The sequence below is a fragment of the Magallana gigas genome, chromosome 8 (genome assembly GCF_963853765.1).
Source record: "Magallana gigas chromosome 8, xbMagGiga1.1, whole genome shotgun sequence".
Lineage (NCBI taxonomy): Eukaryota > Metazoa > Mollusca > Bivalvia > Ostreida > Ostreidae > Magallana > Magallana gigas.
The window spans coordinates 48,444,107-48,571,583 of NC_088860.1; the positions used below are offsets into that span (position 1 = coordinate 48,444,107).

A 127,477-nucleotide genomic window follows, 5' to 3' on the forward strand; every position below is an offset into this window, starting at 1 on the left:
TACATAAAGCCTGTCGACGGGGACAAGAAAACATTGTAAAACTTTTATTGAATAACGGAGCAGATATCAATGCATCTAACAAAAACAATGAAACTCCTTTACCTAAAGCCTGTGAATTCACTGTACCATTTTTACCATATGACAATTGTTCAAATGTTCATATGACACAAACATAGCAACTTTTTTCCATAAAGCCAATGAACGGGAACTTAAAAACATTGTACAACGTTTAATAGATGATGGAGCAAATATTAATTCCTGTAACAAAAACAATGAAACTCCTTTACATAAAGCCAGTGAATGGGGACATGAAAGCACTGTACAACTTTTATTAGATAAAGGAACAACTATTAATTCATGTGACAAAAACAAACAGACCCCTCTACATAAAGCCATTGAAAAAAAAATTATGGCACTGTACAACTGTTATTAGATAGAGGTGCAGATATTAATTTATGTGACACAAACAAAAAAACTCCTTTAGATAAAGCCATAGAACAGAGACATACGAACATTGTACAACTTTTCTTAGATATAGGAGCAGATATTAATATATCTGACACAAACAAACAATATCTTCTCCATTATGCCAGTGCGAGGGGACTTGAAAGCACTGTAAAATCTTTGTTAGACAAAGGAGCAGATATTAATTCATGGGACACAAACAAAGAAACCCCACTCCATACACAGGGAAAAGTGGCTCGCATAATTTTCATGCGATTTCCTTTTCGCATGAAAATCATGCGCTAATCATGCAAAACTCAGATGAAAGGTTTCTCATGCAAATATCATGCGAATATGTTCGCATGATATTTGCATGAAAAATATACAATTTTCATGCGAATAATTTTTCGTATGTTTTTCATGCGATTAGATATTTGTGTCATATTCATATAAAATTCATGCAAAATTCACATGAAAATTGCATGTTTTTCATATAAAAATTTAATTATGACAAATCAATTTATAACACTTTAAAAACATTCTTTCATTCATATGTTGACATACTAGTGTCTTTTTTGTTAACAAATTTGACATTAAGACAACTAAACAATGTCTACATGTGTTGGAATTAATACATGTATAAATAAAAATTAAAATAGAGTTTACATTTTATCAAAATATAAATGTTTTCAAAACTTTTAAAGTCTTTGTTTCTGTTAACATGTAAAACTTTGCCTTTACAATAGTCATTCACACCAACTGAGAGTTATATCTCTCTTCTTAGAAGGTCAGTAAACATTAAGATTTTATTACATGTGTAATACTGTGCTGATTGAATTGGTCATTATTTAGGATACGTACTTTAAGTCTTATGTTTTTGAGATACAATTTATGAGTTTGCGTGTACCAAACCTGTTGAACGCAGTAAGTGAATTACATGTAGGAAAATTTCCAGCTATATATTCAAACATAAAATTCATAATTTCTATGCTAGACAATGAAAATTCACTGAAAATTGTTAACACTGTGATACAAGTTTTCCATGATTCCAAGTGATATTGCACAGATGACAGTATATTTCAAAAGAATCCAGGCCTTTGTGGTCTCAAGTTTCAGTGTGTACCAATGTTATTGGACTGATGTTGGTGTAATCACTCTGGTGTCTGTATCATGTGCCTTTACCTTCCTTCTTCTGTAGCATGTCTCTTTATCCCTCTCCATATTTAAATATCTTTGTCAAACTTGTGTATATGCAAGACAAAATATAATTCATAATAAAACATGCAAACAAATGTACATGTATTGAGTACATGTATAACAGCGTAAAAGCACAAGATTTATACACTCAGATAAAATTAACAAAAAAAACCAATCATAATGTATCTCTGTATTGAAATAACTTACAGTATGTTTTATTGATCAAAAGCAAAAGAGATCAAGAGGTATGTCCAACCTCTTTTATCAAATATATGTTAATCCATGTCTGATTTTATATACATGTAATTACAAACTTTAGAAATATTCAAAGAGCAAGGCATATTTCACCGAATAAATACTTACATGGTATCATCATATGGACAGTTTGTTGTGCATGATTTCCCAAGTGATATACATGTATGTTATTGCTATAGCCATCATATATACAACATATACTGGAACAGCATTCACCTATTCTTCTGTCTGTGTAACATTGCTTTGGATCTTAAAACAACCCTGTAGGGAAAAAATAAAATGTTATGATCATTTTCACACTGCATATATACTCCTATAAATGGATTCACCGTGACAATATGCACAAAAATTATACATGTAGACCGGATCTAGGAGGGGTGAAGGGGATCCAGGGGATCTATTCACAAAAAATCGTACGTTTAATCGTAGACGTAAGTTTCACGTAAGATTTTTTCGTATGATTTTGCTTATTCACAAAATGTCGTACGTGTGACGTTACGTCAAAAAACAGTCGTAAGTTTACGTCTACTACTGGGTTGACGTAAGTCTATAATTGAAATGTTTATAGTTGAGTTATGGCAGTTCTAGGGACTACCTTCATTTTGTCATAAGCAAAAAAAGCGCTATGGTTTGCCATGAAAAGACAGTGCCAATGCTCCTTTTGTATCCCGTGTTGCAAAATATATAAATGGTGGTTAAAATTTATTTTTCTAAATCATATTTGAAGCACAATTATATCATTCGAGCATACAGTAGATAATCACCATTACAAACCCTACACATATAGGAAAAGAGGTATATTTCACCTATGAATTTTAAGTGTAATGTTCCTATCGCGAATTTTCCGTGAAGTTGCGGTTAGCCCAGTAGTATGCAACTCAGCTTTCTACTAAAATACTACCCAACTTTCGCGAACGTATCTTGTATTTTATTTGTCTTGTAAACTGTAAATCGTAATGTAAAAGTTCATAAAATCCATATAGTGAATTCAGGGGTAAGCTCAATTCGTTACACTCGCTCAAGTTTACGCTGAATAAAAACTCCAAAACGAAACAAAAGTTCAACAAGTTGTATTTAAGTTGATGAAATAACGGTACATGGTATTCCAATGAAAACCGATTCTCGGAGTTCCGAGGTAACAACTTAATAACGTGCGGAAGATCCTGCAGGGACAGTCCGATATAATTCTGTATACACAACTGAAGAATCGACACTAATTTACGTGCGGAAATCCATCACAGCTAGCCCGATATCACACACACTCCACTAACGTGCGGGGTTCCAGCACAGTTAGCCCAACCGTTCTCTTCCAGATCTTAAACCATTCTCTTTTACACTTATTTATTTATTTATTTATTTATTTATTTATTTATTTATTTTGTATATGCATTGCTCTTTTTGGATGACAAAGAGGCGGTAATGACATTCCAGAAAAATACTCATTTACACATTTAGCTGTTACGATAATTTCACAATTCTATTGTCCAAGAATTTTTTAATTTGCCTGGAGATTAAGTAAAGAAGATATCATTCATTCATTCATTCTTTCTTTATTTCCTCCCTTAGGAGATTGTGGCATGAAATTTTACAAAGAACAATATACAAACATCATTACACACACACACACACACACACACACACACACACACACACACACACACACACACACACACACACACACACACACACACACACACACACACACACACACACACACACACACACACACACACACACACACACACACACACACACACACACACACACACACACACACACACACACACACACACACACACACACACACACACACACACACACATAAGAAAAGAAAAACTATATTACCCTATTGCCACTTGGCATCGAAGAAAAAAAAATGACAAAGAAAACAAAAACAGAAACATATATACATGGGGATGTCCATTTGAGTATGACTTGATGTAACCTTCAGCTATAACAATGTGGGCGTAGTTAATTTGAGAGAGAGAAAAAAATAAACTTAATTTCTCATAGCAGCTTGTAAATTTTAAATCGAAAAGTTTAGAAATCTTCGATTTTAAACTTTTAATTTATATATTAATCATATATTACGCGAAATCAATTCCGGGTATATAGAATCAGTATTAGATAAAACTACGAAAATTCTTTGCTAATAAAGGTGTTTTCTTTTATTCCTACAAATGCATCAAATCGGTAAATCGATAGTCCCATGCATAAACACTAATTATATATCAGTATGTAATGTACATGTAATTAGCGTACTACATATCATGCACGGATCTAGAGAGGGGGGTCCGTCTGGTCCCCCTTAAAAATTTGATTATTTAAGGTAGACCCAGCCTTTAAGAAATTTATGTCCCATTTTATTTTTTAAATTTGAAACAACTTTCAAACTTATTAAAAAGACCAAAATATTTATACCTTTGCACGTTTCTTTTCAGCTCACAAGGTCCAAACATTCAACCGCCAAATGTTAATACAATGAAGCATGATCTCATAATTTATAAAATTATGCACAAAAATTCATCATGTTAGGCCATAATTTTGATAAAAATCAAATGATAGTCATTAATTTAATAAATTCTTTTTGATTTTTCTACAGAATCTTTTAAAAAATATATATATTACATTTATTCCTCAGACGATCTTTAAAAAAATTCAAAATATCGAAAGAAAAATTATCAACGGACACGCCAACGTAGATGATACTACTTAGTAACTATATTATCGCTAAAACAGACACCCCAGACCCCCCCCCCCCCCCCCTAAAAAAAACCGGCATATTTAGAATGTACATATAGCGATAAAGTGACATTTTTTTTTTACAGTGTTTTAAGTATGCCACGTTCTATTAGAAATAAAGTCTGTAGTAGATTTTTTGGAAGTTTAAAACATGAAATATTCATACAGAAATAAAATTTCCTCACAACATGCGTCGGACGTTAAAAATATTTTTTTTTATAACAAAATTATTCCCAGGAATATAATAACACTATTATATAACAGGGAAATGTCGTAATATAATAAAAAAATATTTTTAACGTCATGTAGGCACATTTGGATTTTCTTTCTGACGATAATTGTAAACATACATACATTAGAATAGGCGTATGGAAAGAAAAGAAGCAACTTCGCCACAATTGTTTGTGCATTAAGGCGCTAAAAAGTTCCGCGAATGTAAATGAACGAAAATACAGCGTGAAGTCATTTCTCCATAATGCCTACTGCGCATGAGCATTGTCGGTAACTAAGAACTAAGACGCACTTACGACTGTAATAGACGTACGACAACGTTAATATCTTACGACAACTTTTGTGAATAGCACCATAAACGTAGACGTACGTTTGTCGTAAGTTTAAAGTGTAATCGTAAACGTACGATTTTTTGTGAATAGATCCCCAGACCCCCTAAAAAACTCTTTAAATTTAAAGTATAAAATTCATAAAAATATGGCTTACTCCCCCTCCCAACCTTGTTACTCAATCAATCACCCCCCCCCCCGTCCCAATTTTTTTTTTCTGGATCCGCGCATGAAATCAGATTGCATGCTTGCAACCGTATGTTTAAAATATATATCTGCAGATTTATTTCGTAATCATTACGGTTACACTGTGTTCATTCATTCTTGTATAAGAAATACACAATAGATAGAAATTTATCCGAAGCTCTTCGGAGAAAATTGACAGACCCTCTGTCAACCCGAATTTCCCCGTAGATTGTATAGTTACATATAAAGACCTGCATCTAAGTTTAATAATAACAGTAGATTTTTTAGTGTTTAAACACGTATCTGGAAACGTTAGTTAACATATAACATGTAAACATACAATATGCACACACTTGAAACATCGTAGTTCTAGGGTACCTGCATGTTGACGATCCGCTCCTCTCCAATCCAGGACCACGAACTTTTCAATCGCTGAGTATATAATCGTACGATAGATCGGACACATCTTGATGACGTTGATGTAAAGTTTCTGCTGGCTTGCATCACTGATCAGCCAGTGCCGATGTACATAACTTTGCAGCTAGAGAAAATTCAGTCTGTCTGCATATGAGTTATCGCGGGAGATAACTCGAACGGGATTTCGGAAACGAATAAAATGTTTGCAAGGGCTTACAAAAAAGATGAACATCAACCTGTAGCGCTTTAAATTATTAATGATAATTATTCTAATCATATCTAAATTACAAAATCTGATCTGATCTATTGATTTTTGGTATTTTGCTCTATGTAAAATCAAACACCATCCTGACGGTTCTCAGTACCAAAAATATACGCAATATGTGACGTCAGCGGGAACGAGACTCGGGTAAAAAGTGAATGACAGAGGTAAGAAACATAGGCCTAAATGACATATTTATGTATTATCGGAAGATCTCTGCTTCCCGTTTTGATAAATAAAAACCATCATTCGAAATTTTTGCAAATTATTATAAAGAATTCGTTTCAATTATTTATAACTGCAGTGTATTGTGATGATGAACAGAGCAAACTTTGCTTATATCCTTAGCGTAATGTTATGGGCTTATGCAATAAAATATCTGATATCTTTTCCATTGAAGCATGACAAAAACATCCCTACACGGATATGGAGTTGGTACTATTTGGATGGAGGTGTGAACATGATGACATGCCTGTTGGCTGTATAAAAGGTGAGGATAAATCAAAGTACTAAATATACTGAGATTCTATACTCGAGCCAATCCTGAAAATTGTTCATTATATATGCTTGTTTTCTTCCAAAAGTCAAAAGAAGAGAAGAAAAGATCCTTCCATATTTTTCCAGAGTGTCTTTCCTCCATTAATAGCAGGTTCGTAATTGAGTAAGCACAACAACTTACATGTAGTTTTGTTAAGAATTTGTGTAGGAGATGTGAAAAATATTAAATAAGAAATCCATTAATGAATAAAAGTTGTACAGTGCTTTCCTGTCCTCTTTTACTGGCTTTATGTAGAGGAGTTTCTTTGTTTGTGTCACATGAATTAATATCTGCTTCTTTATCTAATAAAAGTTGTACAGTGCTTTCATGTCCTCCTTGACTGGCTTTATGTAGAGGAGTTTCTTTGTTTGTGTCACATGAATTAATATCTGCTCCTTTGTCTAATAAAAGTTGTACAATGCTTTCACCTCCCAAAAAAAACTGGCATCATGGAAAAGAGTTTCTTTGTTTGTGTCACATAAATTAATATCTGCTCCTTTTTCTAATAAAATTTGTACAGTGCTTTCATGTCCACGTCTGATTGCTTTACACAGGCAAAAGTGGCTCGCATGAATCTCATGTGAAATTCGCATGAAGTTCATGCGAATTCTTCGCATGAGTAAGAGACGAAAAGTAACACGCATGAATTTCATGCAAAAACCTCATGCGATTTTGACATAATTTTCATGCAAATATCATATGATAAAAATTTCGCACGATATTCATGCGAAAATGTATATCTTATGTTTCACTGTTGTTTCATGCGAATATCATGCAAATATCATGCAATTTTCATACAAAATACTATGCAGCTTAATCCAATAATCTTGAAATCTTGATCTCTTTTTATCTAAATTTGAGAATATAATCTGTTATATTTTGAAAAGAAAACTGAAATCCTAATTAATTTGCTTTATACAGAATTAACATTAACAGAAAACAATGACAATTATCTTCTTAGGAAAATCTTCTTTATTTAGATAAGAACATAATTCAAATTTCTTCTTCTTCCACTTCTCGAAAAGGCTTGTTTCTTCATCAATCTACAAGAAAATATACATAATGCAGTGTTCTTGAAATTTACCTATTACTGAATGGCATACCGGTATCTATTTTGAATGTGAATTATTAATATTGGCAGATAAAAACTAAATTCATTGATATATGACATGCAGTTGATAACATGATAAATGCTCGTTAAAGCGGATTTGATCAGATACAATAAATTTCTGATTGTCATATCCGAATACTACCATTCTCACTTTAAAATATCACTCTGATCCATGTCCTTGTTGTTATTTTATGCTTTCAGTTTGTGAGTTTATTACATAAACCAAATCTCTCACCTGAGCATCAATAGCCATAACTTATCAAATCTACTTTATGCTGCCAAATACAAAACATTTGGACAACTTTAAAGAGTACTGTACATTTTGTACAAGAGGATTTTCATATTTTTCCTCACATAATCATTAAGCCCCTTTTGTTGTTTCAATTTTTTAGGAAAATATTTCTAAATGTCAAAAACAATTTTTATTGTGGCCCAACCCTAGGAACCATTACATGTATATGAACAGATTTGAATCTACGATACCTCAAAATGCTTGCATACAAGTTTCAGCTATTTGGACCAAAGGCTTTTAAGATTTTTTTTAAAAATAACACATTTTTTATCATTCTAATTTCAATAAAAGGTGTGACTTTTCATTGTTTAATTAACAAACTGGAATTCCCTTCCAACTAATATTGTTTTGTGTCAAGTTCGATTAAAATTGGCTCAACTGTTCTGGAGAAAGAGAAAATGTCAAAAGTTTACAGAGGGATTGAGACTGTCCTGGGACAGAATTAAGACAGACAATAGTGATCAACACATGAACTTTTCGCTCAAGCCGGTTGTTTGAATCACTTAAATGAGCTTCAATGTTAAACATTGATCCAAATTATTATACAATTCTTAAATAGAAGAAGTATTACTTACCACTGTATCCATGAATTCTTCCGGAATGTTGTTGGTTGTCATGCTGTTAAAATCTTTTCCAAAGACTCTTTGCAAATCTGCATGTGCAAACTTAAGGTTCTCTGCAAATATTATTGTTGTATAATTATTAAATGATTTCATTCCTGTTTGATCTTATAAATATCTACGGTAGATATAATAAAGTAATACAGCTATTGTAATCTTGATATTCATTAATGGATTTCTTATTTAATATTTTTTACATCTCCTACACAAATTCTTAACAAAACTACATGTAAGTTGTTGTGCTTACTCAATTACGAACCTGCTATTAATGGAGGAAAGACACTCTGGAAAAATATGGAAGGATCTTTTCTTCTCTTCTTTTGACTTTTGGAAGAAAACAAGCATATATAATGAACAATTTTCAGGATTGGCTCGAGTATAGAATCTCAGTATATTTAGTACTTTGATTTATCCTCACCTTTTATACAGCCAACAGGCATGTCATCATGTTCACACCTCCATCCAAATAGTACCAACTCCATATCCGTGTAGGGATGTTTTTGTCATGCTTCAATGGAAAAGATATCAGATATTTTATTGCATAAGCCCATAACATTACGCTAAGGATATAAGCAAAGTTTGCTCTGTTCATCATCACAATACACTGCAGTTATAAATAATTGAAACGAATTCTTTATAATAATTTGCAAAAATTTCGAATGATGGTTTTTATTTATCAAAACGGGAAGCAGAGATCTTCCGATAATACATAAATATGTCATTTAGGCCTATGTTTCTTACCTCTGTCATTCACTTTTTACCCGAGTCTCGTTCCCGCTGACGTCACATATTGCGTATATTTTTGGTACTGAGAACCGTCAGGATGGTGTTTGATTTTACATAGAGCAAAATACCAAAAATCAATAGATCAGATCAGATTTTGTAATTTAGATATGATTAGAATAATTATCATTAATAATTTAAAGCGCTACAGGTTGATGTTCATCTTTTTTGTAAGCCCTTGCAAACATTTTATTCGTTTCCGAAATCCCGTTCGAGTTATCTCCCGCGATAACTCATATGCAGACAGACTGAATTTTCTCTAGCTGCAAAGTTATGTACATCGGCACTGGCTGATCAGTGATGCAAGCCAGCAGAAACTTTACAATTATCGAATTTCTGTTTTGAAATGTCACGTATTAGTTTTATTTTTCTAGTTTGTTTACAATGCTTTCCAATTGGTTATTACTGTATCATACGATCAAAATGTTTGCAATGATTGGCAGGATATAACCAGTGAAATATCAACCATCGACATTCGAATCGAAGAATCAGATGTGTTTGTTTTTCTCGGAACTAAAAACTAATTCATAACATGAGTAAATGAAAAAACAAAAACTATGTTATCACTACTTATTGAAAACAAAATCATTTTTTCTAAAATTGTTTAATACTTCTTTAGTCCATGTTTGTTCGCAAATTTACAAACAAAAGCATTATAAAAACACAAAACTGTCGTAAACAAGTTAGTTAAAAGCTACGAAGAAATTGCATTAAAAACACAATGATCAGTTACAATGAGCTTCCGAAATAATTCAAATTGCGTTAATTGCGGGATCACGCTTTTTGAAAGATTTCTTTTTCAAAACAAGTGGATGTTTTCGATACCAGCGCACTTTGAAAAAAAAATTGTTGATGATTTTGTGGAGATTGGAGTACTCCAAGATAAGTCTTACAAATACACTTATACGCGTAACACGCTTGAACAAATTAAAGTGTGTATATTTGGTTTTAGGTTTTATGCACTTTGAATTAGATTTTTCTTTTCAAAGTGCGTTGCTTTGAGGTTTTTAAGGGGGCTTAATAGTCGTGGCCATTTTGAACTACATTAATCTTTTAAGAAGAAGAGCTCTGTATATATTTAAATTTGAAATATTTTGTTTAATGCTATACATAGTATATATGAATATTGAGGGAATATCTTATGTTAGATTGTTTACCACCCAGCCTTCCTACTAGTAGAGACGAGTCCTACTAGAAGAGACGAGTAAAAGAAGCAAACGTATTCTACATAGTTTACTGTAAGCGTATTATATTTCTTTGGCGTGTACGATAATTGGCGGAAAATAGTTTTTGAACCAGTTGGCGTGGATTTGAATTAGCGTATTCGTGAATGTGACTATTCTTAAACGTACATGTATATGCATTGCATTTAGCGATGTACTGGATTTAGCGGGAGCCGCATTCCGCTAAAAACGCTAAATAGAATACGCAGTCAAATGTAGTACGTGCATGACATATTTGATGAATGTTTTGTTTATACTAGATACTGGGAACACATGTTCTAAGGTTTGACGCAAGTTTCGTGTTACTTAGTGCTGACAATCGTGCGCAGGGACAACTCTATGGAATTCAAAATAAATTCAAATGTAAAGCACGAATAATCCTCACATTAAATTTCGTAGGGGGGGGGGTTAATTTTTGTGGATTTTTTTATTATTCGTGGGGATGTAATTTCGTGGATGCGTCAGTTTTTAGTATCAGAAGGTAAGCTTAATATTTTATGATTGAGAATGTAAATTCGTGTGCGAGGGCTACCCACAAATACCACAAAAATTGAGCAACAACGAATTCTAACGATTCCACAGTATTTGTTTTAAATGATTTTATTATTAGTCACTCCCACAGATTGACCGACTTAGATACTTTAATTTTGTGAAGCTTTAGCTGAGATTAAGGTATATAACAAATGTTTCATTTGTGGATCGGGGGGGGGGGGGGCAGATGGCTAGGAGGGGCTGGTCCGGAACCCCTGTGAAAAATTTAAATATCAATTTCTTACATTTACATTGTAAAAGTATCAAATATAGTCCCTGGACCCCTCTTTCTGGCATAAAAAAATATTGTTCCGCGCCTTTAATTACTACGAAATTATTCAACTGAAGGTTTAACTTACCATATTCATAAGATTTACCTTCATAAATCTTTCGTGTTGTTTGAAGCCAGAAATAAAGTAAAAATAGCGAAAGCAATTGTTTCATCTCCATGTATAATCTCTGTTCTATATTTTTTAAACAGATGAGACTCTACCTGTGTCACTAGAATTTATCAGACTCTGTAAACATGTTCCTGTTTTTATTGATAAAGATATTCCTAGAATTTGCTATCTGTTTCTCTATTAATAAGACAAACTTACACATTGACTTACATGTCTATACATGTAAGGATAAAAGTCGTTGCATTTTGTAAACCAACATTTATTCGCGACAACTTCTTTTCACGATTTACCTGAAATAAATTGGTTCGTGGGGGGGGGGGGGGGGCTAACATTCGCGACCATACATAAGCGACAGTCGCCTATATAAACAACAATACAACAAAGAAATGTCCGCAGCGAGAAATATTCAAGACTTTAAGCTCACGCAAACCTCGCAAATAAAAGTTGGTTTCGTGCGTTCTATAAGGTTATTTTTTAAAGATATTTATCTATCATTTTTCTTATCTCTTTGAAAACAGCTGACATAATTTTAAACAAACTGTTCAGAGAGTTGTCCTAATGATATGACCGAGTAGTATTGTTATCAATATAAATCCAACAAAATGTTTATTAATTTGGTTTATACATGACGTCATGTCTTGTTTTAACAGCTGTTGACAAAGGAAAGACAAACCTGAGCGCCGTCACCAATAGCAACCCCAGTCAAGTGGTCGATGCTTACCTTAGCGCCGTGTGTTCGCGCTACCCCGCTCATAGATACGTGGTGGGACTGAGCGCCCAGGTCCTTTACCGGATCTTGTGGAATTTACCAGAGATCATTTCTGATTTTATATTGTGTTCAAAACATCCGGTTCCTGAAAATTATTGGAAATCTTGACGGTTTCTGTTAGTCAGAATAATTAATGTAATGTTGAATGTTAGGCCATGGGTTAGACAATTCGAATCATATCAGTTACTGCGATGACTCCTGTCCTACTTTTACAAACTTGTTTACGTTCCTATATTTTCTTAAAAAATAAATCAAACATCTTGATCTTTAAGTTTAATATATTGTGTAATTTGGTGATAAGTAGTGTATAGGAAGAGTGTTAGTCACTTTATTTAAAACTAATACACATTGTTACTCAAGATTGAGAGCTTGGTGCTTATCAATTGAGAATTAAACAAAATTATGTTGCTATTTGATATCAAATTGCAAGGTACATAAATTTGATTTCTTCAGATCTCTTACCATTGGACCTAGGTATAAGTTGAGCCCCGATTCGTGAACAAATTGAAAAATAAATAGTGTGCACTATATTTAGTTCATGTATATATTTTAATAACTTTATATCAAAGACACTACGTCATTGACACTTTTGACATTAAGATATAGGTTATTGGAACATTCTCGACACTCTTTGTTTTGACAGTTTCATTACACTATATAGTTAATCATGGTAAAACGACTAAATTCATACCCGTTAAACAATATTAATCAGAACAATTATCTATTTTACCGATAGCAGCCGGACTGCGTAACAAACGCATTCCTTTACATAGAAAGTGGGTTTAAATCTACTGTATTCCAAAATTAACCCTCTTATCGACAACAGAGGTCAATTATTTTTAATCCATTTAATCTGGCTGCCCTTAACAAATTAGATAATCAGCTTTGAATAAAACATTTACATTCGAACGGAGACTTTTTAATACAGAGGTCGACAATTTACAGTGTGTATTTATTGGATTTTGTCGCATGTATTTGAACATGTAGTGTGTTTTGTCAATTCTGGATATATACTGTTAATCAAATATGTACAATGAATTTGGATTGGATTTGTGACTTTTGATTTGAGAACATATCTGTTTTTGAAATTCAACATGCCGTCTAAAGTACCGCCCTGGTAAGAGTTAAGTTATTTTTGATCGAGTTTTACAAAAAATTGACTAATAGGAGCTCCAAACCATTGATTGCCTAAAACTGTTTTTATTGTCTGTATTATTTTGTCATTAACATTATATAAGGTCAATGTTGAAAATTTCGAGATATTTTATCTTGCATCGATTTTATGTATTTCAAAGATTTTTCCAATCGCGTGCCAGCCAGTGATATAAATTTATAGACAAGTAAATACAACCATAAAATATGTAAAATGATATGAAAAAACACATCAAAACTTAACTTTTGCAATTTCACTGCAACAGACAGTTTTTAAGAGAAAATAAGAAAATGAAAAATTAAGTCCGAATTTCTTCTGTTTCAATTTTAAGCTACCTTAAGCTACCTTTGTCGGAGCATATCTTCCTCAAATAAACAAGTCATAATTGTCAATATCGATATTTGTTAATATCCTTCTTAATTTTCTGTGTTAAAACAACTTTGGACTTCAGATATTGAACTTTGTAAAAAAAAAAAAAATTAAATCTCAAACCCTGCAGAGTAAACGTAATCCTTAAAAGCACAGAAACCGTCAAGATTTCCAATAATTTTCAGGAACCGGATGTTTTGAACACAATATAAAATCAGAAATGATCTCTGGTAAATTCCACAAGATCCGGTAAAGGACCTGGACGCTCAGTCCCACCACGTATCTATGAGCGGGGTAGCGCGAACACACGGCGCTAAGGTAAGCATCGACCACTTGACTGGGGTTGCTATTGGTGACGGCGCTCAGGTTTGTCTTTCCTTTGTTAACAGCTGTTAAAACAAGACATGACGTCATGTATAAACCAAATTAATAAACATTTTGTTGGATTTATATTGATAACAATACTACTCGGTCATATCATTAGGACAACTCTCTGAACAGTTTGTTTAAAATTATGTCAGCTGTTTTCAAAGAGATAAGAAAAATGATAGATAAATATCTTTAAAAAATAACCTTATAGAACGCACGAAACCAACTTTTATTTGCGAGGTTTGCGTGAGCTTAAAGTCTTGAATATTTCTCGCTGCGGACATTTCTTTGTTGTATTGTTGTTTATATAGGCGACTGTCGCTTATGTATGGTCGCGAATGTTAGCCCCCCCCCCCCCCCCCCCCCACGAACCAATTTATTTCAGGTAAATCGTGAAAAGAAGTTGTCGCGAATAAATGTTGGTTTACAAAATGCAACGACTTTTATCCTTACATGTATAGACATGTAAGTCAATGTGTAAGTTTGTCTTATTAATAGAGAAACAGATAGCAAATTCTAGGAATATCTTTATCAATAAAAACAGGAACATGTTTACAGAGTCTGATAAATTCTAGTGACACAGGTAGAGTCTCATCTGTTTAAAAAATATAGAACAGAGATTATACATGGAGATGAAACAATTGCTTTCGCTATTTTTACTTTATTTCTGGCTTCAAACAACACGAAAGATTTATGAAGGTAAATCATATGAATATGGTAAGTTAAACCTTCAGTTGAATAATTTCGTAGTAATTAAAGGCGCGGAACAATATTTTTTTATGCCAGAAAGAGGGGTCCAGGGACTATATTTGATACTTTTACAATGTAAATGTAAGAAATTGATATTTAAATTTTTCACAGGGGTTCCGGACCAGCCCCTCCTAGCCATCTGCCCCCCCCCCCCCCCCCGATCCACAAATGAAACATTTGTTATATACCTTAATCTCAGCTAAAGCTTCACAAAATTAAAGTATCTAAGTCGGTCAATCTGTGGGAGTGACTAATAATAAAATCATTTAAAACAAATACTGTGGAATCGTTAGAATTCGTTGTTGCTCAATTTTTGTGGTATTTGTGGGTAGCCCTCGCACACGAATTTACATTCTCAATCATAAAATATTAAGCTTACCTTCTGATACTAAAAACTGACGCATCCACGAAATTACATCCCCACAAATAATAAAAAAAAAAAGTCCACAAAAATTAACCCCCCCCCACGAAATTTAATGTGAGGATTATTCGTGCTTTACATTTGAATTTATTTTGAATTCCATAGAGTTGTCCCTGCGCACGATTGTCAGCACTAAGTAACACGAAACTTGCGTCAAACCTTAGAACATGTGTTCCCAGTATCTAGTATAAACAAAACATTCATCAAATATGTCATGCACGTACTACATTGGACTGCGTATTCTATTTAGCGTTTTTAGCGGAATGCGGCTCCCGCTAAATCCAGTACATCGCTAAATGCAATGCATATACATGTACGTTTAAGAATAGTCACATTCACGAATACGCTTATTCAAATCCACGCCAACTGATTCAAAAACTATTTTCCGCCAATTATCGTACAGGCCAAGGAAATATAATACGTTTACAGTAAACTATGTAGAATACGTTTGTTTCTTTTACTCGTCTCTAATAGTTATAAGGCTGGGTGGTAAACAATCTAACATCAGATATTCCCTCAATATTTATGTATACTATGTTTAACATTTAACAAAATATTTTAATTTTGATTATATGCAGAGCTCTTCTTCCTAGAAGATTAATGTAGTCCAAAATGGTCACAACTATTAAGCCCCCTTAAAAACCTCATAGCAACGCATAATGCATAAAACCTAAAACCAAATATACGCACTTTATTTTGTTCAAGCGTGTTACACGTATAAGTGTATTTGAAAGACTTATCTTGGAGCACTCCAATCTCCATAAAATCATCAACATTTTTTTTCAAAGTGCGCTGGTATCGAAAACATCCATTTGTTTTGAAAAAAAAATCTTTCAAAGTGCGTTGACTAGATCCCACGATTAACGCAATTTGAATTATTTCGGAAGCTCATTGTAAATGATAATTGTGTTTTTAATGTAATTTCTTTGTATCTTTTAACTAACTTGTTTACGACCTTAATGATTTTGAAAGATATTTTATAAATAGTAACTGTACATCAATTGAATTACAAATGATTAATTTGTTTTTAATGATGTATGCTGATGATACTGTACTTTTGGCGGACTCGCCCGAGGGTCTACAAGATATGCTGAACACATTGCACAAATATACTGATGAATGGAACTTATATGTTAATGTACAAAAAAAAAAATTGTAATTTTTAGAAACGGAAAACGTGTTAAAAATGATGAAAAATGGGAATACAATAGCAAATACATAGAAGTAGAGAATCAATTTAACTATCTTGGTATGTTGTTTAATTACAATGGTAAATTTTTATCCACACAAAAGCACTGTGCAGCACAGGGAAAGAAGCAATGTTCAGCATATCCAGTAAAATGAAAGATTTGAATTTTAATGTTGAAACTCAATTAAATGTTTTTGATACCTATGTAAAAAGTGTGCTAAGGCCAAGATGTAGAAAAAGTGCATACACATTTTTGTAAGAGGGTTTTGGGTGTGAGAAAAAATACTTGCAACAGCGCAGTATACTATGAATTAGGTAGATTTCCACTAGAAATATTCAGGATACAATTTTTTTTAAAATACTGGTTAAAATCAAGAAACAGCAAAAACTGTATTTTAAAAGCATGCTACAAAGACATGGTGAAAAATAATGACACATGGATTTCAAATGTTATGAAAGAATTGTGCACCTTAGGCTTGGCCAATTTATATCATAGTACTATGAAAGAATCTGCTATTTTAGATATTGTATATGATAGAATGTGTGTTGTCTTTAAACAAAAAGTTGTTAACGATATAAGCAATGCGTCAAAATGTATATCGTATAAACATGTTGTTGAATACTTGTGTTTACAAGTTTACCTAAAGAAATCAATTCATGTAAAATATCGTAAATTAATTACACGATTACGGTTGTCTTCACATGACTTAAAGATTGAAACATGAATGTATGATAATTTAACACGTGATTAACACGTGATTGTCGAAAATGTGACTTTTGTAACTTAAATGATATTGAAGATGAATTTCACTTTTTACTTATTTGTCCATCACTTCGTAGTTTAACAGAAAAGTATATTAAAATATACTACTCCCGAAAACCAAGTGTGTATAACGTTATACAGTTATTATCTACCTTTAAAGCTAAAGGACTGTGTAATTTAGGGAAATATTTATATTATGCCAACAAGCATCGAATTACATCTATTAACGTGAATAATCAAAATTGATTATGTACACTTTGTATATTGCTAACCTATTGTATTTGAAATGTATGTTTACATGTATAACCTATGAGATATTTGTCTTTCGGAATAAAGAACTTGAAGTTGATCATGGAGGTCGAGGCGTGATGAATCTGATTTATGACTTTATTACCCCTCGACCGTAATCATAGGCGTCAGAACCGGGGGGAGGGGGGGGGGGTCTTAGCCCACTACATGTACTTTTTTGCAAATTCAGACATAACAATCCTTCTTATAAGTCTAGCCCATCCTCCTTTTCAATAACTTCCGACGCCATTAGTAATGATTACTTTATGATATTTCAAGACTCACTTTTGATACTAAATGTAATATTTATACAATTTTCACAATTAGATATTAGATTATTGATTTTTTTTATGCATATTCAAATAGGAATGCAAATCCCGCTCAACTAAACGTCGATGATAAAGTTACTTAACTCTACATTAAATAACCGTTTTGCAGTGATATAATATAAAACTCAAAATAAAATAACCAAGTCCAATCTTTTACTGAAATATTCATTGTTTATAAAAGTAATTTTGAAAGCATATGGGCTTCTAAGTCATGGCTTGCAGACAAGAAGCTGATATTTGAAATACAAATTATTTCACTATAAAGATCTAGATTATGAGAGAAAAGATACATTAATTTTTTTGTTCACATAAACAGGGTTAATCTTGGAGTTGAGGTTTCCCATTCCTTCTTAAATACTCCTGCAGTCAGTGTACACTAATTACGTTAAAGGTTCCGGATGTAGGTTACTCATTCATTCTTAAATAATCGTGCAGTCAGTGTACACTAATTACATTAAAGGTTCCGGATGTAGGTTACGCATTCATTCTTAAATACTCGTGCACTCAGTGTACACTAATTACATTAAAGGTTCCGGATGTAGGTTACTCATTAATTCTTAAATACTCGTGCACTCAGTGTACACTAATTACATTAAAGGTTCCGGATGTAGGTTACTCATTCATTCTTAAATACTCGTGCACTCAGTATACACTAATTACATTAAAGGTTCCGGATGTAGGTTACTTGTTCATTCTTAAATACTCGTGGACTAGTGTACACTAATTACATTAAAGGTTCCGGATGTAGGTTTCTCATTCATTCTTAAATACTCGTGCATAAGTGTACACTAATTACGTTAAAGGTTCCGGATGTAGGTTACGCATTCATTCTTAGATACTTGTGGACTCAATGTACACTAATTACATTAAAGGTTCCGGATGTAGGTTTCTCATTCATTCTTAAATACTCGTGCACTAGTGTACACTAATTACATTAAAGGTTCCGGATGTAGGTTACTCATTCATTCTTAAATACTCATGCACAAAGTGTACACTAATTACATTAAAGGTACAGGATGTAGGTTACTCATTCATTCTTAAATACTCGTGCACCCAGTGTACACTAATTACATTAAAGGTTCCGGATGTAGGTTACTCATTCATTCTTAAATACTTGTGCACTCAGTATACACTAATTACATTAAAGGTTCCGGATGTAGGTTACTTGTTCATTCTTAAATACTCGTGGACTAGTGTACACTAATTACATTAAAGGTTCCGGATGTAGGTTTCTCATTCATTCTTAAAAACTCGTGCATTAGTGTACACTAATTACGTTAAAGGTTCCGGATGTAGGTTACTTATTCATTCTTAAATACTTGTGGACTCAATGTACACTAATTACATTAAAGGTTCCGGATGTAGGTTTCTCATTCATTCTTAAATACTCGTGCACTAGTGTACACTAATTACATTAAAGGTTCCGGATGTAGGTTACTCATTCATTTTTAAATACTCATGCACTCAGTGTACACTAATTACATTAAAGGTACAGGATGTAGGTTACTCATTTATTCTTAAATACTCGTGCACCCAGTGTACACTAATTACATTAAAGGTTCCGGATGTAGGTTACTCATTCATTCTTAAATACTCGTGCACTCAGTATACACTAATACACTACCAGACAGGCTCTGTCCTACAGGCGGATCCTTTAATGTAATTAGTGTACACCGAGTTCACACGTGCAGAAACAAATGTAAGCAATCACCAGAAGTTTAGGTCAGAGCTTAATCGCCACAATAACTTGATGTTTCACATATAACAAAATGTATAGAAGTGTGTAGGTCTTTACAATAAAGTATAAGCTACAAATGTTGTAAACAAATTGGGGATGAAGACGAGGACCATATAATGAGGATCTTTTTTGGGGGGAAGTACAAATTTTAAATTTCATTTCTTTTAAATTACAGTTCTTTTCTTATTTTGAAATCTTTAAGATTAGTGCATAATTTGTGAATATATTAATTTAAAAAGTTTTTTGTTAAAAAATTATCTTCTAAATACGACATCATTCCCTTCCATGATCACATAGTCTGAAACGCGGCACTACTTTCCCCAGGAGTAGACCACTTTCCTGGTACTGACGTTAGTGGCATACTCCATGGCTGGCGGCACACTGACGAACGACTCCACGGAACGTCTACTTCTGTCCTTCTCCCTGATGGACACAGGTGACATTTTCAGGAGTTGTCGTTCCTTGTAGAACGGTTTAGGAGAATGACTACAGTTTAGAGAGACTTGTCCTATAACGCTGAGATTCAGGTTATGTTTGGCAATGATGTCTATATACTCCATATCCAGATCTTTCTCCGATATTGCAGACCGGGAGTTCATGAGTTGTTTCCCTTTGATAATGGGCGTTAACTTCCAGGGAACGGGGGTAAGAAAGAGATAAACCTTCCTCTCATTGCTTGCTGGAAAAATGCTAAGGCTCTATATTTCTCTGTTTTATTAGTTTTAGGGCTGCTCCCTGGCAGCCACTGTTTTAAAATGGTGACCACCATCAACTGTTTTTAGCTGTTAGCTGAAAATATGGATTCACTCGGGCTAAAAACCGATAACAGTAAGTCAAATACTTACTATTCCGTCTAAAAATCTATTGACAACGGTTCAACTTTGATTAATATACAATTAAAATAATTATTAACACATCGTTTCTTATTGGATAATGCAAACTTGTATGACACCAACCAGTGTGCGAGGTTTCTTACCCCTTCGAACTCCTACTATTGGGTCAAAGGTTTATGTAGAGCGGAGCGGATCAAAAACCCGTGACTTGGGAAGATGGGTATTAGTGCAACATAGCATATTAGAAATATAGTTTCTGCAGCCATAAGACATCTACTCTTTGCGTAAAATAAGTTGGGGGAGGTTCAAACACTTAAAAATGTTTTAATCTGTAAAGAAAGAAATACAATCTCAGAAAATTAAATAAAAATGCATATCTGTTTTTTACTTTTTATCTTTCTTATTTAATTTGAAGTTAATGAAGAAGAAAAGGAGAAAAAAGAAGAATTAGCTGTACAAGGTATTAGTTCAACATGGCTTATATTATAGTATAATATAGTTATATTTAATCTGCAGCATAATACATCGGCAATAAGTTACTAACGTTCAAACAATAAAACATATTTTCATTTGAAAATTATTAAGATATTAAAATATCATAAATAATATTGAAAATACATATCTGTCTTTCGCTTTTTATCGTTTCTGCTTAATTTGAAGTTGAGGAGGAGGAGGAGGAGGAGGAGGAGGAGGAGGAGGAGGAGGAGGAGGAGGAGGAGGAGGAGGAGGAGGAGGAGGAGGAGGAGGAGGAGGAGGAGGAGGAGGAGGAGGAGGAGGAGGAGGAGGAGATATCTATTAAAAACAATCAACATGATAAAACAGGATCAATTGCAAAAGGTTTGGTAGTAGCAAGTCAGAAATTTGACCATTGCAAATAAACCCTTTTAAGACTAGGCTTCTCTGATAACATATCGCTAATCCTGCCGTTCGTCTGGAAAAAAAATCCAAATACTTTAACCTTTTCTTTACTGCTACAAGGCCAAATTTAACATAAAGTGGTACAAATTATCTCTATGAAAAGGGAAGACTACATAGCAGAAACAATATTCAGAATCTTTTTTGAATAAACCCTGTAAAAAATTTCCTCAACAACTTCATCACAATACATAAAAATATTTATATTCATGCTTTTGTGTAGGTAAAAATTGTAAATTATCAAATTTGTGACCCCTAAATTAAACTGGGGACCATGAAGGGGTTAAATTTCATCATAAAACTACATGATAAAACTTATCTCCTTCTTCTTAACAATGACACTTTTACAAAATGTGATAATACTATTGCAACGTGGGTGAGCCAAGCGTTTTCTACAAAACAGTTAAGATATTTTGACCTGATGAAATTTATTAAAAAATGAACATATAAGATACATTGTATATTTTAACCACTTTCACACTCGCTCACACCAATCAAAACAAAACAAACATTTTTTTGTCAAAGAGGCGTAAAAATGCTATGCTAAATTCCTTCTTAAAATCAAAGTTTGTGTTGCCTACGCCCTAAAATATTATTGCTTTTTAGCCGTCACAGTTCAATACTTAAGACATACCATATAATTCATTTATCTTTAAATCATTAACTTCATAGCACGCCAAGAAGGACATTCATAAGCAAAAATTTATGCTTTCAAAAGTTATACGTCTTGGAAGTAGTATGGATGAATATTTCATGCACTGTGACTTGGGTTTTATTTTCAAAATGTGAACATTTACATAATTGACTTCAAAAGGTAGAGATATTCAAAAACACTGACTGACATTGTTTGAAATCAACGGAATAACATTTGGACCGTATAGTAAAATATTTTACTATACCGTACTTTGCTACTTTATTATACTGAAATTTATACTGTATTTTAACTAATACTTTATTGTATGAAAAACTATCAAAATTGATGTAGATTTCACATTATTCATTGTAAAAAGAGGGGCCCCAAAGAGAAGTTATATAAAGCATAACACACTATATTTTTTGTACAAGTATTTATCATACTCTAATTCATTAAGAATTTCTAATGATCAACCAAAATTTCAGCGTCAATCGTATATTTAAAAGCAAGATACAGAGCTACAATTCTGCTAGGCTTGAGTCATATTTTGTTCACATGAGTTTGTTACATTCAGCTTAAGATTTTTAACTTGGTATTTCCTATTCAGCATTAAAAATGGAAAAAAAAGAATGGCCTCAGATCTGAGTGCAAACATAGAGTCGTGAACAAATCTCTTTATATTGCTAATAAATTGCAGCACTAAAATATGGTTAGTAAATAGAAATTGTAAACAATTAAACATACGAAACATGCACTAAACAACTAAAGAGCACAATTTATTTTTCAAAATGAATCATATATATGTATATACCTACATTTTCCGTCAGCGATATTAAACTCTATTCAAACTGAATAAACTCGAGAAAATGCTGAGCATCTCAACAAAACACATTGCATTAATCTACACTTGCGCAAAAGTCATACAGAATTACCGATGGAATGAATTGTATTTTAGTACTTTTAATACATCACATTTTGCTTTATTTGAGCAGGTAAACAGTTAACTGTCTGATTTACAGAAGTCTCTGTTTGATTTGATACGTGAAATCACAAAATACAAGCGATAGTTCCCAGGTTACTAAGCATAAAAAAAAATGAAATTCAAAACAAGCTAAAACCACCGTTATATGTGAAAACTGTCAACGCATTGCAATATTTAGCCTCAATTTACTTCATTAAATCGGCATCAATGTATTTTGCATGTTTCAAAGATTCCCTTCGAACGCAAACTGTTGCACAACAAACACAACAAACAAATTCATCATTGTTAGATCGGCCCGTTTATCATATGTCATGGCTGCTTGAAACCTCGTTTTAGAAGTATGGAATACGAGTCTTGGTAAAATGGGTTAGCAAAGCCGGGCTGGAGCAAAATAAAAGCCGGGGTAGATCGACAATCGTCGATTCCAAAAATCGCATTGTTTTGTGGCAATATTTACAGCAAATACAAATATATTGTTCCATAAAATATCCTGGAAATTTTAAGGATATTGGCAGATTGATAACTGCCAATCTTTTGTTTTGCCCCGGCCCGGTTTTGCCTACCCATTTTACTAAGACTCATGGATACTGAACCCGAAGCTATAAACGGATTGAAACACGTCTTTCCTTTATTATAATTTTCGTTATAACTAGGATTTGAAACAGACTTAGTTCATAAGTTTTGCAATTTAAATCTTCCTTTCTATAGGGATTATTTGATATGCTGAATTACATTGAATTTGACTCAGTAGTTCTTGTGAAAAAGATTTTTAAAAATGCACCCCCCCTTTTTCTACAGTTTCGAGATTTTTTCCGCTTTAAATGAAGATCGATCTTTTATATAAACTCTACTGTCCAATTTATCTTATAAAAATAGCGTCAGTTTTGACATCATATACTGCCGGTGAGTGCATATAAATAAAAAAATATACACAAAAAACATATTTTATGTCGATTTTTTCTAAAAATAAACACAACAAATTAATGTACATGAAACACTTAAAAAAAGGTGAATTATTGGGGTAAAATTTGATTAATATCATTTATAGTTCTTAAATAATAATTTAATACCACAAAAATGTCAACTATATTTGTACCATGTCAGTTAAGACGTGCTCCAAAGTAATAGAGAAAAAAAAAAATTTGGCCATAACTTAACTCTACCGTCCTATTTACCATTGATGGACAGAGGCTCACTGTAAAGTAAGTTTCCAGTGGTTTTACTATAAGTTATAATAACATTACTGTTTTATGTAAAATTCACTCGAACCAGGTCATTTCCTAAACTATCAGCGACTTTCAGATCAAAACTCGTGTTAACATTAAGGGCTCGATAAAGTGAGAAATAACAGTAAATAGTTACTAAGTAGTAAAGTGAGCATGTCATTAGAAACGAATAATGATTTTGAAATATAGTGTTTAAACTCGAAATTTTAAAGGAAAAATACAAATCAGGAGCAGAGGAAACACGGACATCTACAAACGTTTGAGGTAGGATAAGGTGCCATGAAGGAGTGAGTCTCCTCTGCTGACCGGTCACATCCGCCTCGTGCACTTTGTCGTGATCGGGAAAACGGAAAATATGTAGACAATTTGATGAATAATAATGGCCTAACAATAAGTACGAAAAACGTCAGTCAGTGCTTAACAAAAAAGAAAACTACACAATAAAGAAGAAATATTTTGAAAAAGAAAACATTCTGTTTTTAACCCACTACTCGATATAAATGGCTATCAATGTCAAATTAATCTTAATTAATTGATCTAGAAAAAGTTACAAAACCAAAATTAAATCTTATTATGAAACCTTTTTTTATTTGATCAGAGGTAATTAAGTAAATCGACATAAGTTTTATTCGGCCAAAAACTCACTTTGGAGACATGTAATAACAAAACTATAATGATTTTTTTTTTCACATCTAGGTTGCAATACTGTAGCCATCGCTATATAGATTCAGTTGCAGAAAAAGTCCTTGACATTTAGGTTAAAAAATATATTTTTGGGTTTGAAATGCATAAAGTTGATGTATTGTTGAGACAAAGCGTCAGGTTGAACTTTCAATATACCTCCGATCACGGTCCATTGATGTCGTCAAAACATACTCTTATCCTATGTCATTCGTCAAGAGTGTAAAAGTTTCAAAATCGTCACAAAGCAGTAGGCATTCATAATGCACGGGCATTGGTTTTGCTGTTGTGACTTTAAAGCTGTAATTTTTTTCTTCAAATTATATAATATTTTATTAAATTTCGGCTTTTAAATGTCTAATTTAATTAAAATCATTAATTTTGTACCAAAAGATTAAACGATTAAATATTATGATGAGATGATATTAATCTTCTTGTCAAATGCTTTAAAAATATAATACAGAATAACTTTTATCTTTCAGAGTCACCACTTGACCAGGCTATATTTCAGCAGTGGCAGGATGACGACAGCAAATTTGTTTCAACAAGAGCTTGTAAAGAAGTAGAAAAGCTCATAAAAAGTCAGAATCTGGTGATCGTGACCGGTAACTCTGGATCAGGAAAATCAGCCATTATACACCATTTAGCGTTGAGGTATAGGGTCAAAGGCTGGACAGTGAAACCAGTATATAACGTGAAGGAAATCACTGATACATATTCCTCAGTAGATGTATTACAAAGCAAAATCCTTTTTGTAATCAATGATCCTATTGGCAACGAATCCTTCGACGAAATAGCCTATAATTCATGGAAGGAACAAGATGAAAGGTTGAAAGCTTGTTTGAGAAATAACAAGATGTTGCTCTCAAGTAGAAAATATATTCTGCTTGATAATAGGGTTAAAGGAATGTTAAACGATAAATCATGCAGCATTGATCTTAGTGATGACAAACATAAACTGAATAATGGAGAAAAAGAAACCATTTTAAGGAGTTACGCATCAAACAGTGGTCTTTTAAAAGACGATATTAGTGGAATTTTGACGACTGAGGAGTATTTTCCGTTATTATGCAAACTTTATTTTAGCGACGAAAATAACCAGACAATAGGACCGCGATTTTTTAAAGAACCTTTTAAAGTATGTCAGGAACAAATTAGAAATTTCAGAAATGACTCCAAAAAGGAATGCAACGAAAAATACTGTGCTCTTGTTCTTCTTGTTCTGTGTAACAATCAGCTTTGTGTTGAGGATATACATGAAAAGGATTGCTTAAAGGAAAAATTTGAACTTGCTTTGAAACTCTGTGGAATGATGGCAAACACAGCATCTCATATTATTGGTGACGCTCTGAAGACTCTAGAGGGATTTTTTGTCAAGAAGATTGAGGACACCTATCATTTTTATCACGATTTTGTAATGGAAGTTACCACCTATGTGTTTGGAACAGACTATCCGGGAGAAACAATACAGTATTCAGATATTGGTTTCCTTAGACGACGTGTAAACTTAAAAAGCAGTAACGACAATAGAAAAGAAGAAGTTGATATATTTACCATATATTTAAATGATAAATATGTTAGCAATCTATTGGATATACTTTTTAATGATGTATTTAGAGATCGTATGTTTGATGTTGTTCTCAATCCATGTATGAGTAATGAGAAGGTGGCTGCATGTTTCATACAAAAATTAAAAGATAGCCCCGAAAAACTGCACAGCCTACTCACAAAAAAAAACGCTTCACGAAAAGGTTAGAGAGCAAAAAGATAATCAAGCATTAAAACAATCTTTTGCTTCCAAACTTGACTTTCTGTATTTAGAGGAAAAATTGCCAATTCTTAGTGCTATAATAGTATTTTGTCATACAAATTTATCAAAACATTGTTTAGAAACTCTTCAGCGAAAGCGAAATTCTCTTAAAGACACTTCTCTTTTCTCTGCAGTATGTTGCAATGGTTCGATGGATTTGTTCAATGTCTTTCCAAAAAAACAAATTAAATGGTTTTTGGTGAAAAAGTGGTGGGAGTACTATCCTATTCACATTGTTTCCCTGTTTCACAATCATGAAATATTGCGGGAGCTGATTCATGTGAAGAATGAGGTGAATTTGAGAACCAGTATAATGGAATATACTCCCTTGATGTTGGCAATTTTGAGTACGGACACAAGCGAACACAGAAATAAGGAAACAAGAAATGAGCCAATTGATATCACTGTTGAATTTTTACTGACTCATGGAGCTGACATTAATTTCTATAATCCATTTTTGGGGGGTCCTCTACATATAGCAAGTGGTAAAGGAAACGACCACACTATAGAACTTTTATTAGATAAAGGAGCAGATATTAATTCCTGTGACACAAACAAAGAAACTCCTTTACATAAAGCCAGTGAAGAAGGACACGAAAGCACAGTACAACTTTTATTAGAAAAAGGAGCAGATATTAATTCATGTGATACATACAAAGAAACTCCACTACATAAAGCCAGTGAAAGAGGACATGAAAGCACTGTACAACTTTTATTAGAAAAAGGAGCAGATATTAATTCATGTGACACATGCAAAGAAACTCCACTACATAAAGCCAGTGAAAGAGGACATGAAAGAACTGTGCAACTTTTATTAGATAAAGGAGCAGATATTAATTCATTTGACACAAACAAAGAATCTCCTCTTCATAAAGCCAGTGAAGGAGGACATACAAGCACTGTACAACTTTTATTAGAAAAAGGAGCAGATATTAATTCATGTGACACAAACGAAGAAACTGCTCTTCATAAAGCAAGTAAAAAGGGACACGAAAGCACTGTGCAACTTTTATTAGAAAAAGGAGCAAATATTAATTCATGTGACAAAAACAAACAAACTCCTCTACATAAAGCCAGTAGACAGGGACATGACAGCACTGTGAAACTTTTATTAGAAAAAGGACCAGATATTAATCTATGTGATACAATCAAAGAGACTCTTCTCCTTAATGCCAGTGAATGGGTCTTGAAAACATTGTACAACTTTTATTAGATAAAGGAGCAAATATTAATTCATTTGACACAAACAACGAAACTCCTCCCCATCAAACAAGTAAAAAGGGACACGAAAGCACTGTACAACCTTTATTAGATACAGGAGCAGATATTAATTCATGTGACAAAAACGAAGAAACTCCTCTACATAAAGCAAGTGAAAGAGGATATCAAAGCACTGTGAAACTTTTACTAGCTAAAGGAGTAAAAATTAATTCATGTGACATAAACAAACAAACCCCTCTACATAAAGCCAGTAGACGGGGACATGAAAGCACTGTGCAACTTTTATTAGAAAAAGGAGCAAATATTAATTCATCTGACATAAACAATGAAACTCCTCTACATAAAGCAATTAAATTTGGACGTAAAATCACTATACAATATTTATTAGATAATGGAGCAGATATTAAATCACGTGACACAAACAAAGAAACTCTTCTCCTTAATGCCAGTGAATGGGGACTTGAAAGCACTATACAATTTTTATTTTAAAAAGGAGCAGATATTAATTCAAGTGACCTAAACAAAGAATCTCCTCTACATAAAGCCAGTGAAGAAGGACATGAAAGCACTGTGCAACTTTTATTAGAAAAAGAAGCAGATATTAATTCATGTGACACAAACAAAGAAACTGCTCTACATAAAGCAAGTAAAAAGGGACACGAAAGCACTGTACAACTTTTATTAGATAAAGGAGCAGATATTAATTCATGTGACAAAAACGAAGAAACACCTCTACATAAAGCAAGTGAAAGAGGATATCAAAGCACTGTGAAACTTTTACTAGAAAAAGGAGCAAAAATTAATTCATGTGACATAAACAAACAATCCCCTCTACATAAAGCAAGTGAAAATGGACATGAAAGCACTGTGCAACTTTTATTAGACAAATGAGCAAATATTAAATCATGTGACACAAACAAACAATCTCCTCTTCATAAAGCAAGTAAAACGGGACACGAAAGCACTGTACAACTTTTATTAAATAAATGAGCAAATATTAATTCATGTGACACAAACAACGAAACTCCTCTACATAAAGCCAGTAGACGGGGACATGAAAGCAATGTGCAACTTTTATTTAAAAAAGGAACAGATTTAAAATCATCTGACACAAACGAAGAAATTCCTCTACATAAAGCAATTAAATGTGGACGTGAAAACACTGTACATTTTTATTAGATAAAGGATCAGATATTAATTCATGTGACACAAAAAAAGAAACTTATCTACATAAAGCCAGTGAAGGAGGAAATAAAAGCACTGTGCAACCTTTATTAGAAAAAGGAGCAAATATTAAATCATGTGACAAAAATAAACAAACTCCTCTACGTAAAGCAAGTAAAGGGGGACACGAAAGCACTGTGCAACTTTTATAAGATAAAGGAGCAAATATCATTTCATGTGACACAAAAAAGAGACTCCTTTACATAGAGCCAGTGAAGAAGGACATGAAAGCACTGTGCAACTTTTATTAGAAAATCGATCAAATAAATTCATGTGAAACAAAAAAAGAATCCTCTACATATAGCCATTGAATGTGGGCATGAAAGCACCGTGCAACTTTTGATAGATAACGGAGCATATATTCATTCATGTGATACAAACAAACAAACTCCTGTATATAAAGCCAGTAAAACGGGATATAAAGGCACTGTACAACTTTTATTAAAAAAAAGAGCAGATATTAATTCATGTGACACAAACAAAGAAACTATTCTACATCAAGCAAGTATACTGCAAAGTGAAAGCACTTTACAACTTCTATTAGATAAAGGAACACATATTTATGTATGTGATATAAACAATGAAACTCCTTCACACAAAGCCAGTGAATAGGGATGTAAAGGCACTGTTTAACGTTTTGTAGACAAAGAAGTAGACATTTATTCATGTGACACAAACAATGAAACTCCTCTACATAAAGCTAGTGAATGGGGACGTGAAAGTACTGTACAGTTTTTATTAGATAAAGGAGCAGATATTAATTCATATGACAACTACAAAGAAACCACTTTACAAAAAGCAATCAGAACGGGACATCAAAGTACTGTACAGCTTTTATTAGATAAAGGAGCAGATATTAATTTATGTGACACAAACAAAGACACTCCTCTATATAAAGCTAGTGAATACTGACATGGAAGCATTTTTCAACTTTTATTAGATAAAGAAGCAGATATTAACTTTTTGACAATAACAAACAAACTCCTTTACATATCGCCGGTTATCGGGGGTATGGTAGCACTATGGAACTTTAATAAGTAAAGGAGCCAACGTAAATTTACGCGATAATGACGAAAAAACTCCTCTTCTTGCATCCTGAACAAAGAGAAAATACATATTATCAACATATTTGTATTAAGTAAAGCAGCGATTTTGAAGTCATGTGTTGATGAAAAAAATATTATTTGACAGATAGCCAGTGGAGAGAGGGACTTTGATTAAGTAAAGAAGTCAACTTTTATTGATGTATTAGGATAAGCTTTTCTTTATAAAGCCAGTGAAAATGAGCGTAATAGGAGTGTGCAAGTTTAATGAATCGAAACGCAGACATTAATTTATGTGATCAATAACAAAGAAACTTCTCTTCATAAAGCCAGAAACCAGAAACCTAAACATAAATTGCTTTTCAATTTTTACTGACAGAGTAAGGTAGCAAATGTCAATTTAAGTAATTTTTTCCAAGAAACTTATCTGCATTAGGTCGTAAAGGCATGGAGGCACTGTGCAAATTTTACAAATTTATTCAGCAGACATCAATTAATGTGATTCATTCTATCCAGCATTATTAAGCTATATTTCTCCAGTTGTTTTAGACCAAAGCTTAAAAATACATGTATATTAAAAAATCATGCATCGCTATAAGTTTTGGAAATTGATTGATTTGTACAATCAAAATTCTAATGAACAACGTTACAGAATGACGTGTGTTGGGAATATAAATCATTAAATCATACGCGGAGAGTGTCTGAGTAAACATTAACTTGTATATAATTTATTTTTTTATTAAATTCGCTTTTGTATGAATTATTTTTGCAAAGAGTAATAGTTGATCCAGTTTATACTCTACTGTACAGCGTATTCCATTGTACTTATTATTTTAGTGTTTTGATAAATTTCAAAATTAGTTGTATTACAATTGTACTCACTATTTAAATATTATGATGAATTTTAAATCGTGTTGTATATCAACTGTACGCACTTTTTAGCACTATTGGCCATGTGATGCCAAGAATGTTTAACAAATTGACATTGCACAAATTGAATTCTGCTATGGCCGAGCTAATAAATTATGGTGAGTTGTTAATCCCTTTCTGGATTTTTGTTCGTAAACCAAAACAAATGTCTGTGTTTTTTAGAGTGTTTTAGAGTAATTGACCTGGTATATGAGCAACATATCATTTGTTATTCGGTTATTTCAGCACAACTGAAATCGGACAAACATAAATTAGCTAAGGTGTAGCAGCATGTAAATTTTATCGTTGAACCTTCAGACCGATCAGCATCAAATTAGACCATTTGAATTAACAATCGTTTGTTGGTCTTTTTGTTGATATGAAATAAATTATATAGAATACATATGCTGATTTTACTCGTCTCTATAAGTAAGGAAGTCTGGGTAGTAAACAAACTAACATCTGATATTCCTTCAATATTTTTACTAGTATATGCTTTGATTATCATTAAGCAAAATGTTTTCATTTTTGAATTTCAATATAGACAAAGCTCTTCTTCTTAGGTGATAAATGTAGTCCAAAATGGCCAACACCATTTCGCCCCATTAAATACCATGTAGCAACGCACTTTGAAATTCAGATCAAATCTACACACTTTTATTTGTTTAAGTGTGTTCCATGTATAAAAAAACATTTTAAAGTAAAACAAATATTTCCATCCAACCATCCACGTTTTTTTTTGTTTTTTTTTTTAAAAGTGCGCTTATATCGACGACATCCACTTGCTTTGATTTTTAAGTGAATTGTTTTGATCCCACAGGTAACGCAATTTGATTGTTTTGTTCATTGTAACAGATCATTGTGTTTTTATTGTGATTTCTTTGTAGCTCCTAACTTTGAAAACTCGTACGTGTTTACGACAGTTTGATATGTTTTTAACGCTCGTTGTTTTTAAGTTTTTAAACTGACATGGACTAAAAAGTAATAAACATTTTTACAACTTTTTTCTTTTGTTTTTAACAAATAGAGAGACTAAGTTAATCAGATATTTATGTTATGAATTAGTTTTTAGTTCCTAGATAAACATTCAAATACATAACGTCGAAAATCGATAATTAATATTTGCACTGGTTTTATCGTGCTAATGATTTTAAACATCTTGATCGCGTGATTCAGTAAAATATCCATTAAAAAAGCATTAGAAAAAAAAACCAAGAAAACTGTAATTAATGCATTTAATGTTATGTGTCATGTCAACACAGAAATTCGATCATTAAGCATTTCTTTTTCTTTGCAACATTTAAACAAATGTTCGTTAATAAGGCCGGTTATAACATAGTTGTCTGCATATTCGCGTCTGGACCTATAAATTTTTTTACTTTCATATTATTACTTACTAAGGTGGTTGAATTGTGTCACGTAGAATAACAAAATATGCTAATCATAGCTAAACATAAGGCAAACATGTACACTAAATGTTTGAACAATTCTACAAAGTGCAATATTCTACAACGATGTGCATTATAAACAGAAAAGCTTTTAGAAACCAACGGTTTTCTATCTCATGACTTGTAAAATCAGTAGCAAGTGTTTAAGATCAAAATATTTGCCTTATAAAGATCTAAATTGTGAGAAAAAAGATATTAATAATAATTTTTATATTTTGGTCGATTTATTGTTCATTTCAAAAGGATTAATTTTAGAGTTACATGTAACGTGTCACGTTCCTTCTTTGGTTAAGGTGCATGACTCATGACCGAAAGGTTGTGGGTTCAAATCCTGGCCGCGGCAGGTCGACGTTGTGTCCTTGGGAAAGGCACTTTACATGAATTTCCTCACTCCACCCAAGTATAAAATGGGTACCTGGCTATAGACAGTGAAAGATATTGTCAGAATGTGAGTGTTTGAGCGCCTTAACGGCTGCCGCACTGAGAAGGCTCTGGGATGCTATAAGGTCTGCTGGGGTAATAATTGTAAAAAGCGCTTTGAGTAATGCATCAGCATTATAAAGACGCTATATAAAAACTTGCAATTAATTAATTAATACACACAATTTTTGAACAATTCTACAAAGTGCAATATTTTACAACGATATGCACTATAGAAACAAAACAGCTTTTAAAGACTAGCGGGATTCTATCTCATGACTTGTAAAATCACTAGTTAATGTTTTAAATACAAATTATTGCCCTATAAAGATCTAGATTGTTAACGAAATATATTATCATTCATATTTTGGTACAGTTATTGTTCATTTCAAAAGGGTTAATTTTAGAGTAATATGTAAAGTCTCACATTCCTTCTTTAATATCAATGGCGGTCATTACCATACAGTTTGTATGATAGCTATATCCTTTAATGTAATTTGTGTACCCCGAGTGCACACGTACATAAACAAAACATAAAAATACTCCTGATATTTCGATCAGTGCTTAGTTACCACAATAACATGAGGTAACATAAGGAAATGTAAAGTAGTTGTTTAAATTAATTATGCTTAAAAACACATGCTAATAAAGATGATAAAAATAAAGATGAGGATAACAGTAAAGTAAAATGATTTACATTCCGAGCACTTCATTTTTGTATACATTTTTTTTTAATTTTGAAACATTTTTCACGAAATTGGAATCCAAAGGATTATTCCATAGCTTTAAACTGTTTATTGATTAAGATACACAAGTTAAACTAAATACAATTAACGTTATTCACTATCATGGTCACGTGGTGAGCCAAGCTCCATTATTTCCCCAGGGAGTAGACCACGTTCCTGGTACTGACGTTAGTGATGTACTCCATGGCTGGCGGCACACTGAAGAACAACTCCACGGAACATCTACTCCTGTCCTCCTCCCTAATCGACACACGTGACATGTTCAGGAGTTGTCGTTCTTTGTGGAAAGGTTTAGGAGAAGGGCTACAGTTCGGAGAGACCTGTCCTATCACGCTGAGATTTATGTTCATTTAGCAGTAATGTCTATATACAACTTTTTCATATCTTTCTCCGATGTCTGGGACTGGGTGTCAATTAGTTGTTTCCCTTTACTAATGGGCACTAACTTCCAGGTAATAAAAGTAGGACAACAATAGAACTTCCTCTCCCATTTTTGTTGGAAATCATCTGATGCCTAATGTTTATAAAGCTGCTATTTTTCTAGATAAACACTAGCATTTTTAACTGTTGGGAGTCTTCCAGGGGAAGGTACCACATAAGAACCATGTGTTATGGGGTCCCCAAAATCATCAATGGGTTGAACAAAGTCATTATCCTTAACTGGCGAGCTACGTCTCACTACAGATCCCTGACTAACATTTGAGTATAATGACTGACTGCCCTACAACCATGCTGTTCCAATATAACGGCTACCATGAGCACTGCTAACCCCATCTTATGTCTGCTGGGGAACTCGGTCCCACTCTGAGGGTACCCCTTACTACCAACATAGATATAACCTTATTCATCACTGTCACGGTCTTCGTACATAAGGGCCTTCCCAGCGGGACAAGGAGTGTCAACCTGCACGGTTTACTCGTCACCAAACCTACAAGTAGGGTTGAGGAAGTCTTAATTACTATGCCTGCGAGACGCGCTCCTGATTGGAGCAAAAGTTTCCCTTTCGGACGTAAGCATGTCATCGCTATCACTATCACTTAACCACACGGCCGTAAATACGTTTTCTAACGAAGCGTTCGTTTCAAAATGGTGCACTTGATAGCACGTGGACATTACAGAAAAACAGTGGAAATACAAATGCAACAATATCCGACGAAATCTAACACAGATCAACACTGGAATGTTAGTCTAATCGCGAATCAACTATGGAGAAAAGGAAAACAAATCACAGTTCTAAGCAAGTCACCTCGCTGTGGCCTCCAATATGGCAGCATCAATGCGACTTTTTCAAACTCTACAGTTTACTGTACGGGAAAAAATATCCGACAAGTACAGGGACTCGAGTTGGACGCCAGTGTAGTATTTATTGTCTACTATTACAATAACATAGTAATCCGTGGGTACTGTACCACTGGACTCGCCGGTTGCCTCTTCCTGCACACCTCAAGTGTCTCGAATCGCCGGCTGCAGACTTCTAACTGGCGGTTTATTTTAGCATCTCGTGCTGGAATTAACGCGTTGTGACGTGCATGGGATGTCCACAATCACTACACTTTTACGTATGCAATCACAAAATTATTAAATTTGTCATATTGTGTCGGTTTTATATATATATATATATATATACATGTACAATCAAGGAATGTAAACATGATATAGGCTTGTGCATGCTTTTTACACGTTATCTTGCACTTATGTTTACTGTTTACAAAATATTAGTCACATGCATTTAAGAATAATCGATGAAAACTGTATTGCCAAAGCCCATGGCCTAGGTAGTGCCAAGTTCTCATTAAGATTGCATGAATCATAAGTGTTTCTGAACTGATAAACTGCATGGATTTTTTTTAATGGTCAGTGCCGTACAACTCAGTGCGATACAATTATTATAGATCTAAGTGAGTTGCAATTTTTTTCTGTTATTTTTTTCGCATTAGGAAACACCAAAGAGAAGGCCCCCAAATAGACATATCAGATCACATAATAAGCTAGTATCAGCAACTGAACATGCCTTTTCTGAAAGCACAGGTAATCAGTTTTGCATAATCAGCAGTAAGAGGCAGTTATTTGTTAGATCTTATTGTCACGTTTGTAATTGAAAAAAGGAGCCACTGATAAGGTATACACATTTTTATTATTTTAAAATTTGTAATTTGAAAGAACAGACTAGATTTAAAATATATATATATACTGTGGGATCATTAAAATTCGTGGTGGCTTAATTTTTGTGGTATTTGTGAGTAGCCCTTAGCCACAAATTTACATCCTCAACAAAACTCATTTATAAAAGAGTAAGTTTTGCAACTGAAACTGAAAAACCGACCTATTCATGAAAGTACTTCCCCACAATTGGCCCCCACAAAATTAAATTATTTAACAGTATGTGCAGAATATACAGTATCTGTATCATTTTATTAACTTACTCTAACAGACATGACATTCACTTGAAGAATGCAGTCTTCGCTTTGGTGTGAGTTCCAGTCAGTTCTCCAGAAATTTTACTACCTGGAACAATCTCATACCTATAGAACTCAAACGTTTACGTAAAAATGCAGAGCCGGATGAAGACGTTGGTCTTGCACGTTGCTTTTAACCATTTCCAAACCTGAGAGTAATTTTGGACTGTACAAGAACTGTTCAGTGAAAGGCCTTCCATTGTGGACTGCAATTATCAGATTCACAGTAATAATAAACACCACTCCACAATAAAAAATTTTCGTCGAGATCATTCCCATATGAGCTGTGACACACATCTTTAGAGCTTATCCTGGGAAGCCATCAGACAAAGTCAGCCAAACAGATCACACAGGAAAGCTTGGACCTTCTTGACTCCTTTAATATACCAGGACAAAAAGTTATGGTGGACAGGGGCTTTATGATTGAAGAAGATCTCCCCTGTGGTATCAAATAAGTAAATTCCTTCTTTCAAGGGTGCAAGCCGCAAATGAGCTACCAAAGTCAAAAGTCATCTCAAGGACAACAGTTCATTTGGAACGTTGTATGCGGAGAATTAAGTCTTTCAACATTCTAAGACGTGAACTTAAACTATCGCAAGCTGATGTATATGAGAAAATAATCTGTCGGTAGCATGCATAACTGAGGTAAGCCAATCTTTAGCATTTAAAAGAGAAAACCAATTTGATTATTTAGATGTTTTAAAAACGTTCTGCAACATTGCCGGGGAATGTTTTATTATGCTGTCTTATAACATTTCATTCTGTATGATAAGCAGTTTTCTGACGATAAAGAAATATACATTTGAACTAGAGACGAGCTCGTTGCAAGCAACGATTAGGTTTTCCGTCGTAGCTGCGTCATACTTGTGACGTATTACAAAAAATTATAGCTGACCATAGTACAATATAAGATGATAAACACTGAGAAACAAAGTATTATATTTCTGTGACCGTGTAGATTTTACGGTGATAGAGAATTCGTCTGGATCTGCATCGGTCGTGTGCAGTACGAACGGGGTGAGGAAATGTTGGCGTACAGTGTATAAGGTGTAAGGTTGTGGCGCGCTGTGGGCCGTAAGCTAAAACGAAGGGTAGGTTTGCCATATTCCCGAAGGTCCACCAGTATACAGTTCCAGAGAAAAAAACAGGCAATTGATGCAGGATTCCACATTATTGGACGAGACTCAACGATGGCAACATTATAACAATTTAACAGACAGACATGTTACAAACAATTCGGATATGGCCAGTAGTGGCCTCCGGACTCAAGACTCTGGGAGAGTCGGACGTGGCCGGGAGTCTTGGTAAAATGGGTAGGCAAACCCGGGCCGGGGCAAAATAAAAGCCAGGGCAGATCGATATTTTTCAATTTTCTTTGTTAATAATACACCAATCTCATTGAAATTTTCAGGACATACTAACAATCAGTATAAGTGTATTCGCTGTAATATTTATGCAAAACATTGTATATTAAGAAATTTATCGACGATTATTGATTTTCAAGCTGGTAAAATGGGTAGGCAAACCCGGGTCGACATTTTACGGTTTTGTGGACTTATTTAAGAAAAAACTGAACATTTCACGTTTAATTCCGGTAAACCATATAAAATACTAATAAGAAATAGTCATTTATTGAACGGAAGGTAAAAATTCTTAAATTAATAACAGTTTTTAAGAAAAACCAGGTCACTAAAACCGGATCCAATCACCCGGGACAAACTTAAAAATTCCGAAATTATGAGGATGTTAGCAATCACAAATATTGTGACATTGCTCAGCTCTAACCACAAGGAGGTATCCTCTTTAGAGCCTAATTTATTAAATTGAAAAGTTCAGTAATGTTTGGCCGGCGTTACACATTAATTTTAACCTTTAATAAATATTTAAAGAAAATATTAAAAGCACTTTTTTTTTCTTAAAATTTGTTTTTTGTAAATTTTTATAGCACTAATTATTTAAAAGAGCTGTGATAATATGAACGAATAAGTAAGCTGGGGTTTTGGGTTTTTTTTTTTTTTTTTTTTTTTATTTTTTTTTTATTTTGTAAGCAAGTATTGTTCTTATCGTGATAACCACGACGCCCTAGTATCCAGTGCTTTGCATCACTTTTAGCTAATTATTATAATGAGATGAATCAGAAGTTAATTGATCAAGCAGCTTACATTTGGGCTTATGTGTGATTAAAAAAATAAAATTAAAGCTAGGCACATTATCTGTGACCTTTATTACAAAGTAACATTAATAAAACATAAATAAAATCATGTGGGATAACAGAGACACGCAGCTTTTACGGAATTATCAAGTTTGTCCCGAGTGATCGGATCCGGTTTTAGTGACCCGGTTTTTCTTAAAAACTGTTATTAATCGAAGAATAATTATTTTCCATTCTACAAAAGCCTATTTCTTATTAGTATTTCACATGTTTTACCGGAATTAAACGTGAAATGTTCAGTTTTTTCTTAAATAAGTCCACAAAACCGAAAAATGTTGACCTGGGTTTGCCTACCCATTTTACCAACTTGAAAATCAACAATCGTCGATAAATTTCTTAATATACAATGTTGTGCAGAAATATTTACAGCGAATACAATTATATCGATTGGAAACATATCCTGAAAATTTCAATGAGATTGGTGTATTATTAGCAAAGAAAATTGAAAAATATCGATCTGCCCCGGCTTTTATTTTGCCCCGGCCCGGGTTTGCCTACCCATTTTACCAAGACTCCGTGGCCGGGGCTGGCCGCCGTATTCCAGACTGCGCATTGACAATTGTACATAACTATTTATAAGAATCTTAACAATGAGTATAAATTGACAGGTAATGATATAAGTAAGCTGAGTGAAAGGTTCACAGATATAAAATAATTAAATAAACTCAATGAGTCTTTGATGTCCAAGAAATGAAAATCTGATAATTGCACAATGTTGTCTTAAGAGATTAACAGTCCTTGAGACATGACACTCTGTCTCTTTGAAATCACATATAAAGTCTGAAAAGTGTCAATCACTAAATAAAAAAGTAACTTTGTAAGAAATAAACTGTGAGATAAAATTACGAAATTTACAATTAAAGTCAAAAAAAATTTATAATTGAACACTGCATTTTGCACGATGATACTACATGTTTACAAGCAAATACAGATCTTAACCCGTTGTCTCTAGTTTGATTCGCCGCATTTTATTCACAGAGTGGGACTGTGGTTATGCCCGGTACGAAGGTTAAAAGACCATTGGCAAACGTTTTACACGCATTTTTATCGAACGCAAGCGCCAATGAATCTCTTATAATATATGCGGAGATTTTGGAAATTTTAAAAGTGGTTTTGAAGAATAATTTTGTATTTCGAGGAGGGGGAACATGCGCGGATCAGAAAATTTTTCCGGGTGGGGGTTGAAAAGTGAGACGGTTATTTGAGTTTGCCAAGGGATGTCCGAGGCATATTTAATAAGTTTATAATGTACACGTAATTGAAAGAAATTTCGCTGGGGGGGGGGGGGGGTCTGGAACCCTTCCCCTCCTAGATCCGCGCACGGAGAAGACCAATGCCGGTAATTTTACTAAAATTTTAACCATTTTTAATTATTTATGTTCATAATTATCAGAAAACCAATATTACCTTTCAAAGCAGTTAAAACTTAAGATACGAATCATTTAGTCTCGGTGAGTATTGCGTCCGCGTACGAAAATAATGGCAATTTTCAAGAAATTCGGATGGACGATCTGTGTCCTAGGTCGTCCATCCGATTCTTTTTCTGACTAAAAGCTACAGACCTGCAGTTAGAGATTGTCAAACTCTTATTGATTATGTCAATTTGTTTGTCTCAAAGAATCATTTTTTAAATCAATAAAGTTTTACCTTAAAAAAAAGAAAGAAATCGGGCACAATTTTCAATGTTAGCATTTTACAATTTTATGGTCTAATAAAATTTCAAGAAACAATTCTTCAATGCTTTATCCGAAATATTGCATGAAAAAAAAATACATCGCATTTTTTAAAATACCAAAGGATATTCAAAATGAACTTGGATTAACCGCTTACAAACAAGCGTAAAGAGCGACTGAGAACCAATTTCTTCTCTCTTTTTTTTTTTTACATCAAAAGAAATTCAAAAATAAATCGAAATATATTTTTTCTTTGTATGCGTTAATGAAAATGTAGATCAGCAAGGGGTTCTTTGTCGTGCAAGCACCTACTTACATATAAAATGTAACAGATTGTTACACGGGTCTACGACGATGACAAATATCGAAAAGGCAATATTGTGGGTGAAGGATGAATGTGTAGTTTGTTTTTGAAGTTTATTTTTGATACATGTAATTATATTTATCTGGATCGGTTATGTTTGTTAGTTTGTTTTGTTTATTAAAGAGGGGAATAAAGAAATCAGTAATTTCCAAGCACGTAGCATTGTTTTTGAAAGTGGGGGGAACTCATCCAACAAATCTTGACAAGCAAAAAAAGAAATTTTTTTTTAGAATTTTCCAAATTTTCAAAATTTCAATCATAATTCCACGATTTTCAAACCATTTTTTTACATGCTACAAAAATGGGGGGGGGGGGGGGGGGGGAGAGGGGGGCAACTCCATGATAATTCAATTTTTTTATGTATTTAAAAAAATATTTTCTGCGAGAAAAAGTGGGGAGAGGACATCTTTATGTGAAACTGATTTCATTCCACCCACAAGCTTGAAATAATGAAATAATGAAATAATTTTAATGAAAACAATATAAATAGACGTCATAAATCCCATATCAAACGACATATAACCACTTAATTCTGCGCGTCTTTTTAATGAATTTATAAACAGTGGCAAATTCTAAAATGTATTTTTAAAGGTAATGTTAGCTGCAAGTCTGTAGACTTTGTATGAAAAATTTCGGATGGTAGTCAATTTTTCCGGGATACAGACCGAGCGGTACATATATGCAGTTAAGGTAACGAAGAATGATTCCAATAAAATACTTTGTTGAGTAATGCAAGCTTTTAAGAAAGCAATACTTATATTTGTTTAAAATATAACACCCAAATACTTCGTCTTACATTCGCTATTTGTAGAACAAGCAAAACCAGTATTAGTCTGACCGGCCTCACCATATACATGGTTGGAATTTAATTGTCCCAGCATTGCATTGCTCTGCATGTACACAATTTCTTTTAAAAATTAAACACTTAAAGTGTTCATCTATATGGCTACACATAACGTACACACGTGATTCAAAATAACCAACACGGAAAACGGTAAAGAATTAAGTCATTGAGTCTACATTTTATAGAACTTGTAAAAGAAAACACATTGCGGGTCTGAATGTTTGTTGATATTTCAATCTATCAATATACAGTTTGTTAATTATTTTCGATTGCTTAGGCTACAGCGTATTTGATGAACATTGAACAACATTTTTTCCATGCCACTTTTTTCCATGGAAGATAGCGAATGTACACAAGTATAAAGCATTTATAAAATTTATTTAATTACCTCTTTAGAATTGTGTATGGAATAAATAATTTATAAGTTGCTGCTGAAGGTTGTTTGGTATTTTCGTTTGTAGATGTTTTGCAAGTAAAAAACCTGAAACGCGGGGCAAGTCATAATTAATATCCCTAATAACCGTAACTTCAAACGAGCGGCTTTGGATTCAAATATTATCGTATACGAATATTAAGTTCACTTTTTAAAATCACCTCCACGATGATAATTATATTATATCCATCGCAAATCAGTATTTTTTTTTTTTTGCTTTAAAAGAATTGTTCTATCGAGAGCAATCCCGCATTCGTTTAAATTGCCAGCGTACATTTGTCATGTCAGTAATGCACATTGTGCTTTATAAGACGGCCGTGTATACGTATTGTAGAAAAGTTGAGTTTAATTACCATGCATTGGAACCATTTTATTAACACATCTCCCAGTACTGAAACAATTCATAGTGTCTCCGCTACAGTAAAACAGTGGGGCGTTAAACATGTGTGCGTCCAGCTCTACAAGCAAATGCACTGTCGTCTAGGCGACGGCCTGAATACAGCTAGCGACTCTCCTATCGATCGGTTACCTGAGTCTCGTAATGCATCTAAATATAGACAGGGGCATATTTATGAAACAAACAACAAAAATAAGGTCAAAGATGTTCATCTATATGAAATGAAAATGTACATATGAATAAAAAACATTTGGGAATTTTATGTGGAATTATTTTTGCGCACTACATGTCAGTTAGTTCATTACAAGAAGCTCTTTCATAACCTCATAAACGTGCGCACCCCCACAAAAATGGACCAAACTGACAACAATTGTTTCTTCAAATACTGCCTATAAATTACGAAAACATTAAATTGAATACTATAGAAGGATTTAAAATTAATTTCTTTACAACTTTGCTTCAATAATGCATTAGAAATTTTTATTCCTTTTTAAAGTTATTGACAAGAAACTTTGGACGCCTCTAACTCCCTAATTATAAGGGCCAGCCCTTTTTTCGGCATACCGAATGAAAGGTCTGAGTAAGACCAAGAACTTTTAAAATACATGTTATGACAAATTTTTATCAGGTAGAAAACTAACACGGAAAATACGCGAATTTTTTTGATTTTTTTTTCTTACCTTTGATTCAACATATATAACACCCATTTTATTTGCATTTAAATAATAAATAAAATATATCTCGCACAAATTCAATGTATTAGCTTCCAAACCAGCCCATCTTTGAGACTCTGAAAGTCATCGTTAAAGCTAAACCCCCTGGACAAAAGAAGTCGTTAAATTTTACTAAAAGGGGAATAACTCAAAACCGGATAGAGATTTTCCTCAACTAAAATATGCAACGACAACATCACGCAGCATGTTCTGAAAATTTCAAAACAATCGGTGAACAAACGAGCGAGATATTAAGGATCAAAGTTGGCGTCTAGAAGAAAAAAAAAATAATAAGAAATTTGAAAATTTTTCAGAATAATAGTAAGGTTTTCCGCTCCCAGCGGAAAACCTTAAATACCAATACAATGAAAGCAATTTTGGTCAGGCATTTCTAGTTGACAGTGTTATAAAAATCATCAATAGAACATTTTTATAACATATTTTAAAAAAATTTTTTTATGCTAAATAACCATAACATTGTTCATAATGTTTTTAAATTATTATCAAAACTAAACATAAATGTTTTTAAAATGTTGTATTGATAATGTTTTCTTACAAAACAACAAAACTAAAATGTTTTTGAAACGTTCTAAAAATGTTTTTATGAAAACGTTCTTGGAAATCAACCAGAATAAAATGTTATGAAAACGTTTTGAGCTACCTGAGGAGTTTCCGGTATATAGTAACTGTTTTACACGGGTATAAGAATAATACATATTATATAGAGATAATCTTAAACCTTGAAAAATAAAAAGATATCAAAATCAAAAGCCTGAAAGGACATAATGGCTTACGGGTTTGATATGACAATATTTATATGTATCAAGTATGATTCCCTCGATTTCTTACGGAAACTTTAAATTTTTTTTATAGTTCTACTAAAGTCAAGTTTATTCATAGCTCTAAAGTAATTAACAGGACTTATATCAACATGCCTTGTTTATTGATTGGTCGAACCTTAGTGACCGAAACAGACATGATTAAAATCTAGACGCCTCTTTTATCAATTGGTTGAAACCACCATTGATTTAAGGAAAATCATTGACTGCATGAAATAATTATGAATATGTCAGACCCAAACTCCAATATGAGACAATTTGTTTCTTCCTTTTATCAAAGATATACTAAAGTACATTAACAGTAAATTCTTTCAACGATATAAGACACAAAAACACTTAAAACCAACATGCTCTCAACTATCATTATACCTTGTATTCCTACGCACTATGAACTGGCACGAAAATGTCATGACGAATATGCTTCACTTAAACATGGCGCTGTTGTCGTTTCAGTATTTTTTATGCATGGGGGAAGTTTGTTAGGGTTTGTGTGTGGTGCAACGAAACAGCGCCACAGCCAGCGCAAAATCACTGTGCGTAAAATAATATAACCATATGATGAAATGTATTACATTTGGCTGTGTATTTTATTTAGCTTTTTTGACGGAAAACAGTGTCTGCTTAATCAAGTACATCGCCAAATGTAAAACATAAAAGTAGATATATAGGTACATTCAGAAATGCACTAAAACAAATCCACGCTAACTTCTTGTAAAACTACATTCCGCCAAATATCTTACACGGTAAATATAGTACGTTTACAGTATTTTCTTTTAGCCATTACAAATCAAATCCCAATGTTGAAAAAAAAAACAAAACCGAAAATATTGCTTTGCGTTTGCCATTGTATTGATATGAATTTCATTTTTAATACTTGTATTTCTTGATAATCTATTACGTTGTTCTGCATTCTTTGTTATATTTACGGATTAATCTTAATTTTAATTTTCCTTCATGACTCCAAATAATGAATATTTTTTTTGTGATAAATATATGTTAGTACATGTTCTGTATTATTGAATGAATGTATTTCTGTATTATTGAATGTGAATGATTTTTTTATTTAATCTCAATATAACCATATCGATTTAAATGAAGATCCATTTATCAAAAATTAGTATTTGTATTATATCGTACAATTTAAAACAATTTTTACCATCAGAGGAAAATCCTAGAGTATTCAAGTGAAACGGAAATAAAAAGAGGAGGCAAAAAGACATCTTCCAGGTGACCACTCTTTATTCAAAGTATTACATATAAATATGACATTTTAAATATATATATATATGTTAATTGCAATAAAATTTATCAACATTAATATCCATTACAAAAATCTCTTTTAGTTGAACCCCATGAGTCTTTTAACTTTAGTTTTGAGAATGCCCGCAAGTGTAATTATTTATCTTACCTGTATATATAAAAAGAGGAGGCAGAAAGACAGCTTACAGAGCTACTGGAGACCTGTGATTCCCGCATCCTCATTTTATACGCACGGTTACTGCGCTACAACATCCTCGTCCTTAAAAGTAAATGCCATCAAGTGCATACTAATGATCTAACGCACTGTGGTCAGTAGCAGCATTATGTTAATATTTCTGACTTGGCGTAGGCAGGTTCATCATAGGACTTAATTACACATTTTTCCTTTAACGAATTTGATTATACGCTATCTATATAACGCATGTACTTTAACCCGTTTCTTTAGAATTAATTTCTGTTATGATAGTACACATAGGTACCAATGACCTTGGCATCTTGCGTGGTCTCAATCTGTAACGAAATATAAATTATCCGTCCTACGTCGCAAGGTCTCAGTGTCAAGCATGTCAATAGGTTTGTCGCATTGTTTCATCGTTTTGTGTAACGTGTTGAGGGGTCCGTACCTAGTCACTGTGTTTACGCCGTATGCAGGACGGACTGTGCAATACCGCTAACCAAAGGCGTATCGCTTGTCAGTGACGATAACTCTAACTGGTCAAAAATCATAAAATCGTTACATTTGCAGGCACGTGACATCGTTTTTAAAAGTGTGGGTTTAGGGGATGGGGGGATTGAGGGGTTGGGCAGACTTATCCAAAAATCTTGACAGGCAAAAAATTAAGGTAACTTCCCTTAAATCATTACACAATCTTAATCTGTGTGTATGTGTGTGTGTGTGTGTGTGTGTGTGTGTGTGTGTGTGTGTGGGGTGTCTTCTTACTTTTAATTTCCTTATTTTAATTCCCGTTTTTACTTACTCCCAAAAAAGTGGGAGGGGGTGGGGGGGGATCTATTTTGTGTGTATCACTAACTGGTGGTCGGTCACATGAAATTGAAATTTGACGTTTTTACAATTAGAACGAAATGTTGCATTCTGCATCCTGATACGTGTCTTCTATGTTAATTTGATAACAAAGGTACATTTCAGGTTATCAGCTAACTTGATCAATCTTGATATAATAATTGTTTTAAGTAACATACCATACTATGCTTTAAAGAAAATAAGATCAAGTACGAATGGGTTTGTGAGCATGTTTTATATTGTTTATACCTATAGGCATGCATGTATGAAAGGACTACATGAGTCATCATGCATGTTTTACTCCTAAAATTAGATCTTTAAAAATAAGGTTGAATATAGTTGAAATCATATCTGATATAGGTTTGTAAAAGATTTGAATCTAGCGACGTCATGATATAGAGATGACGTCATGAAAATTGTCATACTTCAATAGGTTAATATTTTGGAGCAGAATATCGGTGTTTTACAACGGTTTTTCGCTTACATATTGGAGAAAGTGCCATGTTTAACTGTAATATGTATGATTTTATGAACATATGAATATGTTAATATCGTACATGAGCAGACCTGCGCTCTGTTCTTCAAAAATGTAAAGGAAAAATGACAATATTTTTCATTTGCTTGCAGAAATAGTCGGAATAAGCCTATTGTAACGACCTCATAAATTATCATGAACAGCTATTATAAAAAGATAACTGATACATGTATCAAGATTTATGTAATATACATCCTCTGTGTAATGTTTCATTAAGATTTGATTTTGATACCGTACTGATTAAAATGGTGGAGCATATATTTAAAGATATCAATGTCGTCCTTTGGTATTGTATGATTATCCTTGACAGTTTTCATAATTTTGATAGATGAAAACGTCCATTAGTTTATAATTGTCTTTCGTGTTAGGTTTACTGCATTGAATTAACTAGAAGTAGCTTTAGTTAATTAAATTCTGAGAATCAAGTTGATAATGTCCAACAACATATGTGCACTTAAAGGACAACAACAACCATACATATCTTGTACTCACTATAACCCGACATCTTTAAAGCTGACATAAATTCATAAATACGCATGATTTCCCTTTTATCTCCTACTACCACCATATTAGTTGTCGATTTCTATTGTTCTGTTCAGCACTACACACCCCCTATATAAGGCCGAGAGGACTATTCATGCTTCACTGCATTCAGGAATTTCATACATCGATATACATGAACATGTTGACGCGAAGAAAAATAATATGACAACCACTGCATTGGCAAGATACTAGTGTATCCAATAAACGACGAAACAAGACAGACGGAAATCCAGGCGCAGATACTTTCAAAATTCCTCGATAATAATTATTGTGGACCGTTTTCCTTTGTATGTTATAGCATCGCACATGCGCAAACCACACACTGTGGCAGATCAAGCAATGTCAATGATCACATGAATTTTTAGAAACGGAGCGTTTTTGTAGGAACGGATGTTACGTTGTTACTTTCTTCGATTTACTATCATTTAGCTACTGTGTTGGATGTAGTGCCTCCGGGGTTTTCAAAAAGATGATGACGTTATGCACTCTGTATGAACGACACACGTGTTCGATGTGCATTCGAAGTAAGGCAGCACTGTCAGAGCAAAAATAATATAAATACCGAAATCCTTTCAAAGAATTAATAGTTTTTGTATTTCATTGATTGTTGTTTCCTTTATTCTTTTATTACAAACATTTTACTACAATGTGTAGTTCATGCATTTAGAAGTCCGTGCAACCTGAATGCCTCGATCGGAAAGCAACCGACCGTAACTTTCTCAACCGGTATATTTACCGCAGTGGCAGAAGAGGAGCGATCGAAAGTAATATGGCGACCAAATGTTTTTATGAATTCATGTCAGCTTTAATGAAGTACTTGGTCGATTATTTACATAGCATCTATTTACCAGTGTGTTTGTGTTAATATAAGTACATGCATGTGCTACTTTTAAGGATGGGGCCCGCCTTATCAGGGGCCAGCCTTCAAACGTTAATCAATCTATAAAACCTAAGTTATTTTATATTTTAGATTAGAAATTCGGTCACATACTACTATATCTTTTTGTTCATTGTATGAAACCAATGGAATAATTGTGAATAAGCCTTCACTAAATTCGTCGTGTTGCGTGTAATTCAATTATTTCATACGTAGTTTTCCCAGGCCCTTAATGCATAGGCTGAACTTGATATTACAAACTTTTGTAGCTATTGCTATCATAATTTCTTTCTTGCTTTTTGAGATGACAGTTCTCTTAAAAGGGATTGTTTCTTGCATTATTCATTTATTTCCTTTTGACTGCTGAACGTGTGTAAAAAGTGGACCCCTGATGAGGCCGTTATTGTAAGTTTTAATGACATGTTCCATTAATACTGCAGAAACTTTAAAGGTTCAAGGTAGCTATATTTATTTGAATTCCGAGAATCGGTGTTGGAATACCCCACAAAATGTCCTTTGAAAGGACCTTTAAATTTTACCGTTCTTTGCTGGTGTTGACAAAAAGCCAAGATATTTAAAAAGTCTTCTGAAACAAGACTTACGCATCAAGTAAACTTCTGAAATTCTTTTTTCTATTCCTTGTAAATTATTACAGAACACAAGGCAATACCTTACATCTATTTTAAAATAACTCAGTTTAAGGTTTTTGTGGAGAACTTCAAAATATTGAGCACCATTCTGTGAGATAATATAAAGAAGCACACTAAGATTTAAAATGTGCACAATGAACTATTTTATTTTAACTTGTTTACCTTGGAATAATAATAAAAGTAAAAAACAATTATTTTGTTCCTGATATTATATACATATCAACAAGGAGGATGAGACACACCATCAACCAAGCATGAGTCCCTGTATCAATAATGCACTTTTAATTATTTTTTCCCAATAAAAAAATAGTTTACAAAATACATGTACCTAAATCTACTGTTTAACAAAAACAAAACAAACAAAACAGAACAAAAAAAAAAAAAAAAAAAAAAAAAAAAAAAAACAGAAACAAAGGAACATCATTAACGTAATTATTTCATCTTATACAGATTGATTAAGAAATAATTTAATGATAAATCCTAAAATAAGATGTAGCAATATTTAATCTATAAAATCTATCAATTAATTTGAAAGTAAACACTATAGTGTGCACTGTTATGGTAACTGCAATAATAAATGATTTGTTTGTAAATCCTTCACAAAACTATTTTCTTCAGAAGATATTTTTGATTGGCGTTGATACCTTTCTGAATTCTTATTTTCATAATTTAACATCAAATATTGGTATTGAAGTTTAAAATTTCAGATAGCAAAACAATATGTTCTAGAAAAGAGCATATTCTCTGTCATGGTTGTAGATTTAAATTAAAAAAATATTGCTCTCAAACAAATTTAGCATGTCCACCTTTACACATAACATGGTATTTGAATAAACATTTATTTGAATTTACAATTCATAAGGAATTATTCTAATCGCTATCCATGCGTTACGAGTTCACATGTAACATAACTGCTATCGACTTCAGACTGCAGGATATTCTTATGGTGTTTTTTTTTAAAAACATTGACACCCCTAGATATATTTGTTTTTTAATATAAATCCAGTGAATGCATGGTTCATGTTTAATTGATATATGCAAAATATTAGTCAAGAGCTTCAAAAACATGAAGTTACATGTGCTTTTATTGAACTTAAAAAAAACACTGATAACGGCATTAGTCAACACTTTCGTTATTCACCTACTCACTATTGAAATATATATTTTGATTCGAACATGAAAACATAAGAAAATCGTAACAATTGTCCTCTTACCCTCCATGATTTATTGATTATACAACAACTCCTGACTTAAATGAAACGTCATGATCAGGCGCCATTAAAAAAACCCAAAAACTAATAGATACTCATTTCAAATGGTTTAATACATTAGTCTGTCTCGAAAAAATCCTACATACAAATGTAATGAAAGAACGATATCTACATTTGATTCATGTTTGTTATATTATATACAGTTTTCTGAACCCTTACCAGAAATATTTTAAACTTTTAAATTCGACTTTCATCAAGTCTTTAAGTCCATTTTTAACCAGATGGAACACACGAGGTTTTAACTTGAATAAGTGTTATTGTATAATGCCCCACAATACTACGAAATTCAATATATCAAATAGGCAAGTAATATACATGGTATTGACATGTTTCCCGGTTAATAATTTTAAACGTTTACAATAGTTTCAAAATATTAATTATAATTTAAGTTTACAATAGCGGTAAAACTGGCGTGTTAAAGCAGAACACTCCATTATGTTGATCTTATTCTCATGTTGAAACAATTATCAAAACGCAATAAACATGTTCTCCACTCGATACGTTTACCTGATCGATGATCACCTAGTAAATAGTTTAGGTTACAGATCATATTTTGAAATTGAGTTCAATTACGAACGTTTTGTAAACTGGGATGTTTTGATATTGTATAGACATGTATTTGACAATTTTAATTGTTGATCTATTGATGTGAATTTGGATAATCGATGTGGGAATTCCCAACAAAATTCCCCTTGGCAAAACCTTTTATTAATACATGTTTGGGATCTGGACAAAAATGCAGAGATATTTGATATGTTTCCTTTAAAAAGAATTGTGCTAAACACAAAACCTTTTGTAGATAATTGGTAGCAGCGTGTCATACATTGACACTCCTTTTGTCTGTTTAAAAAACTTAAGGTTGGATTTTTTCAGTTACGATTCGTAATGTGCATGGCCATGTCCTTGAAATAATACAAACAGACACCTGCAGTTGGAAAAATGTGCACAATGATATATTTATTGTATTTTGTTAACGTTATCTTAAACTTTTATTTCTAGATTGATTAAAAATAGTCTGAAAGGTGTATTATGCTCATTCACGAATAAAAACCTATATTGAACTTTTCAGATGCTTTTGATTTCTTAAAAGTACAATTCCTAAGGAATTAATTAAAAACAAGAAAAGGGTGACAGTTTCAGTTAGGAAAACCTGTAAACATGGGCCAAAAATGGAGCATAGACATTCTACAAGAAATTGCAATTTGGCCAGAAATTCCCTATAATCAGATGTTAGACATTTTCAGTTTTGTTTACTTGAAAATATCTCAGACCTTATTTTGAGACAAAACTAACACCACGAAATAACTGTTTTGATAAGTTATAGCCAAGTAAAATTGGAGCATCATTTTCGTTGAAAATATGGTATATAAACCAAATATAGACAGGTTTCTTGAATTGAACTTTATATGAAAATATTTTTTACATTTTATGGTTTCAATTGAAGGTATTTAAAGTAGGATTTTGTCTGCAAAAACAATTGGTTATATCCCTATCCCCTTTTTAGTTGAAGCATTTTTTTTTAATCTAAATAAGCCATAGTTGCAGCAAAAGCTAAACTTTAATTTACCCGATTTTTTGAATTGGTGTTAGTATCTTCAATAGCAATTGTAATTTTGTGAAAAACTAATCAAAGAAGTAAAGTAGACATATAGTAGACATACAACCAATTGAACTTCAAAATAGTTATAAAACAGTGTTAATAAACCATCGTCTGGGTGCGGTTCTGACCTTGGTGTGAATAACGTAAGGTATTTCTGCGACACCTTTAGCTAACTATCATCACAAAGAATACCGAAGTCATGCATTAGCTAGCATCAGGCAAACCGTGTGTTGAGCCAAACATCACCATCAACAACCCATGGCTAAATGTAGTGGACAAATGCCCGTCGTGCCCCAAAAAGCGATTCAAGGACAACCTTAAGGCCTTCCTTAAGGCATTCAGTATCAACCGTACTCATTAGAAGTTGCAGCACAAGACAGGTGTGGGTGGGGGGGGAGGGGGGGCGCAGGTCCAAAAGGGCGCCTAGAGCTGTGAAGCAAACAGGACGCCTGCAGCAGAACAACGCAGGCAGGCCAGGAAAGACAGCGCCAAGGACCCGGCAGCTGCCACCATCCCCTGTCCTCACTGTCTGAGACTATTCCGTGCGAAGTCACCACTGCACCCACCATCCAGGTCAACCTCCTCCCCCACGAAGAGAGAGTGGCTATTGTCGCCACCGACGGACGAACAACATATGTTATAATTCATCAATTTTTTTAAATGATGTAATTATAATGAAAATAAAAATTCATTTGATATTTTTCTCTGAAAACAAAGCAGCTAGATGCACAGATTTCGATTGACTGAGCTGCTCAAGAAATGAAAGCAATGCAATGGAATGAAAAAAATGCAACTTCAGAATTCATGTCTGATCAAAAGTTTTAACTAGTATATATGCGAACTCGATCAGAGCATATATTGAAAGTTTAGACAATACACGCATGATATATTTCTTCTAAACTGTATGGCTGTATTGTAAATTACCACGCATAAATACATGGTTGCATTACAATACTGTCTTGTCTATTGATATTGGAAGCTGCGCATTACTTAATCTGATCCGATGAAAAACATTTGTTTTATAAAAAGTCTTTGAATGACAAAATCATTCCATCTAGATAGAAAAAACATAGACCAGACTAGACATAAATAGAACAATTTTCAGCAATGGGTGGTAAAAATATATTAACAGTAGAATTTACTACATCAGGATCCTTTCTTTTTTATTGGGGGGGGGGGGTGTTGTGTTGTGTTACATCATACTGGAACTAATAACTAGTTCAGGAAAAATGAAATTCGAGGAAAATCAAGGTCAGTTTATACACTTATGACATAATAGGCTTCAATTATCACTTATAAAAGTATTTTTAAAATGTTTAACTACGGAATATTAAATTTTGTATGACTTTTTACTCTTGCTCCACTTCCACACATTTTTTTGGACAAAACTTGTCGCATGCCCTCTTCCTCTTTCCATTGAAATACCAGCTTTACAGCTGCATTATACAAGGCACTGGTAGCTATTATTCTATCCAGACACTTCGTGATTTTTTTTTTATTGACAAAATAAATGTTCATGTGAAACAGTTGCACTTAGCAGAAAGAATTATGTCTTCCAACTTTTCTGTAAACAACATTGACTGACTATACGAGGGTTGTTCGGAAATTATTGAGACAACTCGAATATTTTCTTTCCTAATTGACGAATTTTGGTAAAAATTGGCATAGACACTGAAGTTACGCCAACAAATAATAAAACAAAGTGATATTAAAAGAATATCTAATATTTTGTTTACGACGATAGATAAATAAGTCGGTGGTCGGGGTACCCGGCGCAGCCATGAACTCGCAGATTTGATAACTTAAACATCTACTTTATAAGTGTCCGTAGAATTACAGTTAATGATAAAAGAAATCAAATTAAATATGTTCATTTTGCTATTCTTTGCGACTAACTTTTGATTAAGTTTCACTGATGTTTGAGTTGAAATACGGATATGGTACACATATATTTACCAAACAATAGAAATCTGACAACGACTTTACATTGAATTTTGACGTCAAGGCGGCGCATTAAAAACCGTCAAACTGGTGGAAATCTCGGAAGAAGACCTTTTAAGGCCAAGCAATAGCTTAAAAAACTATACGATGACAAGACAAGGTATAGAGCTTCAGTTCATCATATTTTTTTCACTGATTGTTTAACTAGAATTAGGCCAAAGGGATTAATTATCAAGTACTTTTGACACAGTAACTGTTGTCAACAGTTCTAAAATATATAAAAAAAATAACTGCAGGAGACATTCGCAGTAATTAGACTTTCGGGAAAAATAACTCGATTTTCCCCCTGAAAATAACAAGAATGACAGACAATGTAAATGATGACATCTTGAAATGAAAACAAAAGATGATAAATAAAGAATAATTCTTATTTCCGTTCGTTTGTAAGGTGTTTAAAACACAGGAGAAATAAGAAGCGTTAAAATGACGTTGCGAAAAGTTTGCGGTTGCGCCGGGTCATTGGACGAAGGTAGGTTGGTCAGCTTTCCAGGAATGATCTATTCATGCCATGAACAAGAAACTTTTCACATTGATAGTCTCTATCCTGATTTACGTTTTGGTGAAATATCAATGGTTTATCTTTTTTACTAAAAGAATAAGAGGAAATGTCTCAATAATTTCCGAACAACCCTCGTACAAGTCTTTGAAGGAATGTGACATCTTGTAAATCATCATGAGCAGCATAGACACAATGCAAGAGGATACAATTAAATTCTGTTTGGTTATACAAAGGAAACCCTAGGAATTGTGACATCAACAAAAGCTCCCTATCAACAAATCCTGCAACATGATTTTAAAAAGCACCCATCTTTTCAACTGCTTCCATGACGTTGGCTAAGACATAGCAGTCATAAGACTTGATGCTATGCCTAGTAAGGATGGCACAATTTCCTTCAATGAAGTACTCTAAAGCACAGGAAAACGGCCACCAAATTTTTAGAAAAGATGCCTCTATCACACTGGACTGAACAGGTTTGCCTCTTTGGACCATTTTACAATTAATCATTCACTGTTACATCTGTCACTTCAGATGCAGAGGAAAAAATTGGAAGTTTTGTTTTGACAAAACAGTGCAAATGATTTTCTCCTCATGCTGCAGCTATTTGGGTAATGAGGGAAATTCGGCCTGTTTAACAAAATTTAATACATAATACGGAAAGTTCTTGCTCATCTTCTAGTTTTCTCTTAGGACTAGATATGCACAAAAGAAAAAAAAAACATTTTAAAAGGTTAAATGTCAATGCCACCGTGTAACAAATTAATCATCAATATATCATATTTAATATTAATTCTGACCTTCATTGTATTAGTGTGCAACAAGTATAGTGCATACATGAAAGGCTTAAATTTCTTGCATTATGTAGTATATTTTTACTATATATATACAAATGTAGCTCTACATGTAAATAGACAGTCAATTATAATTCAAATGTAAGCTTCTCAGAAAAATATTGACCAAAATGTTGACCAGTGAATTTTTTAAACTTTTGGCTGGTTGGAATATATTGAGAGCATCATCTCCATAAACGATAAAGCAGTACTGGTTTGTAGATAAGCTGTCCCCTTTTCTTATTTCTTTGAATGCATTTGACTTGACACTAAAAAAAATTATAAAAATGAAGAAAAACTTTCCAGTTATGACCTGATGTTTAGTAGCAAGTTTTTTTTCTATTGTAGCCATGCCAAAAATTAAAATAAAATAAAACTTATTACTAAATTATATACAAATTTTCTGGCTGCTTGGTATTTAAGAAGATTTTTCTCTATATATTTCTATGTAAAAAAAAATGATCCGCCCATTGTGGCCCCACCCTACCCCCGGTGATAATGATTTGAACAAACTGGAATCTACCCTTCCTGAAAATGCGTCTACACAACTATTTCTGGCCGATTGAACTACTAACACTACTGGCTCTAAAAACCCCTGTCCGTGTGAAAATCCCTTGTCTTCCCCTGTCACCCCTGTGTTTTCACTGTCATCCCCTGTACATCCCCTGTGTGCCACTGTACAGAGCCCCTGTATACCCTGTCATCCCCTGTGCGCCCCTGTACACAACCCCTGTGTGCTACTGTAAGCCCCTGTCACCCCCTGTACGCCACTGTCATCCCCTGTAAGCCACTGTATACCCCTGTGCATGCCCCCGACATCCCCTGTACGGTCTTTAACTGCTCGCTAAGTAAATAAATAGCTTTTAATTAATACAGATTTAAAAAAAAAATTATATTTGGCATTCATGTTTTAGACGGTGTTTGTTTTTCTTTGCATTTCATACAGGACAATATTACTACAAATGTGAATAATTTTGACTCAATATTGACACAAATCAAGATGATTCTATACTTGTATACCAATAAACCGCTTATTTTATTACATGCATTTTAAAAAAATAACCGTGCTCTGTAGTTTGTATTAAAAAAAGGAAGTAGAGGATTATGTGAAATATGCAATGCTCTGTGCCATGTAACCTGCCTGAGCTAAAGCGCATAATAACACAACATGATCAACGCGTGCAGATAACCACACAGAGATCGAAATGTTGAAATGATCACCTATATCTTGACTGTTTTGTCCAGTGTAACAGGCACGAAGCATCAGGGGGAGTGGGCCAGGAAGGCCTGCCCCCCTACTTTTTCTTGCAGCAACTAGTTTTTTTAAAATGTACATATAAAAAATAGAATTATCATGGAGTTGCCCGCCCCACTTTTTGGGGAACATTTAAAAGATTAATATAAAAAAAAGGAAATTAGGGGTGAAATTTAAATTCTAGATTAACGATATACGACGCAAGTCCCTCCCCCCCCCCCCCACACCCTGGATTATGATTTTGAAAAATTGATATTTTCCTTTTTCCCTTTTGCTTATCAAGATTTTCTGGATGAGTCTGCCCCCCCCCCCCCCACTTTCAAAAACGATGCTACGAGCCTGTGTAATGATGCATAGTTCAAGTAAATCGCTGGTATTTGCTGTCAGCTTTTCTTATATATATCATATGAGAGAGAGAGAGAGAGAGAGAGAGAGAGAGAGATGAGTGTTTTTGTCGGTAGGGGGAATAAGACCGGTCCATTGACACTTTTAACTTTTATTACTGTGCAATTTTCAATTTAATTATTTATATGCATTACTGTATAGAATTGTCCTCATGCAAATGCCGGTAACGGGGTAACATGTATTCACACATGCATTATCTTAAACAATGTTCCGGGTTTCGGATTAGAAAAATACATTGTATCATACATTTATTTAAATTTGATTTCATTCGAAAAAAAAAGAGCAATATAAAGTTTTAATTCATATCACTGTGCAAAATAATGTTCTGAATTAAAAGCTCTTCAATCTTTTCATGTTTGAAATTCTCAGAACTGAAAAATCGAAATGTTCAATTTCTTGTTTCTATACCTTTAACAAATTGTGAAAAAGTCATAAGCCTTAGGGTCTTTAAACAACATATTGCATCATTGTGTACCATTACCGAGAATTCAGACATAAGGACGTGTGTGTATATACAAGTACACGTGTGTCTGACACCTCATTGTTTCCAATCTCGCTACCGTGCACAGCAAATTGTCAATGAAGGCTGTATAGAGTATATAACTATTATATCATCACTGACCGACCAGTCAGATCTTAGGAAGTGTGTGTATGTATACATGTACACGTATGTCTTTCATCTCTTTTTCCCGATCTTGCTACCGTCCACTGCAAATTGTCAAGAAGGGCTGTGTACAGTAGCTATTATATAATCACTGACCGAGTGAAAAAAATGTCAACATCTTCTTCTTTTAGAACTGTAGCTTGAATCAGCTAGTTGTTAATCATGTGTCTTCAAGTTTTTTGATCAATTGATCTGGTGTAGAATAAAACATTGATGAATTAAAAATCAATTTGTCAGCTCTAAGTTAATCTAAATAATTATAAAGAATTGGTTATGAAGATTAGTTAGGATTGCGTGTTTACTTATTAGGAAATTAAATCCCGGGTATAAACTATTAGTAACTTTTAATTTAAGATCAATGCCATATATCCTTATTCTCTCTCTCTCTCTCTCTCTCTCTCTCTCTCTCTCTCTCTCTCTCTCTCTCTCTCAGTATCTTTACAAACTCCTTAGGCTACATGTATATAGAAAACACTAGTTCTACAATGGCATGTATGTTGTGTATGTTATGACCAGGGCCGCGAAATGATAAAGAATAAGTGATGAAATTAGGATTGCATGTTAACTAATTATGAAATTAATTCCCCGGTAAACTATACAATTCATAAATTTAATTCACAATCGTTCTTTCTCTCTCTCTCTCTCTCTCTCTCTCTCTCTCTCTCATGATTAATTAGCTGGTTTTTTTTACATTTCTCAATATCTACATAACCTCCTACATGTACATGTATAGAAAACATATTTACATGTTCTGACCTTGGCGGAACACTTCTGTTCACTGGCAATTAATTAACACTAGTTGCAGTAAAAAGAGATATGAAAATAAGATTTTAGAAATTAATGGAATTGATTATGAGAATAAATCATCAGTTGAAATTCAATTCAAGAGTCCAAAAAGACGGTCAGAAACATACTAAACAAACAAACTAAAAAAAATTCTTAGGCAAACTTATATAAGCTATTGAAGCTTTATTTTGATATTCACGGGAAATTAATACAGATATAACCAAGAGCTTGATTTAAAAAAAAGAAGAAAGGTGTACTCTGTCATTACATGGCTGATTATAAATTCTATATTTTGACTGATTCATTGGTTTTAGTACGCACCTATATGTTTAGATATATACACGATTTAAAAACCATGTGCCCCGCTTTATCTTAGTTTCTATTGTATTGTTTATTATCAAGATTCGTAGGTTTAAGATATTCAACAGTAAAGGTTATATATATATATATATATATATATATATATATATATATATATATATATATAAATATATATATATATATATATATATATATATATATATATATATATATATATATATATATATATATATATATATGTAGACTATTAAAAAATATAAATAATTCACTCTATGTTGTATTTTTCGTCTGTTTTTCCAACATAAGGGAGTAGCGATGTTCCCAAGCCCTAAAGGACTATATGCCCTGAGGGCTTTCACACTTATATTAGATATAATCCTCGCCCCTTACCTGAGGTTTACCACCCGGTGAATCTCAAATTTTTAGTTGTTAGCATGATTATTTAAGTATCAATAAATTATCAACTAAAATATGAGATTTCTAAAATTACGATAACAGTGTGTCTTGGGATTCGGCACTGTTGAGTGCAAATATTGACTTAAAGCTCAAAATATAACATGTGATTTCAATAGTTGAATTAAGTAAATAAATAAACATTGAAAAAAACCCCAGTCATAAGCCGTACAGTAGAAGTCAGGGGAATGCACAGGGGTATACAGTGGCTTACAGGGGATGACAGTGGCGTACAGGGGGTGACAGGGGCTTACAGTAGCACACAGGGGTTGTGTACAGGGGCGCACAGGGGATGACATAGTATACAGGGGCTCTGTACAGTGGCACACAGGGGATGTACAGGGGATGACAGTGAAAACACAGGGGGTGACAGGGGAAGACAGGGGATTTTCATACGGACAGGGGTTTTTAAAGCGAGTAGTGTAAATTCAAAATCAACTGATATTCAAAAAACAAAAATGACTGATAGTGTCTGACAACTACTGTACATTAGCTGTACCTCACTGTACATTTTACTGACTTCCACTGTACCCACTGTACACCACTGACCAGCACTGCACCCCACTGTACGCCACTGTACGCCACTGTTCCATTAATCTTGGAGAAAAATCTTATTTTTAATCTTCAGTTTATTATTTTTTACCGATGTTAATTTTTATTTTAAATGTATATAGCATTAACATTGTGTATACAGAAAAATTGAATCTCTGGTCCTAGACGTCCTCATGTTTCTCTGTTGAATATCATTTGTCCAATTTCATTTTGTTTTAAACATTAATCATGTTGCTCTCTATTATATATAAATGTCGCCAGACGTCTATGTTTGGAGTCAATAAAGAAGTATAAACGAGAAAACTGATTATTAAAGATAGAGACTGTAACAAGTCTGCTCTTAGCCACGATTTGTGAAAAGCTGTTTTTCTTTCGTTTGTAGATGAGTCACAGGTTTATTGGTACAGTCTTATATCCACTAGACTATTAAACGTTTAGATATTCTTTAACTCGGATCATTAGTTCAGGCTACGGGATTTTTTTTTCTTTTTAGCTATTTTTGTTGACACATCAAATGCCGGTTTCTTTAACGTATCTCTAATTTCCTTTAATAGAGCTTAATTCAATAAACATAGTAACAATAGCAACTCTGAAAAATAAAGAAAGATGCAAGTTTGAAACTATTTATTGTAATATCTTCCTAGTCAGCTTTCACTTTTTCATAAAACACTGCGTTTTATAGTTGTAAATACTGGTAATTGGTGAAGTTGGCACGCTAACATTGTAAAGTATGTCAAAGGCACTGCGTTCACGTTTTTTCTCACCTGAAAGATGTTAGAGAATGGCCACATCGTTCACATGAACATCAGTTCCGAATCTTGTTATTTAACGCTTTTATTTATTATCTACTTTCTAACACATTTACACACCAATTTTGAGAATAATATTTCGTTTATGAATAAATAAAGTTTCAATATAGTCACTTGGAATGTGTTTTCTTATATATAAATTGATGCATTATGTATATCAAACATTGTAGGTGCGTGACTAATTTTAAAGAAGTGTGTAATTGGGTATATCCCTCTAAATATTTTTAGAATCGGTAGGACAACAAAGTAGTGCATTTAAGCAAAATAGTTCCTATACTTGCAGAGTGTATATACATTTATTTGGACATTTTAAATCAATATGCTTGACACATGTCAGAATAGAGGATTTGCAAATTTAATAGCAAGTGTTAAAATTGAATTACCATTTGAAGAAAAGAATTGAAACTGTTTGATGTACACCTGTTCCAAATTTGTGAAATTCCCTACTTTTTCATTTTCAGAGCTTTTCAATACAGACGCATTTTGCCGGAAAACAAATCTGACTTCACACCACGAAATTTTAACAGAAAAAGACAATGTGATGAGCTTTCATTCAAGGGGTCACTCGTTGCTGCACGAAAATTAGGACCTGAGCTATAAACCCTAACGTTAACATTATCGCCTATGGAAAATGCATATTGTTATTCACTTTGCTGACCGTGTTAAGAAATTACCGATATCATTTACAAAAAAAAAAAAAAAAAAAAAAAAAAAAGAAAAAAAAAAAGAAACAACTGAATGAACGGTTGATTTCCAGATTATCTTGAGTATTTTTAAAGAAATTAGAAATATGTAGATATATTAAAAGACGTTTCAGTAGCTATATTTTTTAAATTAATTTTGATTGCATACACATTTTTACAAATGAATTTCCTTCCGTTACATTTTTTTTAAAGTTTCCTCATAAAAAGTGACCCAAGCAATCAAAATCAAAATTGACCGAAATACATCAACGAATATTTTCCTTAAAGACCCAATTTTAAGCCACCTCCCCTAAATTTTACCGTGATTGAGATCAATAATCTACCGCTTGTCAATCAAGCTAGAAACAATAGCCTTAGTCCTGTTTAACAGGTTTGGACAAGCGTGTCATAAAGACACCGAGAACGGGTGCATTGATAGCAATTAATGCGTCATATATATATATATATATATATATATATATATATATATATATATATATATATATATATATATATATATATATATATATATATATATATATTTATATTTATATATATATATATAAATATATATATATATATATATATATATATATATATATATATATATATATATATATATATATATATATATATATATATATATATATATATATATATATATATATATATTGCAAAACAATCGCATCGTCATTTTTTATACACAAGTCTTTCTGGAGTATTTATCTTATAAAATCAACATAAAATAGCTAACGTTTCAGATGACGTTTTCTTTTAAATTACAATAAGCATGAGCCTTGTCAGCAAATACAATCTTTCACTGTGTTGCATATTGGCGCTTTTCATACTTTTTGTTAGACCATAATTAATCATCTAATTGTATACGATCTTTTCCGTTATTTTTTTTTTCGATTACGACAAAGTGCACACAGAGGTTGTGACCGGTCAGCAGAGGATGCTCAACCCTCCATGGTACTTGATCCTGCGTCTAACTGTAATAGATATCCGTGTTTTATCTGCTTCTCTTTTGTATTTTTTTGTTTATTGTTATCTATATTCAATGAATGCTATGCTACTATTTCAAAAAAGTACAATTTGTTTAAATAATTTGAATTTCAGTAAATGTGCGTTGCAGCACTGTTAAGGTTTACTTTGTGGTCGCGTCGACCAAAAGGCACAGGAAATGTTAACTATGACATCATACAAAACAACAAGTCGTTAGAAATGTTATTAAATAAATGCCCTTTTGTTATGAGTACGAAAACATTAAACTATATTAAAAATTACCTATGCTTGTGACTTTCTAGTCAAATAAGTCCAACAACGATAAATATAAAAAACTGAATGGTCGCGGTGAACTTGTCTATGTGACGTCGTTCTGTAAATTTTGACGCATATTTTGTATAGAGAGAGGCGGATTTATCTTTTTTTTAACATTGAAAAATGCATTTTATAAATAAACAGAAAATAATCTGTAAACAATTGCCATACCATTAAATCCTATCTATTATGCTTTTTTTATTCAGCATCCTATCTATTATGCTTTTTTTATTCAGCATGTTTATTTTTTAGAGCGTGTATTATATGACATCAGGAACCCTATTTAGATCCACTTTTTACAAGGGCATACCCTTAACAGAGCGTTGCGATCTTTTGGTTATAAAATAAGGGAATGTTTAATTCACTAAAAATTGATTCTGCGTTGATGAAATCGATAAAATAATATAATAGATACGTAAAATAGTAAGAGAAGGTCATATACATTCCAACCAGAGCTTATTACGTTGATATTTGTTCTTTAAAAAGAAGAAATCTATACAAAGCAGTAGCACTTTTCAGAATCTACAAGGAAATATAATTTAAAAATCATTTAATTCTTTTATTCAAATAAGGGTATGCCCTTATAATATTGAAATTTCTTTATAACCTCAATTTGGGATAATTATCAACACACGCCACATGATTATTAATTTAGAGGGTCCCACTAAGTGGCAGACACATTAGCAATTACTATACTGTTTCATTTTATATTACATTTACATCATGATAAACAAATTTACATAAGTATTTTGTAATAGCAGATGTATCGGTTTTTGAACGTTTAAATCCGCTGATAATTTCATTGAAAGCCTTAGAAGTGCTGCGGTGTCCTGAATTATATATGCTAATATAGAAAACGTCATTATTATAATGATAATGACGTTTTCAATAACAGTATACTAGTATATAACTCAGAACAAGCGACTTTACTGAAATTCAGATTATTGAAACAAAATCAAAAATTTAGACATATGCTGCTTAAATCTTATAATCTACCTAATAAAATAGTTATCTGACCATGTCTAAACAAAACCTCTCTTTTTTGCATTTTTGACAAATAACGGTAGAACACACCAAAGTAATACAGAAAACATGATTCTAAAAGTGACTTTCATATATACAAGGCAATGTTAAAACTATTGATACATACATGTATTTATTTTTCTAGTATTCTAAGCGAAATACAAAACATATATAATTTGAATAATAAGATTTCATGGACGAGGGTTGTTAGAAAAGTTTGCGGACACAGTGAATTGCGAAAAAAATACTATTTTATGAATGGCCGTCAATTGAAAATAAATATGCAAAAAATCATATAAATTGGAATTTTCTATAAAAAGATACAGCGGTTATTACTTTGCATGAATTAGATTTATGGAGTACCATTTCATATTTCCACGACGTCATGTGACGTCAAACAACTGAAAGTCAAACCTGTTACTCTTTTTCAAAGTAAACACCTTTCAGATCCACACACTTTTAAAGTCATTTAACCCATTTATAAAATGCACGTTCTTGCCATTATTTGTCAAGTTTTTGAATCATGTCATTTGTTGCAAATCGTAGATCATTAAAGTCCAAAAATATTTTGCCACACAGTTTCGACTTAAGGAAAAAAAGCGAAATCCATAGTTGAAAGATCCGGGCTGTATGGGAGGTTCGGGTGCTGCAAGAGCCCAAACTATCAGTTTTTCTCTCTTTAAACGACCGTGATTCTTCTAAGTGTAAACCTTTGTTTTAAAAAATAGCAGCATCTAGGAACCGTTTGGTCACCATCAGAGATTTTCCTGCGTATACACAACATTAAATGAAGGCCCGGTGCTCCAAGATGTCCGTTGACGTCAACGTTTGTGACTCATTTTTTGAATGTTTGTCGTACATATTCGGCGATAAAACCGTCATATTTTTTCAATTGAACTAAAACGCTGAAACGGTACATTTTCTTAATACGGACAAATGCGTACACAATATAAAAAAATCAAAATCAGACATGCTCAGTGAAGCAACTTTTATCAAAATAAATAATCTATATTTTATGGTGCATTTAGAAAATACAAATCTTTATATTTTAATAGAAAATACGTCAAGCTTAAATCTGAAAAGTTTTGCTGTTATCTTGCAAATTGTCCGCTCACAATCGAAGTGGTCCGCAAATTTTTCTAACAACCCTGGTATATTGATTCTATTCAAAATGCTTTTCGGTCAAATTAAGACGACATGTCACCTTCAGACATGAATCATCAGTGTGTAAATCTACGTTTAGATAATTAGATAATGAGTCTATGATCTCTTTTTATTAGTTGTTGGTTCTAAATTCAATGTTTGAGGAGTTGAAAGTATTTGTAAAAACTATGATTTTTTTTTCGCGGAAATACAATCAATATAGATTTTATATGCTTCCTTAACACTTTTGCGTTTTTACTAATTAATATCCTTCCGTAGCATCCGTTTTAAAAGTTTCCTTGTAAAAAGCGAACCAACAGATTATTATGTTACCGAAACTATGACCTACTGTTTGACTTGTACAGTTAAAATCATAATTGCAGAAGTAATAATCGTATATGTCAAGTATCATGGTACATGGAATCAACACATTTAGAATAAAACAATTCATTTGCAACTATTTGATTTTCATAATTATATTTTACATTCAATAAAAAAAAAATAAAACCTTGATTAGTTTGTTATTAATACGTATCCATAATTTTGGTGGTAAGTCGAAATACTCTTTAGTTAAACGAAGTCAAGATTTCTCATAAATATACTTTTTTTGAATTAAGAAATTTTTCCGTGGTAAGCAGAATTTAGTAGATTGCTGTTTCTGTTATTGTTTTTGGTAATGTTAGTTGTGGTGTCATGAAGTAGGAGCTGGGTGTACTGATGCTATACTTATATATATATATATATAGATATAGATATAGATATAGATATATATATATATATATATATATATATATATATATATATATATATATATATATATATATATATATATATATATATATATATATATATACATGTATGGTAGATATACACATGTAGATAGATTCAGATATATAAAACAATGCTAGTTGCAACAATCTAGAAGTTTTGTTCGTTCCTAATGGTTCTATACCGCCTATAAATTTGGCCGTTGTCCGCCTTTTTTATCATCAATTATTCACATACTCAAAATATAAAAATATTGTTGTAAAACTGTTCTAGCATCATTTTCACATAAACAAATGTTCTCATTTATGTACATTTGCATATATCAGCGAAATGTTGTTGATTGTCGATGATTTCTTTTCAAGCAGCTGATCTGAAATACCAAAAGTTTTGCTTAAATATGTACGTTTTGTGAAATAAAACTTGTATTAATATATTATATTCCTATGGTTACATCGATAAGACAAGAATTTGTAATTGTGAGGATTAAATGTAATTTTATCATTTACCAAATGTTTAAAGCTTTCATTCGTTTGATTTTGGATGTGTTTTTTTCATAGAAATTATCATTTGTAACAACTTGAGAAGACCATGATATTTTACTTACATCTATTAAAGAAATACTCACAATGCTTCTGTCATTAATTCTCAAATCAAAGCGATAAAAATTAACGCGTCGTTTGTGTTATTGATTATTCCGTTTCCGAAAAGAGGCCTTATTGTTTTAGTTTTTTTCTTTTTCTTATCATTTTTGTCTGTAAAATTTTAGTCGGACAATTTCTCAAAAACTATGCAGCCGATTTATTTTACAAATAATCGTTTAAGTTGAAGTAGATTACTTTTTTATGCATCCAGGTATTTTTGTTTTCGGTAAATTTTTGTCCAGGCGATTTCTCACACATTTTTAAGCGTATTCTGAAACACTATTCACTCGATTTCTATCGTCGTTTTTTTTTAAATTTTATTCTTGTTTTTACATAAGATTGTAATTGTTTTATACGTTTTATGATTTGTTTTGGATGACGTCTTTTCGGGTACCGTTATATCGACGAATCTTAATTTGTATGACTTGTCTGTGCATCACAATCCTCAAAATAAAGAATAGGTCGAAATTAAATTAGATTATGCATTTTAATACATTTTAAACGATATTTTGTAAAGGACTAATAGAACAAACGTTGTGCCAAATTATAAAATCTTTTTGTCGACATTAGGATTTAAGGAGAAGACTTTTAAATAGAAATGAATTGAATCTAGACAAATTAATCAAATATCTCAAACATGAATAGTAATTTAATCAGCAATATTGAAATGAAAAAAGTTTCACTTGGTGTTTAACGACTGTTTCCCCCTCCAATATAGAAAAAATGTTGCTTATACATGGATCTTTAGGGGCAAGGATTATGAAAATTTGATGCCATGTAACTATTTAACAAAAATATTTTGTAAAACTTTATAAAGGAAAAATCTTGTAAAAAGGTTCATTCCAAAACAAACCATGCTTTCTTCAAAACTGGCAGACTGAGTAAAAAATTTCATAACTTGTAGAACAGAAAATGTTGCAAATACCGATGCCCTTTGAACGATATGATTTAGGGACCAGTCCCTTAAATAGGGCACGTACAGGGAGAAGAGGTCGTTTCTGTATATCTCAATTACAATTGACAATTTGTTGGACATTATTGAAGCAAACGTGTTCGTCCTGACGTTTTACAACTGCTTTACCCATTTAAAAAGTCCATATGCTACGTATTAGGGATCTAAAAGGACTGAAATCTTGAAATTTTGATTTTACATAACGTTTCGTTATATAATGACAAATATTTTGTTTAGCATTTAAAGGTTAAAGTCAATCAGAATTTAATTATATACAACATGCAATCTTGAAAATTGGTATAGCAACTCCTATTAAGCAGTGTTTTTGGCAAACCATTAACCCTGATTGTTCATTTATCTTAAGACTTTTTATTCAGACCTTAAGGAGGCTGAATTTAGTTTTCATTGCGCATTCTAGTGTAATATAGTTGATGTAAACTTCTTATTGAATTTGTTCGATATCATTTAAAAAATTGAACACAATAAAAAAAATACAGATAAAAATATTTATATTTTTTCAGGAAAGTTTTATTTTTTTATTGATTTTTCCGTTGTGGTGTGGGGCAGCGTTGCCATTGCAGTTTTCTGACGTTATGATAAAATGAAGCTTTATAAATGTTCGATATAAGAAATAACATACAGGATATAGAAAAAAAATTGTACGCCATCGATATTTTATATACAGAATGATCCTATCCTCGAGGACATTTTCTTTATTCTTGGAATAAATCCTTTTAACAATCTTCATTCGTAATGATTCAAATATTTAGCAAAACTGTAGCATTTTAATATTTTTAAATGGCTCCTACTAAAAACCAAACGGTAGAAAAATCATTCTACTAATCATATTCAAGAATTTGAGAGAAAAAGCTTTTGTAGTATTTTTTTTTAATCTGGAAAATGACAGTTTCCTATATGTTCCTATAGTAAATGTAATTCTACTTTGTGATGGTCCCTAAAAAAACAAGACGGTCGATTTTCTTGAAACTTGATAAATTAGAGTTGTGAAAATCACTTATGGTAAAAAAAATAAAGAGTTTTGCTATTGTAGTTTTTCTGCAAAAAAACCCTAAATCGGACTCCTTAAGAACAAAAATGTTACAAATCCCCTTAAAGGGTGAGGGGCCAACAGTTCTATATTTAAAAAAGATTGTGGATTTGTTAATCATTTTTGAAGCAGAAATGGCTTGACTTTGTAGAAATGATTGGCATTTCATAATATATTTCCTTCGATTTTTTAATATTAAAAAAAAAAGCTTTAAAAAGGTCAACCTCGCACATGGAGCTCCTTGACTGGGACATACATCAACAACACGATAATTCAAAATTGGACTGAAGACCTACTTGTTGCTCTCAGGGTGATCCAACTATTTTTTTTTCTATTAGATTTAATTAATTTGATATGCATTATGTATCACATTACAATAAAAGTAAGATGTAGTATGCGTCACAAATGAAAAAAGGGCTCTTATTTTTCTAAATAATTTGACAAATCAGAAATGCGGTTCGATTCTTCACTGCTAATTATGATTAAATAGATATTGCTATTTATATACATGCATGTAAAACGCATTGGGCACGTTATTTTTAAATATCCCATAATTCCACGGTTATAATGCAACAAAAGAAATGGTAAAAGTATACACTTATGGCATTTATATTTCTTTGCTTAAAACTGCTTGGAAGATTTCTATTTACAAACAACATGCGTTACTTACAATTTATTGACGTCTGATTTGGAATTGCAGTAAAATTGGTCATTCGTTTATTTGTCACAGTGAATTGTCTAACCAATGACAAAGCTGAAAGAAATGACATGCGTTTACGATATTGAATCAATGAAGAAATTCGTTTGAAAGTATTTTCAAAATGTGTATTATTAATTTTGTTGACTTGAAGATGACAATTCCCCGTTTATTTGGTCTGAAGGACTTTATTGGACTTTATTGGCTTAAAATGATGTAAAACTTTGACGGAAGTTTTGATTTACTATCAATTGGTACAAGCCTGTTAATTAGGTCATTTGCACATTTTTGTCAAGTAAATAACAGTAACTAAATACATAAAGTAGGGCTACAATGTACAGTTTCAATGAATTTTTCCAATTAGTTGAATTTGCTATGCAATATGCCATCAAATTCAAACCTTTAATCAAGATTGCTTTTTTGTGTCTATAATCGAATTCATGTAATTAAAGTTTAATATGTAAGTTTCGGAAGTTATGTTAAAAGAAAAACTTAAATACAAGCTCTGCCTGTCAGTTAACTGAATGATCACTGAAAGGTCTGAAGATGCAACTGATCACAGGGCTTGGCAGATGTTTTGTAGATCCAATTCATTAAACGCACAACGACATTAAGTTAGCTGAAACACAATTCTCTGACATCCTATAACTCTACTTGGAGTTGGAAAGAAACAATGACAATAATAAATTCAAAATATATAAAGGCATTAAACTAAACAAAATACAAAACAAACTACTATATGCTATTCATTAACCATTGTACATTAATCTATAACATTTGTTTCCTTTGCTAGAAATTGCCTGCCAATTTTGAACTTGTTAATATCGTATGTCACCTACCATTTGATGTACTCGGAATCGTAATTGTATTGGCCACTCGTTTATTTTTCAATGTGAATCTTTTAATTGATGACGATGCTGAAAGTAATGAAACTTGTTATTGGTAATGCAATCAGTTTCTAGCGGAATTTCGTTTGTTGAAGCTTAAACAAGTATTTACCAAGTATATGCAGTATACTATGCACTCTGTTGTCTGGCGGACTTTACTGACATTCTTAACTCAATTTAAATACCTTAAGATTTTTAACTCAGTCGCTCCTGTTGTTATCCATTCTCGCTTTTACATAACTAAATTAAAATAAGTTGGTTTCTGGAGTAATAATTGAAAAAAAACCTGGATCATCAATATACTAAAATGAAAAATAAGGTCTTACTGATGATTTTTATATAAGTTGTGTTGTTCACAGCATGGGATACAGGTAATTCTGACGTCAAATGTTCTATTATTTTTGATGTTGTCTCTGAATTCAAATAGAAAAAATCAATATTTGAAATAAATCCACGAATGAAACAAAACATGTTTGTTGAGTCACGTTATGTCCGCTGTCACGTTATGTCCGTTGTCAAGTTATGTTCGCCGTCAGAAATGCGTGAACAAAATCTGTTCTGCTTATAAAAAAAATTAATGTGAAGTAAACATGAGATACACGCTTCGATGCTGACGTACATAAAAGAACAACATATTAATAAATTAATTTGAGTTACTTTACCTTTTGTTTCTTTAATTATAGTGCAACCAAATATGTAATGACATGATTTACAGTTATGTGGACATTCCTGACCACACAGATATCCGAAATTACGTGGGGGACATTTGTCAGCGCAATTTCTTCCAAAATGTCCAATAGGACAATCTATGAATAAATATAGACATGATACATTTAATTGTCTTTACCAAAACAAATTCGGTCAATGAAGATTAAAATCTGTTTTGGGGAAAATAACAAATTAATATTACTAAATGCATCCTTTTGAATTGATTTTGTGGGGTTTTTTTCAAATACCTTTGCAAACATTTCCATCCATAAATTTATTGAAAGGACAGTCTTCATTGATAGCGTTGTCCACGCTAAAGAATACATCAATTGAAACAAAATTGTATACATATTAACTCGAATATATGCTTAAAACAGATTGTACTTAATTTTTTTTATAATTATATTTCAGCACAGAATTTAAATAATATAAAATCAAATAAATACGTACTTTTGAATAAGAGCTGTGCAAATGACAAAAACTGTATAGATACATCCTTGTGTATTTTGCGCCTTTGGAATACGTCTTGGCATATTGATTGTAATTTCATTTATAAATGTTAAATTCCAACGCACGAATAATCTATTTTAGCATCGTTTCTTTTTTAAAGCGTCATGAACTTCGTAGATTACTTCCTCATTTGAATACCAGTTTTATGACATACTACTGAGATACAGGAAAATAATGAATTTTAAAGTCAAAACACGTTTTTAAAGAGCAATAATTCATGGCCAAACAAAGGCATTAAAAAAACAAGGTAGAAGTTTTCTATACACCTTCCTTTAAAACTAAAACAGCAAATTTAAAAACAAACTATGAACTAATAACTTAAAATAAACGCTATGGATTAGAGACGAAAATTTTTAATGTTATATATGTCCGTACGAAAAAAAAAATCTCTGGTTTTTCCCTTATACGATTTGAATTCTACCTCATTTAAAGATATGTGTGATTTTGTTGAATTTCAACAAAAGGTGATGGAAACAGTACCTGGACCGAGTACATTATAAACAAAATGTAATCTAACATTAAATCGACCACACTTTTGAAAATCATTCTAAATGTACTACATTTTAGCATATAATGAAAATAAAACCACTTGTACCAACGGATGGGGATCCATCACTTGAAAAGGATAGAGAACAATTGTGGGAGAAGTTTCAAAAGATTCAACCTGCTTACACTTAAAATGAATATAAAACATGTGCATCAATTCGCGCATACGGGTTTTTAATCTGAACAAGATAGCTAAAGTATTATCAGATGATACAGTATGTCTATCAAAGACTTTTTCGCAATTTGTTACTGGCATACACACAGACACGAAAACGGACAATCAGACAGGCGGACAAACATGCAGTTCAGAAGGCAAGAAGGCAGACAATTAGACAGACAGGCAGACAGACACTCCTTCGGAGTGGAGGTAAAATTAGTCTTCTGAAATGTGCGAATTTGTATATTTTTTCTCGTTCAATCGGCAGAAAACTTTGTCCTGCTTAATTAAGTTATTGATAATTCTGCTGAGAATAATTAGTTTGAATACAAGTGCCACCTCTACAGATATAAAGTGTCAGCATAGGGACTGTTGTCTCCCCCGAGGTGTGTGACCTCCGCCTATTTGACATTCTTGAGAATATTATTCAACCTTTAAACAGCTAGGCATATCTGATATCAATAGTGACACTCGTTTATAGAGCTTAAAACTACTGGTGCTGCAAAAACCATATCATTTGTGAAAATTGATGCGTTATCCATTATTATTCTATAGAATGGACATTAAAAACCTGATATAATCTTAAAATATATCTCAGCAGAGGATGCTCACTCCTCCTAGGCACCTGATCCCACCTTTTATTGATGTCCGTGTTGCTCTGCTTTGAATTTGTATTTCGTTTTATGGATTTTTGAGATGGTTGACGGTTTGTTTTTGTCATTTTTCTCATTGTAAAGACGTCGTCTTTCTATCCCAAAACACATCTAAACGGAATTTCTTTTTTTTTTTAAAGATTTTATTTTGTATTTTTTTGTCCTATTTAAAAAGCACCTTTATATTTTGTTGACAAAACAACTTGAAACATTAACATAACTATGTATTTTCTGTCTTAGGAACATTTTTGCTGCACTCATTCATGGCAACTAAATTCCGTTTTGCAAACGCAGGTTGGCATATGCCTAGGTAACTAGATGGTATCCCGCGCAGGTGCGGGAATTTTTGCTGCTTTATACATTAATGTAAAACTATGCTCCATGTAAATGTACATGAATTTTATTCTTTTTGGTGCAGCTTTCTAAAAAAAAACTTTTTGTTTTCAAATTAGGGAAATTTTGTCAAATTGCGTCGGGTCTCTTTTCTTAATTTTGTTCCTTAGGTCAAATCTCAATAAAGCTTTTGTCACTGTTCCAAATTGAAAATTTACAATGAACAAATGAATGTCATCCTCAACCTCCGCCTATTCAACTTTATCTATCACAGGAGTGTCACCCAAATCCGGGAAATTCTTACAAGGGGACCCGGCGGACGGCCTTTTTACCCGTTAATGAGAAGGGTACTACGGTTCTACGCATGTTGGAGAGAGCCTTTAAGCAGGGCCTGACTTTCACCGCACTAGGCATACATTATCTATCCATACAGATGTAGAGTTCTTAAGGGGCTATTGGCTATTAATATAAGAGGCCTGCCCTTTTTTATTGGTGTTCGAAAGCCGAGTGGTATCAACAAGGTTTTTGTCGTCACGTGATCTCTCAGCGTATTTTGAAATTAGCCGAATGATTAAAGATGCTGTAATAGCTATAACCTCACTGGTACACTAATGGCAGTCAGGGAGCGGTCAATTCTTAATCTATTTTTTTCTCTGTTAATACACAACCATGTGTACTTGTTATTGCACCATTGTATGTTAGATGTATCATGGAGGTTCAAAAACTAGAAATATAAGGTTTCTGAGCTACTCGCTTTACAGACACTCGTGAAAAAAACATACGAAAACAGTGTCCAGTAGATCAGATACATGTAGTTATTGTTTTTTCTTGGCTAGCAAAGCTATTTTTGATTGCAATACACACAATTGTAAAATTAAATTAATATTTCCAATCAGACCAAAAACTTAGTATTCCCCTGCATATTGATGTCAATGCAATAAAATCGGCTAGTACATTACTACATTACACTTCCACCTCGGTGAATGTTTACTATAAAAAATAGCTTACATTACATTCCTCAACATAAAATGTATTGAACAACACAAAACAATAAGAATTTAAAGCAAAGATAAAGCGTCTTATTTCTATACAAATTACTGCTAACATTTTATAACCCCTTAATTATTTAATTATTTGTCCTGTTCTCAATCCTTAAATTTTGTATACAGTTTGTACGGAAAACCGTATGTTACATCAAAGCAACACAGAGCACAGAATTTTAGTAGAACTTTTGATGTTAAATATTGATAAAACTATTACATGTTATACGTGCTTAATGGGAAGTTCTAACAATACGGGGTCGTTACTATGTCACTTCTAAAAACTGTTTTAGATGCATTGTTTAGCTTTTTAATGGAATATTTGATAAACAATATTTGTTTTTGTAAATACTCAAATGACTTTGAGTTATGTAATTAATTAATAAAATTTGACAATTCTGCTGAGAATAATGAATATAAATTCAAAGTCCACCACTAGCAATAAATATCAGTAAACAACATGGAGACTGTTTTCTCTCCTAAAGTATGTGACCTCCGCTTATTTGATATTCTTGAGAATATCACTCGACCTTTAAACAGCTAGGCATATCTGATGTCATTAGTGACAGTCGACTATTAAGTTTTAAACAATTTGTGTTGTAAACATCATATCATTTGTGCAATTTGATGTGATATTATTCATCAGTTTATATAGAAGTAACCATAAAAAAATTTAAATGCCGGTTGCATCGTCTTTCTATCCCTGGACAGAATTCTTAACCGAATTTGTTTTGTTTTGTTTGGTTTTTTTAGATTGTGTCTTTAATTTAATGTTCTATTTAAAAAACACCTGCGCATTTTTTCTATTTTAACAGTGTATGCTCTTTAAATTATATACATGTATACGCATTCTTGATTAAAACGTAATGATTAAAGGGTACTATTTGAAATCTATTGATATTGATAATTTACTATGTAATTTTTAATTCATTGATGTCAGATGGCGTTAAAAATTTGAGAAGAATATTTAAAACAATCGTATATATATATATATATATATATATATATATATATATATATATATATATATATATATATATATATATATATATATATATATATATATATATATCTTTAAAAAAAACGTCCATTGAAGTGTCGTCTTTTAATTCCAGCAACGCATAACCGAAAATAAACCGTTAATAAAATTGTTATATCTACAGATTTCGTGAAAACCTATACCTTGCACTAAAATAATGAGAAGGAATATTACGTATTGTGAATATTCTGGGTTTTTTTTCTATCTCTCTAGAAAAGTGCTTTCATACTTTATGTATTATAGTTATTCAATTATATTTACATCCACTAAGTATGTTCCTTCCTTTTTCGTACGAAAATTGTTTGCAATCCACGCATACAAGCAAATTGCATGACAAAAATTCTGTTTAGATGTTGTGTTTAGATTTATGTAAATTTTTATATAAGTAGATAGTATTGGCAGTGTTTACATTGTTAAATGATTTTGGAAAGAACTGTTGCTGCTTATTTTGTTTGTTTTATTTCGTGATTGGGCGAATTCATTTCATTATTCAAATTCTGAATTTGAAAAATGAAAACTTTGAGAGCAATACGGTCAAATTCATATGGCTGTGTCAAATGATGTTCCGTATTTTAAGGAAGGAGTCTTTTCTGGTTTTTGACTCGTCAAAAGTAAATTTGATTTATTGTTGAGTAAATCAAGATGAAAGGAAATTAAAATAGTATATTTTTCTTTCTTTTTTACTATCATACAACTTGGCATAAAAAAAGTAATCAATGTTTATAATCTAACAATGACTATATTTTTGGCGTATTATTGGCGTAGGAAAATATAACATGTTTCGCAGTTCAGAATTGTTGCAGATTAATGAGTCTGTTTTAGCATTTTAAAAACAATAACATTAATGTTGGATTTTTTTTTTCCTGATGTGAACTAATGATATTATACTTGGGTTTCAGAAAATGTTTATAAAATATGATATGCCTATCAAATTACATTTTTACAAGCTTTTTAAAGCGCCCATTCTAAACTTTGATTTTTGTCAAAAAAATCACTAATATCAGTTTTTCTCTCCTATTAAACGGTCAAAACATATGCTTTTCTGTCAATTTATATCTTTATATAAAGTCTTCATAATACATAAAAATCAGAAATATTTTATTATTTGAAGCATAAAAGAATAATCAAATTTTCTTCAAAATTTAAGAAAATTAGAGGAAATGCGGGCTAAGCAATATCAATTTTAGTATAAATATTTATTCCAATTTAGTAGTACTAGCTGATAGTCATTTTGATATTCTATCATTTCATTGAAGAATAGAATCTTCAAATCTTAAACAAATGTCGACAGAATTACAAAGAGCTACACTTATTTTTATCATCCTTAACGTTGAGGAAAAAGGTAGTGACCTTGACCTGACCTTTATGTGAAAACAAAAAGGTCAAATTTGATTAAACTAAAAGAATCATTTAGTAATATGATCCGTTTGACTGTGTCAAAATTTCATGAATTTCTTATTATAAGAAGTATGTTTGATAACGAGAAGACTCCTTCCTTAAGCTCTTTTTTTCATGTTTGATATTCTTAGAACTGATAAATCAAAATTTTAATTTTATGCTTTCTAAACTTGACAGACATGGAAAGAAAGTCATAAGTGGCGTTAGAACAACAATTACTATATGATTGCTAAGTATTACCGAGCATTCAGATCTTAGAAAGTGTGTGTATATACAAGTACACGCGTGTCTGTCACCTCATTGGTCCCAACCTCGCTACCGTGCACTGCAAATTGTCAAGAAGGGTTATGTACAGTAGCTATTATATAACCACTGACCGAGTGAAAATATAATGTCAACATCCTCTCTTTTAAAAACTGTAACTTCAATAAATTCTTTGATCAGTTTGATATGGTGTAAAATAAAACATTGTTGGATTACAAATGATATAATCGCTTTGAGTTAATCTAAAAAGTGATAAAGAATTGGGAATGTAATTAGGATTGCATGGTAACCTATTAGGACATTCATTCCCAGGTAAAATTTTGGTAAATTTTAATTCAAATCCAATGCAAACAAACATACTCTCTCTCTCTCTCTCTCTTTCTCTCTCTCTTTTCTCTCTCTCTCTCTCTCTCTCTCTCTCTCTCTCTCTCTCTCTCTCTCTCTCTCTCTCTCTCTCTCTCTCTCTCTGACTAGGGCCGCGGATGCGGATTTCCATTCACTGGCATCTTTGATATCTTTCAATATGCAGTATAAAGAGAGGGAATGAAATTAGATTTTAGAAAATATTCAATAGTTTATGAGAGTTAATCATCAGTTAAAATTCAATTCAAAGGTCCAATAAGCCGCTCAGAAAAATATTAAACAAACGTACTTATAAGCTATTCAAGCTTTACTTTGCTACTGACTGGAAATTAATAAAGCTTTAATCAGGAACTTGGTTATACAGTGCTGCTATCGTGAAAGTTGACAAAACTATCCTATCCTATCCTATCCTATATCCTGTATCCTGCATCCTATCCTGCTAATAAGCTCTATCCTATCCTATCCCATACTTTCAAAATATAGGAATGCAAGTTAAATGAAACGAAATTTAAGAATAAAATGATTTTATCAATTAATGTAGTACTCAAAATGAATAATTAAATCTTAAAACCGAATATTCATCGAGCGAGATAACTTACTTACCTGTGCTACGGTAAAACCTAATCGTTAGCGGGACGGACACAATAACGTAAACAAACAGGTAATTTTGATTTAATTATATTTATGCATTAAACAAACAGATAAATAACTTCGATGCACTTATTGAGGAACTGTTTAGTCACATATTTTTATCAAATTATTTTCTTATCACATATAACTGAGCGTAATTCTCATTATTCGAGCGATTCGTTCGGCGATTAATGTAAACACGATCTGAAAATAAATAATTCCTTTGGGAAGTTTATATCGTTTATAGTTAAACCACTCGGAGTTATTTTCAAAGTATTAATTCTTAAGCATTTATAGGTAGCTAACCTTTATTCATTCGATATGTTCAGGTTAATATCGGACAGAAATATGCGTCCCTGTTATTGGGCATCGAAGAAATTATATGAAACGTGAAGCAATGTCTGTTTCTTGTATACACGTTTATCCTTTAAAATGCCAAATTGGTCGTTTATAAATTCAAGCTTTTATTAATTTGCAGATTTTAAATGAAGTAAATACAGAAATCTATTTCTAACGTTGTCAAATGTTGCAACGAATTCTCGCAGTAATTCCGTACTTGCGTACGAATTGACAAAGATGTAGCGCCGACATTTTAGCGCGCATTAATGTTATGCACCGCGTTCTTAATATAATAATTATTTTCAAATGGTTTAATTTGTAAAACGTATTAACTTGACATTGAAAATACATTGTTTAGCCAATTTTCGTTTCGCAAAACAACTCTAAAATTTATACTAGAATCTGATTGGCTACAGGATGCAGGATAGGATAGGATAGGACTTAACTTTCATATTTCTATCATGTATCGTGCATCCTGCATCCTATCCTATCCTATCCTTGTCAACTTTCAGGATTGCAGCACTGTAAAAAAAAAGAAAGTCGTGCTCTATCGTAACATGGCTGTTTTATATATATATATATATATATATATATATATATATATATATATATATATATATATATATATATATATATATATATATATATATATATTTATCTCATACGTGTGGTGTATATTACCCGTGTGATAAACCTTTGCTATATCAAACGGGTGATGCTATATCAAATACTTCCGGTCCGAACTATTTTTGACACAGCCCCTCGCTTCAACGCTTCAGTGACCTATATGTTTTTACAAAGATCTAGTACTTTCAACATAACTATATTTACTACAAAAATTGATATAAAAGGGATTTTGTCAAAGATTTAAATTACAAATATGAAGGAAAACACATAACTGCGTCGCATAGGCGTCGGAAATGGGGGGGGGGGCATTGTGAATTAAGGCCGGGGGGGGGGGGGCTTATACATAACCGTAACCACAATTTTGAAAGTTATACACAACCGTAACCACAGATTTTTGATGAGTTTAGCCCCCTTCCAACTTTCAATTTGCTTTGTGATTTTTATAAAACTGCAAACTACGTTAACTATCAAGGAGTTCATCCTGACGACGTGACGAAAACAGAGCGCTCTGGTTGTGTTTATATACAAGAACTTACCGAAATAATGTTTCATAAGAAGTTTATTCCACCACCAGTAAGCATCTTTATTCACTTTAATTTCGAATCATAAGGCTAGTGTCTGTTTTATAGAACATCAACAACTGTTCCTCGTTCGAGTCAATTCAAACTAACGAGCATTCGCAACTTCGTGTAACGTTATGTCAACAAACTTTATTATTCAAGTCTTCTCTTCGGAATTTCCATTTAATCAAGTGAATAAGCTCTAAGAAAAATTATTTAGAGCTAAAAAATTATTTTAAGGTTTATTTCAGTGAAACTTTACATTTAAACGGTTAGATTTATCTCAGGAATGACGTACTAAATTGTATTGCGCAAGGTCAAAATAGCCGCATAACACAACGTTGCATCATCGTTTTTAATCTTTGAAGAAAAAAAAAAACAATTCGGGTCACATAAGGGACTGTCTCAAAAGCTTCATAATATAAATCAAATTGTATGAGATAAATAGAACATCTATGATTGTGTGATTTTATATTTGCTTTATCCAACTCGTTGAAATGGTTATATTCGCTCGGCAAGCCTCGCGAATATATACACCATTTCAACTCGTTGGATAAAGCAAATATAAAATCACACAATATAGATATCCTCTATATATATATATATATATATATATATATATATATATATATGCATTCTGACTAATTTTCTGGTTTCAGTGTGCAACAATGACTGATTGAATTCAAGATGGAGGCGAAAGCGTTTGCAAGTAAACAAGGGCGAAAATAGCACGGGGTGAAAATACAGTACCGATAAGACCCAACCTAAAAGAAAGTAAAGACCAACTAAACATTGGGTTTACTCTGGGTTTACTTCGGGTTTACTAGAGTGGACCCAATGTAAACCCAGAATGAAACCAAAGTAAACCCAGAGTGGACACAGAGAGTAAACCCTGTTAGAAGTATACCCCTTAAAACAGACGCTAACTGTGTATTTGGAATATACAAGGGACAGAAATTACAGACAGGATGGTAAGATTAAAGACGGGTCTGCTTCACACGTCAGTGCGTACTGGTGACCTCATAAGCAATATCCAAGTAAACCCAGAGTAAACCGAAAGTAAACCTAAAAAGTAAATCCAGGGTTTAGTTTGGGTTTACTCTGATGTTAGGTTGGGTCTGATCGGTACAGTAACCCTGTATTCAGTTTACTATAGTTACCGTGTTAAATTTCGCATACATGTATATAAAAAAGTAACTGTTCCATCTGCTTTTAATCAACAATAATAATGATTTGTATACTTTTCCTAACTCTATGAACATTTATTACATGATTCAAAGGTAAAGGCAAATAATAGCCAAACAATGCTAACTTTATAGTTACATTCAAATATAAAGGTGTTGGCGCATTTGATAGCGTCGACTGATTAAGACACGATAGCCCCGGGTTCAAGTCTGGTTTGATTCCCTTTTGCTATCGCAGTTACTGTATCATTGTGACCTTGGGTAAGTTTATTTTACTCTACATGCGCAATCTCTCAACTTACGGTTTAGAATGTGTACCTATTACATGAGAGTTGGAAATTGGAAATGTGAATGAAAAAGCATAAGCGCCGTAGTTTGACAATTCTATCTGTATGCATCCCTATGATACTATGGATTGTACATGTCTCACGAAGGGGAAACATGTAGAAGGCGTGCGAAGAAATATACTTCGCGAGAAAGACTACAAATCTTACCTTGCTTTTTTTTTTTACTTTTTAATTCACTTTTTTATTTATATTTCTCTTCTCAAATTCAGCAAAAGCTGCATATTTCATAAATATATTCTATTACCCAATATGCACAATGTTAAGTTATTTCTCTTTGATGTTAGATCAATCCCTCACATCTTTATCTAATTTTATTAACCATGAATACCGTGTTCATTAATTGTGTTTTTTAATGATAGGAACGCGTATCAAGATAAATAGTAGTTTGTAAAGGAAAGATATTATACATGTACCTGCAATGTTTTAGTTAATAATCAAATGACCATAAAATGTAATTGAAGTGTATAGTTATGGACTTATTCCATAACATCACCTCTAGACATTGCGTAGTTATTTACCGGGATTTAAATATTCTAAGTGCAATGGACCTGCACTATTCTACTTTATACTCTACCACATTTAAAGTGACATGTTATACACAAACATTCGTTTATCTAAAATGCTGGTGTCCCAATGCTAGTAATTTTTTTAGAAATCGGCTCGCAAATTTTAGGTTGTGTCTATTCTATTTAAATCGTGTTCGGTTACAACTGCGCATATAAGAGCAGGTTCATTGCTACGTGGCTTGTTCATGCATTGAACAGCGCACAGGTGTAGCTGCCTGTATCGTGAAGACAAGCTATGGCTCTGTATGATACATTGTGTTTTCTGTTGTTTGGAACATTCTTGTGCTCTTTACCTATGCTTCACGGATGTGTAAGTATTATAATTACTATAACTATATTTTAGCAGAGCATTTTAGGATACATGTATTTGTTCAATCAAGGTGTTTATTATTTTTCATTTTTCTCGGAAGATGAACTTTACCCAATGATAAAGAATTTTATTTTACAACTGCATTATGTATAATACTTGTATAGTGTAACAATTAGAAACAAATGATAATAATTTCATTATTGTCATACTTTAATCTGCAAACATATTAAGGTTGTGTTATGCAAACATTCTTCAGTAAGGCATTTTCAAACACAATTTGAGTGTTATTCGCTGAGTTAAAGGACATATCACATGTTTTTCAATTTTCGGAATTTTTTAAATAAAATCATTCTATACTCACTAAAAATGCAGGTTATTATCGTTTTCATAAAATAATCTGCCTAATTCGTGAGTTTGAAAGCGATGAAATTCAAATATCGCGATATGCATATTTTCTCCCTCGATCTAGCCGCCATGATGTGTGACGTCAAATGCGACCTCGAGCGAGAAAGTGCTGTTAGCCATCTTTGTTATTGGATTAGATTTAAACGACAATTAAACTAATTATCACCTATCAAATTGCCGATAACGGGACATGATGGTGTTTTGTGCCTCCTGCGGGTGTTTTACCCGTCAAAAATGGGGATTTAGACTGTTGTTTTTTAAAGTTTCCCTTACGAAATTATGCGGAAATCTTGCGACAAATAGGGGTTTATCTGTCGACGAAAGGATTTATAAGTAAACATTCAATACGTATAGTTTCATAAATAAATCGTATATATTTTCAAAGAGAAAAAAAAAAAGTTTATGCACAGGGGCCTGTGTACAAAACACAAGTTCATCGGAGAAATAATATGACAAGAGAGACGCCATTTTGGATACCGCCTTGTTTCATTAGCTGTTTTCTTATTGTTATTGTTAAACTATACGTTCATGTATGCGTTGGTTTTGAATAAATGATTTCTTCATTCATAGCTCACCTCTGCAGAAATCATAATTTAAGTACTGTAGGTGAATTTCTTGGATTCTATTTTTTTGTGGGAGACGTCAAGGATCGAGCCGTCGATATTGAATGTTTACGCGAGAAATAGACAAAGTTTGTTGACATGCATTTATACTTAAATGGATTACAAAATACGGAGATTGGATCTTACAGAAAAAACAATAGGAAAGGAAAACGTTCTTGCCTGCTTTTATAAATATATATTTATACAGTGTAATATGAAGTAAACAACCTTAGAAAGTTGTGACCATTTACGGCCGAAGAAATAAACTTCTTGTGCACCACGGTTTAACAATGAACATTCTGAGTCGTTAGTATCGCCAAAAAGCAAGACTGTTGTAGATTTTAATATGATAAACACCTTTAACTGATTAATTTGAGCTAAACTCCTTACTAAGTTGTGTTTACAATGTTTACACGTCGATCAATTAGATCGTTATTGCCGACTTCAACGTCTGTTCTTCGGCTATATCGTCGTTTTTTAACAGTACTGGTGACTCAAACATGTACGACTGAATAATAAGATTCTTTTAATTTAATCAGCATGTAAAAAAAACATACATGGTGAATAAATGTCAATGATTTAAAGAAGATAATGCTAATCCTACAATTTGTTTACAATCAGCTGTTCGAAGAAGGTCGCATGTGACGTCACTGTACCACGTGACACGCTATCTAATTAACGAGTTTTTAAACGATCGGGGCTATAATTTAAATTGATATTATGGCTAATTACCGCTTTCCACCGTTAACAAACTGTTAGAAGTAATTATTAGATACACAAGGAAGCCAAAAAATGTAAAATGTCCAATACTTTAGAAACATGCGATATGTCCTTTAAAAGCGAGCTAAAGAGTTTACAATTCTTCGCTATGTAAACAAAGCTTTTGTTTACAGTTTTAACGTTGAAGTACAAATGTCAGTTTTATACCTGAAATGGATGTGTAAAACATGAGGAACCGTTTATGAATGCTTAAAATGAATAAAAAAGATAGAAAATTTAGCTGGAAAAAACAAAAAAAAAAACAGGTCACGGGACTTGTTAACATTACGAAGAATAGTGAGCCCATATCCTGGTTATGACTCTACGAATGACTCTTAAATTTCATTCAATCATTAGAAATGCATTACTAAAGCATTGTAAAAAATAACAAGAGGTCGATGGGGCGACATCGCTTGAGAAACAATGACTTTATATAGGCTCGCAAAGACTATTTGGACCCTTGATAGAAAATTGTAAAGTATTCGAATGTTACACTTATTTTTGCATACACTTAATTTTTGACATTATACGTTTAAGGAATACCATTTTTACTGAAAATAGGAAAATACTAAGCAAGATACATGTGTAAAACTAAACTTTTGGCCGGGGTACACTGTTAATCTCAAATTCCCTATATTTTCACTCTGCTCCATTTTTTTGTACATGAATGAATGCATTCCAAAAAAAAAAAATAATAGTAATATTGACGTAAGTCATAAGTTATATTCTGCATACGGATATACGATTAAATTTTCACTTTTTCATTCATGCTTTTAGTTTATACACTAAACTAGACTGAGACCCGGGTTGACATTGCATATGATATCGGAAATTTACGAAATAGATATATCGACACACCGTTTTGTTGACATTTACATAAGAAAGCAATAAGCCTACAATAATATATATGCTATAAATTTCACTGCATTCTGCTAAGTTAGAAAAATTCAACATTGTCTCGGAACAGGCCTTCACAACAGTTAAAATGCCTACCATAAACCCGTAATGTAGCAACAAATTGCAGAATCTCTCCGAAACGATTTTTGAAAAAAATCGCATTAAAAATAACAGTAAAGTTATTCATAACAAACAATTTTGAGGCTATTAATATTTTTTATCTATGAATTGTATCCATATAAATGATGAATTCAACACTTTTTCACCAACTTTCATACTTGCTTCAAATCTACACACCATGTTTACATTCGGATCTCTCGGGGTTATTCATAATAGATGCAGTGAGTTTGAGTTATCTCCCGTATTTTCATTGATGAACAGTATATATAGCAAATGTTCAGTATAAATGTACACGTATTTATAGTTTATCCATGCAAATGTGATGTAGAAACATAACCTAAAAAGCCTCACGTGATTTAGCGTGAATGTAATGCGCATGTGCAAGATTGCATAATCCAAAAAATCTAGATGATTTCCGGATTTTTTAAAGGAATTTTCATTGATTATTAATAAGTGAAGCTTAATTTTAAAAAAATTGTAATCTTCAAGTACAAATGATGATTTCAATCTATAAAACAAAAGACAGTACTCCTCCGATTTCTAGGTATTAAAGCCCAAAAATTCAACTCTATTATCTTAATATAGTAGTATAGATATTTCTGGAATATCTTTACTTATCGTTTAGCAGTATTGAGTCACAGCTTTCGTAGCAGACGATTTGTTTGGCATGTTTGACCCTTTTCTTTTTGCTTTTAAATCATAAAAGAAACTTTGAAGTTTACACAAAATAGATGAACATTTGCTCATTATCGTCTTAAGGTAATAAACATTTTTAGTTAGTGAGTGTTTTGTATACTGTACTTATACGTTTGGCATGCGTTATACCAATGAAATTTAGCTGCTTTTAAACGTCAACATACTAGGGAACATTAGAAAAAAATCCTATAGGTGTGAAGAATAAAATTGAACCCCAAAGCGCTCAATTCCTCAAATTAAAACATTTAAAAAAATTGCTTAACAACAGTTGTTTATCTAGCCTCAGGACCAAGTAGGATTTCAGACTTGTAAAAATTTCAAAAATTTCTAAAATAATTGTTATTAAATAATATGACAACTAAAATATGTAATTAAAAAAACATTAGATCAAGACACTTTCAATAGCATTCCAATTTAGTCAGAATTTTCAATCAGAGAACATTAGGGTGGTGTACACGTTTTGGCTTAAGTGTAAGTTTGCTTCATGATCCTGAGATCTGGCGTAAACCCGTGTGACTTTTATAACTTTATCATTTGCTTGATAAATACACTCAAATGAAAGACGTCACGTGACATGTTAAAGAGCTATTATAATCAATGTATTGACAGGCACATCACTCTTTTTTTTTTACTAAGGTCCTTCCATATTTTCATCTTACTGAATTACCGATAGAATGAATTGTAATTTACTACTTTGTTAATACATCAGATTTTGCTTATTTTGCGCTGGTAAACAGTCAGCTCTCTGATTTGCCGAACTCTATGTTTGATTTGATACAAAAATATCACAGAATACAGATAACAGTTCCCCGAGTTACAAAATTTAAATAATAAAATGAAACGAAAAGTTAAACAAGCTAACCAAACACCACCGTCAAATGAGAAAACTGCCAACGCATTAAAATATTTAATCTCATTTTACTTTACGAAATCGGCATCAATGTATCTTGCATGTCTCAAAGATTCCTTTCGCACGCGAACTGTTGCACAACAAATAAATTTATCTTTGTCAGATCAACCCGTTTATTATACGTACAGCATGGCTGCTTTAAACAAAGAAACTCGTTTTAGAAGTAAGAATAGCGACCCGTTATAAATGATTAAAACACGCCTTTCCTTTATTATTAATTTTGTAATAACTCAGATTTGGATCAAAAATAGCCCATAATGTTTGCAATTTATATAAATAATTTTTCTTTTCATAAAGATTGTTTATGCTAAATTATGTTGAATTTGACTTAAGAGTATGTTTAGAAATGCACCCACCTTTTTGTACAGTTTCGAGGATTTCTCTGCTATGAATTAAGATTGGTCTTCTTTTTCTGCAATTCATATTTGCTTTTCCATTTAAAAACCATGCCCTTTTAAACAACATATGGTATTCGTCTACAAGCAAGGCTAAACAATATATTTGAACAACATTGTTATTTACACAGAAAATGAGGCCGTTCTATTTCTAGGCTAGGGATAATAAACATCATGTTTAAAACACCCTGCTTTATACATCTTTATGTTTATGTGATTGTATAGAGATAAATAACACTGCCATGACTATTACCTGATACTGATATTTAAGGTAAGTACAAATGCAATTGTGTAAGATTGTACCTTCATGTTTTATAAATGTTTTTTTTTAATGGGAAATCAAGAAGGATTTCATTGATTGTTACATAAAATATAAAACGATTATACGCATCTAAGCTCACTTAACGCAAACAGAAAGCTCCAGAAAATGTCTGAATTATAAATCGCCACTCAGTCACGTGTATATGCGTTCATGGAGTATCGTGTATAACAATCTAGAAAAACAATCACCAAAGCAGCACAGTTGTACACGTAAAACAGTGTTTGATCAGTAGGTTTCATGTTCCTTAACAGTTGTCGTCTATTTGAATGGTTTATCGAATGTAATAAACCGTGTGGACAAAACACACACACTTTAAACTACTTGTACTATATGCAAGATTGCAAACTTTGAAATTGTTGTGCTAGACTTTGAATACATGAAAAGTAGTGGTAAATAATTATTTCTTTTCTTAAACTGATCGATGATATGCAAACTACAATATAAATCGTCATATTCAATGGCATATTTAAGACGTTCGCCTTTTAAATCACATTGAACTGCAAACTTAGCAACCACCAAGTCCAATAGTTGTTTCACACGAAGTCTATTAAAAAGCGTGATAATATAGGTTTTAAAGTTACAAAATCAAATATAACAGCATAAGTTTTAAGCTTAATCAAAACCTAAAATCAAAAATATCAGCCAATATTTATTTTTCAGGGCATTATACAACATTTTACTTATGATTGAGAATTTTGATATGTTCAGCCAATCTACAATGATCATGGGTGAATATTTAATGTTTAAATTCCAGAGTTATGTTTTGCTTTCAAATACATCAACAAAACTGTCAGAACTGTCAACCAAAGAGTATTGGTATGCGGTTTTTGATCTCTCATATGAGTATGACGCATCGCTTAGCTATACAACATTAAAAGGGCATGACTTGAGACTGTCACAATTTGTGTTAAAGGGCCTGGAAATTTCCTCGTTAATAAACTGAACTTTGGAGAAATTAAAAGACAGAACCGTGAAAAAAGCTTTAGTTACAGTGAAAAGAAAAACAAAGATAGCTACTGTATGCAACACCCTCTAACACACACTTTCAAACACTCAATTCACATATGCAAATAACTGAAAAATCACACAACACACACATTCACAAAAAAATAAACTAATCTCCTAAATACCTCCAACATATATATAGACAGAATAATTAACCCGACTTTAGCTGATTACACTTATAGAATCTTTGTCGGGACAATGTTTTGCTTCTGGTACGGTGTGTTCTAAATTAAATGAAGGGTTGTACACACAGCAGGTACATGAATATTTGGAAACACATTTATGTCGATCACGGGCGATAAGGATACGTTGCACACGTACACATATAAAGCATATTCAGGTACACTTGCGTGGACACACTATCCTGTAGTATGAACCTTTCACCACGGATTAACTGGACCATATCACGAGCGTCACCATGTGCCTGCACGTCCACGTGCGTCTCTTTCCCCGTGTCCTGACCGTGTAGCTGACCGTAGCACTCTATGAAGCACAACCCCTCCCCCCCCCAAAAAAAAACAAAAAACTAACAACACTTTAATTCAACATAAATACAGAATCGTGACAGAGACATTCATTCAAACATGTTAAAGGTTACAACATTGAAACTAGGACTACATTATCAGTTTAAAGTATTACAATTCAAATTTTAAAGTTATAAAGAAAAGGCTCCAATGTTGTTAAATGTTATAACTGAAAAAAATAATATCTGCTGCTTTCCAATTGAAAGTCAAACTGAACGAGGACCAAAACAGCTCCACATCCTATATCAACATTGTCTGCACTATAGCGAAATCTCAAACGAAATGGCAAATCGTTATGTTGTAATCCCTTTGAACCCCCCCCCCCCAAAAAAAAAAAAAAAAATTGGCCTTGTTTTAAAATCTTTCTCATTTCTTCAGTGACTCATCTCCTGTGATCTGGACGCAAAATTAAAAAAAAAAAAACAAGCATCATTCAACTTTCCAACAAATGCCTTAGCTTGGAAAGCAGGAATGCAGAAGCAACTAAGTTAATACTTCAAGCTCTAGTAAAATGGCTTTGGTATTTTTTAATATATAAAGCGAATTTACCTTTAATTGTCGAATGGGACCTTCACAATCATATTTAGTTTTTACGTTTGTTTGTCCGTCGGAATTGAACTGTAAATGTTTAGTTAACAGAGCACGCCCTTTTCCAAAGGAAGATTATTAGAAATTATTGAAAAGTTCGAGAAATTTTCAGAATTTTTTTTCCTAAGAACCATTTGACAAGAAAAACCGAACATTACATGGAAGCATTTTTAGCTAGTGTAGATTCGAAGTTGTCATCATCAACGTATGATAAATGGGTCAATCTGACAAAGATGAATTTGGTTGTTGCGGAACAGTTCGCGTGCGAAGAGAATCTTTGAAACATGCAAGATACATTAATGCCGATTTTGTGAAGTAAATTGAAATTGAATATTCAAATGCGTTGACATTTCCCCTCTGACGGTGATTTTAGCTTGTTTTGATTTTCGTTTCGTTTTCATGAATTACAGTTTGCAACTTGGGTGACCTATATCCTGTATTTTGTAATTTTTACGTATCAATCAAACATTAACAACTAAAATACAGATTCTAATGGTGATATGATACGGTATGATCATTGCGTTATACATGTAGTTGATTACTGTGATGTGGTTTAGGCTAGTTGTCCGTATTCTTCTACCCTATTCAGTCTAAATAGAGACTGATGGAAATAAAAAAAAATGTGTGCGCATGTTGCAGAGACATAAATAATTGTTCGCTCACCTGGGGTGAAGTGGAAAGGAAAACAATCTTTAACATATTCTTCTCAAAAATCAATTAACCATAAAAGCTGTAACTTGTGTGGAAGCATCCTCAGGTAGTGTATGTTCAAATTTGTCCAAACCATAATCACCGGGGGTAGGGTGGAGCCACAATGGGGGATCACATTTTTAGATAGAAATATATAGAAAAAAAAATCTCTCTAGAACCAGTAAGCCAGAAAAGCTGCAACTTGTGTAAAAGCATCTTCAGGTAGTCTTGCTTCAATTTTTTTTTTAATCATGATCCCCGGGGGTAGAGTGGGGCCACAGTGGAAGGTGGGTCGATATTTTAACATAGGAATACATAGAGAGAATTCTTTTCGAAAAAAAAAAAAATAAATATGCAAGAACAACTGTAACTTGAATGGAAGCATATTCAGGTAATGTAGATTCAAGTTTGTTGAAACTATGAAACCGGGGGTGGGGTTGGGCCATTGTGGGCCTGTCAAAATTTTATATAGTAATATTTACCGAAAAATCAAATATTCAAGAGATTTTCTTCTTAAAAATTAATTTGGACAGAAACGTTGTAATTTTTTGTGGAAGCATCCTCAGGTAGTGTTTATTCATTCTAGTTTTTTGCTATGTAACAGAGACATAAATAATTGTTCGCTCACCTGGGGTGAAGTAGAAAGAACAAACAATCTTTAAAATATTCTTTTCAAAAACCAATTGGCCAGAAAAGCTGTCAGAAAAGCTGTAACTTGTGTGGAAGCATCATCAGTTAGTGTAGATTCAAATTTGTCCAAACAATGGTCATCGGGGGTAGGGTGGGGTCACAATGGGGGGGGGGTCAAATTTTTAGATAGAAGTAGATAGAAACAAATCTGACTCTCTAGAACCAGTAAGCCAGAAAAGCTGCAACTTGTGTGAAAGCATCTTCAGGTAGTATTGCTTCATTTTTTTTTAAATCATGATCCCCGGGGGTAGAGTGGGGCCACAGTTGGGGGGGGGTCGAAATTTTAACATAGGAATACATAGAGAGAAATCTTTTCGAAAAAAAAATAAGTAGGCAAGAAAAGCTGTAACTTGAATGGAGGCATATTCAGGTAGTGTAGATTCAAGTTTGTTGAAACCATTAAACCGGGGGTAGGGTGGGGCCACTGTGGCCTGTTGAAATTTTATATAGTTATATTTAGCGAAAAATCAAATCTTCAAGAGATCTATTTCTTAAAAACCAATCGGCCAGAAATGGTGTACCTTTGTGCGGAAGCATCCTCAGATAGTGTTGATTCATTCTAATTTGTTCAAACCATGATTTCAGGGAGTAGGGAGGACCCACCATGGGTCGCATTTTACCTAGGAATGTATAAAGTAGTATCTTTTTTCGAAAATCAATTTAGCAGAAAGGTGTTACTCGAGTGGAAGCATCTTCAGGTTGAGTAATATATATATATATATATATATATATATATATATATATATATATATATATATATATATATATATATATATATATATATATATATATATATATATATATATATATATATGGATTGCGCCCATGAGAAAAGGGTGCTTATGACATTTTTTGCACATTTTTAGATTTTTACATAATTGAATCAAACACATCTTAAAATCTCAAATCTGAAATTTAATGGCTATACGCTTATTCTAGGTAGAGTTTTTTGCCCATTTACAGTGATGCTTTTTAATAGGAAAATCATGACGTCGTGTTTCACATACGCAACGTCAACAATCATTACTGTGAATTAGTCGTTTAATAAACGTAAAATACAGCACTTTGTTATCTGTATCTTTTCACATTGCTGCATATAGTTGTATGCTTGCATCTATGCTATTCATTTATTTCAGAAACAAAGGTTTGTTGTTATTTCTACTGTCAGCGGAGTTGTCTGCCAGTGAAAAGTGATTATTCCAAAAAAAAAAATGGCGGTTGTTTAGTTTCACTTAATTTGAGGATATCAACGAGAAACTAGTTAGTGGCGTATTCTATGTGAACATATTTCATTTACATAAACACTGTCTTTTCCATATAAATAATCAATAGCTAAAATATATCAGTAGCTTTTGTTCTTAAACAACATAAATAATGCGATGTTCGTGACATTATTAAATATGTCATATTTTAGTACTGAACTTTGAAAACAATATTAGAAGTAACGTATTATACAATTTTGTTTAATCATGATTCATTGTACAACTTATTGATGCAATTATAGTAGCAGTACTGAACTATTCTTTTGAATTTTCACCATTGTAACTAACATTGTAACTGTATACTCACAGATAAACACAATAAGAAAAAAGTAGTTCATTCTACCACTGCTGGGTTCATGCCCTTTACACCACCCTTTCTGTTTAAAAGATATTTTCCATTCGACTTTATGCAGAATTTATGGAAAAGACCGCCCCTTCCCTGGATCTGATGATATTCACCCCCATCCAATAATGATAAATTTCACATGTATTTTTTCACAGGTATTTTTTAGTGTATGTGGGATATTTTTACTTTCCGGTCGCTTCTAGACACATTTTTTTCGAACTACTGTGATTGTTTTTTCTACAATTGTTTAGCCCCCCCCCCCCCCCCCACTGCATTTGCTTATTCACATTTCGGGCGAGCCCACACCTGAAAAATAACACCCAGACACGTTTCATCTGTGTGTGACTATTCCACAGCAAAAATGTAGGTTTAATATTAGAAAGAACATGCAGTATGCAAAAATTGATTCCGTGTTTTGAATGTATATTTCACAATCGGTTTAAAATAACTTTAAATCGTCCATTACCCATAATCCAAAGCTTATGCATGCATATAAATACACCGTCAGTGCGCTGTGTTCAAGCTGTATGATAAGTTTTTATGTATCCTACATGTACATATTCCAAAATCATTTGTAAATCTTACACACTTCATCAAAGTCGTAAATAGAATAATGAATCCTCTCCATCGACTAAAATAAATATGAAAATGAAGCCAAGGTTCAGACGGGATCGTGAAACTGTCTTATATGCTCAAGTTCTTCAAAAATGGTCACAAGAAAATGAATATATATTGAGATTGGTCTTGACGATTACAAAGCTATTGGTTAATTGATGCTAATCGAATTAAAAAATAAGTTCCGATAAAAAATATGAGGTAGGTTTAACTTTTATAATATTATACAGTTTTTTTTATCATGATTTATCGGTATTAAATCAGAATTTGGCGAGTCAATAATTTTATCTATGGTAGTAAAAATATGAGCTGTAATTATGATGTCAAACATATTTTAGTACTACATTATCACTAACTACTCATGTTTGGAAAAATATTCCGAACTCTAGCGACATAGTAGGTACTGGCACGATAACAGTTTCTCTCTTTTTTAAGAATAATACGTGCGACCTAAAGAATCTTGTATTTAAAAAAAACATGCATGAACATAATTTACAATTTTGTTTATCGTCTAGTTTTTGTTTGTAACGTATATTAAGAAATCATGTCAATGTATAATTTGGAGGTAATAGTAATCACTCTTTCCTTTTATCTTTTTTGTACTATTCCATGACCATTTTTGTTCTGGCTCTTTGTTTCAGTATATAACTTGAATTAGGAAGTTTTAATTTTTAAAGAAGTTTAAGAGTATGATTACATCATTTCTAAATTATTCTCAGGAACCAATATCCAGATAGTGATTTTCTAAATATTTAAATTCACTCGTGTTCATTACATTGAATCGGACCACTAATGATTTTAACTGTTTAACACCTTTAAAACTCATAAAACAGTATTAAAAACAAAATTGCCGATAGGATCATGATGAACTGGTGTTTTTATTAAGTTGTACATTGAGTTAACTTCTTTGTTTAAAATCACATCAACCAAGTATGGATCCCTCTATTTCTAAAGAAAATTATTTGTAATTCATAGCTCAGTTGAAACTGACAGGACTGAAATATACACGCTCCGTTTATCAATTGGTTGAAACATTAATCGATCTACATGTAGCTAGGAAAAATCTGGACTGCACGAAAGAATCAGTATATGATGTCAGACTCAACCTCCCATTTAAAATGATTTACCCTTTCCGTTTATTTAACGTATTGATGTACATTAAGAATATTTTAGTTAATTTTACCTACTCTTTATGAACAATTCATTAATCTGTTAAAATGGGGATGTAAATAGAAACAACAAAATACTTTCATTGATGATTCATACGGGTTATGACGGTAGCGATCATCGCAGAAAAAAATTACATAAACCGCTAGGGCGTGTTATGTAAATTATATTTATTTTTTTTTTTTTGCAACGTTGCCACCTTCATATCGTTTATAGATCACTAGAGAAAGCATTTATTTTGTTTGATTTGGGCTTACTATACACACCCAGTTTTGCCTCTCCAATTCATTAAAAAAGCAGGTGTGAATCATAGCTCTATAGATACTGGCAAAGATGAAACCCTCACGATCCATTTCTAAACATTAAATCGATCTGTAGGAAAAAAATCATGGGCAGAGAGAAAAAAATATATATGCGGAAAAAGTGAGATTTAACTCATTTTCAACAAATTCCAATAGTGCCTTATACAAATTTGATAACATTCAAGACTGCATAAGTAATCGGGGCCTTTAATATTTTTTTTAATCTAAAAACACTTTATATAACAGTAAAACTTTATGCAAGATATTTCATCAAAATATATAGGGTAGAAATAATTAGACTCGGCCTCGTTAAGAATAAAAACAAGTAATTGTTCGGGGTGTTTTTTAAGGCCATATCAGATTCATTTTATACATGTAAATGCAGCGTTTTACTCAATATTAAGAATGTATGAGGAAACACAAGCACTTGTTATGTAAACTTATGGGAAATATTTCTCATAAGTTTAATTAAACAATACAACTTTTTATCGAATCGGTGAGATGTGTGCAGAACTGCAGACTTTCATCTGTCTTATCTTTAGATATATTTTTACTGTCTTCATTCAGCTTGTTTAACCAGAAATGTTTCTAGTTACACTGCATTTTTAGAAATTTATTAGAAAAGGATTTAGGGAAATAAGATTAAAGGTAAAACAATACCGGCAACGGTACTTGCTGAATTAAGACGATTCAAGTACATGTTAGGTTCATTTTTTTTTTTGGCTTTATTAGCGTAGATTCCAATTTAAACGAGAGGAATTAATATCCGCGTAATATCGTGCGAAGCGCATCTTGCAAATTTTAAAATCTCGCTTTTATTTTTGGACATATGTAACATACATTAAACTATGATAACAATTCGGCATTTGCGATTTTATGTTCTCGCAATTTGATAAAAAAAAACTGCTGAATCGCGGAATTTAGTACTCGTGTAAAATAAGGAATCAACAGTATGTGGTCTGAATAATGATTTCCTTTCTTTAAAATAAGATTATATTTTATTTGTGATGCAAATATGTTAATATCAATGCGCTATATAAAAAACGGTGAAGCAGACACATAAAATTAATAGCAAAATATTTCTGTAAAACTTCACCAAATCATAGCCAATTTGGAACAATACGCTAATATCGAGAAAAACAGAAATACATATAGTTAATCAAAGTTGTATAATAAGAGATTATTTAAAATAATGTGAAAACTTATTTTGGAAAAAGGTAAAAAAAAAAAAACTACGCGATGAAAATGACAAGTTATATTTTTTAAGCCTTTCAGACGACGTTATGACGTAACGTCATGTTTGTGACGTTATTTCTCTGTTTTGTCAAAAATGTCATAAGCACCTTTTTCTCATGGGCGCAATCATTTATTTTGTTTGATTTGGGCTTACTATACACACCCAGTTTTGCCTCTCCAATTCATTAAAAAAGCAGGTGTGAATCATGGCTCTATAGATACTGGCAAAGATGAAACCCTCACGATCCATTTCTAAACATTAAATCGATCTGTAGGAAAAAAATCATGGGCAGAGAGAAAAAAATATATATGCGGAAAAAGTGAGATTTAACTCATTTTCAACAAATTCCAATAGTGCCTTATACAAATTTGATAACATTCAAGACTGCATAAGTAATCGGGGCCTTTAATATTTTTTTTAATCTAAAAACACTTTATATAACAGTAAAACTTTATGCAAGATATTTCATCAAAATATATAGGGTAGAAATAATTAGACTCGGCCTCGTTAAGAATAAAAACAAGGAATTGTTCGGGGTGTTTTTAAGGCCATATCAGATTCATTTTATACATGTAAATGCAGCGTTTTACTCAATATTAAGAATGTATGAGGAAACACAAGCACTTGTTATGTAAACTTATGGGAAATATTTCTCATAAGTTTAATTAAACAATACAACTTTTTATCGAATCGCTGAGATGTGTGCAGAACTGCAGACTTTCATCTGTCTTATCTTTAGATATATTTTTACTGTCTTCATTCAGCTTGTTTAACCAGAAATGTTTCTAGTTACACTGCATTTTTAGTAATTTATTAGAAAAGGATTTAGGGAAATAAGATTAAAGGTAAAACAATACCGGCAACGGTACTTGCTGAATTAAGACGATTCAAGTACATGTTAGGTTCATTTTTTTTTTGTTGGCTTTATTAGCGTAGATTCCAATTTAAACGAGAGGAATTAATATCCGCGTAATATCGTGCGAAGCGCATCTTGCAAATTTTAAAATCTCGCTTTTATTTTTGGACATATGTAACATACATTAAACTATGATAACAATTCGGCATTTGCGATTTTATGTTCTCGCAATTTGATAAAAAAAAAAACTGCTGAATCGCGGAATTTAGTACTCGTGTAAAATAAGGAATCAACAGTATGTGGTCTGAATAATGATTTCCTTTCTTTAAAATAAGATTATATTTTATTTGTGATGCAAATATGTTAATATCAATGCGCTATATAAAAAACGGTGAAGCAGACACATAAAATTAATAGCAAAATATTTCTGTAAAACTTCACCAAATCATAGCCAATTTGGAACAATACGCTAATATCGAGAAAAACAGAAATACATATAGTTAATCAAAGTTGTATAATAAGAGATTATTTAAAATAATGTGAAAACTTATTTTGGAAAAAGGTAAAAAAAAAAACCACGCGATGAAAATGACAAGTTATATATTTTACGCCTTTCAGACGACGTTATGACGTAACGTCATGTTTGTGACGTTATTTCTCTGTTTTGTCAAAAATGTCATAAGCACCCTTTTCTCATGGGCGCAATCATATATGTATATATATATATATATATATATATATATATATATATATATATATATATATATATATATAGAGAGAGAGAGAGAGAGAGAGAGAGAGAGAGAGAGAGAGAGTAAATTTGATCATTCTCTAAAATATATATTGTAGCCAATATGCTAACATGTTGATATATGTTGATTCTAAGTTGTTTAGACTGTGGCCCTAAATAATTCTTGGGCCACACAGGGGGTTCAAAGTTTGATATAGGTTTATATTTATATGAACATTTGTGGAACTAACGATTTTTTTGAGAATGGCAATACTCAATATGTGCACTATAGATACTGGCAAAGATGAAACCCTCACGATCCATTTCTAAACATTAAATCGATCTGTAGAAAAAAAATCATGGGCAGAGAGAAAAAAATATATATGCATCCTGTTAGAAAAGCGACCTGATAAGAAATATAATAATATCCAGGTGGAAATGGATTTTTATTAAGGATGTATTTAACTATATTGTCATGATATCTTGAATTATGACTCAATAATGCTAGCGCTGCGTTTATCATGCGTATTGTTGCTCAGGTGAGCCATGTGGCCCATGGCCATCTTGTTTTTACATTCATCGATTTCATACTGTAAAAAGACAGCTAGTGTTTAAAACACTTTATCTAATGTTAGGTATTCTATTTATAGTCGTTTGAAAAAAAAATACTGTTCAACTTGCCAACACACCTATTCTGTTAATAGTAAGTTGGAAAATATTCCACATAATTTCTTATAAACAGCAGGGATTTTTAAAAGCATGAGCTTGAAATTAAATATGATGGGTTTTTTTTAGATTAACAAAAATAGATATTATCATTGATGGCTTTGTGGTTACTTCAATTCATGATTAGTATAATAGACCTTTGAATGTTGCAGCTGAACAGTACTGTTTAAGATATTTTTAATTGTCAACAATAGAAATGAGTGACAGTCATCAGATCATAAGCAAGATACAGAGCTTCCAATTCTTTGAAATGAAAAGAAATCCAAGGTCATGTTTTTGATAACATTTTGAACATTGACAAAACATTTCCAGGCCTAGAGGTAAAATTGATAAGACAAACGGTAAGATTTGTTCATTTATATCACAACGAATTACCAGATAAAAATTAGACTGAAAAGAACTTTTAACGGTGCATTGAACCAATGTTACAAAAACATAGCACGAGTCTTGTTTACATTGCAAGATTCGTGAGCTTTGTATCTTTCTAATAACTCTACGACTGACGCTTAAATTTTGTTTGACACAAGAAATGCAACAAATAAGCATTGTTAACCAAACCGCAAAAAAAAAAAAATAGAAAATAGAAATTTACCAAATGTGTTATAATATACAGTTACGATCAGTGAAACATAGTGCTTAATAGCAAGTTCCTTATGGTTACACTAGACATGAAACATATGATTTTTATTTTATGTCTAGTGTAGTGTTTAATGGCAGTACATTGATACTCTGCAGATGTATCATGGGACTTTAAGATCTCTGCCGTATCAGACATGGCGGCAATCACATTATCTATCTGCTCCCTATTCAGTGTTGCTGATTAGTTTTGATGACTTGACAAAGCTTCTTATGATGGTAGATTTAAGTTAGTAAAGTTGATACATCATTTAGACTCACCCTTTACTGGACCTAGCGCAGCTTCCTGTGGCGACACACTTCTGGTAGTCAGCTTTGCACGTGGTACTGGTGGGGCTTCTCCACTTTCTCTCTTTGGCATTGTTTACTCATTTAATATAAAGAAAGAAAAAGCAAAATAATTGTCGATTCTTTTTTGCCTTCATTTGTTGTATTTATAAATGCATATTTAACCAATATAGAAAATATTAAATCTGATTAAATTACCTCAGGAAACAAAGAACACAACATCTATATGTTGAGTAATTACATAGTTGATGTATCTAACTAGTTAAATGGTAAACATATTTGCCCAGAAAAACATTCAAATTAATACAGCAATTTAATCGATCGAGAAAAGAAGGGAAAACATACAATCACACAATATAAATATGAAATACATATACATAGACATGTTTGATTTACTTCTGACCTTGGCAAACAATTAGGCATTGTTTGTTTTTCATCAAATACATCCCTGTTAAATTTTCAGGAAAAACAAAATGTCTGCACGTTTCCAGTCTATCCAACTGAATTTTGTCCAAGGAACCAAACAGAATGGGACAAAAGGTCATCTGACATGAATTGTAACGAAACCAATAGTTACATGTGTGTGCCAAATGAAAAATTTACAGAATTGCTGGAATTCTGTTACAAACATCCAAGAATGTTAATTGTTCAAGGTAAACTGTCTGTGGGGTTGTGTAGGATGAGTGTGTGGATGTTTGTGAATTAATGTGTGTTTAATCTAGTCACACTGTTTATTTTTCATTTCAGACACCTGTTTATATTTAAGCAGATCCCACTACGATGTGAATATTTACAACTGTCGGAATTTTGAATATGGTTGTCCTTCATACCACTATTTATCTTCCAGTATATATAAATGTGAGCAAATTGATGTTTATAAAGTAACGACAATTTTAATCAAAGTACCAAAGAACTGACGGGAGTTGATTTTATCGATGGCTATTTATTATAAAATCAATGATACGTTATTTTGCATGACAAGTACAGGTAGTTTCTAATCTGTATTTGAATTACGCACATTTTTATAATATGAGTTTTTGGACTTTTTCGACACAAGGATGTTAATAAAACCCCATATGAATCATGTTTAAGTAATATTTAAAGATATAATAAATTCAATCAAACTATGTATCAGTAATAGAAATATTTTTGGAAAATGTATGGATCCAAGCAATATTGAACTCTTGTTTCATATCTAAATTGTACGTAGCATTTAAAATCTGACCATTTTTAAGGTATTAATAAATATGTTCACTTGAAAAACAATGCTTTAGCATACAATATTTCGGATTTATCAATTATTCTCAAGAACTAATTCTTGTCAGCGGCGATGATTGCGTTTTCGTCCAAACACTGTTTCACTTTCGGTTTGTCAGAGTAACTGCATAGGAGAGTTGATTAACTCCAAAAAATCAACTTGTGAGCTAATTCCTAATGATATGGTCCATATAACAAGGTATTAAAGTTTCAATTCTTTTGAGTGTATAAAAAAAACTTCAAGTCAATTAAATATATCGATAAAGGCCTTGCAAATATATATATATATATATATATATATATATATATATATATATATATATATATATATATATATATATATATATATATATATATATATATATATATATATATATATAATTTAATCCCATCGACTCACAATCATCAAATTCATCAAATTATAAAAATGCACTATTCTGTCCTTTTTTAACATGCATTTAATGATGCATAACGTGCTTGATAATGATACAAGTAATAAACATAATATTTTCATATATTTTGTATATGTATCTTTTATTTATCATTTTATTCCCTTTTTAAATGGTTCATAGTATGACGCAGTAGTTTTATCATTTTTCCAATCATAATATTTATTAACATCATATCACAAAGAGATGGAGAAAAATGTCATTAAAATAATCTTATTTACAGATCCTAGTTGTGTCCATGTTAAAAATGGGTGTTTCGTTGCCGAACCATCATGTAGAAGGTAGGACGCTAAATAAATGAAATTGATGATATGGCACCGAAAAATAGCCATAAACATCAGCAAGCAACGTCTTCCTTGTTCAATTTTAAATCTATACAAATATTAATTCTATAATTTAGAAAAAAAAAACCTGTCATATTAAAAAGACATGGTCACGATTTTGATCAAATTTTAATTCCTGTTTAATTTTTCGTACAATGCTTTAAAAATCTATTCTGAATGATTTAATAAAAATTGAATGCCAAATGTAAAGTAATACACAAAGTTCCTATTTTTTTGTCATGTAAACAAAGCTCTTGCCCTCTTGTTGTATACATTGGCTCAATATGCTAGTAAAAGTTCTGTTCTAAGCTGAAATTGCTATCTGCTTTATTGTTTTAAGCATAAACAAACAGTCCCTAGCGTTTGTCACATTCATTTTAGGTCTAAAGGAGGAATTTTTACTTAAACATTCAAACTGAAAACAAAAACATGACCTGCGATATAACAAAGGATTGTGAGCTCTGGTTTTCCCTTATAAATCATGATCAATGACTGGCGCACACATTTTAACTGATTATGAGAAATGCCTTAGTTAAGCATTGTAAAAAAATATTAAAAACCGGAAAAATGGACCTTAATCGTGAAAATGTCCCTTTAATTTCAAATGTAAGTTAAATGAATTTCACAATTGAAGACAACACATTTTTTGATACGACCCGAAGGAAAAAATAATCAAAAATATTCTTTTCAAATTCAAACTTTAATCTGTACATTTTACACTTTGATCTGTAAAATTCACACTTTAAAGTGTAAAATTCACACCTTATTCTGTAAATGTTACACTTTAATCTGTAAATTTTACACTTTAATTTATAAAATTTACACTATAATCTGTAAAATTCACACTTTTAAGTGTAGAAAAAAAAATAGAAGTGTATATGTGGCACTAATACGCTTCCGTAGGAGCATTTTATGTGATAAAAATGTATAAATTTTATTTTTAATTGTTTGTAAGTTGGTAGTCATTATCAATCAATAATTTCGCTTAACGTAGCTCGCGGGTTTGCAGACGTCACAATAGGATTCAACAAAAAGAGTTGACCGTCATAGCAAACTTATATATATTTTTTTTTAATGACAGATGATCTTTAGAAACGTAAAAGGAAATATTTCAAAAAGCTTGAATGTATAGAAATATTTATATTTATAATTATCAACTGACTTACGTTGTTACGTTGTGACTTACATGATAATGTCTAACTAGTATTTGCATGTTCTAATATGGGTCAATCAGCTAGTATTGTCAATCAACGCATTTTCAGTTTTGGGTTCTCAGACGTAAGAAAATGACAACGACGAGCTAGCGTCATAATGAAAATATAAGATTTTGTGAAATATTTTAAATCTTTGAAGTTGCCTTGCAAAAAAAGGCAGAGAACACATTTTGTTTATTTTATATCAATCGATTCAAAATTATCTCCTCTGTTATTGTGTTGAGTATAATTTATTTCGTTAAAATTGCTTCAAAGAGCATTGTTTTGAAATGCGTTTCTCGACAAAGACGTGCATTTCACTATCTATTTCATTGAAACGGCGTTGCTAAATTTTATCAGCAACAATGTGTTTGAAACACACTAACAATATTACCGCGCAGACGCATTTCAAATAAATTTTAGAAATAAAACTCTAAAACCTATTGATCACGTGGACAACTTTCAGGATAGGTTTTCTCTCAAGCAGTAAAGCCACGAGCTACCGATCTAAATTTGTATTGATAGTTAATTATTGTTTATTAGTGAAAACAGTCTTTTATTATTTATGCTATGAATGCTCTACAGTTTAACATCTTTTACTAATCGGTAATCAAAATGATGGTGCTTGCTATGGTTATGGTGATAACATCAACTGATTGTTTATCGGTAATTCATCAAATATTGAACAATTGTATTTTGTTGTAAATTGTAGAACATGTTTGCGTTAGTAACTTTTTTTAATCCAATTTCAGACAACCTCCAGAAAGAGAGAATCAAATAAACATTAAAACGATTGCAATCACTTTAGGAGTATTTATTCCTACCTGCATTCTATGTATACTGTCTGTCTACTTCGTCATAAAAAGAAGTAAGTGTTTTTATTTATATTTCATTATATAACAAATGTAGATTCAACTTTGTTTTTAAATTATTGTTTGATTTTGATAAAGTCTTAGGCAATGAATAGTGCTTCTATCGCGAAAGTTGATTAAACAACCCGGTCATATATCCTGCATTATCCTGTAAAGCTTCCATAGAAAATGTCGTCCTCCCAGCAACCCCCTACTTTATATATAGAGTATAGAGTATAGAGTAGAACCGACGGCGAGTCGTTGCACTCTTAAGGGATACCTTTTATCTACAAAGAGAGGTAGTAAAACTACTGTTCTTCATTAAAAGATTCAACTTTCACGTAAAACTAATGAACATTAAAAATATACAGTGTAATTATGATATAATTATAAAAAATAAATGAATGAATGAGTACTGTATAGTGTTGCATCGTTAAATTTCAACACTACCTAACATATGGATTACAGTCACATAAATTAAAACGTATTTACAAACACATACTGTATACCCACAAATTATATTCATCATATTCACGAATAAAAAGGTTCATGAAAGTTCATGCGTAGAAGATTAAATCATTTTTGGACTTAATCAGGAATTTAAAAACGACGATATTTGTAAATTCCCAAAAAATCGACATATCAGTCTGTTCTGTGTGTCTTATTATACTTATAACGCTGTGTCCATCTAAAGAGAGCGAGTTCTTAGATTGTTCCAAAATACCGATTCACGTTTGCTTTCAATAGCACAATCCAGATTTTTCAGTTGATTTATTTTAGGTTGTAGTTTGTCGGAGAAATTATTGAAATGTATGAGAACGAATCATGTGCTGGTGGAGTATCGTCGGTCGTTGCGTTTTTTTCTTATCCTCGTCAAAGACATAGCTTTGTAGCTTTATCTTCATCCGAAGAAATGCATCGCACAAGTCACTTTACACTGTTACAAACAAAGGTTTCAAGATAAATGAGTCATGGTACATCTTTGTGGGAGCATTGGTGTAGTTTTTTTTTCCACATTTTATTAATTATTGAACAACGACTGAAGAAACAAAGACGAACAAACACACACTCATTCACTAACACGCTCATTCAAAATTACAAAGATTAGAAAATCATAGTCAAGTAATTATCGTTTGATAATATTTCTATTCCATTCTTAGTTATACATACGTGTTAGTTGTGTTTGAATGAGAAATTAAGAAGAAAAATTGAAAAAAAAAATGAAATAAAGACCAATAGATACTTCCAGTGATGTAATGAAGTTATGAAGCATACTTCATTTTATTGTAAATTTATCTAACATCAATTTAGTATCATATGCTTTTTTCTCCATTAAATTGAATAAAGATATGGACTTTTTAAGTTCACTGATAAAAAGGCCCATGCTTTCTCTTGATTTGTAGAATATGCATTTATTTGTTAACAAAATCATTGAATTAAAAATATTTTTTTTGTATCACCGAAGATGATTTCACCAAGGAAAAATGGACATTGGGTTGACAATAGACTGATCTTAAGTATTCCAACTGCATCCATAGTTGTGTATTCGTATTACAGTAAAAAAAAAACTATAAAAGAATAATGTTAAATTGGCTGGGACTCAGTTGTGCATAAATTACATTTGTTGTAGATAGTTTTTACCAGTTGATCAAATACATGTTTGTACCTAAAATTTGGTAAAGTAATTAATATTTCAGCCCTAGCAGTTTACTGCCTTTTGTGCATTTAAAAGTGCATTATATGTCGCTTTCCAAGAATGAATTATAAAGGTTAGGTCGAGTTTTCCAATTTTTTTGTTCGTGTTTGACACGAGTACATGTTTTACAGCTATTTATAAACACAAGATTGGTAATGGAACTTGCTAAAATAGGCAACATTTTATCCCATTTATTAACATGGTTAACAAATAAACAAAGGACTCTTTTTAGTCCAAGTATAATGGTGAATGGTAAATTCACATTGAAATCATTGAGCTTGATGAACTCTTCATCTTCATGGAAAAAGTCAGATACATATATAAACCCCTTTTTATACAATACGTCAACAAATTTGAGTTTCTTTTCATTTCTTTCTGGATGATAAACCATTCTGGGGTCTGATGCATATTTGAAGATTTTTATAATATGTCAATGTCTTATGTGGATATTAAAAAAACTCTAAAGAATTATTAGAAACTTTGAAGTCACAAAAGCAATATCATCAAAACGTACGATTTTTCAACGATAAATATACAACCGTTACCCATGACAAATCAAAATCTCGGCTTTTTATTTCATCGACAGTTTTTTCTTCAATAAAAATGAAAGTCTTAAAAATGCTTTCCTTGCCATTGGAAATCTACAACATTTTTTTGTTAAAACCCATTCTGATTGCACACACAAGTATTCTGAAGTTGACATAAAAAGATGCTTCAGTTTCTGATAGACAACATCTATGAATTTTTGGGAGATCAAGTATTCCAACAACGCGGGTATGATAAGGCAACTCTCAGCGATCAAATTCCTCTAATTGATATGACGTCACAATAAGCAGCATGAGGTCATATTTAACCCAGAAACATGTCGATTTTAACTTTGTCTCTGGTTTAAATTATAAAAACTACAGGCATAAAATATCACTAGAAACTCTTCTAACTGAATATATCTTTGATTTCTCTGTATTACGTATAATTATCATTGATGACGTCACAAGCATGTTTAATAGAGAGGATCATGTCGGGAGATAAATCATCGGAATGCAGTGTAAACAATGCCGAAATAAGACTCATTAAATACAGATACCTAAGATTTAGATGCGTGTCAGGATATTATCAGGATAATAAAGGAATGGATATTTTGTTTAATCAGCGAGTGTTATAAGGTAAAAAGATCGACGGCAAAAGTGTAACACTACCCCGGATATTATGAAAGATGACTTTGGTAAATATCAACGGTATATGACCTAAACTACTTGAAAAGTGCTGCTAGAATCCTGTGCTTCGTTCTTTTAAATGAAATATACATAGTATTTTCAATGAAATTATAGAAGTTGAGATGGGTTTCCGATAAATATTGACAATATTTATTTCATGCGATTTACAGTAGGATTCTAGCAGTTATACTAATAAATATGAACTAATTGCCAATCGAATTATTGTAGCAAACATTCAAATGAACTTAGTGTTACACTTTTTTAATTTTTGATAAGGTAAAAACGTGATCTATTTTTAACTGTCACGTGATACCATGGCATGGCAGTTTCAAAGATCAAGTCTATTCCGAAGTAGAAAAATAACATCTTGGTGAACACATTCACTTGGTATAAATAGTCCGCACTGTTTGCATAAAAATAAACAGTTTTTAAACTGATCATAATTTTGACGGTCATTAAACTCGGAGTTGCCTTAACTTACCCGCGAATTTGTTGGAGTTTCCATGGGCATCAATTGTGCCCCATTGTAAGTAGACCTATTTTTGTATTCTTATGTAGCAGAATTTATTTAAAAACGTGTACGTGAAAAGAATAAATCACTCGATGTGGCATTCAACTCAACATTCGGGTATATCGACGACGTATTATCAATTAACAATTGTCATTTTCATTCTTACGTCGACTAGATATATCCAAGTGAACTTGAAACAAAAGATACCACAGGGTCTGCGTCTTCTGTTTCATATTTGGATATTTTACTGGAAATGGACATTGATGGTAACCTAACAGCAACACTTTATGATAAACGCGGTGACTTTAAATTATTTATAGTCAACTTTCCTTTCATATGTATCAATTTACCTTCATCACCCGCATATGGTGTTTTTGTCTCTCAGTTAATCCGATACGCAAAGTCATGCTCTTCGTATGAACAGGCGAGGCAAGCTACTGACAAACAAGTTGATAAAACAGGACTATCAACAGTCTCGTTTGACGTCATCTTTTCGTAAGTTCTATAGTCGATACAACAAACTAGTCAGCAAATACAAATCTTCCACTGGGTCGCACGATGACTGACGTGTTTCATACTAACTGTTAGACCATAATTAATAATCCAATTGTCTACGGACTTTTCCGGCTTTTTTGATTACGACAAAGAGCACACGGCGGATGTGACCCGTTAGCAGAGGATGCTCACTCCTCCGTGGCCTTTGATCCCACCTCTATCTTTTTGGAGGTCCATATTGCTCTGCTGTGAATTTTAATTTCGTTTGATGGATGTTTGAGATGGTTAACGGTTTGTTATTGTCATTTTTGCATTCACTAAATGCTGGTAGTGATTCTTTCTAAAATAAGTTATGAATATTTTTTTTTATGCTTCAAAATATATCTGGGGTAATCAGATCCCATCGCAGAAATTCTGAGACTGTACTTTTTGTAATTACACCATAATGAGTATTCAGTAAATTATCTGTAGACTGTAAAATTCTTCTGAACCATACTAATTTGGATGATTTGATATATGATTCTAAGTGTACCATTTGCAGTCCCCCATCATAATATTTCTGCATTATTAATGCATTTGTCTTATTTTGGTATTTGATATAATTCCTAGTGTTTTGGTAGTAGACAACATCCCCAAATTGATCTAACTGTATTAACATCATCCTCAGTGAAATGTATATCTTGTAAAAAGTAAATTGACTTTTTGTTTCTGTTTTCACAAGTTCAAAGCATCCCTTCTCTTTTCTAAACCTGAAGACCCCAGTCTACAGTTGCAAGATAGCTGAGACACATTCATAAGAAAGTGGTCTTAAGTTAACTATATCGCTCGTACAAGAAACAGTAACAAAGTATATTCGACCGAGAACGGCAAACAATGTACATTTACAATGACACAAATAGGTTACGTGCAAGTCATTTGCAATCAATCACTCTCAGACTCATGCAAAGACAGCATAAAACAAAAATAAAACACTGAACATGCTTTTATTCTAAACCTTTTTTTTCTTTTTTAATTGGCTTTTTTATTTCACAACATATGTACATGGTGATTGGAACTTTTATATAAACATATTACGTAGTCTTTAGACTATTTCTACTTAATAGTACAATTTTGTATATTTCATATGAAGTGAAGCTGATTTTGAGAGAGAAAGAGGGAGAGAAAGAGAGAGAGAGAGTGAGAGAGATAGGGAATCATTGATTAAAATTTACTTTGCATTTTTTCGCCCTGTGTTAAAGTATGGTGATATAGTTTGGGACAATTGTACAGATGAACAAAATAATTTATTGGAAAGTATACAGATTGAAGCTGCACGAATAATTACTGGTCTTAGACGAAACTCATCTAAACAATGCCTATATCAGGAATTAGGCTGGGAAACACTTAAGAAACGTAGAAATAATCATAAATTAATATAATTGTTCAAAATATTAAACAATTATACCCCTGAATACTTATCTAATATTGTTGGTGAATGTTTCCCCCCACATAATACCTACAATCTTCGAAACAATTTCATCTATCGCACTCCTGTTGCAAAAAAACCATCTTACTTCAATAGTTTTATACCATCTACAATTATATTGTGGAACAATCTACCTCAAAATACAAAAAAAATATAACTACAGTTTCAGCATTTAAGAACAGCCTCAAAAATATTAATAGTAAAAAACTGTATATGCATAACTTATTTAACCATGGAAACATATTAGAAAATATTTGGCATTGTCAGTTGAGAAATAACAGTAATAACTTAAATGCTGACCTTTACTCACACCACCTTATTGCTTCTCCACTATGTCAGAAGTGCTTTCTTGAAGTGGAAGACTCTAAACATTATTTCTTACACTGTCCATCAAATGTCTCCCAAAGAAAATCTCTATTTGATTATATGAACGACAATTCCATACCAATCACAATTAAGAATCTACTTTTTGGAAGTGATAATTTAAAATTTCAAAATGACTTACTATTATTTTATAAAATTCATTTTTACATAAAAAGTACAAACAGATTTAAGTAAATGTATAGGTAAAAATGTACACATTGTATAAAAGATGTATCAAAATGGGTACCACTGACTTTCCTTACACTCCTTTCTTTTCATTGTTTATTGCTTATTTGTTCTCCCCTCCCCCTCCCACCCGATCCCCCCAAACTTTCCATTTTTTTCTACTCTGTTATTAATGTTTGTTTTGTTTTTTTTACATGTTTTTTTTCTTTTCTTTCTCATTTTTTCCCTACACTACATATATTTTTTTTATTTTTAACCTTAGCAATTAACCATTATTTTTATGTCTTTTTTTAATTTTCATTTTTCTATCATAAGCTATTTGTTTTGTTAATTTTTTTTTTTTGCACTGTACCATCTTCCAATGCTATTAATAATATTATTCTATTATACACAATTCCATTGCAATATATATATATATATAAATATATATATATATATATATATATATATATATATATATATATATATATATATATATATATATATATATATATATATATATATATATATATATAAAATTATATAATTACTCATATTATACCTTGACTACAGGAGAGAACATAAATAGGCATTGTGCCTGCTGTTCAATCCATTTCAATGTATTTATATAATTGAATAAAATACTTATTAAATTAAATTTCTACTTAATAGTACAATTTTGTATATTTCATATGAAGTGAAGCTGATTTTGAGAGAGAAAGAGGGAGAGAAAGAGAGAGAGAAAGAGAGAGTGAGAGAGAGATTATGCAGGTGGATTACAATACAAGTATAGACTATGCTATACTGAAAACAATTGAAATGATATCAGAGTTCACAGAGATCAAAAAACATTATTATGAGAATCATTATTTATTCTAAACCTTATCGACAAAAAAATGTTTCGCGAGAATTTCACCAACCCGGTGTAAATAGGACAAACGTCACAAACTTACAACGTTACGGTATAAGATACCGGAAGTTACTTTTGACACCATAATTCTAAAATCGGTACGCGCATCATGAACAGAATTTATAGTACCGAAATAGTTACATGTATCGATTTTATCCAGCATTTCTACGACACCTGATCTACAACCTCCCTAATCTGGCCGAAGCGTGTTGTTCCGAGGTGTTCACCACCGTACCACCTTCTATTTACGCATGCGATGTTTTCATAACCCAATTCTTCCAGATGGATAAGTTAATTAGTTCATTCCCGCGTCGAATTCTTTATCATCCATTGAACCTTCGTTTAGCTTTCCTTCCTTATCCCTAAAGCGATATACAAGGATGCGATGATTCGCTTGTGCATGTTTAGGTAGGGAACATATTTTTGTACAGGTTACGGACCTCGCCATTTGTTTTGATTGTAGCGCCGCGTTCCGTTTTCGTCATTGAAGACCGCTGGAAACTGTTGAGGCTTTTGACATTCCTCTTCATCATAATAGATTATGTCTTCCGCTCGGAGAGCAAATACTTTTTCCATGTATATGTTTCCATTATTCTTGAAAACGAGCTTGTTCCCCTGCAATCACATTTTGTGAGGTGAACTTGCGCTGTGTTGCAACCACTATTGAAATAAAACCACTATTAAAATAAATTATTTCATAGTGGTAGGGAACGTATTTTCTTAGAAGAAACACTTTGCAACTACTATTGGAATAAAACCACAATTAATATAAACTAGTTCAAAAGTGGTTGGGGATGTTTTTCATTAGACGAATCACTTTGTAAATACTATTGAAATACAATTACTATTGTAGTAACTATTTCAATAGTAGTTGAGGATGTATTTCACGATAAGAATTACTTTACAGATATCAGGAAGAACAACTACAATTAAATTAGTATTTTTCAATCGTAGATTGAAATAAATGTCTTCATAAATATTACTTTGTAATCATTGATGTAATACATTAAGAAAGAACGAAAATGTATATTATTTTTGCAAATTATTTTGAAAAGAACCACTTTATCTAAAAAAAACAATTTTAAATACACAATTTAGATTATAAACTTTCGTATTTTACAGTGATTATTACCGAGACTAAAAAATAAATGAAAACATGTTACGATTTTCACTGATATGCAAAAATAAACAACCAATTCTCGCAGAATTACATGCATAGATAATTGTGTTTTCTTAACTAACAATTTCAAATACACAATTAAGGTACTAAATACTTAAGTATTTTACGGAAATGATAATTGTGACTATGAAATTATTGTACTTATGCTAAGATATTCACTGTTTTGCAGAAATATCTCATATTTCGTTTTACCTTTCTCTTTCCATAGATATATCACATTCTTAGAAAATTGTGAATAATTTATACAAGAGTGAAAACCCTGTAAATTCTCACACAATATATTTAAACCCCTTTATATTAAAAATGTATTTATAGATACATTTATTATGAATATCACTATTGAGATGAATTATTAAAATAAATTACTTCAATAGTCGTTGGTTGTGAAGTTTATTTCTGAGAATTTTTTTGCAACCACTATTGTAATACAAACCCCATAAAATTATTTTGCATTTCATTTCAATGTATTTCATTATAATTATCTTTATTGAAATATATCATTTAAATAGTCGTAATGGGTATATTTAATTTTAAGAATAGGTGTGCAGCTAATACTAAAATTCAACAATATTTCTTTTTTTATAGTCGTATGGAATAAATTTAAATATTTACATTCTACTGTGTGTTTCCATTAAATTCTGTGATATTCAAATGCCTCTTAATGCAACAAGTAGTCAAAGGTCAAATTGACGAGTTTTATTATGACGTCACAAACGTTGAACGCTGTAAACTGCAACGTCACAAGCGAAAATCAAAGTTCACGCTTGTGGCTGTTACTGTGGCTCTTCCCTTAATATTAACTTACCCTTAGGATAAGATAGGAATTTTAAAGTATGAATCACATTTGCAGACAAGGCAAGGAGTTCAAAAATGTAAATATAAGCATTAAATCATGATTTTTTTAAGTATACACTCTCATAACTGCAGCGGTGTGTGCATACACATTTTCATAAAATTTGTATGCACACACCGCTGCAGTTATGAGAGTGTATACTTCAAAAAATCATGATTCAATGCTAAATTATACATGTCACATATAATAAAATAGATTGTAAATTTGTTTCATATAGGCCGTGGATGTATTTCATTATCAGTTTCAATTTCTAAATAATTGTACAATATCTTTTATAAATGAATGTTATTATAAATATTGCTTTTGATTTAAATTATTTCAACAAAGTTTGAGGATGTAATTTATTATCAGAATTACTTAGCAACCACTATTGAAATACAACCACCATTAAAATACAACCACTTTTGAAATACATTATTTCAATAGTGGTTTAGTATGCATTTCATTACACTATCCTCTTTATATTGCATCTGCCGAATTCTCCTTGAATCTACTTTGCTATGTTTTTTGCAAATATAATCTTAAAACAGATTGTGTTGAAAAATAGCATTTATCAAAAAGTGCCAAAAGTATTGAAAAATGTTATGATACATTGGGCACACTTAGTAGAAAAAATTACAGAGCATCTGCTACCAATAAAAAATAAAAAGTAAAAAATAACAAACCACACTTGACGTCTTTGGCATATCACAAAATAATTGATATGAAAGCATATACAACATATAATTGACTAGAAATTGCAAAAATGGGGCAATTTATGTGTAAAAAATGCCATAAAAACCTAAAACAAGGATGGTAAAGAACAGCAATTACAAATTTAAATTATAAGCAAATAAACAAAGATGAAAACGAGGATTTTATATAACAACAAATTAAATTGAACAATGATATAAATTTGACATATAAAATATTGGCGGTTGAAAGGCGAAGAGGTGAGTCAACATTTTTTCCTTTGTAAATTAAGGCATGTTTGTTCGAAATACTAAATGGCTAGTAGTAAGCAAATAAATGTGTGTGGCTCAATAAATTCCGGAAATTAAAAAAAGAAACCGAATACCTAACATTTGATGATAATCCGGACAAATAACAAAACAATAGATAAGGTACAACAAAACTCGAGATGGTCTAAATTCCTTTATGCTGCACATAAAAACAGTTATAAACACTATTGAAATTAATTATTTCAATAGTGGTTGGCAATGCATTTCATTGTAGCCCCTATTGAAATTAATTATTTCAATAGTGGTTTGGTATGCATTTCATTTTTACCACTTTTGAAATAATTTATCTCAATAGTGGTTTTATTCAATAATTGATGCAAAGTGATTCTAATAATGAAATACATCCTCAACCACTATTGAAATAACTTATCTCAATAGTTATATTTATTATATACACCACATTACTGACTATGAGGGCGATAGCAAGTTTATTGTCCCCCAAGACAGCAACTATTTCACGAGACGAAGCCATGGGAAATAGTTGCTGCCGAGGGGGACCATGAACTTGCTATCGTCCGACTAGTCAGTAAATAGGTATTTTATTATAGGGAAGAGAACTTAAATTTTCTGCAATGCAATTTATTTTATATATAAACAGATAAGAGTTATTGGACTTTGAATTTAATGTAGCGATCGGATAACGTCAGACTCAGAGGTGTTCCGAGTTTAGAAAGGAAGGAAATCGAATGCCGCCAGTAAATAGTTTTAATGACTATTGACCATGGACGGATAGCACGACAACTAGTTCACGGTTAGATAGAAAAGCTGTTTATTCAGTGAAATTTTACTTGGAAAATATTCACAGACTCTGAGGTGTAATAATATTTATACCTATCTACTTTATATAATATTGAACAATAATTGCAATTTGAAACTTTTAATACAATACATCCACAACCTTTATGTAAATAATTAACATAAATGTGATATGTGATATGAAATTTATTCCCAACTATCATTTAAAAAAATATTGTTTATTTTCAATAGTAGATCCACAGTGATTCTTTTAGATACACCCATAACCACCATTAAGATATACAGTTTTATTGTAAATAAAGGTATTTTGAATTTTTAACCTGTGCCTACTGGTTCCTTTACCATGGTGTGGACTTTGCATGATAGTTGGAAAGTGACAGGTGCAATTTTTTTATGAGTTTTTGGTAAGCTTTTACTTTTAATTACCAAAAAATATATGGTGTAGCTTGTAGTCAAACATCATATTGTAATTTTCAACACACACTAGTAGTGCAGATATAGTCTTGTATACATTCTCATGTTTAATTTTAGTGTATTTTTTGTTTGTTCTCCCTATTTTTGTTGTCTGCCATGATCTGGCTAGTCAACCTTGTGTGGGCCCTTCTGCAAACATGCTGTTTGCTTTTAATGGCTGTTTTGGTGAGGGTGTTTTTTTTGTGTTTTATCAATATTTGGTTGTATGCATATGTGGTAACTAAATTATATATTTTAGGAGAGGCCAGATTTCGTACTTTATTTGATCTTACATCCAATGTTGAATGTTCTCACTATTGTTTAGACCTCCCCTTTTAGAAAATATCGACCATACATTTGGGTTAATAGCTTTACCTTTTGATACTTATATTGATCAATTAATCAGAGCATGCTAATTTGTCACGTGATGTATATGAAGTGCCACTTCAAAAAAACTTTTTGTAAAGAGAGGATCATTTATTTAAAATATACCCACCCTCCCCCCATCCTTCATCACAGTGTAGCGGAAATAATAACTGTTAAATTTTTGTTTAACCCGTTTTTTTGGTTTTATCAATATAATGTTTTATGCATCTGTTGTAAATAAATTATACATGTTGTGTGCAGGAGAGGTCAGATTTCGTACTATATTTGATCTTTTAGTCTGTTTTTCCCTATTGTCAAATAAATTGACAATATTAACTCAAACATGTGAAATGATCTTGATAGTCCCAGCCAGATCACCAATATTACATAAATATATATATATAAAAAGATAACTATAAAGATATACATTATAAAATATCTTAACGGTGTTAGTATTTTAATAGTGATTGCAAAGTATTTCTTAAAATAAACTTCAAAACAAATTACTATTTAATATAAGTCATTTATTTCAATACCTCGTTATGAAATTAATCATCGACCACTATTGAAATGATATATTACAATTATGATCATAAAGAAGGATATCCCCAACCACGATAGAAATGAAAAATTAATACACAGGGGGATTGAATAGAAGCTATTGCAATTTACAAGATGTTCACTCTGTACATATAATTTACATTGTTACTGTATATGCAGTGGTATATTCCCACTATATAACTCTATTTAGACAAATAGTCAATAATTGTAAGATAAGCTCGTCCGAAAAATATTGACCGGGCAACATGTTTTAATATTGACCGGCTGGGAATAATATCTAGAGAATATGCCCGCTATTTCAATAAATTGCTTTTCATTTGCTGATTCGTAAACGGTGACGTAAATAAATCATTGCGACTCCAAAACAAGATGACGTTATAATAGGCAATCAATTAAGGCAAGTAAACAGCGGTTGCGCAATGCGACGGTTTGCTAATTTAACGGATATAAGGATTTGGAAATTGCTGTGAAGTAAAATCAGGTTCATGTATAACATCTGTAACTTAATTTCTAAAGGCGGCGGAATATCACCAGTGACCGTTTGATGCCGACGATATTTTGGAAATGAACTTTGCGCAAAATGGAATTCGTAATTCGATCTATGTTGAGTTGAGAAAACGTTGGTGATCTGTTTTCAAATCCTTCCTTAATTTTTTGCTTGTTTCTTTTTATAACAAAACATATGTTGACTGATTTTTCGAGAAACATTGAATATATTATCCCTCGTGGGCTCGGGGGCTTCCAATGAAATACATTCCAAACCGATATTGAAATAACTTTTTTCAATAGTTGTTTTATTTTAAAAGTGGTTGCAGCACCGCTGGAGTTCGTACAAATACTTCCTTTCCTCAAGTACTGCTGCTGGAAACTGCTCAGACACATTGAAAGCGGTTGGTTTTGATGCCCGTCTAAACCCCTGCTCAATTTATAGGATTTTTTTCCTTTTTCTAGTAGTTCTTCACCTTGCCACGTTTATACCTGGCATGGTTTGCGCCTGGGTGGACCGACGTGATGAATTCGGACGTACTTTAAAGCTATTTCGAATTCTTTGTTAATTGCCTTTGGAACATCCTTAATCAGGTTTTCATTGGGTAGCCTCTTGAATATGTGAATCATTAGATTGTCATGAATTGAACGGCTTTTTAAATCTATTACTTTTCTGTCTTTTTCTGACACTTTGTTATATACATCGTGAATGCCTTGATCAGATCGCAAGATGTAATAACGCGTTAATTACGTGAGACGTAGTCGTGTGAGGTATAGATAATTATCTTATTAATTCACATTGTGTCTGTTAGTGAGGACGACATTTCCAAAAACAAAGACTTTTAATTTTTTTCTATCTAAAAAAAAGATTAAGAGAGTGTATGCTTTTTTGTCAGCTACTTAAATTGCAACCTTCGGAATCAACTCTCCCAGCAGTGGTTAAAACATTTACTTAGAACTAAAGCATAACTTTACATAATTGTAAACAATGAAATAAGTGCACATAGTACAGAAAACAAAAACAAATTTAGTAAATGCAATTATTATGCTTTCTTCAACATCTAGTTATTCAACACCGGAAAAGACGTAATGACGAAGAACAACATACAGATACAGCCTTAGAACTTTCACCATCAATTCAAACGGATAAACAAGGTATTAGTCCAACATATCATATTAGTAATATAATTTCTGCAGCCGTAAGACATCGATTCTTTACGGGGAGTTAGCTGGGGAGGTTTTAACACTAAAGAATGTTTTAATCTGTAAATCAAAAAAAAATAAATATCTGAAAATTGTATTTTTTTTTTAGTTTTTCTCTTTTCTATGTTATTTAAAGTTAATGAAAAATAAAAGGAAAAGGAAGAAGCAGTCGTTGTACAAGTTATTAGTTCAACACGGCTTATAAGCAACAGAGCATATTAGTAATATCATTTCTGCAGCCATAAGACATCTACTCTTTGCGTGGAATACGTTTGGGGAGGTTCAAACACTTAAGAATGTTTTAATCTGTAAATAAAGAAATAAAATCTCAGAAAATTAAATAAAAATGCATATCTGGTTTTTACTTTATATCTTTCCTATTTAATTTGAAGTTAATGAAGAAAAGGAGAAAACAGGAGCATTAGTTGTACAAGGTATTAGTTCAACACGGCTTTTAAGTTATATATCATCTGCAGCATAAAACATCGGCAATTAGCTACTAAACTTCATACAATAAAACATGTTTTCATTTGTAAAATATTAAGATATTAACATTTCAGAAATAATATTGAAAATACATATCTGTCTTTTACTTTTTGTTTTTTCTGCTTAATTTGAAGAAGGAGAAGAAGAAGAAGAGCATTCAATATCTATTAAAAACAATCAATGGGATAAAACAGGATCAATTGCAAAAGGTTTGGTAGTAGCATGTCAGATAATTGTCTTTTGCAAACAAACCTTTTTGAGACCAGTTTTCTCAGATAACATATCATATCGCTATTCCTGCCGTTCGTTTGAAAAAAAAAATATTTTACCTTTTTCATTACTGCTACATTGTATTTGGCCAAATTTAAAAAACGTGGTACAAAATATCTCTATGAAAAGGGAAGACTACATAGTAGAAACAATATTCAGAGTCTTTTCTTATAGGAAAAAAAAAGTTAAAATACTTCCCCAAAAACTACATCACAATAAATTAAAATATTTACATTCATGCTTTCGTGTAAAGTAAAACTTGTAAATTATTTAATCCATGACGCCTAAATCAAACTGGGGACCAGGAATGGTTTGAAATTCATCATAAAACTACATGATAAAAACTCTGCACCTTCTTCTCAACAATGACACTTTTACAAAATGTAATAATACTATTGCAACGTGGATGAGCCAAGCGTTTTCTACAAAACAGTTCAGACATTTTGATCTGATCACATCCCCACTAGCTCACACCTTTGAATGTGGACGAAGGTCGAAACAGTTTAAATCATTAACTTCATAACACACCAAATAGGACGTTCATACAAACAAATGTGCATTTTAAAGTTATACGTCTTGGAAGTAGTATGGATGAATATTTCATACACTGTGACATATTTTAAGGGTCAATAAGTTTTATTTTTAAAAAGTGAACATTTACATTATTGACTTCAAAAGGTAAAGATATTTCAAAACACTGACTGACATTGTTTGACATCTACAGAATAACATTTGGGCAGTATAGTAAAATATTTTACTATACCGCACATTGCTACTTTATTATACTGTATGCTTTTTTACACAGCTACCTCCTTCCTCTATATCCACCAATCAACATTTAAATAGTGATGTGTGTACTTCACTGCACGCCCTTGTATGTTATCGACTAGCACAGTGCGCCATTTCTTGGCTTATGTAGAGGATACTGTCTAAACTGTACAGATGTCATAAAGTAGTACACTGTGGGCTTCTTGATTGTTTTCCAATAAAAGAATAACAAAATATATTTAACATGAGAAAACAATACATCTTAGTTATAAGATTTCTTAGAATTAGAACTAAATATTTTTATTTTGAAAATCATGTCAAATACCTATATTAAATGTTTGAAAAATAACCAATCTTGACAATACGATTAAATTCACCACAAAAATATTTCAATGGAAATGTGTCTTTCAAGTTAAACTTTGCATGAAGTTAAACGAGGCAGTTTGTAAAATACAGATACTTTAAATAAATAGATCCGTTGAGATTAAAGTCGTAATCATGGACATTTTACATTGTCACACAATGTCACCTTTACTTAAATAATAATTAGATAATAATATCATTAATATAAGAGTACTATATGAATTCATAAATATGAAATATATTAAAGTTTTTTCCGTCAAAATAATATGGTGTATAATTTTGTTTTATTACAAGCTTCTCGGGTATACAGGTGCTCTTAAATGAACCGTCCATCACCCTCAACAGAGGGTAATCCACCGTCTTTTTTTTTTATTTTGATTCCTAACCCTGATCGTAACCTTAACCCTTTAGCAGATTTTTAAATGATTCTCTCTAGTTCTTTTTTCATCATTCCTTGTATATCTTTTTTTTATATCTCATAGACAAATTGTTTGAATAAGGGAAGGGATAATCACAATAAAATCTCTATGATCGAAAATTTTTAATATTTCCTGAAATTACATTCAACTTTTCAAAGTCATTTTGATTTCATGTTTCATTCAAGCAAAAAAAAAATAGCTAGTATATGTCAATGATAATTACCTCTGTACAAATGATGTGCATTGTAATATACATTCCAATTTGACGTTATGATTATTATATTTTAAAACTACCTTTCAAATAGAAAAAAATCAAACAGGGAGACATATCACATGTATATGGAAGCAAGGAACTGGTGCGCTCTTTACGTTTATGTAGTCGAACGATAAGCTATGTGTTTACAAGGTGTTCCGTTTCTAAAAGCTATTTAAGCATTCAAAGTATTTATTATTTGTTTTTTTAATTGACACCACACAAACAGATTGTGCCACAGGTTTGTTACTTGCAATTCAAAGAACTTTTATGAAGAAAAAAGGTGTAGTTCCTGTAAGTAAACCTTTTAAAAACACTTTAACGACTGGAATACTGAAATTAAATAATGAATATACAATTTCCTATGGATTATATTTTAATCTTTACATTTTCTAGTGTCCATGAAAACACTTCTAACTGTTTTTGTAATATATCGTATAATACATCCAATCGATGAACATTCTAATACTCAATAGTATAATTAATGAAATAAAGAATCATTCTTTAAATAGTATGGGGCGTTCAAATACGTGTACAAAACACCCAGCTAATGATTCCTTTTTCATTTTTTATTTCTTCAGTAACAAGATCACCTCATTCTTTTTTCCTACTTAAAGTTTTTCTATATTGTGACTGTTTTGTTAAGCGTTAAGAAGATGAAAATACGTAATTCAGGTAACTTAAATATAAATAAAGGAAAACTACATGATAAAAGAATGACATAGCAATGTCAATCAGTTACATTCTTTGACCTCTCACTTTACATTCAGTAAACTGAATGGCAGACCATCGTCATTTTTGAACGGTAGATTAGTTTTAAGAAATATTTCTAAAACTTAAATCTATATGTATATTACAAAAACAAGTTTTGATTAATAAATGTAATAAAAACGTAAACGTCCTTCTCTAGAATGTGTTGTACTTAATTTTCACCGAGGCTAAAACAAATTGCAAAGATATGTATAATATATTAATTAGTAGAAAGAAAGAGGCAAGCAAAGCAGTCCATAAAAGGAATGGCGAATAAGAGTGTGTTAACATTTTTTAGCTGTTGGTCAAAACCACAAACGAATCATTGGCTATAATTGGAAATATTACAAAAAATAATTGCAACAAATTATTATTTATCAAAACTAACACTAAAAGACACTCAGTTTTGTACATTTTGTAAGGTGAAAATTGAAACCAATGAACAGTTTAAAGAATGTTCAAATGTTACAGAAATGGAGTGTGCAGTTGTTTTATTAAAGTTCAATGTCCCAATAACCATTGATAAAATGAGTTTATGTTTTTCTAAATTTTACTTTATTATGTACAAAATTCATAACTTATGATATTTGATGTGAAACAGTTTTTTTGCCTGCAAATAGAAAATGGTTTCAGTTTAGATATAAATACATAGGTTACCTCAATTACAGATATATTACGTAATGAACAATATTTACTTTTGAGGAATTCTAATTACAGTCAGTATGAAAGACACTGAAAAAAATTGTAATTTGCTCTAAATGTTGAAAGGACTATATATGGTCTGTGCCTTATATGGCACCCTTTAATGAACATTGTCATTTTACTGTATTTTTTTGTTTTATTTGTACAGATAAACATAATTAAGTTTTTTCATAATTTTCATTTTGATTTAAGTGCCCACAATTTAAAAAAAAAGACAAAAAGTTTACCTTTTCCCACCAACATCGCATTTTTAGCATTAAAACGGCTTGTTTTCAAGCAGTTTTTCTATAAGAAACCATTAAGCAATTACTTGAACAATATTTATAAGTTACAAAAAATCCTTTCTTGTTCAAAGAGTCGCTCTGTATTTCCCATTTAAAAAAAAAGGATCAGAAAATTGTCAACTTTGACTGACTTGATAGAATTATAAAAATAGCGTCACTTTTATTTTCATTTTGATTTAAGTGCCCACAGTTAAAAAAAAAAGACAAAAAGTTTACCTTTTCCCCATCAATATCGCATTTTTAGCATAAAAACGGCTTGTTTTCAAGCAGTTTTTCTATAAGAAACCATTAAGCAATTACTTGAACAATATTTATAAGTTACAAAAAATCCTTTCTTGTTTAAAGAGTCGCTCTATATTTCCCATTTAAAAAAAAAGGATCAGAAAATTGTCAACTTTGACTGACTTGATAGAATTATAAAAATAGCGTCACTTTTGACGTCATATACTGCCGTAGAGATATAGTGCGTATAGATAAAAAAAAATAGACAAAGAACATATTTTATCTCGGCTCTTTTAAAAATAATCACAAAAAAATTATGGCGAATTAATGGGGCCAATTTTGAATATCATATCTTAAACGAAAATTTAATACGATAAAATGTCAGTTATATTTGTACCATGCCAGTAAAGACGTGCTCCAATGTAATAGAAAGAAAAGAAGGTAAGAACAAGATACGGTATTGGCAGTATTTGGCCGAAAAATTTACGATATTTTTAAGGCCTCTGTCTTGGTATTTGATGTTGTGTATTGTGCTAAGTAAGATATTAGCTAAATCCTACATGTATTAAACTGACGTCATTTTTCACTATGACGTCACTCATGTGCGCTAAACATGGAATGCTCGTTCAAATGTCTTACTTTATACTGTTATTTGAATAGTTTTCGATAAAATTAGACACTTTCACATGCGACAACCACTTTTATACTTTACATACAGGCTCATCATTTAATTATTTATTCACATGTTAAAATTAGTGTTGGTTGTCACATGTGAACAATATGAATTTTTTGAAAAATGAATATGGAAAATGATATTTTTATTGACGTCAGTTACACAATTATCCATCAGTATCGACGTAAACAACGCCATGAGCACTGAAAAAGAAACTGATTAGCAGAATGTATTAATTGATAATTTTGTCTGCACTTAATATTGTTCCACTGGTTCTTAAATTATTCAAACAGTACAGCTCAAGAAAAAACACCGGCCAACGCGTTCTGTTACGGCATCAAAACAAGAAAAAAAACAACGTAACGCAATGCAACATAGGCAGTTACACTATGTAACACGCGGTGTATATCTGTGAAAATTGATGATTCAAGCATTAAAAAAAATGTTTGTTTTTTTTAAACAAAGTTAAATACTTATTCATTTACGTTAAAAAAGCCAAAGGAAAATTAAAGAAACTGAAAACAACAACAACAACAAATTACATGACACGCAACGTTTAGACCAGTGCGATTGGTCTGGCGGATTTTTCATAAGACAGAGACTGAAAATATTTGTCGACATATTTAAAGGCTTGATCAAAATACGTATAATTTTTTTTTTAATTATGTTTAATCAAGTCAATTTTTAATTGTAATATATGATCGTATACGTACACTTACATACGGAAGCCGAGAAGAATCATTCGAGATTCGAGATTCGAAATACGAGATTCGAAATACGAGATTCGAGATTCGAAATTCGAGATTCAATATCTAAATTAACCAATCAAATCAAGGATCTGAAAATATGTATCCTAGCGACATCAAACTGTTCTAAATAAAAATCATACGTACATGCTCTTATATACAAATAAATGCTATGTTCACTTCTCCCACCCTAACTAAATAATTATTTGTATTTACTTTTACACAGAATATCTAAGTAGACTAGTAATAATGCAGTGTGCTTCGCGGATCTAAGTGATTTTGTTTGCCCTGGTGCATTTCCACCTGATTCGTTTGAACCCTGGGGTATTTCACCACCAGTAATAGTTTAAAAGCCGGGTTTATTCACCCCTTTTGTGTAAAAATGCGGTTATGATAGAGAACTTCATAAGCGTAGCTAATTTTTTCTGCAGGGGGTCCTAGGCCAATTTTAAAAAATTTTACTACGTAAATTTAATAAGCTCCAATTTTCCCGAGGAGGGGGTCCAGATCCCCTGACCCCCTCCTTTCTAGATCCCCGCATGAAGAATAGTACATGTATCTAAATAATTTAAATATAAATAATCTGTCCTGTTTCACTAATAAATAAAAGCATTACTTATCGTTTTTATGTATGCATACAGTGATACACTAGTACTATGATTATAAACAAATCATTGAGATATTATCACATCATACGGAATTATTAATAAATACAATTTTTTTCTCTTTTCCCCAGTAAACAACTTATTATGAGTCTTACTTTTGGAATTGTTTTCAATATAGAAGGATACCTACTCTCTACAATTAAAGGTAGGGATGATAGGGTGCAAATTTGTTCACATTGCCGATTTCTTGTGCAGAGAACAGTAAAACCCTTTATTTGATTGTGCATGAATATTTCAAAATTAATTTAACATTAATTGTATTAATTTTAAATTAATTGTACATATATTTTGTTATAATTCATTCATTGATATATCAACAAGAAAGAATAAAAGCATATGTTTCACAGCCAAGTTAAGTTTCTCTGTAGTTTCCTACCCCCCCCCCCCCCTACCCCCACCGCACCAAAATTGACAATAATTACATATAAGTCATACAAATGTTTACTTTTTTTGTAAGTAAATCTCTAAAGATGTAAATAAGCACTGCAAACAAAGATGTGTGTATTTAATATACTACTACATTACACTTAGCCAGATAAAATGTAATCAGGATGAAGCTACAAGGGGTGAGTGGTGCAAATTTACCAATTTGTCGCCATACACACAGAACACCAAATAAAGAAACTGTGAGTGGTGTGTGGAATGCATAAAAAATGGCGGCAAATTATCTCAAATAATCAGTGCAAAAACTCACAAATAGACTGTTATTTGTTACATATCCTGCAAAAACATTGATAAAAAATGTCATCGTCCCATAACATAGCCGATTAAGTTAATGTGTACATATGGTCAACGTACATGTAATTCTAATATACAAGAAGGCGGACGTATCAGGCGGGGATCCAGAAAATTAAATTTCAAAAATGATCGGTTGAATTACATTAAATGCTTTGAAAATTGTTTTAAACTATCGTACGGGTCAAAATGCGTGATAGAAGCTATGTACAGTGTAATTGGAAACTTTCATTTTATATCAATATGTAGTATTACCTATTATAACAAATAAGAGTATAGCACAACTGCCACAAGCAATACATGTTCTTTACCGGCACCACCTCCCTCCCCATAAAAAAATGAAACAATTGTCGTTTTATTTGCTAAAATGTGTGTGGTTCAAGATTTTTCTAAAGGGCATACCCGATTAGAATTGAAAAAAAGAGTCGTACGTTTAAAACTAATTTTGTCAAAACTTTTAGATTCATTTGGTTATATTTTGGTCCATTTGGGTAAATATATGCACCAGCACAGCTCTAATTTATATATAATCAGACCATAAATTCAAAATATTTTCAAAAATTAATAGCTTTAAATCCAGTGGATGAAAGAAAAGGAAAGCAAGTCGAACTCGATGAGTGCTAATACCTGTGTTGAATGAATGGTACAGTAGGATATGCGCAAAAAAGTCCCGTCTACTCTTTCCTACCCTATAATTATTGGAATATTAAATCCGATTATAAGAGTCAAATTAAAAATCAAGTACGGATATGTACCTGTTTATCAAAAGTAAAACTACTCATAATGTATCTACAGTGCATCGTAATGGAGCTACACAGAAAGTTTTATATTAATTTGCCGAGCCAAATAAAAAAACCTGGAAAACGAAGAGAAAACAAAGTGGGGACAGAATAACTGAAAAATTAATTAGGACTATATAGCCCCCCCCCCCCCCTTGAAATGTATATACTGAAAACAGATTATTGGCGTATAACATCCGCACACAATTTAAAGAAAATTTCATGTTTTTTTTTATCATTTTCGCTAGCTAATGTAAGACATCACAAATACCCCAAGCCCCCTCACGGAAAAGGAAATGCTAGGTGATGAGAGAAAGAGAGAGAGAGAGAGAGAGTCGATGTAAATCACAGGTGCGCTAACACCGTTAAAATTAAAGCTTGCTAGTTGGTCTGCCCTACCCTAGCTACCTCCTCTCTTTTCTCGTTTTAGAGGCTTAATTTTTGTCTATATATGCTTGTAACAAGTCAAATCAATTCTAAATCAAACTGAATTTAACACTACAAAACTCTCTCTGTGTCTGTCTGTCTGTCTGTCTGTCTGTCTGTCTCTCTCTCTCTCTCTCTTCTCTCTCTCTCTCTCTCTCTCTCTCTCTCTCTCTCTCTCTCTCTCTCTCTCTCTCTCTCTCTCTCTCTCTCTCTCTCTCTCATATCGACAATGGCATTGCCATACCCTACAATACATTATTCTTATCTGGATTTTTGTCTTTGAGGTTGTAAATCATTATATCTTCTATGGTCTAAAACTTTATCATAACCTATATTTTGACATGTCGATTATTTTTTTTTAGTTTCGTTTCATAGCTAAAACATTTAGATTAAACAGATCTTTCTTCGCGAGCCGATTTTTACACAGTTGGGGCGAATACACTGCGGGTTAAAATTGTTCGGGGGGGGGGGGGGGGGATACATACAGGGCAAACAAAACCACTTAGATTCGCAAAGCCAACAGTGTTATTTCTAATTTAATTGTTTATACTGTGTGGGGTTAATTCATCAATGTTAATTTAACCATTTTATAACCACTATATAAGAGCTATTAAGACATTTATTTGTAGGAAAGAGCATGTACGAATGATCTTTATTTAGAAAAGTTTGATGTTGCTAGGATACAGGTTTCAGATCCATGATTTGATTGGTTAATTTAGATATTGAATCTCGAATTTCGAATCTCGAATCTCGTATTTCGAATCTCGTATTTCGAATCTCGAATCTCAAATGATCCTTCTCGGCTTTCGTACTTACATGTAGTTTGATCAATTAAAATAGCGCGTAGTGTCATAACGGAAGAAAATTGTCTAGTCCGTGATTTTTTCTCACTTACTCTATTCAAGACAACGGTATCAATTCTAAAGGGCTTATGAAATCAATTGGACTTTCTCGAACAGAATAATATACAAAAAATTCTATATTTTGTGTAACTTGAAATCTCATTCTTTCTATAAAACATGTTTGCGATCTACATGTACATGTCAGTGTTGAGAAACGAAAGTGCACAACTTTGGGTAGCGCTATAGGTCAAAAATATACATATAAGAAGAAGCCATGTATCTTTGAACCAACCAAGCAGTTTCAGTCAGAGTCCACGTGCTACACCTGTCAATCAAATCAGCACGCGAGCTGCACAATGTACTTCTTCAAATAAACTTAAAAGGCCTAAAGTTTCTTTGTCCGAAGAAAACAGAAATATGTGTAGCAATAAAGTGTTTAGAGTTATTAATGTATGATATGATTCTTACACTGCGTGTGTGAAGGTTGATTTGTATACTGCGTTGTTACATGTAAAACAGAAAATTCTCTCTCTCTCTTTCTCTCTCTCTCTCTCTCTCTCTCTCTCTCTTTCTCTCTCTCTCTCTCTCTCTCTCTCTCTCTCTCTCTCTCTCTCTCTCTCTCTCTCTCTCTCTTGTAAATGTTTGTATAAACAAGATTGTGAAACAGGATCAGATTTAATCTCTTTTAATTATATTTCAGGTCCAGTTCACATTTTTTCATACAATGATTCAATGATATTTTTAATTGAGGTTACCTATAAGATTTGCTGATAGTCGATGACCCCCCCCCCTTCCCCTTTTCCCTCACTTCCCTCGAGTTTATTGTTTTGGCATTATTAAATTAAATCCTGTGATCAGAAGGGTTATTACGGGCCGCCAGAAGGCGGTCCGTCATTTGATATACATTTTAAATATTGTAACTGCGTTTCTGCGGGTTAGTTTTTTTTTTTGCATAGAATTAATCACATGCTTATTTTTATGAAATAAAAGTAAATTTGCATGTAGAAATATGTTTTACGCCTTTTAAAAAATATTACATTATTTTTTTTTTAATCATAAACGTAAAGTAGATCATACACTGTCGTGTTAGGTGCTTTTTTTATCGAGACTAATTTATTCGAAACATTTCTCGGTTTTCATTCTGTCGGGATCGGTATGCATACGGGACATACTAAAGACCTGAATGACATGAACATTTATATAAATGATATATTTGAATTTCTCATCGTCAGAAACCCACGGTCAGAGTCGCATACCCTTACTGAAGTAAGCGTATGCGAGACTGGCCGTGGGTTTCCGACGATGGAATTTCAGAAACTGAAGTGTAGATAAGGTTTATAATTCCGTTAAGGAAAACAATGTTGAACTTCAAAACGTGTTGCTGAAACAATATTAAAATTTACATTAAAAATTAGTACAACCAACTCGTTAGTTTCTTCTTTGTGGTGTTTTTTTTTTATGTAAACAACCAATTATGATTCATACAACAGCTATATTTTTGCGGCCCATTTGACGCTTGCGTTAATATGATTTCTTGTGAAAGCTTCAGGAACATTTTTTTTGTTTCTGTTTTTAGTGAATAGCCAATCGAAGTCGTAAAGTACATGCATTAATTAAGGCGACTCGCTACACCTTGAAATAGTTTCTCAAATCAACAGAAAGGAACTTGATAATAAAAGATACAACAAAGCATAATGCATTAGAAGTATATAGATTAAATAGGCTAACAAGTAACAGGTCTGTATTAAAAACTCATAGTTTAACAACTATGAAATTAAAAAAGCCGCCTGATGATTTAAACTTGTGGTTTGCAGTTCAACAGCCCCCAACTCAAGCGTGGATGAAGCGTATGGGGGAGGAGGGGGGGGGGGGTCGAGGGCCCCCCCCCCTACTGGATTTTTTTTAAAGTACTAATCATGAAAAAAGAAATATTGTTTTACAACATAGATTTACACCAACCGACAAATTCTTGCGTTAATACGAGGGCTGTCCAGAAAAAATTCGATCGTGGACAATCGTGTTCTTGTCATTTTAAATGGGTTTATACATGAACATACATAGTGTATACCGAAATGTTTGTTATAAAATTTGAAATCAAACCAGAGTGATTTTCAATGTGTTCCCTAAAATTACGGAAAGTACACACGACCCAGTGTAAAAGTTACCCAAACTTCGTTATTAAGGTTAAAGATATGAATATTAACACTTTTTCTTAAACATGTTAAAACATCATGATCTTTAATTGTTAAGTAGTTAGTATAATGTCCGTTATTTTTATACGCCATTTGAAACCGTTTCCAAGGATTTTAAAAACATTTGCAGCAAGAACATGTTTTAAAAAACGCCAGAAAAAGCGACGTCGGCTGATCGCACGGAACAGCGCTACATCATAAAGTTATGTGCAAACTTGGGTTAAACGACGATAGAAACGAAATAAACGATAAAGGAATCAAGGAAACATCGATATCGGAATATTTCAAAATCAATTATCTAAAAAAAAACACAAGCGATTTTCTGATGAAGCGTGCGATTGTACCCTTTGGCCAGACGGTGAATGCGGCATGACTCTCAGTAGGACTATATGCTACGACGTTATAAAAAAAAGTCGTTATAGCTCAACGTCAGACTGGCCGTGCGGCCGGCTTAGGCAATGTATATATAATAATAAAGCCAATGTAACAATGTACATTCCTCCGAATTTTATACATATACATTATTATAATCTATATTAGAATATTATAATACTTTCCTGAATGTTGCGTGGTTATTTAGAATATTAAAAAA

General features: G+C 32.2%; 2 protein-coding genes and 4 long non-coding RNA genes across 6 annotated transcripts; 3 read left to right on the plus strand and 3 right to left on the minus strand.

Moving 5' to 3' along the window:
- Window positions 1-859: 859 nt before the first annotated feature.
- Window positions 860-5,903, minus strand: LOC136270759 (uncharacterized). The gene is made up of 3 exons (XR_010708625.1): window positions 5,763-5,903; window positions 2,005-2,157; window positions 860-1,685 (listed from the first exon to the last, which is right to left on the minus strand). It is a non-coding gene; the product is annotated as an uncharacterized lncRNA (long non-coding RNA).
- A 188-nt stretch (window positions 5,904-6,091) lies between these two features.
- On the plus strand, window positions 6,092-6,735 carry LOC136270758 (uncharacterized). Its single transcript, XR_010708620.1, has 3 exons — window positions 6,092-6,230; window positions 6,464-6,553; window positions 6,648-6,735. It is a non-coding gene; the product is annotated as an uncharacterized lncRNA (long non-coding RNA).
- Window positions 6,736-7,154: 419 nt separating this feature from the next.
- LOC105339485 (uncharacterized) lies at window positions 7,155-9,740 on the minus strand. Its single transcript, XR_010708618.1, has 5 exons — window positions 9,366-9,740; window positions 9,043-9,132; window positions 8,884-8,948; window positions 8,580-8,680; window positions 7,155-7,644 (listed from the first exon to the last, which is right to left on the minus strand). It is a non-coding gene; the product is annotated as an uncharacterized lncRNA (long non-coding RNA).
- A 16,991-nt stretch (window positions 9,741-26,731) lies between these two features.
- LOC136271032 (ankyrin repeat, PH and SEC7 domain containing protein secG-like) lies at window positions 26,732-32,147 on the plus strand. Its single transcript, XM_066070103.1, has 3 exons — window positions 26,732-27,978; window positions 28,292-28,299; window positions 28,496-32,147. Exons 1-3 carry the CDS (start codon window positions 26,933-26,935, stop codon window positions 28,891-28,893), a joined length of 1,452 nt encoding a protein of 483 aa, XP_065926175.1. The 5' UTR covers window positions 26,732-26,932; the 3' UTR covers window positions 28,894-32,147.
- A 32,906-nt stretch (window positions 32,148-65,053) lies between these two features.
- Window positions 65,054-70,678, minus strand: LOC105334542 (uncharacterized). The gene is made up of 7 exons (XM_011438038.4): window positions 70,376-70,678; window positions 70,174-70,238; window positions 69,880-70,023; window positions 69,544-69,630; window positions 69,170-69,247; window positions 68,304-68,387; window positions 65,054-65,362 (listed from the first exon to the last, which is right to left on the minus strand). The coding sequence occupies exons 1-7, from the start codon at window positions 70,456-70,458 to the stop codon at window positions 65,292-65,294; spliced, it is 612 nt and encodes a 203-aa protein (XP_011436340.4). The 5' UTR covers window positions 70,459-70,678; the 3' UTR covers window positions 65,054-65,291.
- A 9,881-nt stretch (window positions 70,679-80,559) lies between these two features.
- LOC109620110 (uncharacterized) lies at window positions 80,560-115,259 on the plus strand. Its single transcript, XR_010708615.1, has 6 exons — window positions 80,560-80,791; window positions 98,023-98,212; window positions 98,307-98,417; window positions 99,489-99,546; window positions 101,534-101,649; window positions 115,173-115,259. It is a non-coding gene; the product is annotated as an uncharacterized lncRNA (long non-coding RNA).
- Window positions 115,260-127,477: the final 12,218 nt, after the last annotated feature.

Excerpts from the sequence above, each read along its gene's own strand:
- LOC136271032 (XM_066070103.1), top strand. The coding sequence starts at position 26,933 with ATGGATTTGTTCAATGTCTTTCCAAAAAAACAAATTAAATGGTTTTTG.
- LOC105334542 (XM_011438038.4), bottom strand. The coding sequence starts at position 70,458 with ATGCCAAGACGTATTCCAAAGGCGCAAAATACACAAGGATGTATCTAT. Across the intron at positions 70,239-70,375 it reads TGCACAGCTCTTATTCAAAA|CGTGGACAACGCTATCAATG; the intron begins GTACGTATTTAT and ends TGTATTCTTTAG. Across the intron at positions 69,631-69,879 it reads TATAATTAAAGAAACAAAAG|AGACAACATCAAAAATAATA; the intron begins GTAAAGTAACTC and ends ATTTGAATTCAG.